Consider the following 144,179-nt stretch of genomic DNA (forward strand, 5'->3'; position numbering starts at 1 on the left):
ACAACTAAATATTAAAAGTCTTGGGTTTGAGTCTAAATCTCACCAAATGGTGGTCCGTGACTCAAATGGCGAATACATATTGGACCTTGATATGAAGAGGGTTGAAAACCACTGCTCTAATGAGTTACACATACACACCCTAAAGGGTCCACCTGACGTTGAGAAAACAGTGTCACAGCAGGAAGTGTCCTGTAACGTGACAGCAACGTGGACCTGACAGCTCCACCGTTAACAGCTGTTCTCTCTGAGGTTCTTACCCCCCAAGATGATGCTCTTCTTCTGGAAGCATTTCACATGTTTGCTACTCCCCCAATATAGCAGTAGTCTCCATTATTATGAGGTCACCATTCTTTTTTATTTCTTTGGGATGAGTTGTAGTAGTGTAGGGGGGGAGAGGTACGGAGAAACCTTCCAGGACAGCTGAGCAAAAAGGGTCCACTACTAAAATTACCGTAAGTGGATTTGTTAGAAGGAGAAAAACAGAGGTAAAACTAGTCATATACATATTGTTTATATACAATAAAGAAAGAAAGTAAAGTTACAGCAGGCGGGGGGGGAGAGTCTTTCCCCCCCGCCGATATTGAGACAGAATAGTACTTAAACTCCCGGTCCCCGGATAAGACTTGTTGTTTTAATTGGCAAACAAATGCCAAACAGAAGGATAAGTTACCTCTTTAGTGACAACTTTACAAGCTGTGGCACCGTGTAGCAACTCCCCAAATGTAATATTATTGGTTCCTTTCCGATAAAAGCCTTTGAACTTGAGCCAAACAAAGAAAAAGGCAACTTCCTAAACGCCTATTTATGTATAGTTGAGCGCCAGTGTTGCGCACCTAAAATAGACGATCTATAAGCTCGCTTGTAGATCGGCTATTTTCGGTATCATGGTCCACGTTGGAGTGGGCATGGAGGCCTGAGTAAGGCTGAGAACTTCTTGGGGCCTGCAAGGTAGAAGAACAGTTCCCAGGATGGGAGCTTGGTTCCTGGGTCTCATCTCAGAAGAACTTGACCCCCTTCCCGTCGTCCATGCTGATGATCTCCGCCTTGCCTTCCGCCTCCAGAGCCTGTAACGAACGCAGCAGCATCCACTCCTCTAGACCGTGGAACTCTGAACAGAGGACATGAATGAGCATCGTTATCATCTGTGAACCATGACGGTGGGAATAATACAAGATAAACTACTAAACAGTAACGAGGGGAAATGTCAGTTATTACAGGTAGACCATAAAGTACTATTACATCATTTATATGCCAAACATGACATTTATGCTCAATATAAAATATGTTTATCACCAGTGGTGCAAAATAACTAAGTACATTTACTCAAGTCCTGTACTTAAGTACACTTTTGAGGAATATTTACTTTACTGCAGTATTTCCCAATTTTCAATACTTTTACTCCACTACATCTCAGAGGCAAATATTGTACTTTTACTCCACTACAATTATTTGAAAACTTTAGTTACTAGTTACTTCGCAGATATACATTATTATATTATAAAACATACATTAACCACTTTAGACCTATTTTATACATAAGCTATTTGAAAATAGCCGATCTAGAAGATCACAACGCGTTGCATCTTCACTGTTTTGCACCTGTAAACATGTGATGTAACAATAAAGATGATTCGGATTCGGATTCCTATGCTGTAATATGAATAAAATAACTGTAAAAGACAGACGGCAGCATTTGTGATTAGTTTTTGTTGTAGTTTACAGTAAAAGGCACCGTACCTTCCCCTTCTGTGTCATCTCCGTTACACAGCTCATAGAGTGTGAACACTGAGTTGACCATGCCGTTTTTAGACACCTGGAACACAAAGAGAGTAAAGAACATTACATTACATACAGCATGTACTGTATACACACTAACACATTTAGCACCGCTCAGTGAGGTGAAACACCATCAGTAATACATGGAAGGTGTTGTATTCTGGTTCAAACGTTTCATTTACATGCCATGTTGTATTGTTGTTTAGAATGTGTTTTTGTCAGCTGGACAGTGAATGCCATCATCCTTAACCTCTCCTCCTCCTGCACTTACTCTCAACCAAAGATAATCCATGAGACATTTAGAATTTAGAGCATTTCAACAGTCATTCCACAGATCATAGAGTCAATAAGCAGTCCTGGGCCCCAGAGACACATAGAAAGTCACTGTCTTACTTTTGGACAATACTTAGACAGGACAGAGATGGACACTTTGGCCCCTTAAATAAAGTACAAGTTCAGTGTGTTGCTCAAGGTCACTTTGACATGAATGAAACACCAGGGATTGAACCTGTAGCCTCTCAACAGTCTCTACCCAGCCGGCTTATTATACAACCCATAAACCAAAGACATTTTGAGTGAATGGTTTTCAATCTATCAAGCTCTAGGATTTGTGTGCGTGTGGGACTTGAACCCGCACCACTTAGGGCAGCAGTGGTCCTTGGGGGGGGGGGGGTTCCAGGGGGTATGCGTTGGCTATTAAAAAATAGCAGATCTACAAGCTCACTGCGCGTCACGGCTGCGAGCTTGTAGATCTGCTATTTTTGAAAAATCTTGAAAGTGTTTGAAGAATTTTGTAGAATTTAGCATCTTTTTAACACAAATCTTCTGGGGGTCCCTGGCACAAAACATTTTCAGATGGGGGTCCGTGGCCAAATGTATGTCAACTTAGGGGTCCTTGGCATGTAAAAGGTTAAAACCCACAGGCTTAAGGTATCCACTGGGCCACTGGAGCTACTATTGATAATATTCAGTTTTATAAAAATGGAATGATGTGGATTTCAGGATCCACATGGGAACGGCGTGGCCCTAATGTGGATCTCGGGCTTCATGTGATCAGCCTTTAACATCAGTCATCTATGACTTATACGTATGGACATTTGGCCAAAGGTTTCAGCCCCATCTGAGCCCTGTTCACTTCCATGATGAAATATTTAAAAACATATTAAACACAAGTGGAGAAAAAAAAGGTTTTGCCTACTGGAAATGTGCACAAGAAATGTGGTGCCGATCGGTCCAGCGGTTTGCTTACATTAGATTCGAACACACAGACCAACAGACAGACCCTCTTATAGAGAGCTACAAATCGAGCTGACTAGTAGAGTAGAGAATGTGACGTTTCCCAGTGTGACAGATACTGTTGTAGACGGTGTTTCAGTCAGTGTAGTGTAGTAGTGGACAGAGGACTCACCCATTGGTACATCAGCTTGCCCCATTCCTCAGGTCGTCTCCACATGACTAAACAACGTGACTTGTTTTTATCCAACCACTCCAGGTTGCCTGAGAGGAGAGAACACAAGGAGGACACTGCAGTCACACACACCACACCCTATATGAGTCATTAACCCTTTCAATACGGGGACGCATCTGTGTCATTTTAGATTTGAGCTATAACCATTATTTTATACTTTGGCTATTAACCCATTTACTGCCAATCACGTAGATCTACGCGAACCGCTTTAAAGCCGCCACGTGCCAATCGCGTAGATCTACGTGAAGTGAAAACCAAAGACCAAGGAGATATGATTAGTTGAAGATCTAGACTCCTATCCACTTCCTTGTTAACTTAAAACTTAAAAATGCTGTATTTCGGGCGTACTTTATTTTTTCCAATGAAAAACTCTGGCACTGGCTAAAAAAATATGAAAATACCTCTGGCAGTTAATGGGTTAAAACATAGCAGATCTACAAGCTGCTATTTTTGAAAAATCTTGAACATTTGTGCAAATCTTTGTATACATTTATTTTTTTGAAACATTTTTTTGGCTTTTATGGCTTTATTTATAGGACAGTAGGCTGACAGGAAATTGGGAGAGAGAGATGGGGAGTGACAAACCCAGGCTGGACAAGCCCAGTCTGAAACAACATGTGTAACTCACATCTTTGCTTCTGGGAGGTCCCTGGAACAACATATTTTACAAATGTTTGCTTAAAAAAGAAGATATGCACACATTGTCACGATTTTTCAAAAATAGCAGATCTACAAGCTCATAGCGCGGCACTCGGTGCCGCGCTATGAGCTTGTAGATCAGCTATTTTTGAATAGAAAGAAATCCAAAATGACACAGATGCGTTGCCGGATTGAATGGGTGAATACAGACCCCCATAACTCTCAGAGTTACAGACCTGTAAGCGTTCATTTGGTTCCCAACTATATCAATGATTTAGCTGAGGACCCCCTGGAGCCCTCTCAAGGACCCCCAGGGGGGGTCCCCAGACCCCACTTTGAGAACCAGTTCATTAGGGCATTGGTTCTCAAAGTGGGACCCCCAGGGGTCCTGGGGGGGTGCCAGGGGGTCCCCAGCCAAATGTGTTCATACAGCATCACAATCATTTTAACCACTTTATCCATTTATAGGTTGGATATTCATAAATAAGAAATTTAAAAAGAAAAAAAAGTTTTTGAATTTTTTTTTCTTTTTTTAAAACATATCTTCTGGGGGTCCCTGGCACAAAACCCTTTCAGATGGGGGTCCGTGGCAAAATACATATCAATTTGGGGGTCCTTGCAGGGTCCCCACACATTTTTTGCAATGAATTTCCAAAACTTTTCCAAAACTTTTCCAGAATATTTAGCCCAATTTCCAGGCCTATATAACAATCATTCAGCGCAATAATGTGTCTCTTACTCCAATGTAGAATGCCCAAAGATAGGCAGTGTAGAAAAAATAAAGCATAGAATATAGAATGGTACAATTTCATTCAAAATTAGGGCATAGCTCACTGGAAGACTCATTATGGCATCCGCATGACTTATTTTATTTAAATAGTATATGCCATCACACAGCCCGTTCGGCGAAAAACTACTTATGTTACATATTTCGTGTAATGTTATACATGTTTATGAAAATGTTTTGTATTAACAAAATCAATAGCCAAAAACAATGCATAGCCAAATATTTTTCCAGGACCCTTGATAAATTCCAGGACCTTTGATCAATTCCCAAACTTTTCCAGTACTGGATTTCTTTTTTTTCAATTTCAAAATATTTCCAGGAATTTCATGACCGTGGGGACCCTGTCCTTGACATGAAAAAGTTTTAGAACTACTGCATTAAGGTATTCATCCAAACATTGACCAATCACCTAAGTGAAAAAAATTTATCTCGCTAAAAAATAAAAATAACACACAGTAACACTAAACTAATAAAAAACTATACTAATAATTAGCCTTTTCACAAACAAAAAAACTACTAACAAACCCATAAAAACTAAAAAAGCTAAAATGACATCAAAACGAAATAAAAAAACGCATTAAAACAATAATCTTGCTGGACAGAGAACACTTTACCTTTTTTCCTCAGCTCCTCAAACACAACCTGAATGGCTTCCATGGAAAGCTTTCCTGGAATTCAGTTAAGGCCAGTAACTCAGTTTAACAGTTCATTCATCTAGCATTATAGACAGCATGTCTGCAGGCAATGTGATCGAGCTTTGGTTCAGCATAAAACGAGGAAACATCGCCCCCTGCTGCTGAGTATCTTACTAACAGGTCCCATCTACAGTATCGATGTTGTTCTTTGACATTTTGTCTCGTCTAGTACATTAACATAGTATCTATGTATTTATTATTGATTTGGTTTTCTGTATGTCTCTGCTACTCCCCCCCCCCCCCCAAAAAAAAAACAGCAAACGAAACAAACAAAAACAACAAACAAACAAAAACAACAACATTTGCACTCAAAGGACGACAATGGAAATACGCTCTCAAGTTTGTTTGCGTTTTATCCTTTTGTGTTTTGTGTTCATGAATATGCATTTTTGTCAATACAAAAAAAAAATCAATCAATCAAATCAAACACTCTATTGCTAGTGCTGGTTGAAAAGCAAGATGAGCTGGTCCTCCTCATCCTCATCATCATCAGACAGGACATCACCACCACTGCTCTGTATGACTACAGGCCTGTCACCGTTTTGACAACATAATAACAGGCCTAAAATGGGGACACCAGCAGTGTTGCCAGATTCTGTGAGAGAAACAAGCAACCAGCTATTTGAAAAATAGCAGATCTACAAGCAGTAGGACAGTCGATAAGCACTAATAATAATTTGCTCCACTGAGCCCAACCTTTGAGCCCAGCTCTCAATGTGTCACAGACACATTGAGAGCTTGTAGATCGGCTATTTTCGCTGCACAACATGCTTCCATAGAAGACATGCTGACTAGGCCTGTCACAATTATTACGTAATCGTCTAATCGTAATTATTTGAGATAGTCGCAATTATTTTTGCATAATCGTTTCCATGTTGAAAAATATTCACACATTTTCAAATACATAAAAAACTAAAGACAAGCTTACAAGCTCGTTTTACATGTATAAAATGTAATTAATTATGTATTAAATATGTCAATAACTTCTGTGTATATTTAATTATTTGTCATATCTGCTCTGTGGACTTTTTGATTAGGAAGCCTAAAAGGCAAACAGAAATAAAATGTGTATTCATATGTTCCAGTGTTCAATGGCCAAACACACAATTGACACACTGACTTGTATGGAATCTAAATGAGAAATTAGATATTTTATCCATGACACAGGTGTTCTCCATTGAGCCCAACCATCCAGAACTACAGCGTTAAGCACAACAAGGATACGTTCTATCTTCTTGTTGTTGAACACAGGACTCTCCTGGGCCTCCATGACGTCCAGGGTGTAGATCTTATGGTGGCGGCAGTACGACAGAGCCAGAGAGCACCATGCCGCCAGCTGCTTCTGTCTGGTGTCAGCATTAGGCTGTAACCTGTGTACCAGACACATCACTGATGAAGCACATTTATGGATCAGAGACCAACTGATGACACATTTATGGGTCCAATGCCGATCCCGTTTTTTTTTTTTTTTTCAGAGATCACGGATTACTGATCAGCTATTTTCGGTTATTATTATTTTACGATTAGAGCAACATTTTAAGTGGTTAAACTCCCATTGTGTTCAGAAGCATTTCAGTTATTATTTTAAGATTAGAGCTAAATTCAACTCAATAATAATATTAATTTGTATGCATAAAAAATAAAGTCATGAACTAAACTTAATTTTTATTTAGCCAGTTAAGCCCTATTCAAAACATTTCCAAAATAGCAGAATACAAGATCACACGTGTCGCAGCAGCGCCACATGTTGTGAGCTTGTAGATCTGCATTATGTTTTTGAAAATGTTCGCCGATAACGACGCGCCCAACACAGGGCCATCAGTTATTAAAACCGGGACAAATGGGTTGAATAATTACATTTATAATGACATGTCAGCCATACTGATATAAGGGTCAGGCTAATGTTGATACTGTTACACTAGGACCACCTACCAGCCCAATATCAGCAGAACATGTGCAGTATAAATAATATAATAATAATATATAAATAAAGGTTTGTGACAACTTTAACCCATTTAGACCAGGAAAGAATCTGTCATTTTTAGATTTCTTTGACTATTCAAAAATAGCAGATCTACAAGCTCATAGCGCGGCACCGAGTGCCACGCTATGAGCTTGTAGATCTGCTATTTTTATCGTGAAATCTTTTGAATATATATTATAGTTTTTTAAAGCAGACATTTTTAACTCAAATCTTTGCTTCTGGTGGGATTGTCTTCTAAATCCTAACTGTTTTTTTTTTAAACGTATGTTACTATATCAGTGGTTCTCAAACCTTTTCATGTCAAGGACCCCCAAAATTATATGTATTTGGCCAGGGACCCTCATCACAAAATATGTTGTAATAGGGACCCCCAGAAGCAAAGATTTGAGTCAAAAACAAATCCTTTAAAAATATATATCCAAAATGTGCACAAATTGTCATGATTAAAAAATAATTAGCAGATCTACAAGTTCATAGTGCGGCATCGGTGCCGCACTATGAACTTGTAGATCTGCTATTTTTGAATAGCCCAAAGAAATCTTAAGATGACACACAGATGCTTAATGGATTAAAGCTGCAACTCATAACTTTTTTAAGTGAACGTTTTTTGTTAATTTCAGACATTTTCAATACTTGGTACTTGATTTGCTCCTTTTCCCTCACACACACACACACACACACATAAACCTCATTGCCGAAAATAGCCTAATGGTTAATGTTCCTCTCAGAATGGAGATGTAGGGTTCTAGTGGTTAATGTAAAATAAAATAAAATCCTATCACATAGATTTGGCGGACCCCCGCCTGGAGTAACTCTGAGTGAGGATCCCCTAGGGGTCTAGGGGTCCCTGACGCCCTGTTGAAGACCCCTGTGTAAACTATAGATCTATAAAAGCTAACTATATGTTCCATAAGGAAAACCCAAGACAACTTCCGTAGCATTTTAGCCAGTTAGCTTCCATGCTTCCAAGAGTTATAAAGTAAACATTGTGATTTAACTTGTTCTTCTAATGACGTTTCACTGACATGCAGGTCACTACAGTATGTGGTTAATATAAAGTATATAAAAGCATGTATTTACGTGAAGAAAGGAGTAAAGTTGTACTGCCAGGGCCACTCGAAACTCATTATTACTGTTTCACACTGCTAACACATACCGGAAACAGATCCAACCACGAAATCAGTCCGACTGGAAAACGGTCCCATATCCCCCCCTAACCTCCGTCACCAGACGTTCCACCAGGAGGAAATGAATGCCTGGTGTTCATTCTAAACTGAGCCGTGTGATCATGTGATCCGGTTTAGAAAAAAAAAAGGAAAAAAACGTTCATGTTCCGGTGGTGGGTTCCGGTTGGCATCGCATTGTTTTTGTTCCCCTCAACTACGAGTTAGAGAATAAAAGATGGACATAAATACCAAACCATTATTATAACATATTACTATATTTAGTTAGAATTAAAGATGGACATAAATACCAAAGCATTATTATACCATATATATTACTATATTTAGTTATGATAAAAGATCAAAACCATTATTAAAATATCAAACCATTATTAAACTAAAAGAAACAAAACGATTACCAAACTTAACACATTTTAAAACCAGCTAGCGAAATCATTTTTGGAGATGCACAGCACTTGTAAAGATTTCCATGGAGAGGAACATCTTATGAGTTAAAACTAATAATAATAATAATAATAATAATTATTATTATTATTACCCTTTTTATTATTATTATTATTATTATTATTATTACCCTTATTATTATTATTATTATTATTATTATTATTATTATTACCCTTATTATTATTATTATTATTATTATTATTATTATTATTACCCTTTTTATTATTATTATTATTATTATTATTATTACGGTGTAGGTATATGATTATTATATTTGGGATGATATATAATATAGGTAAATATTAAGGAGAGCTCTGTATGCAAATAGTAATAATAAGTGTTGTTTTTTAAGTGTATGGCTACAGCTCTCCTTTCCTACTATCTCTATGGCCCTGGTCCCCCCCCTGGGTGTCTCTTTATTGGCCATTATAGGCAAACATTTTCAAAAATGTCCATTCATTCATTCATTCATAAATTCACACCCACACGCATACATATTTTGTGATGACTACAAGTCCCACAAAGCCACAAGTTGGGTTGTAAAGCCATCCGTGCAGGAATGAATGCAGTCCACTAGGGGCACTATTTCACAGGAGAAACTCGATTACAGTCTATCTATGTAATCGCTCAAGAACAGATTCATAGTAAAAAAAACAGCAGATGGCGCTGTTTTTCCTTTTTATTTGACCATGGATTCCCAGATTGCAAAGATCTAAAGCTTGGTTCTCATACTTTTTTTCCTTTTTTTTATTCAAGGACCCCATAACTCTGAATCAAATGGTCCATTTCCTCCACCTTTGAATGTCGTATTTTTGGTTATTGTTTAAGATCTTTTAGATCAGCTATTTTTGAAGAGGTCACTTTTTTTGCCACCCTCTAGTTTTTATGAAACGATGAATCATGCCTCTGAATGTGAACGTCTATTTATTAACTGCTATGTAGTCATACCGTGCGTGGTACATGAACACTCCCGTGACAGTTATGGATGATGAACTTCAACCTGGTGTTTGCACTTTCTTCATTTACGGTCCATATATCTATATAAACCTTCAGATTTCAAATATAAAGTACTTACCCCATGACCACGGATGTTACAATAATGCACGGGTATTTCAGAAGTACCTGTATCTTCTGTATTGTTCAATAAAAAGCATTTTAATCCGATCGGTGGCCATTTTCTCATAGAGTTATAATGTATCAGAGTGCAATATACGTCCCAACCGATAGGGTCACGTAATTAGTTGAAAGAATATGGAGGAAAATACGGAGAAAATGGCCACCGATCGGATTACAATGCTTTTTATTGTACAATACGGAAGGTACGGGTACTTCCAAGGGCCCGTACATCATTTTAACATCTGTAGCCATGGGGTAAGCACTTTATATTTGAAATTTGAACGTTTATATAGATGTAAATGGATAAAGTGCAAAGTAAACACCAGGTGAAGTTCATCCATGACGTGTATCCATGGCTATTTCTCCCTCTAACATTTACCGTGTTTTTAGTTCATTGAAATAATGTCATGCACATTTTTCCAGTGCATAGCCTACTGCAGGCCTTGTTGACTAGATTTAGAAGAGATTTTGAAGCTCTTGCTCCTGAAATGATTAATTATTTATATGGGGAAAAGCCGTTATTTAACATGCAAGTCAATGGGTGAGAAGCAGAGTTTCCCAGACCTTGGTCTGACAGAGTGGAGTGGGTGGGGCTTAGCGAAGGGTCCATTACCATCCCCTTTTCCTCCGAGGTGGAAAGACTGGTGATGCGAGGTTAACCATCCCCTGAGACATTGGTTCTCAAAATGGGGTCCGGGGACCCCCATGGGTCCTTGGGGGGATACCAGGGGGTCCTCAGCAAAATTAGTTAATAAAGCGTCACAATCGGTTTAACCCCTTTATCCATATTTTATACTTTGGCTATTTAAAAAAATTGCAGATATACAAGCTGCAATTGAGCGTGTAGATGAGCTTGTAGATCTGCTATATTTGAAAAATCTTGAAAATGTGTGCAAAAAGTCTTTTTTAACACAAATCTTTGCTTCTGGGGGTCCCTGGCACAACATATTTTCCGATGGGGGTCCGCGGCCACATACATATGAATTTGGGGGTCCTTTACACAAAAAGGTTTGAGAACCACTGCCCTGAGAGTCACCTCAAATGACGCCCCTGAGTCCTGTAAGGGCTCTGGACCACAACAGAAAGCTTCTGTTGTGCTGAAAAGTTGACTCTTTCCAGCAAAACCAGTAGAAAGCACAACTCTTCTTCATATCACTGATACCATTCTTGTTGTAAACAGAGGGACAAACGTGTTATTATGTTTGTAGACAATAAAATCTTTTACAATAACTGAACAGAGCATGTGATCTACTTCAGTTGTTTTCAAAGTGGGGTCTTTGAGGTAGTTCCTGGGGGTCCCTGGAAATATGGAACAGTTTAATGTTACAAAATATCCCAACTAGATGTTATCAGCCCAATGACAGAACAGATATGTAGAGCAGTGGTTCTCAACCTTTTCAGGCTGCGACCCCCCAAAATAATCATATTTGAACTGGGGACCCCCAAAATAATCATATTTATATTATTTATATCGGCTATTTTCAAATGTTTTGCCTCTTTCTTAGGCCTATATAATTTGACCAACATTTGGCCAATGTTTGACCAGTTTTTATAGAATAGTTTACTGATTAAGTTTGAAGCAGTAATGGTCTTTCGTCTTTTCTTTCTAGGTATTAAAAGGTCAAAAGTCCTTAAATTGTCACTTCACTGTCATCTGGGGACCCCCCGACATCATATGGGGACCCGACCCACAGGTTGAGAACCACTGATGTAGACGATGACAGGTAGATAAGATGCAATTGTAACATGAAAAGGGACTATACACAATTACATTTTAGTACCCATAATAGCATTCCTGTATAGTCAAGTTATAAAAATCCCCCCAAAAGAATCATTGTGGTGATTGTCGGTTATTCAGCCTTGAGCTGCTTCCTGCTAAAAAACCACAAAGTTTGCTGCAGTGAAAGACGTGCATGTGGGCAAAGATCAATAGGACCGGATGAAGCTTGGTTTTAGGTTGTTGAAAATAGAGCTAAGGAGAGTGCAATATATTGTGTGCAGTATTTATTCTAATGGTCAATAATAATTTCTACATGGATAATCAAACACAGAGCAGTAGGCCTATATGCTGTGTGTCTTTGAGGCTACAGACCTGTCTTTTTGTCCTCACACAGCTCAGCTTCCACCAATGGAAAATAAACTGTGACCACATAGAGGTGAGAACGGAAACATTTGGGTGGGACCTGGTGTACTGTAGCTTGAAAGGTGTGAAGTCAACATGTCATCAGTGGTTAATGTATGTTTCATAATAACATAATGTATATCTGAAAAGTAACAGTGGAGTAAAAGTACTATATTTGCCTCTGAGATGTAGTGGAGTAGAAGTAAAAGTACTGAAAACTGGAAATACTCAAGTAAAAATACGTCAAGTACAGTACTTGAGTAAATATACTTAGTTACTTTACACGACTGGGCATAGGAGTGTGTTTGACATGGGTGGGGGTAAGGGGGGTTTCACATGTGCTTGCAGGGGGGATTTTATTTTCTGTGCGTGCGTGTGGTTATGGTCGGCCCCCAGTGCCGGTTCTTTAGGACGCCCACGCACCCGCCTGTACACGCTATTGTGACGCACACACAAAGATTGTGCATAAAACACACATACTGTATGTATGTATCTCTATCTATCCTGGGCACTTAGGCCCAGAAACAGGATACCAGACTACACCACCCTGGGAGTTACACCCAGAGAATACCATATGATGCACAATACACATTATATACCAGACCACAGGTTGATAATAAGAAGAGGAGCAGAGAATACCATATGATGCACCATACACATTATATATTAGACAGGTTGATAATAAGAAGAGCAGAGAATACCATATGATGCACCATACACATTATATATTAGACCACAGGTTGATAATAAGAAGAGGAGCAGAGACTGTTTCCAGTTTAAAAAGAATAATTGTTTTATTTATCATTCAAGGCAGAATAAAGTAGCTAAAAATAAGGTCCAAGGTCATGAGGTTAGAAAATATATGTATCAATTTCAAAGACTATTTAAAATGTACTACAATATATCAAAAGGGTATCAAAAAGGGTTAAAATGACAACTATACCAGTAGCCGGGGGTACCACAGGTGCCCTTGCACACAGGAGGGAGGCAGGGAGTGAGGAGAAAGAGGTTTCACCGCCACCAAGAGCACAGCAAGGCACACACACTTCACTCACTGTAAGACACAAGAAATAATGTTAAATACACAACACTGGGTTTCTTCACAATAAGAATAAGTATGCAAACAGAGTATCATGCACTAGAGCTAAAATAAACCCCAATACAGCCTACAACCCGTGACCAAACCTGTCGGGACTACAACTATGGCCACCCCTACTACTGGCACGGCCAGAGCCAAATATACCTCAGAAATACTTTCTTATTATTAAGCCTCACAGAAATAAACAGCTGGTTTGCACAGCACAAAAAAACAAAATAAACCTAAAAGGAAATAACCAAATAATAAGGACAAAAACAGCAAGGGCACAGAGCTCCTCCTAATAAGACAATATTAATAAACACTTGATCAATACAATTTAAAACAGATATAAATATAATATAGGCAGCCATTTACCTCAGATCAAGAGAGCCACACTAGGAACTGAGAGGCCATGCAGTCATCAGTGCTCCCTGGCTGGTCCATAAGCAGCACTCCACTTAACCACCATCAGGAGAGCACAGCAGCAGCTCTGCGTGCAGACTGGCATACGAGGCTGTACAACAGATGCCTGTAAGATCAAGGAACACTCAGGATTTTGTCTAGCTAAATTTACAAGAAAAGAAACAGGTAAAGTGCCTACCATCAATGACCTTCTCTCACACCTACGACCCAACACACCACCAGGCAAACACAAGCCAGCCAGCTACACTACTCATGGCCAGGTGCAGCTCCCTTCTAACAAGTAAGACGCGCGAACGCAAAAAATATAATAATAATGAAAAAAAATGAAATGAGGTAACCAAAAAATAATAAAAAAAATACAACAAAATTCTGCGTTAAAAGGAGCATCTTAGAAAAATACAAATTCACCAAAAAAATACTTTTAATGTTTTTGAACAATTCAACAAAGTGTTTGAAGTGCCTGTTTCACCCACTTCCGGGGGGCGGAGCCAAAATCCGAGGCCGAAGTATTTGTTCGTAGACCCCCACTTAGGGGGGGTAGAAAAAGTTTCGGAGCGATTTGGGCACTTTTCATTTAACATGGGGTTTCAATGGGGTGTTTTTAGGAGCCTTCTCCGGGGCGTGGCTTCCGGGGGAAGGGGCGGGCTTAAACGCAACCTTGACAGGTGTGTTCAGTTTTCAAAGACCTTTCATTTGATGTATGGTACGTCTATATTGGACATTTACTTGGCTGCAGGCAGTTTAGGCCTCTATTCATCTTCACATCTAGAGTTTAGGCCTCTGTTCATCTTCACATCTAGAGTTTAGGCCTCTGTTCATCTTCACATCTAGAGTTTAGGCCTCTAATCATCTTCACATCTAGAGTTTAGGCCTCTATTCATCTTCACATCTAGAGTTTAGGCCTCTGTTCATCTTCACATCTAGAGTTTAGGCCTCTATTCATCTTCACATCTAGAGTTTAGGCCTCTACTCATCTTCACATCTAGAGTTTAGGCCTCTATTCATCTTCACATCTAGAGTTTAGGCCTCTATTCATCTTCACATCTAGAGTTTAGGCCTCTATTCATCTTCACATCTAGAGTTTAGGCCTCTGTTCATCTTCACATCTAGAGTTTAGGCCTCTGTTCATCTTCACATCTAGAGTTTAGGCCTCTATTCATCTTCACATCTAGAGTTTAGGCCTCTATTCATCTTCACATCTAGAGTTTAGGCCTCTGTTCATCTTCACATCTAGAGTTTAGGCCTCTGTTCATCTTCACATCTAGAGTTTAGGCCTCTATTCATCTTCACATCTAGAGTTTAGGCCTCTATTCATCTTCACATCTAGAGTTTAGGCCTCTGTTCATCTTCACATCTAGAGTTTAGGCCTCTGTTCATCTTCACATCTAGAGTTTAGGCCTCTGTTCATCTTCACATCTAGAGTTTAGGCCTCTGTTCATCCCTCACATCTACGTTGCATCGCCGATCTGACCAATATTCCCATGATGTATGGAGATCTCTGTACCTGTCAGTTCTTGTCCTTTTTGTGCCCATATATGGAGCTGACTGATTTGTTTGCTGATGCCATGACAACACATTGAGGTCAGAGGTCAGACAACACACTCCATATTTGGGCGTGGCTGCATTGGGAACTCCTTATATGGTTATGGCTGAGTCATAGTGACATGAGCGCCCCAACATTGTCCGCCCGCCCGCCATGAGGAGAGACTAAAGACTGTCTTATGGAAGGCTAGCCTCCTTCCTGAAATACCACAGGATAAAGAATGATATGCGACCAACTTCAAACTCGTGTGCGGTGACCGGTGTCGAACCAGTCAAATACGTGGCTGTCCAGAATCACTGATCCAAACGAATTGCCCATATATGGGCATATATGACACTATATATGTTATATAGTTTAGGTATAAAATAGGGCTAAAGTGGTTAATGTATGTTTTATAATGTAATCATTTATATCTGCAAAGTAACTATAACTAAAGTTTTCAAATAATTGTAGTGGAGTAAAAGTGCAATATATGCCTCTGAGATGTAGTGGAGTAGAAGTAAAAGTACTGAAAACTGTAAATTCTCCAGTAAAGTAAACATTTCTCAAAAGTGTACTTAAGTATAGTACTTGAGTAAATGTACTTAGTTACTTTACACGACCACTGGCAGTGAGTCTCTTAAGTTTTGGGCTCGTTTATGTGCAAACAAAGGGGGTGTTTTAACCACATGACCTATAGCAGGATACCTATACCAGTATTTTTGGACAATCTTCTTTACCTCATTACAAATTGGGGAAAAAAGTGGTAAACAGCACAATATTAGACTCTCCTGGCTGTGGAGGTTCCTCATTGTCTGATCTGTGATCAGTTTCAAACCCAAATTGGGGCGTTGTCCTGATGTGAGCTCTACCCACTATTCCTATAACTGCATTTTTACGCGTTGTTCAGTAAACCTGAAGAAGGAGAGAGAGGACGATTTTGTTTCTTTCTACTGCACTCTTAATACATTATTTTGGGAGCATTAACCCTTTAAGACCTGGAACGGATCTGTGTCATTTTTAGATTTGAGCTAAGAAGCATTCTTTTACACTTTTGCTATTCAAAAATAGCAGATCTACAAGCTCATATGAGCTTGTAGATCTGCTATTTTTGAAAAATCAAGAAGATTTGTGCAAATCTTTGAATACATATTTTTAAAGCGAACATTTTTAACTCAAATCTTTGCTTCTGGGGGGTCCCTGGAACAACATGTTTTGAGATGGGGGTCCGCGGCTAAATATACATTTTGGGGTCCTTGACATGAGTTTGAGCACCACTGATATAGAAACATTTTTTTTTTTTTCAAAAAACTGTTGTGATTTATAAGACATTAGGTTAAGGTTAGGTTTAGGCTTAGTTTTTTTTATTTAGGTTAGATTTTAGGGTTAAAGGTAGGGTGAGTGATTTTCCTTGGTTAAAATAAGTGTTAAATAGCTCTATGTTCTGATAGTACTCATTGCTATAGAGTGTTTGTTCAGTAACATGAGTCTGCATCTCTCTCCAGTATGTATACCTGACGAAGGCCGGAGACGGAGAGGCCGAAATGGTTTTCTATTAATACATCGTACTACTTTAATTAAAATGACCAGCATACACGGACGCGTTTGAGCGATGGTACGTATGGTTGGCTCCCTCTGGCAGCCAGGTCAGTTCAACTACAGCTGAACCTGGTGCATAACATCTACACAAACAGCGCCCCTGTGTACCTATGTAAGCTCGTTCAGAGGCGTAGCGAAGCCCATTCCCACCTAACCAGAGCCAGCATAGCAGACCTGACCATGCCCCACGTTCAGTTCACCACTTAAATGGGAAAACGCTCATTTAGATTTGGAGGAGCAGTTAACTGGAACTCGCTACCCCTGACTATAAAGAGCACCAGCAGCCATCTCCTTTTTAAGACAAGGGTCAAAGCATGGCTTTTAGAAAATGTTGCAGAATAGTAGGGTCACTTATGTGTTAGCAATGTGATTATATGTATTTATGCTGTAGGTAGTGTAGCTTTTGATTGTTTTATTTATTACTGTACTGTCTAACTGTATGTATTCTGTTGCTGTGTTGTTTGTCTCAGACCAAGGACCACAATGAAAATAAGTCGCAAGACTTTTACTGTATGTGTCTGTATCCTTGACATTTCTACGATGAACATGATGTAACGTGTGTTTTTTCCTGTATAACGTCTCATAAAATCAAATCAAATCAAATCAAATCAAACTATGTAATGGTGTGTTGACTTTGAGCCACGAAAACGCCAGCCAGGTAGAAAGAGCAGAATTGGAACAATACAAGGTGGACAAGGATAAAGATTATGTTAATCTTCCAACCACACCATTGAAGGATGAGGATGGGCTTTTAATTGTATTATTTTTAAAAGTACGTCCGAAGTTGGTCAGCACACGATCGCTTCACTTGCCTCCAAACTGGCCACAGACTGTTGATCAGTGCTCTGGCTAATACTTAGGCTTCTTTCCCTGCCTTCGCAGCATCTTTTCTTTGGCCGCTAAGACCCCACCCTACTGCGTATCTCCATATATGGCCATATCAGTTGGATCATTGGTGCAACGTAGCTGTGATGTAGCTGATCAGGCCTAGATGTGAGGGCCGCGAAGCTAGCATAGCATCTAGCTATTATAATTTAGGAGCCTCCAAAGACCTATTTTTGGCCGGTGTAGCCGCCCCTATAAGTGGGGTTGGGACACCTCATTAGTACACCCTTCGCTGTACTGTGATTGGCTCATAATTAGTACACCCCTAGCATTAGTACACCCCTAGCTGTACTGTGATTGACTGACTCTATTGGCTGACTCTATTGAGCACTGTGATTGGCTAGCGAGACACATGATGAAATTAATAACCTATAAATAGGACTATGCACTTCAACAAAACCACTTTTCTTTTAAGTGAGCTTCCATCACTGTGATGACCACACCGCCCACTTCACACTGGGTGTGATTTTTTTCCTTTTTTTTTTTTAATCTTTTCATGGATATTTATCCCCACACAGACTGGGATGGCGATAATACCAGCGGCAATAGCGGGGACGGTGATGGCCATAGCGAGGACGCAGATGCCGGCAACAAGGGGGATGCCCACGGCGGCCCACACCAACGTGCTCAGAATCCGCCTCCTTTTTCTGCGGCATGTCTTCTTGCCATGGGAGGTACAGCCTGACGAAAGATTTTGGAAGTGCAGGGGGTCAGACAATAGGTCCTTCATGCACAGCCAGCAGAACTGAAAGCCGCAGATGGTGCACGTCATGCGATTGCAGCTCCCGTCGTTCTTCTTGCTGATGTGGGACGTGCAGCGAGGACACGGCCTGATGTCGTCGGCCGCGGCTTCGACCCTCTCCTCCGGCTCCCCTGCTGCTGCTGCTCAGTGGTGGAAAAAGTACTCAAATTCCATACTTAAGTAAAAGTACCAATACTGCAATATAAAAATACTCTGTTACAAGTAAAAGTCCAGAATAAAAAACTTACTCGAGTAAAAGTACAAAAGTATTGGCATCAAAATGTACTTAAAGTACCAAAAGTAAAAGTACTAAATATTTGAAAATAGCCGATCTACAAGCTCACAACACATCGCGATGCGACGCGTTGTGAGCTTGTAGATCTGCTATTTTCAAATAGCCTAGGTTTAAAATAGGTTTAAAGTAGTTAATGTGTGTTTCATAATATCATAATGTATATCTGAAAAGTAACTAGTAACTAAAGTTTTCAAGTAAATGTAGTGGAGTAAAAGTACAATATTTGCCTCTGAGATGTAGTGGAGTAGAAGTAAAAGTATTGGAAATTGGAAATACTCAAGTAAAGTACAAATACCTCAAAATTGTACTTAAGTACAGTACTTAAGTAAATGTACTTAGTTACTTTCCACCACTGCTGCTGCTGCGTCACACGTCCGGTCAGGGTGCCAGCGCCGCCTGCAGCGGGTAGCAGAACTCCGTACCGCAGCCCTCGCGCCCGCACGTGATCTTTGGACGGCGGCCGCGGCCGATGACGGCGTAGCCACAGTCGGGCGCGGGGCACCAGCGGCAGTCCGGATCGGCCGCCAGACGCCTCCTCAACGCGAACTCCTCGTACTTCTCCACGAGGGCCCGGTCGTCGGCCAGGATCTTCCGGATGTCGCGCGGGTGTAAGCGCCTCGAGCACTCGGCGCAGCTGATCTCGACCCGGGACTGGGATATCTCGGTGCGCAGGTACCAGTGGTGGAAAGTAACTAAGTACATTTACTTAAGTACTGTACTTAAGTACAATTTTGAGATATTTGTACTTTACTTGAGTATTTTCAATTTCCATTATTTTTTACTTCTACTCCACTACATCTCAGAGGCAAATATTGTACTTTTACTCCACTACAATTATTTGAAAACTTTAGTTACTAGTTACTTTTCAGATATAAACTATGATTATGAAACATACATTAACCACTTTAGCCCTATTTTATACATAGGCTATTTGAAAATAGCAGATCTACAAGCTCACAACGCGTCGCATCGCGACGCGTTGTGAGCTTGTAGGTCGGCTATTTTCAAATATTTAGTACTTTTACTTTTGGTACTTTAAGTACATTTTTATGCCAATACTTTTGTACTTTTAATCAAGTACATTTTTTTATTCTGGACTTTTACTTGTAACAGAGTATTTTTATATTGCAGTATTGGTACTTTTACTTAAGTAAAGAATTTGAGTACTTTTTCCACCACTGGCAGGTACTGACGCAGGCAGTCGGCGCACGTTCGGTGGCGGCAGGTCGCGATGTCCGGGAAACGGTCCGGCGCGTGACACAGCAGGCACACCGGGCACAGCAGCAACTCTGATGACGGGAAGGCTCCATCGGTCATACCGTTGGTGTTTAAGGTGACCTCCATGTGAGACATATTAATACAGCAACTCTGACCTCAGGAAGGCTCCGTCAGTCATTGGTCCAGATACACCCTTTGTGCCGATGTCAAGGGTCGAAGGTCAAAGGGATGTACATATAGCCATTGCTTTGACATCACAGTGACGAGGTCGATTCTGATTGGTCAATTAAGGCATTAATAATAATAATAATCCTCCTATAATTTGACAAACCTCTGTAGTGCATGGTGTCGTCGAGGTGAGGCCAACATTGTTCTGCCCGGTTCTCCTCAGTGGCTGGAGCAATTGATCTGAATTTGCACACAGCCATTGACCATCACCATGTGCACCTCACCGCGAAGCCCGATTACACAAAATCTCAGCTGTTTATTAGCGTTTTTGTGTTCGCTGGCTCCCGGGTTGCCAGATCATGTGCGCATATCCCCCCCACGGGTATGGTCTAGTTAGTAATAATAACTACAGGTTTGGGCAGCTTCTCCTCTCCTCTCCTCTCCTCTCCTCTCCTCTCCTTTCCTCTCCTCCCCTCACCCCTCCCCTCTCTCCCCCTCCTCTCCTCCCCTCCCTCTCCTCCCCCTCCTCTCCTCTCCTCACCCCCTCTCCTCCTCCCCTCACCCCTCCTCTCTCCCCCTCCTCTCCTCTCCTCCTCCCCCCACCCCCTCTCCTCTCCTCCTCCCCTCACCCCTCCCCTCTCCCCCACCCCCTCTCCTCTCCTCTCCTCACCCCTGCCCTTTTTTTTTGGTGCTGTGGCTAAAATGTAGTAAGAGATGTAAGAGATGTAAGAGATGTAAGAGATGTAGATGTCTAAGATGTCTAAGGCATAAACGTTATGCAAAGCCCTGCCCATCGATCAGTCAATTAGAGTAGTAGGATAATACAATTTATAATATAATAAAATATTAATAATTATTTATATTATTTATTATTATTAATAATTCTGAGGGTCTGATTGGCCTATCAGGGGAATCAGTCAAGCTGGGAGTCTGATCACTGATCAAGGTGGGAAATAAGCCTAGGTATTAGCCAGAGCTCTGATCAATAGTCTGTGGCAAGTTTGGAGGAAAGTGGAGTGATTGTGTGCTGACCAACCCCGGATGTACTTTGGAGGTCATTTCAAGAATAGTAGTAGGATAGGATAGGATAGGATAAACGTTTATACTGTAGCACCTTGCAAAAACAAGTGTTTTAGAAGCAGATGAAAGCAAATAAAACAAGATAAAACAAATATAAAAGTAACAACAATGCCATTAATTAAGAACAATTGTACGACAGAAGTGAGTTTTAAGAAGATATTTAAAAGATGACACTGAGTTTGACCCCGTCAGTAGATGGAGCCAGAGAGCCTGTTTTATTATTACATGCAGCTACAGTAAATACAAGTTATTCAACTACAGAACGTATGAGGATGGAACAGGCAGACAGACAGACTACAGTGCATTATATAGCACATGGACAGTCTATAATGTCACTGTTATCTCTACAGTATACATAGACAGTAAAGACACACTGGTTCTGAAAGTAGGGTCTGTGGACCCCCAGGGGTCGTTGAGGGGGTTCCTGGGCACTACAACATACATTATTATTATGATTATACCAGCTGACTGTCTGTGTCCCTTTAGTCCCCCCACATAATAATGGACATTTCTGTAGCTGTCTATCTGTGTCACTTTATGTCCATATGACTGTATGGAGTTCAGTGTCATCATTATGAGGGACTTATTGGGAAATCATTGGGAATGTAATTCACACAAAGTACCTTGATGTTTTGCATATCGTTGTATTGCAATATTATTAAGTTAAAGTTTATGGTTTCTTTCAGATTGAATGCACATGGTCTGGTTCTACTGGAGGTGTGTAGAGTTCCTCCAGGGGACCAGAAGTCGTTGTGTTCTGCAGGTCCCTGCAGGCCTAAAGGCAACACACTGTGTCACAGCTGATAGTGGAGAGGAGACCACCATTTTTTTTTTAAATAGCAGATGTACAAGCTCACAGCGCTGCACTAAGTGACGCGCTGTGAGCTTGTATATCTGCTATATTTGAGAACGACTGTTCTCTGAAAGAAGAGTTTTCTGAAAAACGTATGTTGATATATATATATATATATATATATATATAGCGCCAAAATGACAGATACTATCCCAGTTTTAATGGGTTAATTTCCTAGCACATGCAGTTACCAAGTAACCTCAAGTTACTGAGTACAAAAATGAGCAGACAAAACCACAGGGGTCCTTGGGGGATACCAGGTGGTCCCCAGCAAAATTTGTATATAGCTTCTTAATCATTTTAACCACATGTATTCAAAAATAGCAGATCTACAAGCTCATAGCATTACAAGCTTGTAGATCTGCTATTTTTGAAAAATCATGAACATGTGTGCAAATCTTTGAATATATATTTTTAAAGCGAACATTTGTAACTCAAATCTGTGCTTCTGGGGGGTCCCTGGAACAACATATTTTGAGATGGGGGTCCTCGGCCAAATACATATAATTTTGGGGGTCCTTGACATGAAAAAGTTTGAGAATCACTGGACAAAACAGTGACTATTCCCCCATCCCTCCGTATACCATGAAGGTGGAAGAGCGTGCATCACTGCATGACCCCCGCTTACATCTCACAGCGGATGTCTGAAACGCAGACAAGACTGAGCTTCTCTTCTTCCCAGGAAAGTCCTTCCAGCTGTCGGATCTTTACGCTGACATCCATGCATACATGTTTAGACAGATGCTAGGTTCAACTAATTAAAACCCAATACTTAAAGGTAGGGTAAGTGATTTTTGTTGAGGTATTTTTTAGTTTTTTGTTAAAAGGTTAAAGTACTATATTCTGATAGTAATCATTGCTGCAGAGCGTTTGTTCGGTCACAGGGGTCTCTCCAGCTCTTTAGTAAACAGAATATAAATACATTTTCAGGTAGGTGACAAAATTTAAGCCAATCAGGAGAGAGCACTGAAAATGCATTTTCTGTTTAATAAAGAGCTGGAGCGACATGGAGACTCCTTTTACTGAACAAACACACTATAGCAATGAGTACTATCACAATATAGAGCTATTTAACACTTATTTTAACCAAAGTAAATCACTTACCCAACCTTTAACTGACCGGATTCCCAAGGGCTCTCTACACTAAATATCTTTAATGAAAATAGCCGATCTACAAGCTCACAACGGAGCTTGTAGATCGGCTATTTTCAGCTACTGTAATGATTGCCCTTCCTTGAAATTGTATTCTATTTCTGATGACACTGGTGTGATTGTTGCAGCCATACATTTGGGTATCATTTATTACTCTGTAACAAAACAAATACATTATACAGGTTTCCTTTTTTCTTTTTCTTTTTACAAATTAATATTTAATATCAACATAAATAGCTCTCATGAGGATGAGATATGAGTGATTTCAGCAGTACAGTAACCTGCATTCCCAAGTGTTTACAAGGCCACGACATAAGTGTAATTGACTGTTTCACATTATTGAGCTATATGCACACATATGATCACAATGTACCGTTATGATGATGATGATGATTAATTCTACTGTGCGGCCTTTGAACTATAATGTGACAATGACAAGATGTCTTTCCAGGAGAGTAATGTTGAAAAAATAAAATCTGCAAAACAAAATATGCTGATTTATTAGTTTGGCAACACTTCGAGCCACCAGGCTCTTCCTCAGAGGAAGAGTCCAAAAGCACATCATTTTGGCGTGCAGATTTTATTATTTTTCACATGTTGAAACTTTTGATCCAGCACCCATGTATAGCATGTCTTTTTGCCTTTTACTCGTCTTAAAAACGTTGAAGGTGGCGCCATACTTTTTTAATCCACTGACAGGCATGTTTTAACCAGTTAAAACCGGGAACGCATCTGTGTAACCACTTTAACCATTATTTTATACTTTGGCTAATCAAAACAAATGGCAGATCTACAAGCTCATAGTGTGGCACTTGGTGCCGTGCTATGAGCTTGTAGATCTGCTATTAATTTTTTTAAATCTTGAATATTTGTGCAAATCTTTGAATATATTTATATTTTAAAGCGAAAATGTTTTACTAAAGTTTTTGCTTCTGGGGGTCCCTGGAACAACATATTTTAAGATGGGGGTCCACGGCCAAATACATATCATGTCGGGGGTCCTTGACATGAAAAAGTTTGAGAACCACTGATATTATAACAACGCAAGTTTTTTCAAAAACCTGTTAGGATTTAGAAGACATTTGTAGAGTCCCCAGAAGCAGATATTCAAGTAAAAAATGTTCACAAGCTCATAGCGCAGCTTGTATATCTGCTACTTTTGAATAGCCCAAAGTATAAAATGACAGATGCTTTCCCGGTCTTAATGGGTTAATAAGAACCACAAGATAGACACGTATAGTTTCAAATCAGCAAACACACAAAATCATACAAAACGCTGTACAATCCAGACCAGACGATGTCCATCAGCAACTCAATAAGTGACAGGCTTTGGACCAGGTTTGGAATAATGTCCTGATCAGTGCCTTCTCTGTTGTTAAAGTGCTGGAGATGTAACGGCACTGTTTGTTTTTACAAACCGGTCCGGGGACCACTTACTTACGGGTCCTGTAACTCCCAGAGTGTACAAACGGAACCAAATGGACCCTCAACACAGGTCCATTTGGTTCCATTTGTACACTCTCAGAGTTAAATAAAAGACTGATGATTTTAGAGTGTAAGATCCCAGAGATTTAAAAAACACTAAAGAAAAACAAAACTGGGGGTCCGTGGCTATAAGTGCATATCGGACTGAGGGGTCCTTCAAATGACTTGAGAACGTCTGACCCACAGCACACAGTCCAAGAGGAGGCGGGGGGGGGCGTCGACCTCGGTTCAGTTGGCGCCCGTCTTCGGCACGCTCGTCCTCGCCAGCTTGGCCTCCTCGTCCATCTCGTCCATGATGCGTTCCTGGGAGACGGAGTAGAAGGTGTAGCCGTCTGGGGGAGGAACACGGTTAAGGCCAATAGTGTAGGCCTGTGAAAGGCCAAGCTTGACTGACATGGGCCTTTGTTTATATTTTACCTAGTTTTATGTTGTTTATTTTTGACCCTTTAGTCTAGCCTAGTTGGGTTCCTTGTAATCGTTTGGTTGCCTCTGCTGTTTTTATGCCATGCTTTTAAACCTGTAGCACTTTGAAATTCCTAAGAATGTAACGTGCGTTATAAATAAAATGCATTATTATTATTATTACTACAGCATTGCTTCTAGCAGTGGAGGGAATAGAATTCAGATTTTAGTTTACTTGGGAGCAATGAAAAGCAAGCCTTTTGCACAACCAGTGGTGTAAAGTAACTAAGTACATTTACTCAAGTTACGTACTGTACTTAAGTACAATTTTGTATTTGTACTTATTTCCAATTTTCTATACTTTTTCTTCTACTCCACTACATCTCAGAGGCAATTATTATACTTAAACTGATTTGAAAACTAGTTACTTTGTACATTTTGATTATTATTACAAAACATTCATTAACCACTTCGGCCCTATATACATTTCGGCCATTTGAAAATAGCCGATCTACAAGCTCACAATGCGTCGTGATGCGACGCATTGTAAGCTTGTAGATCTGCTATTTTCAAAAGATTTTTATACATTTGAAAACGGGACATGCTACGTTTACCTAAGTAAAGAAATTGAGTGGAGGGAATAGAATTCAGATTTTAGTTTACTTGGGAGCAATGAAAAGCAAAGCCTTTTGCACACCTTACAGAGCAACAGGTGTAAGAGAGGATCAAACTAGGCCTGTTAAAACGCAACAAAAACTAAACCTCCTGCACTCTCTCTTCAAACGCAAGCATTTCAGGGATTCTTTATTAAGAAACAACGGTTCTTTGGAAGACAACCTGATGAGGGTCTGAGGACCAGTGGTGTAAACTAACTAACTAAGTACATTTACTCAAGTACTGTACTTAAGTACAATTTTGAGGTACTTTTACTTTACTGGAGTATTTCCAATTTTCAATACTTTTACTTCTACTCCACTACATCTCAGAGGCAAATATTGTGCTTTTACTCCACTATTGAAAACTTAGTTACTAGTTACTTTGCTCGGCTATTTAGATCGGCTATTTGAAAATAGCCGATCTACAAGCTCTCGTTGTGAGCTTGTGAGTGCCATTTAACGTTATGGCGCTGTGTGTGTACTCAGGCAATAATTAATTGCTGCGAATTGGAGTCAGATATTGTCCTTAGTTTCATAATACCATTTGAAAGTTCTGGCAGAAAATGCTATATTCAAGAAATTAAAAATAGAATTTAGAGGTGCTTGCAGCTAACACAGGACCACAATGGAAACAAATCAAGCAATTAAGCCCCTCTGGCTTTTTGTGTTATCCTTTTAGCATCATTGTATAGTCGTACTACAAACTGTTAATTAATAAAGTATTCAATCAATCTACCAGGCCTGCCACAATTATTATTTGAGATAATCACAATTAATTTTGCATAATCGTCATAATCGTTTCCAGGTTGAAAGATTTTCACACATTTTCAACATTAAAAATCTGAAATTTTTACAAAAAATATTAAATATGTCAATCATTTCTTTGTACATTTCAGTTATTTGTGTAATCGTGACAGCCCTATCTACCACTCAAATAATTAGCGGAGTCAGAAAAGTACAATATTTGCCTGAGATGTGGTTAAAGAGAGAGGAGTTTTAAGTACAATAAAGGTTCCTCCAAATGATACTTAAGTAAATGTACTTTACAGTTACAGTTACTTCACACGACGTCACCTTACACAACCGTTCAAAGGTGTTAAAAACATGAGTAAAACTCCTTTATATCAAACTGTCAGAAAGCCTCTAACAAAACTAACTTATCACTAAGGTCTAACCTCCAGCTGTTAATGTTTAAAACACACCAGAACGCAGAAGTAACGCGTCTGTAACGTTTACTATGTTTTTACGCAACAACCACCACAGACAACACACTGGTATGTAATTCAAACAGTTCACCTTGCGTGTCTTTGCGACGACGCCTGCCGTAAACCGCAAAGAGCAGATCTACAAGCTGACAACCATAGACAACGCGTCGGCTCGCGACGCGTTGTCAGCCTGTGAGATCTGCTCTTTACGGCACGCGCTACAGGTCGTAAAACGTAGGCGGTGTAGTTTTGTAGTTCTCTTTCCCCTCAAGGATACATATGCCCATGACTATGGCTCCTATGGCCAGGCCGGTCAGGACGTTCCTCCCCCGCAGAGCCTGGCTCTTCTTCTTCCACTGAGCCAGCTCTATCTGGCGGATGAAGCGGACCTGCTCCAGGGTCAGGCCGTCCTGGTTGTCGGTCGACGTGTCCACGATCCTCCTGGCGAAGGGAGCTTCTGGAGCTTCTACTGCAGGAGCAGGAGCAGGAGCAGGAGGAGGAGGAGGCTGCTGCCTGTTGTCGGCCATTGCTGCTGCTGTCAGTGTGGGGATAGTGGTGCGTAGGGTACTGATTTTTGCCTTGTGCTGTGTTTAGTGTAGGCAGTCTATAGGCACGCTTTAAGGCACAGGGTACTCTTTTTTCCTTATGCTGTAGCCTGTAGACACACTTTAAGGCACAGCCAGGGTAGTCCTTTTGCCTTATGCTGTGTTGAGTGTGGACAGCTTTAAGCCATAGGGTACATGGAGACTTGAATTCATGGATATCTTTTTAGTTTTTGTAGCATTTCATTTAATGTATGTTTATTATTTTTTGCATTATTTATTTGCACATTAAAAAAACAAAAACAAATTTGTAACAACAACATAATATTGGGTTGGGATGTGCAGGTGAGGTGAGATTTAGAAAACCCTGCAGGGTTTATAAAGTTAATCTCACCTCACTTAACAAGAAATACAAAGTAATAAAAACCAAACATAAATTATTTGGCAACATAAATACAAATATACAAAAATACAAATACAGCAATAGATACACAGTATGAATAATAGAGAAGAAGAAATATTAGTTGAAAAGAGTGTAGGTGCAAGTGTGTGTGTGTGGGTGTAAGGGCAGGTACACACTGCAGGACCTTAAAGTGGTCGGCGAGCTCCAAAAAAGGTCGGCGACAGCAATATCGTACCAAATATCCTGCAGTGTGTACCTGCCTTAAGAGTGGATGTCTCTGTGAATTGTTAACTTTGATTCATCAAAAGGTCCTAAGCTTATATTTAAAATTATTTAGTGAAGCAGCCTTGGATGAGATCTCAATATAGCTGTTCCCCCCTGATGGAACATTGATTTGACACAGACCAGTACGGAACTTTGGGAGATGCAAATGATTTGCCTGTCTTGTATTAAAATGGTGCACATCACTGTTGAACTGGAAGAAGGCTTTACAGATTAAAGAACATTAAACTGAATGAAGCAACACTTTGAAAATAAAGATGCAGGTTTGGTATTTATGTAAATAAAAATGTGTTAAAATATTAAGTTGTTTGAAAAGTGGGGCAGAATGAGCAGACCAATCACTAAACAGCAATCCTGTCCTGCAGAATCTTTTTTTTTGCAACATATGAAGTTTGTTTAGATGTGAAGGATAAGTAGCTCCCCAAACTCTTTCGGGAAAAAAATAGATAGGCAAGTACGAAAGAGATAAAAGCAATAAAACACTAAAAATCACACCCTGTGTGAAGTGGGCGGTGTCTTGCTAGCTAATCACAATACTGAATGGAGTCAACCAATCATGTACAAAAAATAAATACATTTATTGAAACACTCTTTATGATGGACGAAACCATAACTTGAAAAAAACCAATTAATGTTTTTTTTTTTCAAGTTATGGTTTCTTATATAGGGCTATGCACATGTGTCATGTGACACTGGCCAATCACAGTCCTGAATAGATTGTGATTGGCCAATCACAGCGCAGGATAATTGTACACATTTCCAAACCTCACTTATAGGGCCGGTTTCACTGCCCAAGATGTACAAATTTCCAAATCTCACTTATAGGGGCGGTTTCACCGCCCAAAAACAAGAGTTGATACAAAGTCTCTGATGTGTTTGGGGAGTGCATTCCAGAGGGAGGGGGCAGCCCTGTCGCCCCACGTTCGACGCCTGGTCTTGGGGACCTCCAGGAGGCTGGTCTTGGGGACCTCCAGGAGGCTGGCATCACTGGACCTGAGGGAACGGGACGGGACATGTGGCTCGAGGAGGTCAGAGAGGTAGGGGGAGCCAGTATAGGGCCTTATATGTGGTGAGCATTTTGAAGTAAATTCTTTGTTTGGCAGGAGGTCATGGAGGACTGGTGTGATGTGGTCTCAACTGCTCGTTGCAGGATTTTAGAGAGGAAGGGGAGATTGGAGATGGGCCGGTAGTTATTGGGGGTGCTTTTTTTTTTTACATAATTATAATTATGTTATGTATCCCCCATTCCAAAACTGGTGTTATTATTTATGGAATAAGACGAAAATATTTCTAACTGATTTTATAAGAAGCCACAAGCAGTTGAATGCAGTCCACCTGTGGCCCTTCCCCCTCCCTCCTTCAGCAACTTCCCTCCATCCCAATCTCCTGTTTATTAGGCCTGTAGTTATAATTGCTTGTTAGCTAACCTGAGTAGGATTATGAGCATAATGTTTACCTTCTTAAAACTAGCTTTGCGTGTTAACATACATACCAATGTTTTCTGCCAACATTAAAGTCATGTTTTCATTTGATCACAAAGTGAATCTCTGAACCACAATAGTCTTTTTAACTGACAAGCTGGTTATAAAGTAATGCATGTAATATTGATTGATTTATTTGTCCAAATTGTCCAAATACATTTAGGCTAACCCTTTGCTTTCTAGCTATGATAAATTGTATTTTTGTAGATTCTAATATAATATTATTTTTGAAATATTTGTATACAATGGCATCTATTGTGTGGTTAATAATTAGGCCTGTAAGATACATTTGACCTTTAATCTTTTCAGGGTTATTACTGAAATATTTTGGAGCAACCTCTGCACCTGGATCATCCATGTTTGGTGGTGGTCTGATGACTGCTATTACAGTATCCTATAGCTTGAGTTTGCTGTTAGTTTTTTTTTTGTTAATTCACTTGTCCATCGATGTGAGTGTGTGTGTGTTCAATTTAGTGGTTGTGCCGGGATTGTTTTGTGGGGGGGGGGCACACTTTCTTTGTGCTTAGGGCCACCAGAATCCTAGGGCCGGCCCTGGGGGGAAGCAGGCTATGACTAGGGTGGATGTGATTGGATGGAGGATGCAGGTGGAGACTTTTCATGCCTGAAGTTATGGAGGATAGGTCAGATGTGGTGATTTCAGTGAAGACGGTGAGTGGGAGGTTGGAGAGTAGAGGGGGGGGGGGGCATGTTCGGGGGCAGGGGTGGGGTGGTAGGAGAGGAGGTGGCCAGTTCAGAGTGGATGGTGTAAATTTTTTATTGATAAAATGATAAAAAAGTGATTCACATTTGCTGGTGGTGAATGAGGTGGTGGTGGTGTCCATCGGTTTGAGAAGTTTGCTTATTATATGGTGAATCAGAGTGTCTTGGGATTGTTGCTGCCGGGTTGTATGACAGAGGAGTAGTGGGAGGAGTGTGCGTTGTCGAGGTCATCTCTGTGTTGCTGTTGGTGTGTTTTTGTAGATATCTGAGTGAATAGTGAGACCGGTTTTCTTTGCAAGCCGTTCAAGCTGCCGGCCCTTGGCTTTGAGGTGACGGAGGTGTTCAGTGTACCACCAGGGGGTGGAGTGGGTGTAGGAGACAGATTTAGTTTTTATGGGGGCGAGCTGATTGAGACAGGAGGAGAGTTACTGCAAGCCCCGTTCGCGCGCACGCACGCACGCACACACACACACACACACACACACACACACACACACACACACACACACACACACACACACACACACACACACACACACACACACACACACACACACACACACACACACACACACACACACACACACACACACACACACACGAAAACAGGAAGTAGCTACTGTTGTGTACTTTTGTACTTTCTGTCTCACTTCCTTATTCCTTCATTTCAGTTCCTTCTAGTTGTTGCTTAGCAACGCCCTGGGTTCTCAGGGTGTAGGGGTTGAGGTAGGACGAAAGAATATTATTGTTTTAAAATCATCTGAAGAACCTAACAGAACCCTCGTCATCTGACATCATAGGATCACTCACCCATAACCTTCTAGTCAAAATAACAGATCAATAAAACACCTTAATAAACCAACAGACCACACTGGAACATGTAAATGATGTTCAGTTCAGTTCAGTTCAGTTCAGTTCGGTTTTATTTTCAGATCCTTTGGCCATGTATACAAATACAAAAATACATTGTACAGTATGATACTGTAGACCTACCACGTGTCTGACTCTGTTTACATGTGTAGGATATATATATATATATACATACATATATATATACATACATATATATATATATATATATATATATATATATATCCCCATATGGCCCTATCCCTGGTAATATTTCAACAACGAAAATAAATAAATAACAATAACACAAATAAATAACAATGAATGTTATTCTTCTACTTTTTTTCATTGATCATTGATGTATGATTGTGGCTGGAATGGGATCTTTAACACCCTTGAGTCGTAACTCTGCTTCACTTGCTTTGTTCTTGAACCCTTTATGGCAATAGATCATTTCACTACATTTCCCAGAATGCATGACAATAAAACTGAACTCTAATGACATCATTGAAATGGGAGTCATTCAGCTATCCAATCATGTATGTTGTCAAGCCAAGGTCACGTGACCTTTTTTTACTGTCAGTTCTTTCCCCCGATGCACACCAGCAGAGAGGGAGTCACAAAGTGCTGCTCAACTTCTGCTCAACTTCTTTAAATTAAAGTCTATTTGAATCAACATTTATCCATCAAGAATCAGTTTGATCTCAATCCTAGGTAAGTTAAGAATGAGATTTTTTAAATAATATAAAAAAAACAGCAAAATAGCAGATCTAAAATCTGCTGCAAAATTTGCTGCAACATTAGTTAATTTTTTTCTGTTTGTCATACAAGGAATTATATAGGCCGTATACGTGGTTAAACATGTATATTTACTGACTGGTGGAAAGCTGTATGTAAACGGTATACTTTTCAGGAAGTTACAACATTGTGTTTGTAAGATAATAACACTGCACAGCATCACCAATATTTTACCTAAATGAAGCGCAAGTAGAGTTACAAGGTTTCTGACCAGAGAATGTCGATAGGCCTATACTTGGTTCTTCCAGTGAGGATGAGGTTGTATCCATGAGGATGAGGTTGTATGCATGAGGATGAGGTTGTATCCAGGGGACGTGCTGGGATCCTAATTCAGCCTGGGAATCTCAGATCGAGAGGCCCGCAAGGTGCGCGGATAAGGGCCGCACACCGATGTCCCAAATACTAACCGATGAGCGGTATATTTTATCTATAATAATTATAGCTATGTAATGTAATATTTTTATTTATAATAAAAACATAAAATGTTATTATTTATAATAAAAATATACAATGAAAAAATTACAATAATGATAAAATCCTGGAGGTAATGTGCACCGGTGATTGGTCATTTCAGATGAGAGACAAGCCAGTGGGTCAATTACATGCGTTATATTTATTTTATGGGCCGCCCAGACCCAAAAAGTGGAGGAAAAAGAAAAGTTTTTTTTTTTACGGCCGGCCTGGTTCGGCCTGGAATGGAGCGGCCGTTCGGGAATTGTCCCAAATTTCCCAGTTGCAACCACGTCCCAGTCGTCCCTGGTTTTATCCATGAGGATGAGATTGTATCCATGAGGATGAGTTTATATCCATGAGTTTGTATTGAGTTTGTATCCAGAAGGATGAGGTTGTATCCATGAGGATGAGGTTGTATCCATGAGGATGAGGTTGTATCCATGAGTTTGTATCCACAAGGACGAGGTTGTATCCAGTAAGGATGAGTTGTATCCAGTAAGGATGAGTTGTATCCAGTAAGGATGAGTTGTATCCAGTAAGGATGAGTTGTATCCAGTAAGGATGAGTTGTATACAGTAAGGATGAGTTGTATACAGTAAGGATGAGTTGTATACAGTGAGGATGAGAGCGTGCCGAAAAACGAGTGCTCCTTTTTAAATCCGACTGGTTTTCCAATCGTACTGTAACATATTCTGGACAACATTTTAACAAGTGTTGTTAAAGTTGAAACATTACCTATTTTTTCCCTGATACTTATTTTCTTTTTTTGAAAATAGCAGATCTACAAGCTCACAATGCGACGTGAGCTTGTAGATTGGCTATTAATAACCTTAGCCTTTTGGGCTTGTTTTCATAGACCTAGTTGCTTATTTCTCTCGCAGAATCTGGCAACACTGCTGAGCTGCTGCTGCTCTGTTCACAATCGTGGCAAATTCAAAAATTCAATTGTAATAACAGAAAGGATATAACTTTAGGAAATTAACAATTTTTTTTAGACAAAAATAAATGTAAAATGCAATAACATTTATCTTCAGGTGTGCTCATTCTATGACAGAATTAAATGAATACATAAAAGGTCATTTGATTTAACATTTTACAAAAATGGCTGCTAAATTATGTACAATATTAAAATGAAAAGGCTATTTGGAAAATGTAAATTAAATAAGGCTAATACTTTTCAATCTTAAATGCATTTTTTTAAAAGACACATCTGAATGAATAATGCAATAGCATTTGCATTTCATCTCCAGGTGTGCTCATTCTATGACCGAATGAAAAGGCTAAAGAAAATGACATTGCTTTATCATTTTCGGATTCGAAAATGATAAAATGTAAATGCCATTGAATTATTCATTCATTTGTGTCTCAAAAAATGCATTTATTAACTGAAGATTAAAAAGCATTAGCCTTATTTAATTTACATTTTCAAAATAGCCTTTTCATTTGAGAATTGTCCATTATTTAGCAGGGCATTTTTTGATCAAATGACCTTTTATGTATTAATTTAATTCTGTCATAGAATGAGTACGCCTGTAATGTAAATGCTATTGCATTATATATTAATTTTTGTCTCAAAAAATTAATTAATATTGACCACTATTTAGCAGGGAATTTTTTGAAAATTGAAAATCAAATGATCTTATATTTATCGTTTTAATTCCGTCATAGAATGAGCACGCCTGTAGATTAAATGTAAACGTTATTGCATTTTCCATTTATTTTTGTCTCAAAAAATTTGTTAATATCCTGAAGATTAAAATGCATTTCTCTTATTTCAATAGAATTTTCGAATTTGTCATTTCATTTGAATTATGGCATCAATGTGTTCTGTTCTGTCTCAAATACTCTTTCCTTTCTTTTCTAAAATTAAGGACAATTCTGTCTTTAAAAGGCCAAATCTCCCTAAACGTACAGTAGGCTAATGTTCCAATAACTACTTTATTTTTTACCATGGGTTATGCAAGCACAATGAATAGGCCTAGCTATCTGCATTTAATGATTATCTTAAGTGTTTCTTATGGATAGGTTTTGTCTGTGGCATTTCCATAATTGTTGATAGTCTGATCTTTGGAATTAATTAGTCACCATCAGCGGCGGCTGTGCACGTCCGGGCCTGTTGGCTCGTTACGCCACTGTGTCTGACACCACAATAATAATTGCGCAGCTACAGGGCAGCGCTGTGTGTGTGTGTGTGTGTGTGTGTGTGTGTGTGTGTGTGTGTGTGTGTGTGTGTGTGTGTGTGTGTGTGTGTGTGTGTGTGTGTGTGTGTGTGTGTGTGTAGAGCAGGAATGGATATACAGTACATAAAGAGATTAAGCACTATGTAGTTTGTTTACATTGAGCTTTTTCAAAACAAAACAACATGTCATATTTCATTAGGTCGGGAGAGACAGAGGCAATCCCAGCAATATGGATGATTCTCACTATAAAATAAATAACATCTATGTAGACCAGCTTACTGTTCATCATCACTTACATAAACCTTCTCTACAGTTGAACCAACATGAGCAGAACATGACCTTATTCACTCATGCACCCAGTGGTGGAAAAAGTACTCACATGTTTTACTTAAGTAAAAGTATCATTACTGCAATGTGTAAATACTGTGTTACAAGTAAAAGTCTGGAATTAAAAATGTACTTGAGTAAAAGTACAAAAGTATTGTTATCAAAATGTTCTTGCATGCATGCACCCTCTTTAAGTCAAACAGGAAGTCATGAGTGGTTGTGGTGTAGAATAGCGCGTCCGGTTTGTCTCGGTTGTGTTTCTCAACAAACCTGCAGCTCTTTTGCTCAACTGACACTTTTTATAGGAAACCATGTTGAGAAAATGACACCAAAACAATTTCCTCATTCTTTCAACACATGTCCATTTTAATTTGACATCTTTCTTATCTGCAGTGGTGTAAAGTAACTATGTATATTTACTAAAGTATTGCAGACCTACTTAAGTACAATTTTGAGGTATCTTTACTTTACTGGGGTATTTCCAATATTCAGTACTTTTACTCCACTACATCTCAGAGGTAAATATTGTACTTTTACTCCACTACAATTATTTGCAAACTTTAGTTACTGGAATATTATTGTGGCACAGCTAAAAACACCCAGATACTTAAATAATGTACTTATCAATTAAACAATAAAATACAAGTGAAAAGTTTGTAAAAGTGCAGGGTGCTTAAAGCTAAAATTAACGACTACGCCACCTTTTGAGAGGTCTGGTCCTCAGTTAAAACTTTAAAAAGGCAACACAGGTTCGTCTGACAACTTTTAGATTTAAAAGGCAAAAACTTAAAACTGAGGCAAAATTGCAAATGTGAACAATCGACTTTTATTGAAATGACCCTAATTACAGTGGCATCTAAAACAGCCAATACAACAATAAAATGCCTATCTAAAAAAAACTAAAAAAGGGCCCACTAACTAAAATAGAATAAAACAAAAACAAGCAGTGAAGAATAAAATGATGGGTAGAGCACGGCAGGTAGGAGCCTTCACACAACTCCAGGGCCCCTGTGGAGGATAGAAAGACTGGGGCAGATCACTGGTATAATGGCTATTTAAGCTTGTTGTAGTGGCATAGCCACACTACGTTGGCCAGGTGCTGTGTAGTCAGAGACTTACCGACAAGGCAGAGTCATAGACCCTGCCGCTGCGGTTGTTGCGTGTACAGCACTGACCAGTGGCGGAACAACTGAAAGCCGGGCCAGGAGGCACAGCACAGTGATCAGGCCCCCCCTGCGCATGCACGCACGCGCGCGCAACGCGCACTCCCCGCGCACCCCCCGCGCACGCCGGATTCGGTCACGTTTTGGGGGGCTTTTTGTCACTTTATTTCGGTTTTAAGGTTAGGTTAGGGTTATGTTGTTTAATTCTTATTTTTGCCTGATTTTACCGATTTATTATCTGACGGCCCGGGCCCTCCTGGGTCGCGGCCGCCTCCCTGGCCTCCCCGGACGCTCCGCCACTGGCACTGACGTCTCCCCGCGGCACGGTGTCTGTCTGTCTGTCTGTCTGCTTCCCACTCCGCTGTAGTCTGTCTCCTCTGCGTTCACTCCCTCTGCTTCTCTTCGCGGTCACACCTGCGACCTGGCCATCCTCGGGCAGCCTCCCACGGACGAGGTCCTCCCGCAGGCAGGCAGGGCACACCCCGCCGGCCGCATAGCAGTTTAGGGGGTCGTGGCTCCCACTGGCCCCCCACCGACTGGGGTGTCCCTGCCCACCTTAACCCCAGTCCGTGGTAGCCGCCCTTGCTCAGGCCAGGCCGCAGCGCTTGGCCTCCTTCATATCTCACAGCAACCTCTCCCTCTCTCAGGTGCTCACTTCTGTCCCAAACATTTCCTCTGTCTCTTATTCACCTGTTTCCTAGGCTGTGTGTTTTCCACTTCCTGTCGGATATCATTAGTCATCTGACCAGTTTCATTGGATTTCATTGGATCAAATCGACAGGAAGTGGAACACACACAGGAAGTGAAAAGCCTAGGAAACAGGTGAATATAGGGCTCTTAATCAGGCTGCCACACCCAGACACAGGTGCAGGTCATCACTCAGCCTAGGGTTGTGTAGGTCAGTGGAAAGAAATATAAAAACATGCAACTCAACACACTCAGAAATAAATCACAGCAAAAGTAAATATAACACAACTCACTTCAAAACATGCAAAATATTAACCATAAAAAATATCATAACCAAAAACACAAAAGCATAATCACATTTTCCACCGGCTCACATCATCACAAAACATAGGTTAACCACTTGAACCCTGTATACATTTCGGCCATTTGAAAATGATCCGATTTACAAGATACAGCTTGTAGATCTGCTATTTTCAAAATATTTTTTATACATTTTATACATTTGAAAACTTGTGAAATGGGACATTTTGCATAATTTGTACTTTCTACTTTTGGTAGCCTACTTTAAGTACATTTTGATACCAATACTTTTGTACTTTTACTCAAGTACATTTTTAATTCCGGACTTTTTACTTGTAACAGAGTAACAGAGCCTTCCCTCCGAGTGGTTCCTCCAGCTCTACCTCCCCTCCAGCTGGTGCCACCACCCGGGCCTCCCCTCCAGCTGGTATGTATATACCTTTTATACATTTGAAAACTTGTGAAATGGGACATTTTGCATAATTCAATTTCAATTAAATGTTATTAAAGTGTCAAATCACAACCAGTTGTCTCAAGACCAAGGTTATAATAGTTTTGGATTTTTCATTATAGTTTAGTTTTAGTTAGTTTTGAATTATTTTTTTCTAATTCAGTTAGTTTTAGTTAGTTTTGACCGAAAAAAATCTAATTCAGTTAGTTTTAGTTAGTTTTCAGAGCGGGTTTGCTAGTTTTTATTTAGTTTCTATTTGTGTGAGAAAGCTTAGTTTTAGTTTAGTTTTTATTAGTTTTAGTGTTAGTTTTAGTTTTTTTTCATACTTTGGGTTTTTTGTCAGGTGCAGGATTCAACAGGTCAAAGTAAGTATTGTGTGATAAAAACTAAAACAAAAGATACCATTTAAAAATATATATTATTCAGTTACTGTTTGACAATCAACCATCCACACAACAGTCCACAAGATAGCAGCCTTAAGTGCAAAATGTACTGTGCCTGGTATAAATCAAAATAGCCATAGGCCTACAATATATGAACATAAACCCTTTCATGAGACACACAGGGTCCAGGGGTCTCAGGTTTCTGAGGTGCTCAGAGAGGCTGCCTTGTCAAGGTACTCGCTATCAGTGGTGGAAAAAGTACTCACATTTGTTACTTAAGTAAAAGTATCAATACTGCAATGTAGAAATACTCTGTTACAAGTAAAAGTCTGGAATTCAAAATGTACTTGAGTAAAAGCACAAAAGTATTGGTATCAAAATTACAAACAAAGGTAAAAGTACTCATTATGCAGAATGTCCCATTTCACAAGTTTTCAAAATGTAGGCTATAAAAGGTAAACAAATCTTTTGAAAAAAGCAGATCTACAAGCTCACCAAAGCATTGTGAGCTTGTAGATCGGCTATTTTCAAATGGCCGAAATGAAGTGGGTATAATGTATGTTTTGTAATAATAATCAAAATACCTACAAAGTAACTAATAACTAAAGTTTTCAAATAATTGTAGTGGAGTAAAAGTACCATTATTACCTCTGAGAGATGTAGTGGAGTAGAAGTAAAAATACAGACAATTGGAAATACTCCAGTAAAGCAAAAGTACCTCAACTTTTTACTTAAGTGGGCTACAGTAGGCTACTTGAGTAAATGTACTTAGTTACTTTACACTGTGGACCGTGGGGTTTTTCCCCTTGATAATTGCTCCACATCGTATCACCCGTTTGCACTACAAGGCAATTGTTATTGTCTTTCTTGCTGTTGTATTCAAATAAATCCCATATAGGACCATATTTCTCCCAACTTGTTTCTCCGTCGCCATTATAAAGTAACGTGCAGTGCCGTGCAGTCAGTCAGTCAGTCAGTCAGTGCTGCTCACGTGCTACGATGCACATTGAAAACAACCGGAGTAACTCGCCCCAAAACACGCTCACCCCCAATTCTTTCGCGTACCAGTGATTCTAATACCGCCGGATTTGCCCTAGGGCGACGGTGTTTTGGGGCGACTACGTCAGCGGACCAACGGTGACTGCAACTGACGTAGAACTGCGCAGGGGAAATGAATCAAATTAATTTAAATCTAAAAGGCTTATAGATATTGACAAAAACTAAAACGAAGGGCATTTTGACTATAATTTCAGTTAGTTTTAGTTAGTTTTGTAAACACACAATATAGTTTCAGTTAGTTATCGTTTTTCTTTTTTCTTCACAATATAGTTTCAGTTAGTTATCGTTTTTCTTTTTTCTTTTAGTTTTTATTTAGTTTAGTTAACTGAAATGTTTTTTCACCTTTAGTTTTCGTTATTTCGTTAGTTTTAGTTAACTATAATAACCTTGCTCAAGACACGTAGAGCAGAGACCCTTCATAATGAGTACATGTACTTTCTACTTTTGGTACATTAAGTACATTTTGATATCAATACTTCTGAGCTTTTACTCAAGTACATTTTTAATTCCTGACTTTTTACTTGTAACAGAGTACTGTAACAGAGTATAACTGATACTGACTCACAGCAAGAATGACAGAGCGGCCTCCTCTCCTCTCCTCTCCTCTCCTCTCCTCTCCTCTCCTCTCCTCTCCTCTCCTCTCCTCTCCTCTCCTCTCCTCTCCTCTCCTCTCCTCTCCTCTCCTCTCCTCTCCTCTCCTCTCCTCTCCTCTCCTCTCCTCTCCTCTCCTCTCCTTTCCTCTCCTCTCCTCTCCTCCTTGGGCTTGTCTTCATAGACCTGGTTGCTCATTTCTCTCGCAGAATCTGGCAACACTGCTGAGCTGCTGCTGCTCTGTTCGTTCATCTCGACCTCACAACTACTGTACACTACGCCGCTGTTTATTGACAGAAATACGCAGTTTGGGCTGTTTTCTATGTGTTCTCTGTGTTTCCTTTCTTTTCTAAAATTAAGGAAACACAGAGAACCGACAATTCTGTCTTTAAAAGGCCAAATCTCCCTAAATGTAGGCTAATGTTCCAATAGCTGTTTTATTTGTGACCATGTGTTATGCTACAGGTGTAAATGATCTAGCATGAGGTATGTGGACAAACGCCAGGCTTCTGTGTTAATAAGGTAACAGTAGCACTGCTAAACCTTCCTCATTTAACTTAAGACAACTGATTCTCCTCTTGGACATAAATAAAGTTTAATTTCTGTAGGTGTTATGCTATACTGTATAGGTTTTGTCTATGGCGTTTCCATAATTGTTGATGGTCTGATCTTTGGAATTAATTAGTCACCATCAGTGGCGGCTGCGTGCATCGGGGCCTGTTGGCTGTTACGCCATCGTGTCTGACAGCGCTCTGTGAATTTGTCCTTACATGTGCACATCCTGTGTGTGTGTGTGTGTGTGTGCGTGTGTGTGTGTGTGTGTGTGTGTGTGTGTGTGTGTGTGTGTGTGTGTGTGTGTGTGTGTGTGTGTGTGTGTGTGTGTGTGTGTGTGTGTGTGTGTGTGTGTGTGTGTGTGTGTGTGTGTGTGTGTGTGTGTGTGTGTGTGTGGAGAGCAGGAATGGATATACAGTACATAAAGAGATTAAGCACTATGTAGTTTGTTTACATTGATCTTTTTCAAACAAAACAACATGTCATATTTCATTAGGTCGGGAGAGACAGAGGCAATCCCAGCAATATGGATGATTCTCACTATAAAATAAATAACATCTATGTAGACCAGTTTACTGTTCATTATCACTTACATAAACCTTCTCTACAGTTGAACCAACATGAGCAGAACATGACCTTATTCACTCATGCACCCAGTGGTGGAAAAATACTCACATGTTTTACTTAAGTAAAAGTATCAATACTGCAATGTAGAAATACTCTGTTACAAGTAAAAGTCCGGAATTAAAAATGTACTTGAGTAAAAGTACAAAAGTATTGTTATCAAAATGTTCTTGCATGCATGCACACTCTTTAAGTCAAACAGGAAGTCATGAGTGGTTGTGATGTAGACTAGCGCGTCCGGTTCGTCTCGGTTGTGTTTCTCAACAACCTGCAGCTCTTTTGCTCAACTGACACTTTTTATAGGAAACCATGTTGACAAAATGACACCAAAACAATTTCCTTCTCATTCTTTCAACACATGTCCATTTTAATTTGACATCTTTCTTATCTGCAGTGGTGTAAAGTAACTAGGACATATACTAAAGTACTGCAGGCCTACTTAAGTACAATTTTGAGGTATCTTTACTTACTGGGGTATTTCCAATATTCAGTACTTGTACTTTTACTCCACTACAATTATTTGAAAACTTAAGTTACTAGTTACTTAGTAGATTTGGAATATTGTCACAAAACATAAATTAACCACTTCAACCCTGTATACATTTCGGCCATTTGAAAATGATCCGATCTACAAGATACAGCTTGTAGATCTGCTATTTTCAAAATATTTTTTATACATTTTATACATTTGAAAACTTGTGAAATGGGACATTTTGCATAATTTGTACTTTCTACTTTTGGTAGCCTACTTTAAGTACATTTTGATACCAATACTTTTGTACTTTTACTCAAGTACATTTTTAATTCCGGACTTTTTACTTGTAACAGAGTAACAGAGCCTTCCCTCCGAGTGGTTCCTCCAGCTCTACCTCCCCTCCAGCTGGTGCCACCACCCGGGCCTCCCCTCCAGCTGGTATGTATATACCTTTTATACATTTGAAAACTTGTGAAATGGGACATTTTGCATAATTCAATTTCAATTAAATGTTATTAAAGTGTCAAATCACAACCAGTTGTCTCAAGACCAAGGTTATAATAGTTTTGGATTTTTCATTATAGTTTAGTTTTAGTTAGTTTTGAATTATTTTTTTCTAATTCAGTTAGTTTTAGTTAGTTTTGACCGAAAAAAATCTAATTCAGTTAGTTTTAGTTAGTTTTCAGAGCGGGTTTGCTAGTTTTTATTTAGTTTCTATTTGTGTGAGAAAGCTTAGTTTTAGTTTAGTTTTTATTAGTTTTAGTGTTAGTTTTAGTTTTTTTTCATACTTTGGGGTTTTTGTCAGGTGCAGGATTCAACAGGTCAAAGTAAGTATTGTGTGATAAAAACTAAAACAAAAGATACCATTTAAAAATATATATTATTCAGTTACTGTTTGACAATCAACCATCCACACAACAGTCCACAAGATAGCAGCCTTAAGTGCAAAATGTACTGTGCCTGGTATAAATCAAAATAGCCATAGGCCTACAATATATGAACATAAACCCTTTCATGAGACACACAGGGTCCAGGGGTCTCAGGTTTCTGAGGTGCTCAGAGAGGCTGCCTTGTCAAGGTACTCGCTATCAGTGGTGGAAAAAGTACTCACATTTGTTACTTAAGTAAAAGTATCAATACTGCAATGTAGAAATACTCTGTTACAAGTAAAAGTCTGGAATTCAAAATGTACTTGAGTAAAAGCACAAAAGTATTGGTATCAAAATTACAAACAAAGGTAAAAGTACTCATTATGCAGAATGTCCCATTTCACAAGTTTTCAAAATGTAGGCTATAAAAGGTAAACAAATCTTTTGAAAAAAGCAGATCTACAAGCTCACCAAAGCATTGTGAGCTTGTAGATCGGCTATTTTCAAATGGCCGAAATGAAGTGGGTATAATGTATGTTTTGTAATAATAATCAAAATACCTACAAAGTAACTAATAACTAAAGTTTTCAAATAATTGTAGTGGAGTAAAAGTACCATTATTACCTCTGAGAGATGTAGTGGAGTAGAAGTAAAAATACAGACAATTGGAAATACTCCAGTAAAGCAAAAGTACCTCAACTTTTTACTTAAGTGGGCTACAGTAGGCTACTTGAGTAAATGTACTTAGTTACTTTACACTGTGGACCGTGGGGTTTTTCCCCTTGATAATTGCTCCACATTGTATCACCCGTTTGCACTACAAGGCAATTGTTATTGTCTTTCTTGCTGTTGTATTCAAATAAATCCCATATAGGACCATATTTCTCCCAACTTGTTTCTCCGTCGCCATTATAAAGTAACGTGCAGTGCCGTGCAGTCAGTCAGTCAGTCAGTCAGTGCTGCTCACGTGCTACGATGCACATTGAAAACAACCGGAGTAACTCGCCCCAAAACACGCTCACCCCCAATTCTTTCGCGTACCAGTGATTCTAATACCGCCGGATTTGCCCTAGGGCGACGGTGTTTTGGGGCGACTACGTCAGCGGACCAACGGTGACTGCAACTGACGTAGAACTGCGCAGGGGAAATGAATCAAATTAATTTAAATCTAAAAGGCTTATAGATATTGACAAAAACTAAAACGAAGGGCATTTTGACTATAATTTCAGTTAGTTTTAGTTAGTTTTGTAAACACACAATATAGTTTCAGTTAGTTATCGTTTTTCTTTTTTCTTTTAGTTTTTATTTAGTTTAGTTAACTGAAATGTTTTTTCACCTTTAGTTTTCGTTATTTCGTTAGTTTTAGTTAACTATAATAACCTTGCTCAAGACACGTAGAGCAGAGACCCTTCATAATGAGTACATGTACTTTCTACTTTTGGTACATTAAGTACATTTTGATATCAATACTTCTGAGCTTTTACTCAAGTACATTTTTAATTCCTGACTTTTTACTTGTAACAGAGTACTGTAACAGAGTATAACTGATACTGACTCACAGCAAGAATGACAGAGCGGCCTCCTCTCCTCTCCTCTCCTCTCCTCTCCTCTCCTCTCCTCTCCTCTCCTCTCCTCTCCTCTCCTCTCCTCCTTGGGCTTGTCTTCATAGACCTGGTTGCTCATTTCTCTCGCAGAATCTGGCAACACTGCTGAGCTGCTGCTGCTCTGTTCGTTCATCTCGACCTCACAACTACTGTACACTACGCCGCTGTTTATTGACAGAAATACGCAGTTTGGGCTGTTTTCTATGTGTTCTCTGTGTTTCCTTTCTTTTCTAAAATTAAGGAAACACAGAGAACCGACAATTCTGTCTTTAAAAGGCCAAATCTCCCTAAATGTAGGCTAATGTTCCAATAGCTGTTTTATTTGTGACCATGTGTTATGCTACAGGTGTAAATGATCTAGCATGAGGTATGTAGACAAACGCCAGGCTTCTGTGTTAATAAGGTAACAGTAGCACTGCTAAACCTTCCTCATTTAACTTAAGACAACTGATTCTCCTCTTGGACATAAATAAAGTTTAATTTCTGTAGGTGTTATGCTATACTGTATAGGTTTTGTCTATGGCGTTTCCATAATTGTTGATGGTCTGATCTTTGGAATTAATTAGTCACCATCAGCGGCGGCTGCGTGCATCGGGGCCTGTTGGCTGTTACGCCATCGTGTCTGACAGCGCTCTGTGAATTTGTCCTTACATGTGCACATCCTGTGTGTGTGTGTGTGTGTGTGCGTGTGTGTGTGTGTGTGTGTGTGTGTGTGTGTGTGTGTGTGTGTGTGTGTGTGTGTGTGTGTGTGTGTGTGTGTGTGTGTGTGTGTGTGTGTGTGTGTGTGTGTGTGTGTGTGTGGAGAGCAGGAATGGATATACAGTACATAAAGAGATTAAGCACTATGTAGTTTGTTTACATTGATCTTTTTCAAACAAAACAACATGTCATATTTCATTAGGTCGGGAGAGACAGAGGCAATCCCAGCAATATGGATGATTCTCACTATAAAATAAATAACATCTATGTAGACCAGTTTACTGTTCATTATCACTTACATAAACCTTCTCTACAGTTGAACCAACATGAGCAGAACATGACCTTATTCACTCATGCACCCAGTGGTGGAAAAATACTCACATGTTTTACTTAAGTAAAAGTATCAATACTGCAATGTAGAAATACTCTGTTACAAGTAAAAGTCCGGAATTAAAAATGTACTTGAGTAAAAGTACAAAAGTATTGTTATCAAAATGTTCTTGCATGCATGCACACTCTTTAAGTCAAACAGGAAGTCATGAGTGGTTGTGATGTAGACTAGCGCGTCCGGTTCGTCTCGGTTGTGTTTCTCAACAACCTGCAGCTCTTTTGCTCAACTGATTGATTGATTGAATATTTTATTAGGCAAAAAATGTAAAACAGCACAGTTACATTTAAAATACTTTGTCTAACAGGTCCGTTCATAAAAGTCCTTGCGGACTTGTTTCCAATGAGGGCCTTGGTATTTAATTCATAGGCATATATAGTGGCACCACAGTTCAAATATCATTACAAAATAAACAGCCAAAAACAATATATATAACACTATGTACAACAAAAAAAATAAAAAAGAGGGGAAAAAAATATGTACAAGAACAGGGGGGGGGGGGTCTGCTGTCTAACGGGAAAATGGTACTACCTCCACCTTTGGCCTCCTGAAAGGTGATTTTTTAAGGCTCTTTTAAATGAGCCCAGCGAACTGCATTTTTTGAGGGATGGAGTTAGACTATTCCAATCCTGGGTGGCAGTGCTGTAGAAGGAGAATTTGCCCATGTTTGATTTATGGGTGGGTGGTACCAAATTGTTGTTAACGCTCCCTCTGGTATTGTGACTGTGGGTGTCGCTAACCTTTTGGAGGTATTTACTCAGATATGCGGGAATTGGGGGCATATCGGGCAAATTTGCATTTACAATTTTGAAGGCCAGTCCCATTTTTAGTTGTTTAACCCTGTCTTCCACCCTGAGCCAGCCTAGGCTGGCAAAATGGGTGGGAGAAAGGTGGGTCATGGGCCCCAATCCGAGGAGTAGCCGAATCAGTTTGTTTTGGGAGGTTTGAAGCTTAGTCTTCAGTGACACTGAGGTGTTGGAGTACCAGGAGGTGCAAGCATAGTCAAAAAGTGGTTGAATCAGGGCCCCAGAGAGGGTCCTGAGGGCCTGAGGGTTGACAAAAGAGGAAACTCTGCCCATAAATTTGGTTCTCTGGTTTACTCTTTTGACCACCTTTGTAGCCATGCTATCACCTGTCAGGTATTTGTCAAGTACACAACCCAAATAGAAAACTGACACTTTTTATAGGAAACCATGTTGACAAAATGACACCAAAACAATTTCCTTCTCATTCTTTCAACACATGTCCATTTTAATTTGACATCTTTCTTATCTGCAGTGGTGTAAAGTAACTAGGACATATACTAAAGTACTGCAGGCCTACTTAAGTACAATTTTGAGGTATCTTTACTTACTGGGGTATTTCCAATATTCAGTACTTGTACTTTTACTCCACTACAATTATTTGAAAACTTAAGTTACTAGTTACTTAGTAGATTTGGAATATTGTCACAAAACATAAATTAACCACTTCAACCCTGTATACATTTCGGCCATTTGAAAATGATCCGATCTACAAGATACAGCTTGTAGATCTGCTATTTTCAAAATATTTTTTATACATTTGAAAACTTGTGAAATGGGACATTTTGCATAATGAGTACTTTCTACTTTTGGTAGCCTACTTTAAGTACATTTTGATACCAATACTTTTGTACTTTTACTCAAGTACATTTTTTATTCCGGACTTTTTACTTGTAACAGAGCCTTCCCCCGCGCCTCCCCTCCAGCTGGTGCCACCACCCGGGCCTCCCCTCCAGCTGGTATGTATATACATTTTATACATTTGAAAACTTGTGAAATGGGACATTTTGCATAATTCAATTCAATTAAATTGTATTAAAGTGTCAAATCACAACAAGTTGTCTCAAGACACGTAGAGCAGAGACCCCACATAATGAGTACTTTCTACTTTTGGTACTTTAAATACATTTTGATATCAATACTTCTGAGCTTTTACTCAAGTACATTTTTAATTCCTGACTTTTTACTTGTAACAGAGTAACAGAGTATAACTGATACTGACTCACAGCAGAATGACAGAGCGGCCTCCTCTCCTCTCCTCTCCTCTCCTCTCCTCTCCTCTCCTCTCCTCTCCTCTCCTCTCCTCTCCTCTCCTCTCCTCTCCTCTCCTCTCCTCTCCTCTCCTCTCCTCTCCTCTCCTCTCCTCTCCTCTCCTCTCCTCTCCTCTCCTCCCTGGGGTGCATTCCAAATGTGTGTTTTTAATATAGCAGATCTACAAGCTCACAACGCGTTGTAGATTTTTGTAGATTGGCTATTATCAAATAGCCGTAGCCTAGTTGATTCTTTTGGGCTTGTCTTCATAGACCTGGTTGCTCATTTCTCTCGCAGAATCTGGCAACACTGCTGCGCTGCTGCTGCTCTGTTCGTTCATCTCGACCTCACAACTACTGTACACTACGCCGCTGTTTATTGACAGAAATACGCAGTTTGGGCTGTTTTCTATGTGTTCTCTGTGTTTCCTTTCTTTTCTAAAATTAAGGAAACACAGAGAACCGACAATTCTGTCTTTAAAAGGCCAAATCTCCCTAAATGTAGGCTAATGTTCCAATAGCTGTTTTATTTGTGACCATGTGTTATGCTACAGGTGTAAACCATCTAGCATGAGGTATGTGGACAAACGCCAGGCTTCTGTGTTAATAAGGTAACAGTAGCACTGCTAAACCTTCCTCATTTAACTTAAGACAACTGATTCTCCTCTTGGACATAAATAAAGTTTAATTTCTGTAGGTGTTATGCTATACTGTAGGTTTTGTCTATGGCGTTTCCATAATTGTTGATAGTCTGATCTTTGGAATTAATTAGTCACCATCAGCGGCGGCTGCGTGCATCGGGGCCCACTGTTGTCTGGTTACGCCATCGTGTCTGACAGCGCTCTGTGAATTTGTCCTTACATATGCACATCCTGTGTGTGTGTGTGTGTGTGTGTGTGTGTGTGTGTGTGTGTGTGTGTGTGTGTGTGTGTGTGTGTGTGTGTGTGTGTGTGTGTGGAGAGCAGGAATGGATATACAGTACATAAAGAGATTAAGTACAATGTAGTTTTTTTTCCCAAAACAACATGTTTGTCATATTTCATTAGGTCAGGGAGAGACAGAGGCAATCCCAGCAATATGGATGATTCTCACTATAAAATAAATAACATTTATGTAGACCAGCTTACTGTTCATTATCACTTACATAAACCTTCTCTACAGTTGAATCAACATGAGCAGATTGTCACCTTATTAACTCATGCACCCAGTCACAAAAGAGAAGGAAAAAAAAGGCATATCATTTATATGTACCTGTCATTGTGTCATCTCTCTATATAAACAGCATTCATATGGGGAGAGATTTGTCTCAACATTATTTATGAAACCAATACCATGATGCAAAAATATTCCATGATTTACAAATGTATTTCCATGATCTACAAACACAAATTATTTTTTTGTGACTTTTGCAAATGTGAATTTGTAATTTTTACAAAAAATAATTAAACTAATTATATAATTTGTAAATAATCAATTCTGTGTGTGAATTGTTGAGTCTGCATTTGTGAGTAGACGAACAGACGCATGCATTCTTTTTTCCTGTTACATTATTTTGAGACAAACGTCACGCTTTTTTTAAGAACATTTTTACAAACGTATTTTCCTATCTGCAAACTTACTCGTAACTTGTAATTTGGCATTTAAATACATGTGCTATGATTTGTACACATATATGACTATTTGTAAATAGATCATTTGCAATTTGTAAAAAAATAATTTATACTTGCAGGCGCATTTATCATAAAATATCATTTGTAAATCATTAATTTTGTGTGTGAATTGTTGAATCTGCATTTGTGAGTACACCAACACACGCATTCAGTTTTGAGACAAGCTTCACACTCTTTTGGTGAGATTCACTCACAAATATCTGCAGATCCACACCTGAGCTTGGACTGCCCCACCCACACCCATACGCCCTTTGGAGCGCAAAGGGCGTATGTGACACTTTGGGCATTTTTTATATCATTTTAAGGTCTCCATGAGCTCTATCAGATGGTAAATGAATATATTTATTATAATTTTTACTTTTTAAAGAAATAAAGCCTGAAAACGTAAAGGTGTGAGAGAAAACCTGCAATTGAGCTTGAAGCGCAAAAGGCGTAAGGGCAAGTGCATTATGCCCCCCCTGGGTGACACAGGCACACTGTAGCCCCAGAACAGACCACATTTGGCACAAACACTGGTCAGGGATCTGTCATGACAATAGTCACACGAAAAAATGTAATCATATGCACACATTATGTGGCACTACAGCAGTGTTACAGCAGTGTCTAACATTTCAAATGGCCTCAGTGACCATTGCTCTGATCAGCGCAATATAGGACTGGATTTGAAAGCCACATAGCAGGCTGAAAATCTATTCATATATTTATATATTTTCCAATGCTGAATGGTTTGGTTATATTATTATATTCAGTGGTGGAAAGTAACGGAGTAAATGTACTTGAGTACTGTACTCAAGTACAGATTCTGAGGATCTGTACTTTACTTGAGTATTAGATTTTTTGTTACTTATTACTCTTACTTGAGTACATTTCCAAGACAAATATTTTACTTTTACTCGAGTGCAGTAAGGCTGTAAAGTACTGAGTACTTTTAGGCTGGATATTTCTTTTTTCATTTTAGGGAAGGCCACACTTCTGCTCTCACACTAGCCGTGTTTCTGGCTTCCCCCTCCGCTCCCCTCTTTGTTACATCTTTTATTTAGTTCTGGTTCCTCAGTCATTTCTATGTTTGTATAGGTGTTTCTGCAGGCTTTGCATAACGTAGTGGTTCTACAAGCACATCAGTGCATGCAGGTGGTTTAAGGTCCTATAAATTCATTGTGAAAATATTACAGCAATTTATGGATATAAAAAATAAGAAATGTACTCCTACTTTTACTTGTACTTTAAGTATTTAAAAAAGCATTTACTGTAAAAAAAAAAAAAAGAAGAGATAATGACATGAGATCTAAAGAGGCACTATGTAACTTTTTTTTTTATTAATAAAATGTAATTTAGGCCAATCTGTATGGTAGAGTATGTTATTGCAATATAACTTTGGTTTAATTTAGTCTCCCTGCTCTTCAATTGAGACATTTAGATCGTGTCAAAGGTCATGTCTCACCTAGACACAGGATCTGACATGAATTTTGACCAGATGTGTTAGTATAGGAAATCAAAGGTTGTTTGTGTGGAGACAAAGCTAATCGACTTGTCTCTGTGCCATCTTGTTTTGACAGGGTGAAGTTTGCCACTATGTGCATGTCGGCGCCATCTTGTTTTGACAGGGTGAAGTAAACGTTGTGCGTGTGGGTACATATGAAACTTCAGATACCAGCTTCTTCTTTGTGACCACATCCTCTGCTCTCATGAGAGCAGCTGCCTCTCTGCAACCACTGTATTGTACATGTTGGCTATTAAAAAATAGCAGATATACAATAAATACAAATAAAAGATTAATGTTAGTGGTGTAAAATGGCACCAAAAAGATTCTGAGGTTAACACAAAACCCCCCGTTGACAAAACCGTCCCAGGGGGCACCGAACGGGTCCGCGCTGACCCCCCGGCACCGAACCGGGTCCAAGCACCGTGCACCACGTAGGGTGTGAATTTTTGTGGGACTCATAAAATGTCCCTGGGACCCATCTAAAAGACCACCCTTGGGTCCCAGGACCCATGTACATTGAAAACCTAGCAACATCACTGCTCCAATGTTTTCTTAGCTGTGATCTGTTCTTAGGTAAGAATATAATCTACGCACACTGAAGAGCACTCTTAGGGTGGCCTTTGAGTTCTTAAGTGTGACAAGTTTGTCCAAAAATAATTTATTCTCGTAGTTTCTTCAATTCTACAGTTGTATAATGTAGGATTTAAATTACAATAATATTTTTATCATATCTTGAGCAGTGGTTCTCAAAGTGTGGTCTGGGGACCCCCAGGGGTCCTTGAGGGAGTTCCAGGGGGTCCACAGCAAACGAGGAACAGTTTAACCACTTTAACCCTATTTTATACTTTTTTGAAAATAGCCTATCTACAAGCTCACAACGCATCCCATTACTGCCTATTTTGAGCTTGTAGATCGTCTATTTTCGAAACATTTTGATAATACTTGAAAATGTTTCCCTGGCAGAAAATATTTTAATAATAATAATTTAATAATAATCTTTTGAGGCACTGGGGTTCACGCTGGTCCCGAGGAAGACTAAGCTAGTAACTCCTATCATGATTACTGACATGGACTATGCAGATGACATTACCCGAGTCTCAGACACAGCAGAGTATGTAAGGGAACTACTACTGGCAGTAGAAATGGAGTGCAGGAAGATCTACCTCGAGCTTTATGCCAAGAAAACTAAAGTATCTGTATTTAACACAGAGGACATCATTGCCACTGCCGACGGGACAGTGCTCGAGGTAGTCGAGGACTTCAAAGGACTTTTGCTTTTACGTGTACATCAAGTATTTTTAAAAGCATATACTTTTGAATACTTAAGTATATGTAAAAGCAATTACTTTTTTACTCTTACTCGAGTAACATTTTGACTGAGCTACTTTTACTTGTAGTGGAGTAAATTTGACCAGGAGTATCTGTACTCTTACTCAAGTACTGGGGTTGAGTACTTGTCCACCTCTGGTTCTATTGTAAAGCATATGCCAGCTTATGTTAGCTTGTGCTGGCAATGCATGCTAGACTGCATTAGCTAGCAAGCTCCCACTTAACTTGTACTGATGATTTGGTCAATATCTGTGTTTATAGTGTCGGCTTGATGTAACTTTCCTCTTCTACCCCGGATTTGAACCCGGTTTCCAGCGCAAGTGCTGTTATTTTTTTTGCCATTGATCTAATAGAGCCTGCCTGTTTGCTCAGGGAATACATTGAATCTTGACCATCACAGGTCAAAATCTGTGTCAGATCCTATGTCTATAGGTGACTGAATAGAAGAGCAGGGAGACAAAATATAACCACCCCAATTGTATAAACTAGAAGTTCGGGCCGCTGTGCGGCCCTCACATCTAGCGTGACGTGTCGTACACTTCGCATCGCAGATCCACCTTACAGCCACCTCACAGTGTGAGCGAGAGTATTGCGTGAAAGTAGGGCGAAGTCGCTTATAATTGTCGGACATGGCAACACCGTGGTGAAAAGTAAGGCAAATTCGCTAATAATCAGAGGACATGGCAACGCTGAGTGTCCTGTGCTCCCCTCTTTCTCTGTCCCTGTGTGTCTGTCCCCCTGTCTGTCCAATAAGGTTCGGTCCCACATAAAATTGCCTAGTTGGATTCCACCTAGGGCCCAGGTAGAACCCACCTAAAGCCCACATGGGCAACCCAGTTGGGACCCACCTCGGTCCCACATATAATTGCCTAGGTGGGGCCCACCTAGGGCCCAAGTAGAACCCACGTATAGCCCACACGGGAAAGCCCAAGTGGGCCCATATAGTTCAGCCCACCTTGAAACCATATGGGTCCCATGTCAGCCCCACATAAATTGCCAAATTGGGGCCCACCTAGGGCCCAGGTAGAACCCACTTAAAGCCCGGGCAAACCCAGTTAGGACCCACCTCAGTCCCACATAGACTTGCCTAGTTGGGGCCCACCTAGTGCCCAGGTAGGACCCACCTATAGCCCACATGGGCAACCCAGTTAGGACCCACCTTGGTCCCACATAGAATTGCCTAGGTGGGACCCACCTAAGGCCCAGATAGAACCCACTTATATCCCACATGGGCATCCCAGTTGGGACCCAAGTGGATCCCGCTGACATTGCCGACATGGGGCCCATATGGTTTAGCCCACCTTGAAACCATATGGGACGCAATGGGCGTGCTGGCTGGGTAGGCTGGCGTGAAAGTGTATAATATTTAGAGAAATTGAAAGTTTCAAATAGAGAAGTAGTAGTAGTAGTTGTGAATTAGCAAACTGGAGATTTAGTGATTTAGACTAAATGTTTCCTTTAGCCTCATTGTGTGCTAATGCACGCAACTGTTAAGGCAGGCTTTATTTTTGTTGTGTCTCATAACATCCTTTGTCCGTAAACAACATAGGCGACCCGTCTGTGCCTTGACTTCACCCGGCCCCCCGCCCCTTTGCCTGCAGTGTGTCTGTCTCTCTCTCTCTCACACACACACACACACACACACACACACACACACACACACACACACACACACACACACACACACACACACACACACACACACACACACACAGCACGGAGAGGTTCTACAGAGTTCTAATGAATTAATAAGATAATATAACAGCGTATCCGCGCGCCTGGTGTAGCCGGTATCATTGATAATCACTTGGATCTAAACAAACGCGCTGTACGCACCACGCATACGCTCGCTTTGAAAAGTCTGGTGTAGATCGATCGGCCGAGTATTTTTTTCTCTCCATGTCTGTGTCTCTCTCTTTTTTAAATCGAATGCTAAAATTGCCATTTGAATGTAGTTTAAAAAAATATTTTTTAATGCAATTTTAATTTTATTATAGTATTATACATTTTTTCCTGACCTACCAATGCGAAAACAAATGCTTTCATCATGTTTCCCCCTATAAACTAGAAACTAATATAGTTGGTTTCACAATTTTGTTTAGCCTGTTATTAGAGCATTTGTATGTGTAAACGTATGTGTTTATTATTGTACTACCATACATAATTTTATATAATTATACATTATGTAAAATGTTCGAAAATATTCGAATATTAAAAATAATAAAGCATTGAAATTCGAATGGGATTATAGAGGAGAACTGACAGCCCTACTGTGTGTCCGTGTGTCTCCCCCCCCCCCCCACACACACACACACACACACACACACACACACACACACACACACACATGCTCTCCTTGTCTCTCTCTCTCTCCCCCTCCCTCCCTCCCTCTTTCCCTCTTTCTCTCGCGCTCTCTCTCACCCCTCTCTCTCTCTCTCTCTCTCTCTCTCTCTCTCCCTCTCTGTCTGTTAGAGCCATATGAATTTTTTTTTTTTTTCAATTCCGTTTTTTTTCTCTCCAAAATTCCGTTTTTTTCCATTTTAACATTTCTGAATTCTGTGTTTTGCTTTTTATGCTCATTTTTACCATAAAAAAAGTGTCTGGTAAGTGGAAATGAATAAATGTCCACAATTTAATAAGATATATAGTCCATTTAATGTTTAAAGTGCTGCAACACAGAAATACTGTTCAATTCAATTTTAAAGAGAAATAATAAATAATAATATAATTAATAAACACTCCACCTCAGAGTTTTTCTGTTACCAGTACTTGACTTGGGTTTAGAAAATAGGCTTGCTATTTTCTGTTGAACTGCAGCAGGCTTCAGAATCTTTTTTGGTGGCATTTTACACCACTAACATTAATCTTTTATTTTTAATTGACGTTTGTTTAGTTTTTTTTTTCAAATGTGTTTACCCATAGAATCAGGTCTGCTGTCAGGGCACAGAGAAGTCACGTTTCATCTCCGCAGACGGCACTTGTTGTGTGTCACACGCAAAAGCGTTACCCAAAGAATTCGGTCTGAGCAGTGAGCATGCGCAAGATGGCGGCTCCGGTGTATTAGTATTTTTATTTGGGTGCGTTCGAAAATACAGCACTGAGCGCACTGGCCAATACAAACTAATAGGCGAGTGTGCTCCGGTGCGTAATTTTCGAACGCGCCCAATGTATCGTCTTTCTAAGACGATTTCTACGTGGATTTTATTGTTTATAAAGTAGGATAAAGTAGGATGTGGCCATGCAAAATGGTGGTGTTCCGTGGATTTGTAAAATATTCGCGGTAAAAAAATATATTTTACCGCGAATTATTTTGATTAATTCCCAGATTAGGGCCAATTCTGCAATATTCCGTGTTTTATTCCAATTCCATTTTTATTGGTCATTTCCGTGATTCCGTCCACATGGATTTCATATGGCTCTACACTGTCTGTGTCGCTGTCTTGCACGTCCCTCTTTCTCTCGCGCTCTCTCTCACCCCTCTCTCTCTCTCCCTCTCTGTCTGTGTCGCTGTCTTGCACGTCAAAGGGTGCTCACTGTGTTTAAAACAGACCAGGCGGAAGTAAATTGCGAGCTGAAATATAGAGCACTTTATGATTATTATAAAAGGAGACACATGTTGTTCTTAAGAGGTTGAGGTTCCAAAAGGGACGGCTCTCTGATTGAGTAGTAGAATATTATATTGTATTAACATACTCTAGCATACAGATTGTATAAATTATAATGTATTAACATACTCTACCATACAGATTGTATAAGTTATATTGTATTAACATACTCTAGCATACAGATTGTATAAGTTATATTGTATTAACATACTCTACCATACATATTGTATAAGTTATATTATTAACATACTCTAGCATACAGATTGGACAAACTTACATTCTATTCATTAAAAAAAATTACATAGTGCCTCTGTAACATACAAACTGCTAGCCAGCTACCTATTGTAATATAATCTGGCCATAGGAGAGCTGTGTAAATAGACATCACAACCTTACTAACATGTATGAAATCCACACATTTAGTGTTACATTATAAAACGTGGAACATCATTTTTGTTCATGCAAGAGACTATAATATCACCCCTCCAACCCCCCAAAATAAATCCGTAATCCAATTATGTCCTCTCCTGATGGAGATAGTATAGTTGTCCCTCACACAGGCACACGCACACACACAGATTGGGTGTGAGGCACGAATGCTGTGATACAGACACGCATAGGAAAAGTACAGGGGGGTCAAGAAAGAGGATCTTGTAATGAAACAGATGTAATGCTGGACATGATGAAAATGATTATTTGAGTAATGTAATTTAACCAACAATATCGATCATGCTGAAGTATGAAACTAACTAAAAGCTATGTGTACAACATCTGATAATTCACCGCCAAAGGGGAGAATTCTCCCCTTTTAAAAAAATTTTTATTCTGTTTTTGAATTCCTAAAAAGTTTCTCTAATTTTTGAGTATACATTTATAACCCTAACCCTAATGAATTAATTGAAAAAAAAAAAATCCATTCACTTCAATGTTAAAAAATAAACAGACAAATAATTCACATTGTTTCTATAAAAAAATGATTAAAACCCTGGCAGTGGGTGATTTTATTATGAAAAAACTTTGGCGGTGAATGTGTTAAAAGGAGGAGAAATGATCTGTGATCTGATGCTTGTATGAGTGATGGAATTAATTGTTTATTATAATAGAAATGTGTAATTCATTATGACTGCTTGTTTTATGTTAACAAAGGATCTGCATTTCAGTTTGGTTGAAACATTACCCTTTAGAGTGATGATGAGAGATAACTAGACTAAAGGTCAGCTGGTCCAAAAGGTTTGACATACAACAATTGAGGAACCAAATTGGGGAATACCAAAAACGCAATTTGGAAGTATGTAAAAATGAAGACATGTAAAAATGAAGACATGTAAACAATGATAAGTAGAAAAGAAAATAAGGAAAATATTTGTTTTTACAAATTGCAAATGATATATTTACAATAGTCATATATTTGTACAAATCATAGCACAGTGTATTTAAATGCCAACTTACAAGTTACAAGTACATTTGCAGATAGGAAGTTACCCCAATGTCCCCCCCCTGTATGAATGAATGAACCATTGTAAAGCGCTTTGAGCACTTGGAAAAGCGCTATAAAAATGCAATTCATTATTATTATTATTATTATTACATTTGTAAAATGTTCTTAAAAAAGCGTAACGTTTGTCTCAAAATTATGTAACAGGAAAAAGGAATGTATGTGTGTGTTGGTCTACACAAATGCAAATTCAACATTTCACATGCAGAATTGATGATTTACAAATTATATTTTTTGATAGATGCACACACAAGTATAATTGTTTTTTGTAAAAAAAATCATATTTACAAAAGTCACAGAATAAAACAATTGTTTTTGTAGATTGAAAAACACATTTTTAAATCATTGAAACACATGTGTAAGTCATGGAATATTTGTGCATCATGGTACTGGATTCCCAAATAATTGCATTATTGACAAATCTCTCCCCATACATTCACAGTCACACACGCACGCACACGCACACACTCACACACACACACACACACACACACACACACACACACACACACACACACACACACACACACACACACACACACACACACACACACACACACACACACACACACACACACACACACACACACACACGCATGCATGCCTGTACTCTTTAAGTCAAACAGGAAGTCATGAGTGGTTGTGGTGTAGACTAGCGCTTACGGTTCGTCTCGGTTGTTGTTCTCAACAACCTGCAGCTCTTCTGCTGAACTAACACTTTTTATAAGAAACTATCTTGACAAAATGATAAGACACCAAAACGTCCTCCTCATTCCTTCAACACTTAATTTGACATCTTTCTTGTCTGTTAAATAATTAAAATGTTCACTGTATAAATAATCTCACAAACTGAGATATGTCACATTTAATTTAATTTCAAATTCCACACTTGATTCCACGCTTGCTCAAGCTAAAAACAAAGGGCACTCACCCCACTTACATGACATGCATTCACACCTTTAACTTAAAGGTGAGAATCATGGATGGCAACAATGTGGCAAAACTTAAAGGCTTTAAGTTGCCACATTGTCTCCATCCATAATGATACAGGACCTGTTCTACAGTTTGATTTGACTAACACCTCACTGAGAGGAGAACAAACCACACAGTGTTATACTGTATTCATGCACATGTGTGTGTGCACGCATGCATGCACGCTCTCTCTCTCTTTGTCTTTCTTTCTTTCTCTCACAATGCAGACAACAAAGAGAGACAGAGACAGTTGCAGTTTATTAGAGCATATAAACTCTAAGTGTGAATATTTAGCTAAAGATAGACCTACAGTAGCTTAGTAAGACACAGTAAGACACACAAGTAAACAGTTATAAATGTATAAAAGGCTCATGTGGGGGGCTCACATTTGCCGTGTTTTCATGTCCATTCTTTTCCCTTTGACATATCATGTGTAGACATGATAGGTTGTTGATTATGTGTGTAGCCTACTGTATAGGAAACCAGTTTTACAACTGTTTAACTTTATTTATACACAATTTGTTAAGACTTCATATTAAGGTAGACATATTCACAATGTTCTGGTTCAAGGGTTGGCAACCTTTTTGACATGAAATGCCATGTTTTTATTTTCTTGATAGTCAGTGTGCCATAGCAACATTAAGTTTACGTATGACACATACAAAGTAAAAGTTGTTTGTCCGTATACTTATATACAGTAATACAATGTTTAACTAATCATCATTACACTCAGAGAGTATTCATCTCCCAGTCAGAGTTCAAAGGTTGCATACCTGGACACATCATGTTTGATTGACTTGTCTTGTCTGTTTGATCTTGTAAAAACCTCTCATGTTTAGTCTCAGAGTGGATGTTCAGTAAACAACATGTCTGTCCATGAGGGCTGAAATTCCCAAACATCTATTTTAGCTACATGTCTTTTACCATTGTTGCCATTGTTCTCTGAGCCAGAACAGCAGCAGTGTGATTGCACAATCATGGTGAGCTGGTGTGTGACGTAAGCTACAGGCTCCTATAGTGTATAGATCTACATACTGTACATAGGCTGCATGGATATGAGGAAGGATTACCATGCAGGATGAAATTAACTTGCATGTGGGGACTTAAAATGAATTTAATAAAAAAATGTAAGATACAAAAATATATAAAAATGGCTCACATTTATGTGCCAGTGATTACACACCCCCGTGCAAAGTGCCATAAGTAGGCATATAGGCTCTTTAATAATAATTATTATTGTTCTGCATGACCTTAATGTACAACTACTAGGCCTGTCCCCGACTAAGGATTTCTATAGTCGAATCTGATTGGCGACTAATTGACAATAGTCGACTGGCAGTCGACTAATGCAACACCCCAAAAAAATAAAAATAAAATAAAATATATATATTTTTCTGATTTTAGATTTTTCTTTTGCATGATTTGACTGAGATTGTCCACTGCCAATCTCTCAGTCAAATCATGCAAAATGTGTTATGCAATAGAGGAACATTCCATTTGGGCTGTAGGGGTGCTTAGTGTCTCATTTAACATATACTTGCTTGGTTTCTCCCAATAAATCATGATGTATATCCTATTTTTGGCAAACTATTAGTTAATTAATATAACAAACTAGACCATCTCTAAGTCGAATAAAAAAATAATTTAAAAAAATCATAATTCGACTAAGAGATTGGCAGTCCACTCAGACACCCCTCGACTGATTAGTCGACTATTTGAATAATCAAGGTCAGGCCTAACAACTACTAGGTCTATAAGTGTTTTCCGTTAATAACCTAATTCATTAGCGTATGGTGGGTTCTAACGTGGACCGGGCCAGATTCTTAACCCCCCCCCCCCGGGGGCGGGTGGGGACTCGCGCAACGATGGCTGATAAGTGACAGTCTATTGAGAATTACCGTCGCAAATTTGCATGTGAATAAACGTGAATAAAACACAATGTGCAAGTATAATCAATGTATGTTTTTTTATTCTCAAAAGTGTATTTACAACAGCAAAGTTAACAAATCAAATACAGTGCACTGCAGTGCAAACATATAGCAGCCTAGTCTGTTACAACTTAATACGACGGGGCTTGCACTTGAACATGTCAATAACCTCATCCGGGTCCAAACGGTTAGTTAAATCTCTCTCAAACGACAGGAGACATAGACTGTTTAGGCTGCTTACACTGGAAAATAGGCGTTCAACGGTGCATATGGTCATTGGCAGTGTTATCAATGCGTTTAAGAAACAGTGGACACTGGAGAAGGTGCTAGCTGGGCACGCATCCAAAACCTTAATTAGTTTGTCAAATTTTTCACCCCTGCTTTCTTTGGTTGCAAGGTGGGTCCAAAATGAATGAAGCTGCTGTTCTTTAACTGTTACATCAAAAACACTGCCAGAGACATTAAGAGTTTTTACCATTTCAGTTGCATCAGCACGGGGAGTTGTTAGGAACACACTAGCAGATGTCATGAAACCATAAGAGTATTTTTGGAACCTGGCATTCAACTCACCAAGTTGACAGTCTACAATCTGGTTTAAAAAGATGCGTAAATCATTGTCACACCTGACTCTTGTTCGCTTTCCCAGCGAAGTAGTAATAGCACTGTGCTCAAATCGAGTGGGAACAAAACGTTTTCGGGCTGACACAATTTGATTTACATCCCACTTATCAAGAGCATTATCCGTCATTATAGCTGGTGGGGCAGTCGTCACCGCTGGCACGGTGATGAGCGCTGGTGTCCTGGCACTGCTGCTGTCCTCCTTTGCTGGCGTCTTGCTGGAGCTGGCGGCGAAGTGTAGTAGCATGCTGCTCTGGACGAATCGTTTTTTGGTTGTTGGCTTCTTCATGTTGTAGAGTAGTAGACTAGTCACAAGTCACAACAATAATGAAACGTGGAGCTATTTCTGGCCCCTCTTTATACTGTTTACCTGGCAAGAGAACCTGTTTGACGTGGAAACCGTTTTTTAATGGCCACCCATTAACAATTCGGCCGAATGCAAATAAGCCCGATTTGAAAACAAAGGCGACTTTCTGTGGTTGGCTACAACAGAACAGGGTGAGGGGATGCTAATGTTGTTATGTTGATTTTTTGTTTTTTTCCCCGGGGGGAGTAGGGTTTTACAGACCGGGCCATGGCCTCGTTGGCCCCAATGACGATACGCCCTTGACCTAATTACTGCTTACTCGTAATAAGTGGTACATGAATTATGATCATAATATGCTTTGCTCAGTATGGGTCAATGGGTAGTACCACAAGAATAGTCATTCCCCCTTCATAACAATTAATAAGTCAATAACAAGTATTTTCTTCTACTACTGTTGTTAATAGTGTCCAAATAAGTCTAAATTAAATCTTTCTAACTCAGAATGTTCCCCATTCTAAAGTGAGGCCTTCCTCACAACTAATTCCCTAGTAGTTGAACATGTATTAACCCACACAGATTCTCTATTCTAAAGTTGTCTCCTCTTCACTCTTATTAAATCATTATAATACACTGTAACTACTACAGTTAACGGAGCCTGTTCATAAGAGATGGTTACACCGTGAAAACAATGGAGGTTTATGAGGTTTTAGTCCCAGAACAGACGCCATGAGACAAAAGACATACAATGAGTTGTTTTTTAGCCATGTGGAACGGGGAAATGTATTTGTCTCATCAGCAACTATGAATTATAATGGTGAAGAAAAAATAATAATCTTTATAACCTACAATACAAGACGAGAATGTGAGAAATCATTATTTTATTTGATAGCTCCTTCACAGCCACCCTGAACATCATGCAGGGTGGAGGTATGGAGGTATAAGTCTACCAAACAACATATTTATTCAGTTCTTGGAGGAGCATGAAAGGAGAAAGGTCTGGTTGGAGGAAAGACCCTTGTTATTCTACTACTGTTCAGTATGGGCCATATTGGACACATAGTTGCTGTAAGAAAGCCTGTCAGTGACGCCTAGTGGCCTGACATGGTATTTGCCTACAAACTATTTAGTCAGTAGAGTGTTTGACAAAAGCTCTGTGTGTTTCTTTTTCCATGTTATTGATTCCCCTATTCTTTGTGCGTTCATGAAACAACGTGAGGAAATTATTTTGGGTCCTAAGTATTAAGTTAGTAGTTCAGTTATCTGTAATTCTGTATCTTACTGTTATGTTACTTTGTAAACTTAATTGGCAACACCTGTTAGTTTGGCTAGTGCTGGTTTAGCTCCCAACTGACTGTAGTTCGTTTGTAATCCTCTCATGATGTATTTGTGTTACTTCTGTAATATAAGGTATTTTATTTACTTATGTATTTTACAATGTTTGGACAGTTTTGGGGTTATGCTTTGCTACACTGGGTGGTTATTGTTTGCCCTGTGATATTGTGCAGTAGCGTTGATTTTGTTGACTAAAACTATGACGAAAAATTTTCGTCGACTACCTTTTTTCACTGACGAAAACTAAATAAAAACGAAATAAAAACGATGACTATGACTAAATATATTGACAATTTCGTCAACAAATAAAAACTAGACTAAAATGTTAGCGAGGGACTAGTGGAGAAGAGATCCAGTAGATCAGGGGTATTCAACGTTTTCAGGCCAGGGACCCCCAAACTGATGGGGAGATGGAGCAGGGACCCCCTACCTCAGGGATATTCAACTAGATTAGGCAGGGGGCCACAATTGTAAAATGACTTGAAGTCAGGGGCCACAAGACTGTGATAACAAAACCGTTTGTTGTGCGCTATAGGTCCGATAGGACACAATAATGGACACCTTATGTCCATTATGGTAACTTATTAGGGCCTGCTTCATACTGCATTCATGCATTTTGATGTTTGATAGGAACATTTCTGTGCCAGTTCTTAGTGCACAGGCTAAGACAGGCTTTTGATATTAAGAAAATAAGAAGTAGATATTTCAGTGTGCCTGGTGCCACAGGTCCCGGGCATAGAAGCATCTTGTATTAATGAAAGTTTTTTTCATTAGTTTTGAGCACCCAGGTGATAAGAGCACAAGCTCTTATGATGTGTTTGAAGTGGATGAAGATGAAGAAGATGGAAGCTGGACAAAATCCACAAAACTAATCAACATAAAGGAGCACAACAGGGGTTTTGAGTGCAGTTCATCCATCACGGACCATTCACTATTTCTGAGTTTAGAGTGGATGTTGTTAATAACACCAAAGAAATGATTCTCCTTATGCATCCATTAGCGTGTATGCGTTAGTTTTGTGTGGACTTTGTCCAGCTTCCATCTTCTCCATCTTCATCCACTTCAAACACATCATATGAGCTTGTGCTCTTATTACCCAGGTGCTCAAAACTAATGAAAAAAACTTTCATTCATACGAGACGCTTCCATGACAACTAAAATTCAAAATGTTCATCCTGTACAACCAACCATCTACTAAAAATGTGTTGCATTTCAGTTGAATAACACTGCCCTACCTCGTAGGGTGGGGGGGCTACAACTTATATTGTATAATTATGTATAAAATTGTGTTTCATATGTATAAACAGACCATGTTATTGTGCATTCAATACTAAGCTATTAAAATATACAGATTAATATATTCATGCTTTAAAAAAAAACATGTACAAGGTACAGTGAGTAGGGTGTCCGTACCAATACCATTTATAAACATACCTTATTAACTGAGAACCAAAGTCAACACTATCAACAATCTGTCAATTGCACAATAATCATGTATAGAAGCTATTCAAAATGGACAGAATCGTGATTTATTTTAAACATAAATATTTAAAGACAAATGGACATTTTTGGAGAAAAAAAAAATATATTAAAAATGTTTTATAATTATTATTTTTTAATCTAATCTAACAACAATTTTGCGGACCCCCTGCAGTACCTCCACGGACCCCCTAGGGGTCGCGGACCCCCTGTTGAAGTCCTCTGCAGTAGATAATGCCCGCTTAAATGGGGCATGGAGCAATGCAAATGATTCTCCACATGAACACGCCTCTGACTGTCAGACAAAAATGAGTCCGGCTTGTCGAAAATACGCAGCCCTTTAGTCACTTTATTTAGGCACTATTTACGAACAGCTTAGTTAATTAGGCCCAATGTATTCTGTCTATTGTCCATCTCCAGTGGTTTCTCAGTGGACAGCAGCAAGGACTCTGCCTTCTCCAGGCATACGTTTATAACATAACATGTTGGACAATGTAAACTGTTAAAATGTTATTGACATAGTGATGTTTACATTCATACAGTTTATAGTTTGTATTGTTAACAGTATTTATTTTGTTTTGTCATCAAAAGCCAGGAGAGTTGTAACTCTGCTGAGGACATGGCTGATAGTGATCGGTCCAAGGATGATCCTCTGCCTTTTAAAGAAAACCCTCCAATGTAAGACATTCATTTGGGTGATTTTGTTGAACATATCATTATTCATAACACACGGCACTGTACATTTCACCATGTAACTGTATGTATCAACAAGGTCAGTTTATCCTCTGGCGTCTGGCATTTTGTTTTATAATGCAATTTTGGGTCATGGGTGGGACTTGGAAGTATTCCACATGGGTACTCATTGAAGCGGGTTTGGGAGGAAGACGTCGGGGTGAGATTTGATGCAGAGGAGTGGATCTCCATTTGTATCAAATATATCCTAAATGTACGTCCATAAATATTCAGGAGCTCAATTTCAAATTATTCTATAGAACATACTACATACTTTTTTTCTGTCAATGTTCTTACTGTAGGCCTAGTTGCTGTTTTAGTTGCTCTTTCTCTTTTTTTAATTAACTTCTTATTCAAATCTGATATTATTCTTTCTTGCCGTATTGCTACTGGGTTTGTAATATGGAGGCATACGTTTATAACATACAATGGCAGACAATGTCATCTGTTAAAATGTTATTGACAAAGTGTGGTACACTTGGATTGTGAATCAAAAGTTAGGGTTAGCTAAAGGGTATCATCCTTTTACATTGTACATTTATATAATCAGGACATCATGGAATCATTTCAACAACTAAAAATGTCTTCAAGGATCTCCAAATTCAACATTTCTTAGAGAGTCAGAGAACAGATGGAAAGCTGTTTATTATTACTCATGATGCTAGGAGGGGTCTTATTTCAGATAATATATGGTATGCTGGTCAACCTGGCTACTGACTCACTGAAGCGGGTTTGAAGACCTCTGTGTGGGATTTGTTACGGAGGAGTGGATCTCCATTTTTAATAAAATGCATCCTAAATAAATATTCCGGAACTCAATTTCCTATTATTCCATAACATACACCCAGCTTATCTACTATGATAGCCGTTTTGTTCTGGACTCTGACTCTAATTGCTTACTGGAATTGTTGATATACCTTGCTAAAAAGTGCATTTATTATCATGGTCCACCCCTCAAATACCCTCTGTGAGGATACAGCTGACTCTAGCCCCAGTATTTTTGCCCTTGAGAAGCTTACTTTGATCTTCATCAAAAGAGTGAGACATTCTGGAGCATGTGGTCCTCTACATGGAACTATGATGAACACCTGGTTCAGTTGAATGATCATCCAGGAGGAAATGATTGAACATTTGTTACTGTCCCTTTACTTAACTTAATGCACATCTGTTTTATGAGGTATGGAAAGTGCATACTGGGATGCTATATGTGGCCCACGATCCCTGTTTTGTTTGTGTGTTTGTTATTTTTGCATTATTGATGTATATATGATGATGATAATTTGTAATATTATTATTATTACTTTTTTTCTGTCAATGTTCTTACTGTAGTTTCTCTTTTTTTTTTTTTTATCTACTTTTAATTTTTTCTTGCCTATCCTTTTGTCCAACTAGACAGTTGATGTTCAAGATGTCTTGTACTAATTCAAATCAAAAGAATAACAAGTAAACATATAATAAACCTCTCCTCCTTCCCCTCTCAATGTATTCTGTCTATTGTCCATCTCCAGTGGTTTCTCAGCGGACAGCAACAAGGACTCTGCCTTCTCCAGCCACCAGTCAAGTCAGAGGTCTGTTCTTCTAACACATAACGTCAGAATAGTATAAAATCATTGTTCAAAAATAATAACGTTACTGCTGAATATCCATGTTATGGCAAACATGCTGGGGAATAAAACTAAATTTGAAAACCTCACAGAGGTGCTAAGGTGCAGTATTGCTACTGAGTTTGTAATATGGAGGCATACGTTTATAACATAAAATGTCTGACAATGTCATCTGTTAAAATGTTATTGACAAAGTGATGTTTACATTCATACAGTTTATAGTTTGTATTGTTAAAAGTATTGATTTTGATTTGTCATCAAAAGCCAGGAGAGTTGTAACTCTGCTGAGGACATGGCTGATAGTGATCGGTCCAGGGGTAAACTTCTGACTTTTAAAGAAGACCCTCTAATGTAAGACATACATTTGGGTGATTTTGTTGAACATTATCATTATTCATAACACACAGCACTGTACATTTCACCATTTAACTGTATGCACTCCAAGATGTACAAAATGCTATTTCAACATATTTTGTTTTATTATGCATTTTTGGGTCATGGCCGACTTGGAAGTATTCTGAAGCAATACAATTTAAATGTATTATGTTCAAAGATTACTACGGTATGTAAGTGATGTAAAAATCTGTGTTTTTATGCTGGTAATGTGGTACACTTGGATTGTGAATCAAAAGTTAGGGTTGGTTAAAGGGTATCATCCTTTACATTGTACATCTATATAATCAGGACATCATGGAATCATTTCAACAACTAAAAGATTAATTTAACATTTCAAATAAGGATTTCTTCAAGGATCTCCAAATTCAACATTTCTTAGAGAGTCAGAGAACAGATGGAAAGCTGTTTATTATTACTCATGATGCTAGGAGGGGTCTTATTTCAGATAATATATGGTATGCTGGTCAACCTGGCTACTGACTCACTGAAGCGGGTTTGAAGACCTCTGTGTGAGATTTGTTACGGAGGAGTGGATCTCCATTTGTAATAAAATGCATCCTAAATAAATATTCAGGAGCTCAATTTCCTATTATTCCAAAATTCCATAACATACACCCAGCTTATCTACTATGACAGCCATTTTGTTCTGGACTCTGACTCTAATTGCTTACTGGAATTGTTGATATACCTTGCTAAAAAGTGCATTTATTATCATGGTCCACCCCTCAAATACCCTCTGTGAGGATACAGCTGATTCTAGCCCCAGTATTTTTGCCCTTGAGAAGCTTACTTTGATCTTCATCAAAAGAGTGAGACTATAAGGTGTGGAAAGTGCATACTGGGATGCTATATGTGGCCCACTATCCTGTTTTGTTTGTGTGTTTGTTATTTTTGCATTATTGATGTATATATGATGATGATAATTTGTATTATTATTATTATTATTACTTTTTTTCTGTCAATGTTCTTACTGTAGTTTCTCTTTTTTTATTTTTTTTATCTACTTTTAATTTTTTCTTGCCCATCCTTTTGTCCAACTTGACAGTTGATGTTCAAGATGTCTTGTACTAATTCAAATCAAAAGAATAACAAGTAAACATATAATAAACCTCTCCTCCTTCCCCTCTCAATGTATTCTGTCTATTGTCCATCTCCAGTGGTTTCTCAGTGGACAGCAACAAGGACTCTGCCTTCTCCAGCCACCAGTCAAGTCAGAGGTCTGTTCTTCTAACACATAACCTCAGAATAATAATTGTTCAAAATAATAACATTATTGATGAATATCCATGTTATGGCAAACATGGTGGGGAATAAAACTACATTTGAAAACCTCACAGAGGTTTATAACTGTCTGACAATGTCATCTGTTAAAATGTTATTGACAAAGTGATGTTTACATTCATACAGTTTATAGTTTGTATCGTTAAAAGTATTGATTTTGATTTGTCATCAAAAGCCAGGAGAGTTGTAACTCTGCTGAGGACATGGCTGATAGTGATCGGTCCAGGGGTAAACTTCTGTCTTTTAAAGAAGACCCTCTAATGTAAGACATACATTTGGGTGATTTTGTTGAACATTATCATTATTCATAACACACAGCACTGTACATTTCACCATTTAACTGTATGCACTCCAAGATGTACAAAATGCTATTTCAACATATTTTCCAACTTAAAACTTACAACTGACAGTGATATAGCGGTCTGGAGACGGGGTTGTATAGAGAGTTGCCAGTCCAGCACGACCAGCAGTGATTTTTATCAAAGGTGCAGTATGTTCTCATTACATTGAATAACTATGTTATAATAACTATGTTCCTTCAGCCCTAGTTCTCTTAGGCCGATTCATAATTTTTCGCTTCAGGTTGGGGCTGGGATTGGATAGGGATTGGGGTACGGGACAGGGTTGGGGATGGGGTTGGGGTTAGGGAAAAGGTTGGTTAAGGTTAGGGTCACTGTTAGGATTATATTACGTTTAGAGGTAGTGATGCACAGGACTGGACCGGGCATTTTGAGGAGAAAGAATAAGAGGCAGTATCAGCAGAACTGAAAGTTAATTAAACCTTGAAATGTTTGAGAGAGTTGGGACACTCCCATAGACTTCAGTTGTAGTCGTAGTTGTAAATGTATTGCCAAAACCAACTTATGTGTGCTCAGAGATAACAACTAGAACAAGAAGAATGCTAAAGTAATGTGACCGGGGCGTGGGCGAGATCAGAGGATGTCGTAACTCTCTCTTAATGGGTCTAGAGATGGAGCCGCCTCCTCTCCTCTCTTTAAAATGTTTATTGCCTACGTTTTGACTATATCCCTTTGCTGGCGCTGTAAATCTTTGATTTCCCCCTCATTTTGATATAAGAAAATATGTTCTGGAGGTATTTCTACCAAGCAAAATAACATTAGGTTCCAATATGGCGGCATATTTTCCAATATGGCTGCTGATAAATTGCAGAAATGTACATCTGCTTATGTTTAATCCACATGAGCTTGTAGCACATATATTTGTATTAATTTGCATACACATAATCCATTTATGGCACATTTTAAAGTGATTTGGTAGCTTTTTAATGACCTAGGTTCCAGTAGGGTAACAGACTTTTCAATATGGCCACCAATAAATACAGAAACCTAGATCCTACAAAGCCTAGTGCTTCTTTATTGTCTCCGCCAGGCCGAAGGCATGGCGAGAGAGTATGTTTTACCCCCTGTCCGTCCGTCCGTGTGTCCGTCCGTCCGTCCTGTCCTGTCCGTGTGTTAGCAGCTAATCTCAGGCACCGTTGGCCTGGTCGCTGCGAAACTGTGCACACACACTCCCTGGATGCCAATTCAGAACCTCTGCCCCAAATTTTTCACATGGGCCTGTTATAGCGCCACCAGGAGGCCGATTTGTGCAATACCCATTTACTCCTACAGATTTTATCACGCAAATCAGTACACAGTATCTATATAGTCATGTTATCAAGACGGATCTGTCCGATATTTCATATTCCATCCAGATTGGCTAAGGTTGGCTTCCAAAGTTTGCAGGATTGGTCCGTTTTGAACAAAATGTCTCAAATCATGAACACAGCGTGCGATTTCCGTGAAAACTTGCACGCACATTCCCACTAGCCCGAGGAAGAAATGGCACCTTTTTCACATTGGCCTATTATAGCGCCACCAGGTGGCCACAATAACCTACCTGACCTGGCGGAGACCTGTGCTCCGAGGAGCACTTTTTCTAGTTTTGTATTATTATTATTTTCCATTTTTTTAACCAGGCAAGTCATTAAGAACACATTCTTATATACAGGTCAGCATGGCAGACATGGAACATGTTTGAGAAAATATTCCCTGTCTTCTCCAAATTAGGTTCAACACCTGTTGCAGTAAATGATAAACATTATGCAAGTCATTGAGGAGTTCATATTCATGTATGAAATGAAGCATAGCGTTAGTTCATGCAGGACACGGAAGTCTTGCATGCCTCAGCTGTAATCGGCTGTCAGTCAGAGTCAGCTGATGTGAACATCAGCCTAGCCTCCTATTCCCCATTGACAACTCTGCTGGTCACACTCATTACTCATTATGTCACACATTCATTCTCCAATCACAGCTCATGCTCACGCTTCACTGCTGCTTAGCTGCCTCCTCCACCCCACCCTCCACCTTTTTGATTAGAATCTGGCATAGGCTCAAATACTTGTGATTTATATCTGCTAATTCAAACTAATATGTCAATGTATTGCTTATTGTTTGATATTGTATCCCTATAAGTTATGCTTAACATAACCTGATTTTGCTTAGCATGCTGCTTGGACAAAATTCAGGGAATATCTCTCGGAGCGGAGCCTTTAACGCCAAGCTTAACTGTATTCCATTTGTTGCAATAAATGGTTAAATCTAATTTGATGTGAGTGTTCCTGACTGAAAGGAATATTCTGGCCACTGCAAATGCTATAGCTGCACACCCCTCTGTGGTTGTAGTTGCTAGCACACTGTAGTAACTCAGCATAAAGTTGCCAGTCTCTAAGCAATAAGTCATTTTAGTAAGATATTGGAACCTAGGTCATTAAAATGCTACCAAATCACTTTAAAATGTGCCACAAATGGATTATGTGTATGGTAATTAATACAAATAAATATGCTACAAGCTCATGTGGATTAACCATAAGCAGATGTACATTTCTGCAATGTATCAGCAGCCATATTGGAAAATATGCCGCCATATTGGAACCTAATGTTATTTTACTTGGTAGAAATACCTCCAGAACATATTTTCTTATATCAAAATGAGGGGGAAATCAAAGATTTACAGCGCCAGCAAAGGGATATAGTCCAAAACGTAGGCCCAATTACAGCCATTTTGAAAACTGGTGGCCATCTTGAAAAATGGAGGAATTCTGCGTGGCCCGAGGTTGATTATTAATTAGGGTGGTATACAAGTATTGACAGGATACTGTACATTGACGTCATGAATTAAAATAATTTGAGAAATCATACAGCAAAACATACAGATGCACATCAGACAGTCAAAGCTTTACGATACGATAATACGATAATACTTTATTGTCAGTTCACACTGAAATGTGTCTTGCGACCCAGCAGCCATGTATGCAACAATAAACAGTACACACATTTGACATGACACAAGAAAACAAAACAAAATACATACATAAAAACATACAAAGACAAGAGCAATGTCCACCACTCAAGCCTACCCCTGGCCTAAACTCCTGATTAAGCCTCAATGTCGTCTGATGGACAAAGGACCTCTTCAGTTTGACCTTATTGTAGGAACACTGTATCTCCTTCCTGAATAAGAATGAATACTTACTTGAATACTTCCTGTATACATTTACTAATCACTAAAGCCATTTTGGCTTGCATATTTATTAGATCTTTAATGTTAATGATTAGTTAAAATGTTAACAGTGCATGCTTCAGCCTGCCTGCTGCTGCTGCTAGCTGCCTGCAGTACAGGCACATGTCATGCAATCACAACACCACCGCAGTGTGCTTCTGCACGCACATAACAGCAACAATGACAGCCATGACCAATATCTTTCTTTATCAATATCTAATAGGGGTGTAACGATACGTTTTAACAACGATTCGATACTTGGTTGTCTATATGATACATGAACGATACAGGACAGGTTAATTTAGAACGATACGATTCAATGATTTAAAATCGATAAATAAAATACCTGTGAAAAATAAATACCTGGATACTGGATATAAACCCCTCTTTCTCTTTTTTTTAGACGGGTGACGAAGTCTCCCAGTCTCTATAAACACTTTTAAAATAATTCAAAGAATGCAAAGTTATCCCCGCCCCCTATTTATATGGATTGGAGTGAACGCCCACAATTCAACGTCACAGGCCCATTTCTTCCAAGGCAGGGAGGCAGGCGGTCGCATGTTTCTAGCAGAGAGGCGAACAGCCCTTTCTTAAGGAGTTTTTGCCAAGGGGGCGGGGGGGTGTTCTTTCATAACAGACTCTATACTCTTTAACCTTCGGTTTTAAAGTGAGACCAATGCGTTGTAATTACGCTCCCAAATCCATATCGCCTGTTCTCTCATAGTTTAATGTTAACAGCCGATTGATACGTAACCAATCTCATGCGCAGCACCGCTGTTAAATACCAAAACACTCGCCCCAAAACACAGTCGCCCCGGGCAAATCCGGCGGTAGGCTATTCACCTGGCATTCAACGTAACCTCAGTAAACTAGCCTACTATGCCTAAACCTAACCTTATTTCTAAACGTAACCTCAGTAAAACGGTGCCAAAACCTAACCTTATTCCTAAACTTAACCTCAGTAAAACTATGCCTAACCCTAAACTTATTTCTAACCTTATCCTCAAGTAAAACGAATACAAGAAAATGGGGGCGAGTGTGTTTTGGAGCGAGTCTTCTGGAGGTTTTTTAGCAGGCGAAAAAAATAAAAGCCACCGGGAAGATTGGAAATTGGAACGTCGTCTGTGTGACTGTGGAGCATGTTTATGGATATAATCTGCGGGGACAGACGATATTAAGTCGGCGAAATGTTCTCTGACTGTCTGCAACACAGCAGAATGCACACGACGCAGTCTGTGATTACTCTGATGCGGCGGGGGGAGCAGTGTGCTGACTGACACACATGGCTAATATGAATACCATGGTGATTTTAGCCATAAATGAGCTCCGGGTCCAGTATGGGTCTGAGACCCGGTCAGACCGGGTGTTGTACATTTGGATTATCCTCGGTTCGTTTCGGAACGGGTCCAGTTTGTTTTCCTCGGTCCCGTTTCGGGCCGGGTCCAGTAATTTAGAATGTTTTCTCGGTTCCGTTCGGACCGCTCCAATTATCCACGGGTCCGTTTCGGTTCGGATCCCATTTTTTGTATCCGTGCTACTTGCATCGTCTCCCTCGCGATTGAGATCATTTTGTTATTAAAGAAAGCCTCTGCGCTTTATTAGCCCCCCCCACACACACACATGCACGCACACGCACACGCACACACACACACACACACACACACACACACACACAATAACGTTTCTGCGTGTACTGCTTGCGTTTAAAACAAAGTCTGATTCACAACGCTTCACTGTTGATGCAGCTATTTGTCTGCTGCCCACAGAAGAGGGGCTATAGAGCTTACTTTATTCCTAAAATAGCAGACCTACAAGCTGACAACGCGTCGTGGATGCGACGCATTGTATGAGCTTGTAGGTCTGCTATGTTTTTAAAACATAATAAATTAAAAAATAGCATGCTGAATTAAATGTATATATATAATACAGTCCAGGTCCAGGGTCTTCAACGTTTTTCAGGTCAAGGACCCCTTAGCTGAGAGAGAGATCAAGCAGGGACAGAAAAGTATTTGGAGGTCGGGGGGGGGGGGGGGGGGGGGGCAAAGGAAATAAAAATAAATACATTACATCTGGACCACCCCCCCCCCCCCCCCCCCTGGTAACTAAATAACGAACAGTCCCTAACAGCATACATTTCCATTACAAATGAGGGGATAAATACATATAAGACTCCCCCCCCCTCAATTACAGTACATTTAGGGCCCAATACAGCATATTTGAATACATTTAGGAGTAAATGACAGATTTCTTTGACATAGAACTCTCCCACGCTCAGCGTTGCCATGTCCTCTAATTATAAGCGACATTGCCCTTGTTTTTCTGTGAAGGTACTTGTAAAGACTGGTGGTTGGGCTTTGCCCCTGTTTCTAAAACGTTGTTGATATTTGGCATGAGTTATTTGTTGATAGCTTGTAGATCTGCTATTTTCTACTACCACCACCACCACTAGTAATAATATTAATAACTAGAAAAAGTGCAGGTCTCCACCAGGTCAGGTAGGTTATTGTGGCCTCCTGGTGGCGCTATAATAGGCCAATGTGAAAAGGGTGGCATTTCTTCTTAGGCCTTTTACAGCAAACGGACACTTCATTCATGATTTGAGGCATTTTGTTCCAAAAATGTGTATTGCTAAGTTGTATGGATTTAAACTTGTAACAGAGTATTTCTATATTGCAATATTGGTACTTAACATAAGTAACCACTTTGAGTATTTTTTCCACCACTGCCAAAATATATCGCCTATACATAGTAAACTATAATAGCTGTTCAAACGGCTTTTCAGGTAATAATGGTGTTTCAGGGGCACGGTGGCACAGTCGGTAGTGCTGTCGCCTCACAGCTAGAAGGTCCTGGGTGTGTTCTCTCCTCCGCGTCATCAGTGCCCATACCCTAGGTGGGGTTGGCGAAAGGGCCTTTCTGTGTGGAGTTTGCATGTTCTCCCCGTGTGTCATAGGGTAGGTACCCTCACAAAAACATGCAGTAATCCTGGTCACTATACTGCCTCCCCCTGGCCAGCCGGGGCGCCTGATGGAGGGGAAGGGAACTGGTTGGAATAACGTGTTCCTTCCACGCGCTACGTCCAACCAGGGAAACTCCCCCCTGTCAGGTGACAAGAAGGTCAGTTGGCTCTCATGCATTGAAGGAGGCATGAGCTCGGCCCTGGCCTCCCTAGGTTGGCAGAGGGAAGGTAGTGCCCAGGATTACATAGACAATTGGCACTGGGTGTAAAAAAATAGGGTTACAAAATCGTGGGATAAAAATTAAAAAAATAATAATAATAATGGTGTTTCAAGGTGATGCCTTCCTGTGCTATTGAAGTGGTGCTAATGCTAGTGCACAGCATATGGAAGTTTCGAAGTAGTTCACACGTCTATTTACCAATAGATATGTCACACTTAATCAGTATTCACTTTCCACGTACATCACCAGCGCAATAGAGATGAAGGGAGCCGGATCTTGGCGATCCGTTCCTTTCACAGAGCCGTTCAAAAGACTGGCTCATTTGTATATTTATATATTTAAAAAACATTTATAAATGTATATAAATAAATATTTTTATATTTATATCTCATAACATTATTTATATTTATATTCTATAAATATGATCAGGGCCGCATTAAGGCCCCTCAGGGCCGTGGAACTACACCAAATCAAAGGCCCCCCCTCAACATTAATCGGACAATATTGGGTGCGTTCACGCGCACGTGCGTTTGGTGCACGTGCCACCGCCAGCAGGATCGGTGCTGACACAGGCACTGGGCACAGGCACTGGGCAGAGCCTTTCCAACTTCAGTCTATGCTATAACTACAGTGTCTATCATTACAAATTACATTTATTATTAAGGAGGTTACTTTATGGTCATTACATTCGTAGGCTACTAGACATATGGTGATGAGATGGGTAACAAATGTTTCATATTTATTTTCTTATTCTTCATAAGAAATGCAACAATTCAAGTTTAGAATTGAGAAAACAATACTCAGCAGAGATGGGAAAAGTACTACTCACTTTCATTACTTAAAGTAGAAGTAGCCTCAGATACATTACTTATGTAAAAAGCGACTTTAGTAAAAGTACTCATTCAACTAATTACTCAAGTAAAAGTACAAAAGTACAGGCTCTGAAATGTACTTGAAAAGTTAAAGTAAAAAGACCTATTGAAGTCTACTGCGGTGGTTCTCAACCTTTTTACCACCTCAGAAAATAATATTATGGCTCACCATTATGACTGACTGATGTTAAAATACAATAGCGTAGACCTACTACCCCATCCTATTCAGCTATTTGCACAGTACAAATGTATTTAGAATATGTCATTTAGATTTTCACAGTGTACATTATGGTAGCACTAAGACAGACAGACAGACAGACAGACAGACAGACAGACAGAGATGACATTAACAACCGTGAGCTACATTATTCAAACACAGCACGTGAGATACAGTCTAAGCTAAGCCTACTTCAAACAAACACACACACGCACACATCTTCATTGTAAGATTAACTCACCATGCTGTGGAGGTTCAAAGAGTTTAACACACGGCACTTCCAAAGTTTGTACAATGTTTAAGTCACAGGAGCTGGTTTTCATATCGTAAATATGAACGTTGGCCCAAATCTTGCGTTTAATCCACATGGTTCTTGTTTATTTGTGTTGCTGTCACAGACCATGATAGCAGAGCCATACTGGTTAACAGAAACAAACTTACCCTAAAAGCGGAGGATTTCAAAATAAGAGCCACTTGTAAAGATTATTCGACAGTAGTTTTATTTTTTTGTCTACTTACAGGAAGTAGAAGTGACACATCAGTACCAGCGACGGTATGCAAGAGGTTTGCATCTGTTCTGCCGCGCAACATTAAAACTAAAGCAACATTTGTTTCTAAATATATATAATTCACACAGCAGGGCCCGAATGTATACATTTTTATAAATAATAAGAAGAAGAATATATATAATATTATAATAAAATAATATAGATTAAAAAAAAAATTACAACAATATATATATTTTTTAAATACATAATTCACACAGGGCCCCTGCAGGCTGCAGGCCGTGGAACACAAGTTCCACTAAGTTCTGCGGTTAATGCGGCCCTGAATATGATATAATTGATGTTATATCATATATACAATAATACAACATATAATATATTATATTTAAAAATATTTAATAATAATAGATTACATCATTAATACAATATTTATTATATTATAATATATCATATACATTATAATACATATTATTATAATATATGCAATTATAATATAACATTTTATTACAATAATTAATTTAATATATCTCTGCTGTCCAGCAGCAACCAGCTACCTCCAAAACGCTCATTTTTTAGGAGTTGTTTTTCAGGAACAAAATATATATATATATATATTTCTTTTTCAGGAAATGAAGAAAACCTTATATTTTTAAACTCCCACAGACGTACAGGGACTGACCTGCTTCACACTGTCACCCGTCTACACATGACATCTTATGTCATACGTCCTTTTTTCCTTAAAAGTACGTAGTATTGCATAATTTTTTTTATTTGCATTGCAAAAACGATTCGATACGATTATTTGCATTGCAAAACGATTCGATACGTTTCAAAGTCAAACGATACGATATTTTGCTGTTTGCATATCGATATAGTAGATCGTTGAAAATTCAAAACGATTTTTCGATGTAGTTACTATATCGTTACACCTCTAATATCTAAGCTATAATGATTATAACATTGGCACAGCAGCCTGTTAATTCTGTGCATGAAGATTAGGCTACTAACCATGTCAGTCGATGTTCCTCCAAACAACTCCATTATTATCACCATTTCTAGTAGATAACATGGTCAATCGACAGTATCCTGTTTATCCATAGTCCAGAGTTTTTAATTACTTGCGTTGGTGATGGGAACTCATAGCCTAGTGTACTGCAAGCCTAACGGCAGATCTACACCAGAGAATTTTCACACACACGCACACACGTGCATATGCGCACACACACTTTTCGATCCAGTCCCAGTGTGTGTATGGGGACTTGCGTACCCGTGCGCCTGGTGTAGCCGGTATCATTGATAATCAATTGGATCTAAACAAACGTGCTGTACGTGCCACGCATATGCTTGCTTTGAAAAGTCTGGTGTAGATCGGCCGTAAAGCCAGACTTTACTAAATGACAAAATGTTTATTGGACAGTCCGTTTAAATATTCCCAATTCAACATGCTTTTTGTCTTTCCGTGTTTGAACTCCACTGTTGTGTTTATTATATCCCGTTCATGTTCGCTGAATTTAAACTGATGCAACAGCAGCAACACTGCCAACAAGTTGCTGATGATAAGCCATTCATTATGGCAGTTGTTTTCCAACTAAGATTTAAATATGAATCAGTCAGGGGAACAAATAAAAGCATTGTGTTTATGTGTGAATGATTTCAAATACATTTCAAGAAATGTATGTTGGAATGTGCTCTCAACTTCTATGTGTTATTTTTCTTCTTCAGAAAAAAGAAAGAAAATAAGAAAAAATATGAGAAAACAACAGAGGTATGGTTCCATAACTCTGCTTCCATTTGTGGCTTCTGATTAATCAGACTTGCAACGTCATCAAGTTGATTTTTAGGAATGGAGATTTTTCCTCTTGGAAAAGTAAAAAGTGTTTGACTCAAGTGTCTTAATAAAGAAAGTAAATAAAATGTCTCACCGAGGTGGGGTTGATGAAAGGGCCTCTCTGTGTGGAGTTTGCATGTTCTCCCCGTGTCCCATAGGGTAGGTACCCTCACAAAAACATGCAGTAATCCTGGTCTCTATACTGCCTCCCCCTGGTCAGCCTGATGGAGGGGAAAGGAAGTGGTTGGAATAACGCGTTCCTTCCATGTGCTACGTCTTACCGGGGAAACTCCCCTCTGTCATGTGATAAGAAGCGGCCTGCTCACTCCTCATGCATTGAAGGAGGCATGAGCTCAGTCTGGGCTCTCCCTAGGCTGGCAGAGGGAGAGTAGCTCCCAGGATTACATAGGCAATTGGCACTGGGTGAAGAAATGGGTTACAAAATCATGGGTTAAAAATGTCAATGTCCCACTGATACAGTACCTTGCAAAAATATTCAGATTCCTTGAAAGTCTCATGGATGTTGGTCGGTCTGTCCAACACTTTGGTCCCAAACATTATCTTGAAAACGGCTGACTGAATTTTGATTTATAAAATATGCGTGAAAATGTTTGCCTAATGGTGGCACTACATGAAAGGCCACCTCTGAGATTCATGAAGGGGCACAGACATTTTATGGATATCCAGCCAGTAGTTTCTGGGATATTTTGTTTGGGTTCATTATAGTGAACAGATAATACAATAATTATGAATGCAGATTACAGGGGATCAAAGGTTATACATATATGTCCTAATTCCAAATAATTACAATTCCCTACAGTTAGGTGATGATAATTACTGATGTTTTGGTTGGGAAGATGCATTTCATTAGCAGAGTATACACGTTTAAGTTGTTTGGATCAATGTTCACTTTAACAGGTTTGGCCTGCTAATTACAGTATTTTGAAATTATGTTTGCTCCTCGTTATTAACAAGACTTCATCTACAGCTAATGGAAAAGGGGTGACTGATGTACTGATTGATTGGTTGAACATTTTATTAAACAAAATAAACAGAAATCCAAACAGCACGAGTACAGTCATACACTTAGGGCGGCTTCACACTATGGTCTCGGGTGCGCACTCCAGACCGCTTGGCAGGTGTCGCGCTAGTGTGAATGTTGCGTATCGTTCCCCGAAACGGATCACCGTTCCGTTCCCGAAACCACCTCCGGAGACAGTCTCGGATCCGGATCATGCGTATTTGGGTACGGTACGCTGCAATGTGAAAGCAAGTGTACCGTTAGACGGAAGTGGCCCGCTATTTGTAATAGGTGACGGTATATAAACTCGACAAAAACAGTCAACAAAAACACGTCGCAGATCAATCCACAGGGGTTCAACCATGGCCGGATCCCGCAGTTAATTACTGACCGCCGCTCCCTCCCGCAAGAAAAAATGTAATCCCATTCTGTCCCGCGTCATCCCACGGGTTCATTTAACATTTACTCCCGCCGCATCCCGCGGGTTAATTTCATCATTAAATTATAAAATGAACCCGCGGGATGATGAAAGATTTAGTACCGCATCATCCCGCGGGTTAATTTTATCATTAAATTACCAAATGAACCCGCGGGATGATGCGCTAAAACCCGCAATATTTATATATAAAACTTTTTTTTTTATTATATAAAACATTACATACAGAAAAAGAATGAGAGCGCGAGAGATAGAAAGAGAGGCCGTGTCACGGCCATATAAGGACAGCAACAATATATATATATATATATATATATATATATATATATATATATATATATATAGTATATCTTGTGGATATCTTGTGGAGTTTCAGCTACTATGCATCCCAGAAATATATAGCTTAGGCTTTGTCATTTGAAATTTGTAAGTAAATATGGTAACTCATTTAGATGTAGGCCTACGTAGGTTTATGGTTTTCCAAGGACTATAGCCGTTTCACTCATGATGCAATTTCTCTTTCATAACAGATACATACATGTGCCAGATAATCCCCACACCAAGAGAGTAAAAAAAGAAAAGACGTTGGATTGATGTACTTTATTTAGACTTGAGACATGAGAAACAGTACATGGAAGTACAATTCACAATACAAGGTTTCAGTCATTCAGTCCGACTTCACTGTATAGGCTACTATAGTTGCCTTTTCATAAATGATATATTTTTGTACTTAAGCTGTCGTGAAAGTTTATAATATTTAGAGAAATGTAAAGTTTCAAATACAAAAGTAGTAGTATAGCTAGGCGGAAAATTGATACCATAGTGCACTTGGTGATACAAGCGCGAAATTTGGCACAGATGACCTTCATATGACCCTAATTGATAATCAACCTCTGGCCACGCGGAATTCCTAAGATTTCAAGATGGCCACCACCAGTTTTCAAAATGGCTGCAACTGGGCCAATGTGTTGGACTATATCGCTTTGCTGGGGCTTATTTTAATATAAGAGAATATGTTCTGGAGGTATTCCTACCAAGTAAGATAAAAAATAACATTAGGTTCCAATATGGCGGCATATTTTCCGATAAATTGCAGAAATGTGCATTTGCTTATGGTTTATCCACATGAGCTTGTAGTACATGTATTTGTATTAATTACCATACACAGAATCCATTTATGGAACATTTGAAAGTGATTTATTAGCTTGGTAAAGCTTAGTGCTTACTTTTTGTTTTGTTATTAAGTCATTATAAACACATTCTCATTTACAATGGTGGCTGGGCAAGTGACAGGCCAGTGTACTAGCAACTGCAACCACAGAGGGGTGTGCAGATAAGTCCAAACTTAAAGCATTTGCAGTGGCCAGAACATGCTTTTTTACATCCACATCGTGTCAGCTCCTGGCATGATTTGGCCACTGCTGGAAGATCCGTCCAGTGTGGAAGCCAGGTTCTGTCCTTCTGGTGCCATCCCCAGTGGATTGGACTTGGCAAAACAGGACTGCACAAGAGTGACTGGCCCCATACATGTCCTGCTTGGAATGCAGCTCTCTTGCAGTGTTCCTTCAGAGCAGCTCTTGTTGGTGGAATGCAGTCATATGATCGCTGCTTTCTGGCAAACAAATCTAGTCGTGCCTCATTCACTTCCTTGTAGGAACTACTCCTATCGTACATGAGTACTACGAACTCCTCAATGACTTGTATGTCTTCATCAGTTACTGCAACAGGTGTTGAACCTAATTTGGTGAAGACAGGGGATATTTTCTCAAACACGTTCCATGTCTGCCATGCTGACCTTTTCCCCTTTCCATGGAAGGACGAAACTGTATCGCATCCGCTGAATGCATGAAAGAAGGAAAGACCTGATGACTTTGATCCAATAGCTGATGCAATTTCATGGATTGGGATCCATCTGTGGTCCTTCCCGCTTCCAAAGGCAATCCACAGCTTTTTCAAGCCAAGTCTTTGAACTATCGAAACTGCTATGACAACAACGTCAGTATCTGAGCTGCGGATGATGGCATCTGACGCACCATGATTTGCAGCATGGGCTGCATGAAGGAACATCCTTGTGTCAGCTTCCCCGTGTGTGCAGCCCTGTAAGTCAGACACATCATGGTCATCTAAGTTGCAAAGTAATGCATTTCCCATTGTGACAATAGTGCAAGTTTCATTCTGTGTGTCCCTGGAAGCAATGTTATGTGCCAGAAACTCAAAGAGTTCTGTTTTATTGAGATAATTCCTGAGGAAACTGGCCCAGTTAGTAGGTGTCTTGGTTCCATCACCTACTCTGCGCCGCACTCCAGTGCCTCGTTTCTGCCTCGTTTGGGATTTCAAGCTGTCTTCCCTGTAGACATCAAACACTATGTGAAGTTGTTTGTGACCTTGTGCATATTTGTGCAATTTTGGCAAGACTTCATTCATTGCATAGGACTCAAATGTTGAACCAAGAACACAGAGCAAACACAGGGCTTAAATAGACAGGGATTAACAGGATACAGGTGAACTCGACAGACAATCAACACTGGGATAGGCTGGGGGACTAAGAGGACACAGGTGGAAACACTGACAATATCACAGGACTGGTAAGACAAGGCAGGTAACAGTAACTAGGCTTCAAAACAGAGGCACTAATGACCAGAAAACATTACATTTCTGCAATTTATCGGCAGCCATATTGGAAAATATGCCGCCATTTTGGAACCTAATGTTATTTTTTATCTTACTTGGTAGGAATACCTCCAGAACACATTCTCTTATATAAAAATAAGCCCCAGCAAAGCGATATAGTCCAACACATTGGCCCAGTTGCAGCCATTTTGAAAACTGGTGGTGGCCATCTTGAAATCTTAGGAATTCTGTGTGGCCAGAGGTTGATTATCAATTAGGGTCATATAAAGGTCATCTGTGCCAAATTTCGCGCTTGTATCACCAAGTGCACTATCGTGTATTGAAAACAGCATAATTCCGCCTAGCTACACATTCCTGTTCTCTGGATGATGAATACTAACCATCACCTTGTCTCTGGTGCCACCTTCAGGCCAAAGTGTCAACTTCATACACAATATATCTAATAATCTAATCTGCCTGGAATGAGTGTTTAAAGTATTTTCTTGTCATTACTGATTCATGCTTTCTTTATAATTATTGTGATTTCTTGGTGACTCTATTAATGTAGAGTGTTGTGTTACTATATTGTTACCTCAGCTGCCCATCATTGTTTAAATAAAGGTTGATGATACAGTAGGTGGTTTACATTAATGTCGTATTAATTTAGGGTGTTTCCAGTTGGCTACAATGTTTTCCAAATGGTGGAACCCACAGCAGAGTGGGATTCAGACCAGCAGCTCATCAGCAGGTAAAACATTATGGACTATTTTCATAGAAGCATTCAATCATGGAGATCTGTGTGTGTGTGTGTGTGTGTGTGTGTGTGTGTGTGTGTGTGTGTGTGTGTGTGTGTGTGTGTGTGTGTGTGTGTGTGTGTGTGTGTGTGTGTGTGTGTGTGTGTGTGTGTGTGTGTGTGTGTGTGTGTGTGTGTGTGTGTGTGTGTGTGTGCGTGCGTGCGTGCGTGCGTGCGTGCGTGCGTGCGTGCGTGCGGCAATAATAATAGTATTATTTGACTCTTTCCATCCAGGGAAGAACGGTGACCCCTCAGACCTGAGAATAGTTCTGATCGGGGGAAGACATGGAGAAGGACCCAGTGGAAAGAGTTCAGTAGGAAACATGATCCTGGGCAGAGATGTTTTTAAAGCAAACAGAAGAACATCTCAGAGTGTCATGAGACAAGAGGAAGTGTCAGGCAGACAGGTCACTGTGGTAGACACTCCAGGATGGTGGTCTACTCATCCCTTAGATCTGACCCCTAAACTGACTCAGTTAGAAATCCAACAGAGTGTGAATCTGTGTCCTCTAGGACCCCATGCCTTTGTCCTAGTGATCAGATTGGACGTCCCATATATAGGAACAGGGATGTCAGCAGAGGAGCATGTGAGATTTCTCCTCAGTGACAGAGTGTGGAAACACACTATTATAGTGTTCACTGTAACTGATAGAAACAACATGAACACTGATCTCACTGATCTGACTAGATCTGAGATAAGACCTCTTATTGAGAAATGTGAAGGTCGCTTCCATGTTCTTAACATTAGTGACAGAGGAGATAGAAGTCAGGTCAGAAAGCTGTTGGAGAAGATAGATCAGATGGTGACTAGTAATGGTTGTCACTATGAGACAGAAGAACACGTCTCAGAGGAACTGAAGGAGAAGAAGAGAACCATCAGAAGAAGAGCAGAACAAAGGAGGACAGACGCTCAGAAACAAACAACTGGACTTCCAAAACACATTGGTATGTTTTGTTTACTTTGTTTAAGTGACAATTAGCACATTTTGTAACCTATATTGCATCTGATGTGAGGAGATTATATTGACAAAGAAACAAAATGTGTTCTGTTTTAATTTTATTTGCTGGTGAAATTTTATTGTTTAAGCCAGTGGTTCTCAACCAGTGGTCCGGGGACCACCAGTGGTCCAGTCGGGGGGTTACCAGGGGGGTCCTCAGCAAAATTAGTTAACATAGCGTCACAATCATTTTAACCACTTAGCTTTGGCTATTCAAAAATAGCAGATCTACAAGCTCATAGCGCGGCACCGAGTGCCGCGCTATGAGCTTGTAGATCTGCTATTTTTAAAAAATCTTGAAAATGTGTGCATGTCATTGAATATGCATTTTTTAAAGCGAAACATTTTAACTCAAATCTTTGCCTCTGGGGGTCCTTGGCACAAAACATTTTAAGATGGGGGTCCGCGGCCAAGTGTATATCAAAGGGTTTGTGCCGCGCTGCGAGCTTTTACATCTGCTATTTTTCAACATTTTTGAAAAATCTTGAACGTGTTTGACACATTCTTTAACACTAATCTTCTCTCCTGGGGGTCCCTGGAACAAAACAAAATCAGATGGGGGTCCGCAGCCAAATACATATCATTAGGGGTCCTTGACATGAAAAAGTTTGAGAACTGCTGGTTTAGAAGGCATTTGTAGAATCGGCCTCAGGTCTTAATGAGTTAAACATGCTAACCCGGGTGTCCCTATAAAAAAAAGGATTATAATCCCCAAAATAGTGAAAATAGCTGATCTATAAGCTATTTGTCTTATGATGATGAAGTATATAGGGCTTAACCACATGAAGCCTAGCATCCCTATTCTGGGGAAATAGCTGATCTACAAGCTCACAACGTGTCGCTTTGCACCGTGTTGTGAGGTTGTAGATCTGCTATTTTGTGCTATTATATTTAGTATAGAGTGAAAACAGGTGGAGGCCTAGGACAGTCCCCTGGGGGACTCCACTCAACTAAGTATAGGGTTGAAGTGGTTTAGTGGTTGAGGAACAAAGATACAATGTTTCAAACATAATAGTTGCTGTATGTCCAAAAGCCTTAATTAATATTTTTAAAACATTTAAATAGAGTGAAAATAGCAGATCTACAACCTCACAACACGGTGCAACGCGACACGTTGCGAGCTTGTAGATCAGCTATTTCCACAGGATAGGGATGCTAGGTTTCATGTGATTAAGCCCTATGCTTCATCTTATGCCAAATAGTGAAGATAGCAGATCTACAAGCTGACAACGCGTTGTGTTAAGACGCGTTGTGAGCTTGTAGATCTGCTATTTTCACTATAATGGGGAACTTTTTTTTAACTCATTGCCTGCCATGGACGAATTAATTTGTCAAATTCTGCTATGGCCCAGCCTGCCATGGACGAGTTTGGACGAGTTTTGAGAAAGAAAAAAAAAATCACACAGAACCAGAGATAACGCCATCCAAAGATGTGCTGCTCCATTCACTCCCTGGTTAACTTATTGCTTAAAAATGCTCTATCTCGGCTCCTGTGTACTTTTTTTTTTACACTATATATTTTTTGCAAAACATGCTACTTTCAACTTGCCACAACTATGGAACGGATTACCGCTATCGGATAACTCCCCCCCCCCCCCCCCCCGCCCCATTCTACGAGACCCCTGTGTGTGTAATGAGGGGATCACCATGCGGATAGCATTCACAGAAAATATTCCATGATTTTACACTATTACTCTGGCAGTTAAAGAGTAGGGACACTCGGGTTAGCATGTTTAAACAATAACATTTCACCTGCAAATAAAATTGTAGATCTGCTATTTTCACTGTTGTGTGACAGGACTTGTTTTCTCTGACAGGACTGACTGACCTCAGGATTGTGTTGTTGGGAGAGGAGTGCTCTGGGAAGAGTTCAGCAGGAAACACCATTCTGACAGGAAGTGGTTTTAAAGTTAGTCAGGGAGGTCAGAGGTCAGTGCAGTGTTTGGTGGGACAGGGTAAAGTAGCAGGGAGACAGGTGACAGTGGTGGACTCACCAGGCTGGCTCTACAACAGTCCACTACAGGACACCTCAGAGATGGACAAACTGGAGATCCAGAACAGTGTGTGTCTCTGTCGTCCTGGACCACATGCTGCTCTTCTGACAGTTCCTCTTCGTAGAGCATTCTCCAAAGCACAGAGAGTAGCAGTAGAGGAACACATGACACTTCTGTCACAGAGTCTCTGGAGTCACTCTATGGTACTGTTCACCCATGGAGACAGTCTGGCAGTGGGAGACAGAAGCATTGAGCAGCACATTGAGGCTGAAGGAGAAGACCTCCGCTGGCTTCTTGACAAATGTGGGAACAGATATCATGTCTTCAACAATATGGAGACAGATGACACTCAGGTCACACAGCTGCTGCAGAAGATAGATGAGATGGTGTCAGGAAACAGAGGTGGACACTGTGAAGCTGATGGAGATGTTTGTGAGAAGATGTCAGAGAGGAAGAGGAACATAGAGGAACATGTCCAGACACTGACCATGAAACTGACCACTCTGAAAGCTAGCTCTAAAGGTGATCTGTCTGTCTGTCTCTCTGTCTGTCTGTCTGTCTGTCTGTCTCCAATCTGTCTGGTAAATTATTATTAACAATAATATGAATAATACATCACTTGTGGTGGTTGTGATGATGATGATGATGAAGGACATGATTTCTATAGCCCTGTAATATTGTTGTTGTCGGGTAGAAACCTTGTATCTCCATGTTTCACATTTTTATGTTTTCTTTGTAAATTAATGCCCTATACTTCATCATACATCAGGTTTTGCACAAAAGTAGTGCAAATATCAGATCTACAAGCTCAACGCGTCACGATGCAACGCATTGTGAGCTTGTAGATCGGCTACTTTCACTATTATATTTAAAAATATTTTTTTAAAGTTAATTTAAAAAGTACATTAGTTATTTTAGTTATTTTAAAAAGTACAGTAAAGTGCAAAAAGGGGCAATAAATATAAAAATAAAATTCTAACTTAATGTAGATTAGAGGAACTGAGAGAAGAAGCATCATAACTGAACACCAGTAAAGCAGCTGCTCATTATTATTTATGTAAACGTTTGGTCAATTATATAGATTTTCAATGTTAATTAATTAATGTTATTAATAGTTCATATAACTCAATCTATGAATCCAATCCTAAATATTTACATCAGTGTTAAGCAGCACAACGTGTCGCAACACAACGCATTGTGAGCTTGTAGATCAGCTATTTTATTAAAACTAGTTAAACTAGTAACTAAAGCTGTAAAATAATTGTAGTGGAATATATTAGCCTCTGAGATGTAGTGGAGTAGAAGTATGAAGTATCAAAAATGGAAATACTCAGGTAAAGTAAAAGTAATTCAAAATTGTACTTACTGTAAGTACAGCACTTGAGTAAATGTACTTAGTTGTTTTACACCAGTGGTTCTCAAAGAGGGGTCCAGGTACCCCCAGGGGTCCTTGAGGGTTTCCAGGGGGTCCCATTGCGAAATGTTCCAGATTTTATACGTTGGTTATTCAAAGATAGCAGATATACAAGCTCACAGCGCGCCACTTCCTGCTGCGAGCTTGTACATCTGCTATTTTTGAACATTTTAGAAAAGATTTTAATAATTTAGCATTTTTTAACACAACTTTTCTCTTCTGGGGGTCCCTGGGGGTCCCTGGCACAAAACATTCTCAGATGGGGGTCTGTGGCCAAATATATACATGTGGGGATCCTTGGAACCAAAACGTTTGAGAACCACTGCTTTACACCTGTGTGTGTGTGTGTGTGTGTGTGTGTGTGTGTGTGTGTGTGTGTGTGTGTGTGTGTGTGTGTGTGTGTGTGTGTGTGTGTGTGTGTGTGTGTGTGTGTGTGTGTGTGTGTGTGTGTGTGTCAGGAGAACATCAGAGTCTATCAGATGTTAGATTGATGGTGGTTGGTGGAGAGCAGGAGGACAGGAACAGAGCTGGAAATGTCATTCTGCAGGACGATGTGTTTACATTAACTCCATTCAAGGTGAGTAATATGATATGAATGTTATAATGAAAGAAGTAAACAGTGAAGAGATCAAATATAAATGTTTTCTGATGTTAATGTGAAAGTATCTGCTGTCATGAATGTTTAACCACTTCCACCCTGGTGTCTTAACCCTTTAAGACCGGGAAAGCATCATCTATGTTACTTTAGATTTCTTTGGCCATTAAAAAATAGCAGATCTACAAGCTCGTAGCGCTACGAGCTTGTAGATTGGCATTTTTTTCTTAATCGCGGAAATTTAGGAAATCTTTAAATATATATTTTTTTTTAAAGCGAACATTCGTAACTCAAATCTTTGCTTCTGGGGGGTCCCTGGAACAACATATTTTGAGATATACGCGGCCAAATACATACAATTTTGGGGGTCCTTGACATGAAAAGGTTTGAACACACTGATTATAACAACATACGTTTTTTCAAAAAACTGTTAGGATTTAGAAGATATTTGTAGAATCCCCCAGAAACAAAGATTTGAGTTACAAATGTTCGCTTTAAAAATATATAGTCAAAGATTTGCACAAATCTTCACGTTTAAAAAAAACTAAAGCAGATCTACAAGCTCATAGCGCGGCACAGAGCTTGTATATAAAAATGACACAGGTGCGTTCCCGGTCTTAATGGGTTAATAATTTTTCATAGCCCACCCCCCATTTATTCTTGCATTGTTTGAAAATAGCAGATCTACAAGCTCACAACCTGTCTCATAGCAACATGTTTTGAGCTTGTAGATCTGCTAAAGCTATAGCCAAAGTATAAAATAGGGCTTAAAGGGATAGTTCACCCCCAAAATGAGTTTTTTTCTATGGATTAGTCACCTCATGGAGACTTGAATTTATGGATATTGTGTTGTTTGTGTCTCATTCCTAAGACAATAATTTAATGACCGGCAGCGGTTCTGGTAGGAAACACAAAGAGTCTCCTTTGTGTCTCCTACCGGAACCGCTGCCTACCGGTCCGCTGGTCATCAAATTATTGTCTTAGGAATGAGACACAAACAACACAATATCCATAAATTCAAGTCTCCATGAGGTGACTAATCTACAGAAAGAAAGTACTTTTTTGGGGTGAACTATCCCTTTAAGACCAAGAACAGTATTGTCATAATAATATAGTCACTGTACCAAACTAAAATAAAAGTACTCATTATGCAGAATGGTCCATTTACAATCATATTATTGGATTGTAATTAGTAATATATTAATGTATTCATCACTTTAATGTTATAATTAATAATATGTTAATGTATTCATCACTTTAATGTTATAATTAATAATATATTAATGTATTCATCACTTTAATGTTATAATTAGTCATATATTCATGTATTCATCACTTTAATGTTATAATTAGTATATATTCATGTATTCATCACTTTAATGTAATAATTATTAATATATTAATGTATTCATCACTTTAATGTTATAATTAGTAATATATTAATGTATTCATCACTTTAATGTTATAATTAGTAATATATTAATGTATTCATCACTTTAATGTTATAATTAGTAATATATTAATGTATTCATCACTTTGTTGTTATAATTGGTAATAATATATTAATATATTCATCACTTTAATGTTATAATTAATAATGTATTCATCATTTTAAGGTTACAGCTGGTAGGTGGGGCTGATTTTAATTTCTTGTGCTGCTGGATAGATTAACCTATAAAATGATATCATAATTGATCAGTTAATGTATGTTTGTTATTAATCACCTAAACTTACAAAGTAACTAGTGATTAATACAGTCAAATAATTGTAGTGGAGTAAGAAGTGTAATATTTGCCCTGAGATGTCATGGAGTAGAAATAAAAAAGTATTGAAAAACTACTACATTTCATAGAGTGAAGGAGAATAATACATTCAGTGAATTATTCTCTGACAAAGATGAGAGGGAAGTCTTCATTGAGGACAGAATAGAATGAAGGTTTTGCAATTCATGACTAACATACAGTAAACTTCATATTCCAGGAGTTTAAAACCCAGACTAAACTGACACAATGTGTCAGACAACAGAGTCTAGTTGCTGACAGAAATGTGAGTGTGGTGATCTGTCCAGACTGGTCGACTACACCTCCATCACAGAAGACCAAAGACGTGCTTCTACACGGTGTGACTCTGTGTTCTCCTGGACCCCACGCTGTCCTGGTGACTGTTGATGTCAGGTCCACTTTCTCTGAAGCTGACAGGAGATCAGTGGAGGAACACATGGAGCTGCTGGGGGACAGAGTCTGGAGAAACACTCTGGTTCTGTTCATGTGGGGATGGTGGCTGGGAGGGAGCCGTGTTGAGGAGTACATAGAGTCTGAAGGAGAACCTCTGAGGTGGATCCTAGAGAAATGTGCCAACAGGTACCATGTTCTAGATGGTTGGCAGAGGGTCATTTCAGAAGTAAAAAAGCTGATGGAGAAAACAGAAGACATGGTGACGAGGAGCAGAGGACACTTTGAACCTGTAAGTGCAAAACACAAGATCTATGGATTTCAAACAGAAGTTTACCACAGTTTGGTGTTACTACGTAACTTCAGTGGTCAGGTTCTGGTAATAACTAGAGAGGAGTCAAGAATCATTCTAAGCTTGGTTTATTAGGACAGGCCTGTCAGGGTTAGTAAAATGTGAAATCTGTCTCTCAAGTGAGACATGCTTTAGATATACAAGTCACTCCCACAAGCTCCTCCTTCCTACACATCTGTTATCCATTAAACAGAACAAACACTCATTAAGAACAAAACACAGAGCATTTCATTGTGGTCACTCTTGACCCTTTAAATTGACCTTTACCAGGGCCTAAGTCAAATTAACATTCCATGGAATTAGCTGGACACTGATCCACTTCACCTAGACAACTAGACATTGTCTCAGGCACATCTTCATTATACTTCACAGAGAAGGAATAAAGCTTTAAACTATATAATTGCAATCAAATATACTATCAGTTAATAATACATACTAACAGTTTGGCCAACAGCCGTTGCTATTCTTACATATAGCAGCACTGTTTTCACATTATATAACAGTGCTTTTATATCACTCTCTCATAGGTTAATTATTGTAGTTTTTTCTAGACTACTGTATATACTATATGGCTGTGTGTGTGTGTGTGTGTGTGTGTGTGTGTGTGTGTGTGTGGTCCTGCAGAATGAATTCTACACACTGACTCATAAACCACGTGGGACGTGTTTGATCATTAACAACGAGATATTCGGGAACCAAACTCGTAGAGGAACTCTGAAAGATGAGGGTATGTATCCCTGCTTTAGTGATCAGATCCAATTTGTTACTGATAGTCAATCAATGAAGGCCTTTGATCAAACACTTGTCATCTACAGTATATTTGTGCTTTGATGATATATAAAAACATTATCTCTCTCTCTCTCTCTCTCCGGCACTCTTTCTTTCCTTATCGTGTCACACAGAGGCTCTGAACAGGGTGTTCTCCATGCTGGGCTTTAAGGTGAAGATACACACCAACCAGACAGCAGATGACATCCGTCGTGTGCTGAAAGAACTGGGAGGACGAGATTTCACGAAGGCAGATGCTTTGGTAGGTGGTGTTCAACATCTATAAAGAGGTGTCAGTCTTTCACTGTTCATTCCTGTTTTCACACATTCTGCCTCTGACATTAGGTGGTGTGTGTGCTGTCTCACGGGGACACGGGATGCGTGTTGGGTACGGATGGTGAGGAGGTGTTGCTCAAAGACTTGACTCAGCCCTTCAGAAGCAGCGATGCCTCCACCTTGGCAGGGAAGCCCAAGCTGTTCTTCATCCAGGCGTGCCAGGGGAGCGGCTACCAGGGGGGAGTGAAGCGGCCATCCTCGACACAGAGCGAGGAAGAAGGGATGTCAACAGAGGAAGACTCTATCTCGATTTCCCCGGACGAAAGGGTTCCAGACGATGCAGACTTCCTGATGGGCATATCATCCGTGGTGGAATGCAGATCATTCCGGAAACCCGGTGAAGGTTCCTACTATATCCAGGAGCTGTGCGAACAGCTTGAAAGAAGAGCAGACGGGTAAGATGGAGGTTTCAACATGTGTCAGCACAAGATACAAGGCTTGACTTTACAAGCCTTTATGTTGGCCAAAACAATAAATGTTTATCTGTTCTAGTAGAATGTTTCATTCTTTTGTTTCTCTTTTGTTTACATAATAAGCCATTGGGAGGAGAGTACCAATAGATTATCTTATCAATCCAGTGATGTTAATTCAAGGTTCTCACAGAGTTTTAAAAATGCAATACCACAACATGTCAAAGAGGACAGAATATAGTTGATTTATTCACTAATACAAACCAAATTGTCTTAAATGTAATGTAAATCATTCTGCTGTGAGGGGGATATGGAAATCAGACAGGATGCTTCCCCATGTGTTCTGAGCAGTGGTGTAAAGTAACTAAGTAAATGTACAATTTTTAGGTATTTTTTACTTTCTTCAGTACTTTTACTTCTACCCCACTACATCTCAGAGGAAAGTATTGTACTTTTACTCCACTACAATTATACAAAAACTGTAGTTACTACAGTAGTTACTTTGTAGATTTTTGAAAATAGCCGATCTACAAGCATCGCGATGCGACATATTGTGAGCTTGTAGATCGGCTATTGTTGGTACTTTAAATATATTTTGATGCCAATACTTTTGTACTTTTACTCAAGTGAATTTTGAATTCTGGACTTTTACTTGTACTTTACATGTTTACTTGAGTATTTCTACATTGCAGTATTGATACTTGTATTTAAGTAATAAATGTGAGTACTTTTAACACCACTGGTTCTGAGCTCTCACACAGAATGCACTGAGAAGTGATTTTCACATCCTCCTCACAATAGAATAAACATCAGTGAAATGTCCAGAGCTTAATTTCAGTGCTAATGTAACGTTCTATTCTCCACTGTTTCCTGAATCCTGACAGAGGAGAAGACATTCTTAGCGTCCTGACGGCCGTGAACCGGAAGGTCAGCAGAGGACAGTATACGTTTGCGGGGCACAAACAGATGCCAGAATACCGGAGCACCCTCACCAAGACACTCATCCTCAAATCAATCTTAGGCAACAAGACAGCTGCACGTAAATAAAAGCTGTTTATGATCATACTTTAACCATTTTTGTCTCCGCCAGGCATGGCGAGAGAGTATGTTTTACCCCCTATCCATCCGTCCGTCCGTCCGTCCGTCCGTCCGTCCGTCCGTCTGTCCGTCCGTGTGTCCGTCCGTTAGCAGCTAATCTCTGGCACTGTTGGCCCGGTCACTGTGAAACTGTGCACGCACACTCCCTGGATTCCAATTCAGAACCTCTGGCCCAAATGTTTCAGATTGGCCTGTTATAGCGCCACCAGGAGGCCGATATGTGCAAAACACATTTATTGATACTACTCCTACAGATTTTGTCCAAACATCACACAAATCGGTACACAGTATCTCTATAGTCATGTGATCAACACGGATTTATCCGATTTCCCATATTCCATCCTGATTGCCTAAGATTGGCTTCCAAAGTTTACAGGATTGGTCCGTTTTGAACAAAATGCCTCAAATCATGAACGCAGCTTGCGATTTCCGTGAAATTTCACACACACATTTCTATTAGGCCGAGGAAGAAATGCCACCCTTTACACATTGGCCTGTTATAGTGGAAGAAATGCCACCCTTTACACATTGGCCTGTTATAGTGCCACCAGCAGGTCTAATTTTGCAAAACACATTTTTGGAACAAAATGCCTCAAATCATGAATGCAGTGTCCGATTGCAGTGAAAAGCCCTTGAACAAATGGCACCCTTTTCACATTGGCTTATTATAGCGCCACCAATAACGTACCTGACCTGGCGGAGACCTGTGCCTTTTCTATTTCTATTAATTTTGTTTGTGAAGTGGGTTGTGAGATCTCTCTCTCTCTCTCTCTCTCTCTCTCTCTCTCTCTCTCTCTCTCTCTCTCTCTCTCTCTCTCTCTCTCGTGCTATAAATAATTAAAATAAAGATGACTTTCACAAAGAGGTTTGGTGTAGAGGGGGAAAAAACAGCAGACCAAGTACAGAGCCAAAGGTCAAGTTTACCAAGTATTGATGATGATAGTGCTGTCAAACAAGTGTAATACTATGTCATATGAAGCTGTCTGAAATCTATGAAAAAGTTCTGCAACACAATTTCATACAATATGTAGTCGGGGGTCCCTGCTTCATCTCTCTCTCAGGTAAGGGGTCCTTGGTCTGAAAAACGTTGAAGACCCCTGGGCTATGTTATGTATATCTCAACAAATAAACCTTCTTGATTCTATGACCATATTACCATATGGAAATGTACCTGGAGTTTGTAGTTTGGGGGGAAAAGTCTCAAGTTGAATCATCTGGTAGAGATGGGTAGGCTCAATCTCTTGTGAGAGACCATTTTAGTCATTAGTATTCTTCACTTCATTTTGTATTTTCTTCTCAAAACATGCACCTGTGATTGATATAAACTGATCTAAGGAATTGATTATAGTCTGTTTTATCACGTCTACTAAACTGAAACCAGCCAATCAGAATCAAGGAATGAGACTAGCCATTTTAGAAATCCTTGTAAGCCATACAGGGGCTAAAAATACCCTAAACCACCAGCTAGAACTAAAGAGTGTCTCCTTCGGGAATAGCTGGGTCCTTTTTGTTGTTTTGAAATCTTCTGTCTGGGTCATGGTCGATCCTACATTGTTAAAATGTACACTTTTAAGAAATGTTATCTGTATGATCTTTTACTTATTTTTTCTGTTATTCTTATTTGATTGTGCTGTTTTTATTGTGATATGGATCTCAGGTCTGAAATAAAGGATTAAATTAAATTGAATTGAATTATTGGTGCAATTAGACTATGATGTATGAAATGTATTCTGTAAGGTTGTACTGGTGGAGCCAGAGTGGACAGGCTTGTAAATCATTGGACCACCAGTCTACACAGTTAGGGTGAATAGATACTACACTATAAAAACATGAGGAAATACAGGAGTACAGGTATCGTTTGTCTGGATGAACTTAGACCAACATCCCTCCAAAACATTGGCTATGATCCCCACAGCTCTACTTACCGTCTCTTTATTGTTATTTTGTTCCCCTTTACCTTTAAAAAAAGGAAACTGTCTCAGAACTGCTATTTGTATCATTTCTACAGAGACAGGGTCAGCTAGGTCAGCTGATGGGGAGCAGTGTTCATGTCGTCGACTAAAACTATGACGAAAGATGTCCGTCGACTTCCTTTTTTCACTGACGAAAACGAAATAAAAACGAAATAATAACTAAGACCGGTGCAGCAGAAATAGCCGATCTACAAGCTCACAACGTGTTGCACTGCGACGCGTTGTGAGCTTGCAGATCGGCTATTTTCAGCATGCAGCTAAGTGTTGATCGGCCCTTTGGACGTCATCAAGGTCCGCTTTTCTGAGTACAATAAAAACATATTGTATCTAAAATTGTAATTATTGACTTCTTCACATCAAGGTATTTCATATCTGGTTGAGGAATGCTACACGGTGAACAGTATAACATTAGATTTGTCAGGCTTGAGATCCTGAAAGTTTGGCTCTAGCCATCATTTCCTTGTAGTAAACATACTTACTGCTGAATATATTTCCTGATAAACACAACTGATATTGTTGTTAATTGATGTGATCCTAAATTGTATCTCCTCTAAAGGTCACTGGAAGATGTATTTAGGGAGTAAACAGGGAAGGCATCAGGACGTTCATACTGTAGTTAGAAGTCAGTTGAGTTCACTCACAACAGCTTTAAGAACAACCTTAAGCTTTAGTACTGATACTGTAAGCCTGAGGCCTGACCCCAGCTTGGAGGAGAGGCTGGTCCATAACCTTGTACATGAGATTAAGAGTGGTCTGAACACCTTCACAGAGAAGTGCCTATAAAATAGGAAACAAGGCAGCAAGGCAGCAAAGCATACAACTCAGTAGTCCTAAAATATAAAAGTGTGACAGAAGATCACAAAAAGTCACACAGGCTGATGGGTGCTGATGAATATCCTTGTAAGCCATAGAGGGGCTAAAATACCCTGAACTACCAGCTAGAAATAAAGAGTCCCCAGAGGCTGATGCAGGGACGGATTAATACTCGCGGGGGCCCCTGGGCCAGTTATCTTTGAGGGCCCCCCCACCATCACTTCAGGTGGGCACGCAAACACAGTACTTGTGTTGTGAGGCATGTGTGGGTCTAGAAAGCAACTGTAGACACCTGTTTACAGGATTTACAGTCTAAAAGGGCACTATTGGAGGGCAGGGGGCCCTGGCTGTTATAGCCATAGGAAGGGCCTTGTTGTACTGTACAGGCTGAGGGTCCTACGTATTTGAGTATTAACCTATATACATTTTAGTCAATCGTCTTTGAGCCTCGTGGCCCCTGGGCTATAATCCCTCTATGGGCTGATGAATATGTGAGGATGCTTTAGAATAGGTTGTAAAGTGTTTGCTGACACAGGAGAGGTTCAAACCTGAGCCACGAAAACATGGCCTGACTGCCCCACCTCACTGTATTAATGTGAAGCACATTATAATAAAACATTGGCGGAGTCCACTATTACAGGGGTTCTCAAAGTGGGGTCCGGGGACCCCCAGGTGTCCTTGGTGGGTTTCCAGGAGGTCCCCAGCAAAAGAAAATATAATATTGCACCAAAATAATTTAAACGGTGATGACCCCTGTGTTAGATCAATCCAGGATGGGAACAGAACAGACACATGACGATACTTAAACTTTAAGCAGGACAATGTGTGAATGAATGACTCTTCACTGCCTATGCTGGCAATTTATTTTAAAGGTAGGGTAAGGGATTTTCTTTGGATAAAATAAGTGTTCAATAGCTCTATATTGTGATAGTACTCATTATTATAGAGTGTTTGTTCAGTAACAGGAGTCTCCATGTCTCTCCAGCTCTTTAATAAACAGAAAATGCATTTTCAGGTCAGGAGATTTTATCCAATCAGGATAGAGAACTCAGTCAGGGTAGAGATTAAAGAGGTGAAATTGGAAGTGATGACACAAAGAAATGAGCAGACACACAATTGGAACTGGAACTCTATAAAAAATTAAGCTGATAAATGGGTTCTCTCTCCTGATTGGCTGAAAATGTATTTTCTGTTTATTGAAGAGATGGGGAGACCCCTGTGACTGTTACTGAACAAACACTCTATAGCAGTGATTACTATCAAAACATAGAGCTTTAAGCTTTTAACAAACACTTACCCTACCTTTTAAAGGAGCACTTCACAATTTACAATGTAGGCGTTTAGCAGGCGCTCTTAATCCAGAGCGATTTACAGTAAACAAGGTAAACACGAGGTCATAGGCTGCATCAAATGCATAGAGATAGTGCAGTGCCTCCCATTTTAAACCTTATCTTCATATAACTGGTCACTAGAGCTCACTATAAGATGGCACAATGTCCGTCTAATCATTCTGTCTCATTGGTGGGCTGTGGACAGTTTCAGAAACATGCCTACCAGTGACATCATCAGTGGGGATTCCTCCTGGAAATAGAAGCCATTGTTCTGGATTCATTATGAGATTCTAAGTAATAATACATTGATATGTATTTGTCCACGGACTGACGGACCCCCACCTGAAAATATGGTGTGTCAGGGACCCCTGTACCGGACTTGTGTCATCTCAAAGATATTTCAAATTTGTCAAATTTTTCTCAAGATTTGTTTTGAAAATAGCAGATCTACAAGCTCACAACGCGTAGCATTGCACTGTGAGTAGGGCTGTGAATCGTCTGCTATCTCACGATTCGATTCGATTCCGATTCTTGGGGTGACGATTCCGATTTTTATCGATTTTTTCAAAACAAACGATTCTCGATTCAAAACGATTCTCGATTCAAAACGATTATTTATTAATTTATGTATGTATGTATGTAATTTTTTTTATTACGAAGCCTAAAAGGCAAACATAAATATTTGTATGTTCTAATGTTCAACAATGGCCATGAGAACACACAAATAAAACATTCATCGCAATTATTTGAGTGACAATTAATCGTCAACTTAAATCTGTAATGGTGACAGCCCTACGGATTTGCCCCGGGGCCACTGTGTTTTGCCCCGGGGCCACTGTGTTTTGGGGCGAGCGTTCTTGTATTCTATAATAATAGTCGCTTATTTTGGGCTTTGTAAGTACAATTTTGAGGTATTTGTACTTTACTTAAGTACTTCCAATTTCCAATACTTTTACTTCTACTCCACTACAATTATTTGACAACTTTAGTTACTAGTTACTTTTCAGATATAAATTATGATATTATGAAACATACATGAACCACTTTAGCACTATGTTATACCTAGGCTATTTGAAAATAGCCGATCTACAAGCTCACAATGATGCGACGCGTTGTGAGCTTGTAGATCTGCTATTTTCAAATATCTTTGTACTTTTGGTACTTTAAGTACATTTTGATACCAATACTTTTGTCCTTTAACTCAAGTCAATTTTTAATTCAGGACTTTCACTTGTAACAGAGTACTTCAAACATTGCAGTATTGATACTTTTACTCAAGTAAAACATTTGAGTACTTTTTTTTCCACCACTGCAGACCTGCATGGTTGCTTATTTCTCTCGCAAAGTCTGGCAACACGGTTCGGTGGACCAGCAGACAGACAGACAGACAGACAGGCAGACAGACAGACAGACAGACAGACAGGCAGCAGTAATGGCGGCTCCCAGCAGGAAGGAGGTGCTTCGGTTCCTCTGTCAGTTCGGAGGATTCATTCTGACCCGCTTCGGCTTCTGGAACTGTTTCAGCATGCTCATGCTGTTCGCCGAGCGGGCCGACGCTAAGAGGTACCGTGTGTGTGTGTCTCTGTGTGTCTGTGTGTGTGTGTGTGTGTGTGTGTCACAACAACTCTGTTAGACTGAGACAACATGATGATGATGCAGGAACAGGGTGTTACACCGACATCGGTGACCTGTGGAAGAGGGTGACTCCAGGCGTCGCTGTGTTCAGGGGCTGCAACTACAACTACAACTATTAAATATGATATTATTATATACAGTTATTCTATCTTTTAATATATCGATTAATAAAATAATCGAGGAGAATGTGTTGATCATTTATTTTTCATGTATCAATGACAATTGTTTTTTTAAACATTACAACATATTATTAAACGCATGTAGAGTTTACATTGTAAACTTCCTTCAATGAACAGAACGCTCATACAGTATGACGTCTGGAGTCGCGGGATTCTATAGGTCACCAATGTGGTTGTAACCGCTTAGTGGCTCTGTATTACAGTATGTTACACTGACTGTTATAAAGTCATTCAAGACTTTAATTATTCCTCAGTGTGGAAAGACAGTTCATGGAAGTCTTGACTAGTGTTCAGCCTGTATGTGATGCATGTTAGTGTCATCTATGGGTCTTTATTTCATGATTTAATGTAGTCCTACATGCCAGCAGTTTTTATTTAATGTAGTCCAACATGCCAGCAGTTTTTATTTAATGTAGTCCTACATGTCAGCAGTTTTTATTTAATGTAGTCCTACATGCCAGCAGTTTTTATTTAATGTAGTCCAACATGCCAGCAGTTTTTATTTAATGTAGTCCTACATGTCAGCAGTTTTTATTTAATGTAGTCCAACATGCCAGCAGTTTTTATTTAATGTAGTCCTACATGTCAGCAGTTTTTATTTAATGTAGTCCTACATGTCAGCAGTTTTTATTTAATGTAGTCCTACATGTCAGCAGTTTTTATTTAATGTAGTCCTACATGTCAGCAGTTTTTATTTAATGTAGTCCAACATGCCAGCAGTTTTTATTTAATGTAGTCCTACATGTCAGCAGTTTTTATTTAATGTAGTCCTACATGCCAGCAGTATGTTTATATAATATTGAATGTAGTCTAACATGCCATCATGAACGTTGAGTGTCCTGTTTCAACCGTTGTAGAGCTGCTGACCAGGCTGGCTGGCTGGCTCTATGCAGACATATGGAATTGTTTTAGTCTCAGGCTGTAATTATGAGTCAGAGAATCACTCTGTCATTAATCTGGAGGAGTCAGTACTTTCAAACCACACTGGGTGGAACCATGGACCCCTTCAGCTCAGCTGAGAGAGAGAGATGAATCAGAGAGGGACCCCCACTACAGTACATATTGTGTTGTGCAGATTACATTTATTCCTGGATTTCATAGATAGACTTGTTTGACAGCACTATCATCAGTGTTGTGTAAATTCATGTTTTTTGTTTGTTTGTTTGTTTGTTTACACATTTACACAATTCTATGAATGTTGTATTCATGTTAATGTTTTCATACATTTAACCACTTAACCCATTAAGACCTGAAGCCGATTCTAAAAATGTCTTCTAAATCCCAACAGTTTTCTGAAAAAATGTTTCTATATCAGTGGTGCTCAAACTTTTTCATGTCAAGGACCCCCAAAATTATATTTATTTCAATGGGTTAAAGGCTCAAATACATGGTAAACTTGACCTTTTGGCTCTGTACTTGGTCTGCCCTTTTCCCCCTCTTTGCCGAAAATAGACAATCTGCAAGCTCACAACACAACGTGGTGTGTTGTGAGCTTGTACATCCGCAATTCTCTCCCCAGAATGGAGACGCTAGAGTTCAAGTGGTTCATGTACAAGTTCATATCACACAAAGATGATTTGGTGGTCCTCCCTGTAGTAACTCAGAGGATCCTCTAGGGATCCCGGACCCCCTGTTGAAGACCCTTGAAGTCCTTTGTACTCAATTTCGATGAATTGAGTACTAAGGACCCCAATGGAAACAAGCCATAGTGCTTTCTTGGGTTTAAAATGCTCTTAGCAGACCTTGTATTGAACTGTACTTTCCTGTGCTTTTTTGTTGCTGCAAACTGCTAATAAAGTATTCAATCAATCAATCAAACCCATGTAGACTGGAGTGTAAGTTTGAGGTGATGGTCTGTCTGTTTCATCCTGTAATGTTCTAATGCAGGGGTTTTGATTGATTGATTGATGTAGTTTATTTAGAAAGACATGAGAATAGTACATGACAGTACATAACAGTACATGGAAGTACAAATTCACAATACAAGGTCTACTAAACTGGAAACCCTCATTAAGCATTACGCTTGTTTAAGATGAGAACCCCATGCACACAAATCATGATGAAATATAAGAGGCAGGCAGATATACACACTACTATACATATAAGAGACAGACAGATATACACACTACTATACAGAATGTCATACAATCAGCTTTCAGGTTACTGGTATGACGAGAAAGAAAAAAAAAATATATATATATATATATACAAAAGAGGAAAATGAAGGAGGGGGGGGTGGGGTAGGTTAAGACTTAGACAGGGGCCATTTTCGAATTGCAGCCTCCTGAAGGTGTATCTTTAGGGCAGTTTTGAAAGTGAGTAGGGTTTTACACTCCTTTACTCCTTTTGGTAGGGCATTCCACATTTTTGTTGAATAGCATGAGAACGAGTTCATACCCTTAGTTGAGCCAAATCTGGGTTGAACATGATCCGTGGAGCTGCCTCTGGTGTTATGATCATGGACTGCATTAACATTTTGGAAGTATTTTGACAAATACAGGGGGATCCCAATGTTGTGGTGTATCTTGAAGACCAGGCCCATAGCAAGTTATCAAGCTTTTCAGGCCAAGGACCCCCTAACTGAGAGAGAGATGAAGCAGGGGTCCCTGCTTCATCTCTCTCTGTTATATATTACATAAAATTGTGTTGCAGATTAAAGCTTTTCCTAGATGTTGGATTCATGTTAAGTTGACTGCCAGAGTTTTTTCAGAACAGTCTGTAGCCTCTGCCAGGGTTTTGAACGATTTTGGTACCTTTTCGCATAGCCACAGAATATTTTTCTCCAGTATGATTGATCCCCAGAAAATTTCTAATCACAGATGAGATTCAGGTGTGGTTTCACAAATGTCAACGAGGTCAATTTGACCTTGTTGTCATGTGTTGTTTGATGTTTGAAAATAGCTCAAAACCAGTAGTTTCAAACCAAAAAACATTGTGAATTGTTTGTCCGTTTCAATTTTAACATTGAAGTGGATGGAGCAGCAAATCTTTGGAAATTGTTATCTCCTTATTCGTTTGGAATATCGAAAGGGTGTCAATACTAAATAATTAGAGAATCTTTTTAGATTTTTTATTTTTTTTTTTAAGTTTTTTTTTCTTCTTTTTTTCATGACGTTTTTAAACGTCTTTGGCAGGCAATAGCTGAATCCCCAAAGACGTTTATAAACGTCTTTGGCAGTTAATGTGTTAATGTGTATTTTCAGACATTTAACCACTTAAACCGTCAATACTTAGTAAACCTTCACTCTGTACTTGGTCTGCTCTTTTTTCCCCTCTTTGCCGAAAATAGCCGATCTACAAGCTCGAAACGCCTCGCAGCTTGTAGATCGGCTATTTTCAGCTAAAGTTGTCCTTAGAATAGGGATGCTAGGGTTCAAGTGGTTAATGTAAAAAACAATGATGCTATCGCACAGAGATTTGGCGGAACCCCTGTAGCAACTCTGAGGACCCCCTAGGGGTCCCGGACCCCCTGTTGAAGACCCCTGTTCTAATGTAATATATTTGAGTCAATCCTCACTGGCAGGTGAGTCGGTAAGATACGACAGCAGTGACACAGACACAGACATGTGCGTGGGGAGGAATTAAAGGGGAATTTTGGACTATGGTTTTCTTACCTTTTCTATGACGTTATGATATCTTAGGATGAATGGTACAGTAGAAAAATGTCATAACTCCATCCCGGATCCGCCACTAGGCCTTGCGCTAGATCGCGTATTTTAATAGCTTTTTTTTTGTTTTTTTGGGGGGAGATCTGACGTTCATAGTGACAGAACACTGTAAAAAATAAAAAACAGAAGTCTCGCTAGACGAGATCAAAATGTCGAGATTTCAATCTCGTCTAGCGAGACTTATGTTTTTTTTTTTTTTTTTTTTTTTCTGTCACTATGAACGTCAGAAAAAAAAAAAAAAGTAAAAAATACGCGATCTAACGCAAGGCCTATCCGCGCACGTTTTAAGCTGTGGCGGATCCGGGATGGAGTTATGACATTTTTCTACTGTACCATTCATCCTAAGATATCATAACGTTATAGAAAAGGTAAGAAAACTACTAAATTGGGGAGGAAAAGGGGTAAAAAATAAAATAAATGATACTTTATTTGTGAGGTTTTCACACAGAACAAAAACCACGTTGCATTTATTTTATCGGTTCTCTTCCACCTCTGTGCAGGAAGCCAGACATCCAGGTGCCCTACCTGTACGTGGACATGGGCGTGGCCGTGCTGTGTGCCAGCTTCATGTCGTTCGGGGTGAAGAGGAGGTGGTTCGCTCTGGCCTCTGCCGTCCAGCTGACCGTCAGCACCTACGCCTCTTACATGGGGGAACAGGTGCACTATGGGGACTGGCTTAAGGTGAGCAGTAAAGGGACGTAGCCTCTTACATGGGGGAACAGGTGCACTATGGGGACTGGCTTAAGGTGAGCAGTAAAGGGACGTAGCCTCTTACATGGGGGAACAGGTGCACTATGGGGACTGGCTTAAGGTGAGCAATAAAGGGACGTAGCGATGGCAAAAAGAAACCATTAACCCATTAAGACCGGGAACGCATCTGTTGTGTCATCTTAAGATTTCTTTGGCCATTCAAAAATAGCAGATCTATGAGCTTGTAGATCTGCTATTTTTGAAAAAATCGTGAACATTTGTGCATATCTTTGAATATTTCTTCTACAAACAGTTTTTTTGAAAAAAACGTTTTATGTTGCTATAATATCAGTGGTGCTTCAACCTTTCCATGTCAAGGACCCCCCAAAATGGGGTGTTTGGCCGCGGACCCCCATCTCAAAATATGTTGTTCCAGGGACCCCCCAGAAGCACAGATCGGAGTTAATGTTTGCTTTAAGACATATATATATATATATATATATTCAAAGATTTGCACACATTTTCAAGATTTTTCAAAAAAATTGCAGATCTACAAGCTCATAGCTCGGCACTCTATGAGCTTGTATATCTGCTATAAAATGCACTGTGCTTGTTTGAGGCTTTGTGCCACTTCAGATTGTGCAATTTTTAGGCGTTGTGAGCATGTAGAAAGTCGCGTGTTTTGCCACTTGTCAATTTGACTAATGCATTTTTTTATAGTGTAGTAGTTGGTTGATTACTTATGTTGACGCAGTTATGGTCTCTTATGTATTTATTTATTTTCATTTTAGAGAAAGTCCTTAAATTATCACTTTAGAAGGTCCTGTCTACACTTACACTGTATGTTGGTTTGTTAACCGTTGAGTGAGAAAACAATGTTGCACATTAAGCTGATCATTGTTACACATTAACCCATCTGTGTCACTTTTTCATTTGAGCTAAAAAAAGCATTATTTTACACTTTGGCTATTCAAAAATAGCAGATCTACAAGCTCTTAGCGCGGCACCGAGTGCCGCGCTAAGAGCTTGTAGATCTGCTATTTTTGAAAAATCATGAAAATGTGTGCAAATCTTTGAATATATATATATATTTTTAAAGCAAACATTTTTAACTGAAATCTTTGCTTCTGGGGGGTCCCTGGAACAACATATTTTGAGATGGGGGTCGGCGGCCAAATACATATCATTTTGGGGGTCCTTGACATGAAAAGGTTTTGAGAGCCACTGATATAGAAACATACGTCTTTCAGAAATCTGTCGGGATTTAGAAGATTATTTGTTAGAATCGGCTTCAGGTCTTAATGGGTTAATGGACGGTGTCAGGACATTCCACATGTTGGAGGCACAGCAGTGGAATGAGAACTTTCAAACAAAATCTTGTTCTTTGATTGACTTTCTTGATCGCTTTTTGATGCAATTCTTTCACCCATCGAGAATTCAGACCAAATAGGTCATCTCTTCTTCGCTTGAGAATACTATATTGTCAGCTCTGACCTTGAAACAACTTGCATTGCTAAGGGTATGTTTGGACCCAAAAAGAATGGATTCTGTTTTACCAAGGTGTAATGCAGGGGTCTTCAACGTTTTCGCCAAGGACCCCCTAGCGGAGAGAGAGATGAAGCAGGGGACCCCCTACTCTATATTGTATAAAATTGTGTTTCAGATTCAACTTTTTTTTCAACTTGGTCTGCTCTTGTTTCCCTCTACACCTAATACCTCTTTGCCAAAAATAGCAGATCTACAAGCTCACAACGCCTCGCAGCGCGAGGCGTTGTGAGCTTGTAGATCTGCTATTTTTGGCTAAAGTTCTCCTCAGAAAAGGGATGTTAGGGTTGAAGTGGTTAATGTAAAAAAAAAAAAAGAATCCCATCACACAAAGATTTCGCGGACCCCCTATAGTAGCTCTGAGGACCCCCTATGGGTCCCGGACCCCCTGTTGAAGACCCCTCCCAGTGAGCCATAGTCGTCTATTAGACCTCCGTCTAAAACTAGGTTATAATTGGTCTAAAAGTTTTTTCAACGTCTATTCTTAGCCTAGACGTTGATTAGGTGTTTTTTAAGCGTCTATATTTAGACCGTCTATATTATAGACGTCATTTCAACGGCTATGATATAGACGGTCTATATATAGACGCTTAAAAAACAGCTAATCAACGTCTAGGCTAAGAATAGACGTTGAAAAAACTTTCACTTTTAGACCAATTATAACCCGGTTTTAGCCTAGACCTTAGACGTTTTTTAAACGTCTAATAGCCCGAAAAATGCTCAGTGGGCTGGTTTAATGGAAAGCCAAGTGCAGATTTTGCTGAGTTCAGAACTGAGGGCTTCCTTGACTTGCATTTTGTCCTCACCCGACCCCGAGACCAGGAGTGCTGAGTGGTCAGCGAACATGAACAAGAACATGTCATTATCATTTCAGGCACAAAATTGTCAAAATTGTGATAAAGTGTAAAATAGGGCTCTAGTGGTTAAAAGTGCTAACCTGAGCTATGTGATACATCCTCTGTCCAATCCATTACACAAACCTTTTTTATTTATGAACAATGTTATGCTTGCATATCATCTGGTGATGTCATCGTGCTGATATTGTGGTTGGATAATATTTGCATGTGTCCAAGACAAGTGTCACCTGTCACTTTATGACTGGTCACTGTTTGTCCCCCGTCACTGTATGACTGGTCATTCCTCTCCTGTCTCTTTATAACTGGTCATTCCTCTCCTGTCTCTTTATAACTGGTCATTCCTCTCCTGTCTCTTTATAACTGGTCATTGACTCATTCCTCTCCTGTCTCTTTATAACTGGTCATTCCTCTCCTGTCTCTTTATAACTGGTCATTCCTCTCCTGTCTCTTTATAACTGGTCATTCCTCTCCTGTCTCTATATAACTGGTCATTCCTCTCCTGTCTCTTTATAACTGGTCATTCCTCTCCTGTCTCTTTATGACTGGTCATTCCTCTCCTGTCTCTTTATAACTGGTCATTCCTCTCCTGTCTCTTTATAACTGGTCATTCCTCTCCTGTCTCTTTATAACTGGTCATTCCTCTCCTGTCTCTATATAACTGGTCATTCCTCTCCTGTCTCTTTATAACTGGTCATTCCTCCCCTGTCTCTTTATAACTGGTCATTCCTCTCCTGTCTCTTTATAACTGGTCATTCCTCTCCTGTCTCTTTATAACTGGTCATTGACTCATTCCTCTCCTGTCTCTTTATAACTGGTCATTCCTCTCCTGTCTCTTTATAACTGGTCATTCCTCTCCTGTCTCTTTATAACTGGTCATTCCTCTCCTGTCTCTATATAACTGGTCATTCCTCTCCTGTCTCTTTATAACTGGTCATTCCTCCCCTGTCTCTTTATAACTGGTCATTCCTCTCCTGTCTCTTTATAACTGGTCATTCCTCTCCTGTCTCTTTATAACTGGTCATTGACTCATTCCTCTCCTGTCTCTTTATAACTGGTCATTCCTCTCCTGTCTCTTTATAACTGGTCATTCCTCTCCTGTCTCTTTATAACTGGTCATTCCTCTCCTGTCTCTTTATAACTGGTCATTCCTCTCCTGTCTCTTTATAACTGGTCATTCCTCTCCTGTCTCTATATAACTGGTCATTCCTCTCCTGTCTCTTTATAACTGGTCATTCCTCTCCTGTCTCTTTATAACTGGTCATTCCTCCCCTGTCTCTTTATAACTGGTCATTCCTCTCCTGTCTCTTTATAACTGGTCATTCCTCTCCTGTCTCTATATAACTGGTCATTCCTCTCCTGTCTCTATAACTGGTCATTCCTCTCCTGTCTCTTTATAACTGGTCATTCCTCTCCTGTCTCTATAACTGGTCATTCCTCTCCTGTCTCTATATAACTGGTCATTCCTCTCCTGTCTCTATAACTGGTCATTCCTCTCCTGTCTCTATAACTGGTCATTCCTCTCCTGTCTCTATAACTGGTCATTCCTCTCCTGTCTCTTTATGACTGGTCATTCCTCTCCTGTCTCTGTATAACTGGTCATTGACTCATTCCTCTCCTGTCTCTTTATAACTGGTCATTCCTCTCCTGTCTGTGGCATCAGGTGCGCATGTACTCCAGAGCTCTGGCCATCATCGGAGGCTTTCTGATCCTGGCCAGTGGAGCAGGAGAGGTTTACAGACAGAAACCCAGAACCAGGTCACTGCAGTCCACTGGACAGGTGTTCCTGGGGGTCTACCTCATCTGCATGGTAAGGTGTGTGTGTGTGTGTGTGTGTGTGTGTGTGTGTGTGTGTGTGTGTGTGTGTGTGTGTGTGTGTGTGTGTGTGTGTGTGTGTGTGTGTGTGTGTGTGTGTGTGTGTGTGTGTGTGTGAAATGTCTCTTTTGGGTCTCCAGCTAAACCCCCTGCAATGATATAGCCTGGTAACCCCCCCCAATGAGTCCTTGGTCCCACAGCCTCCAGACAGGGTCATTGTCACTCCTATTTCAAGGGACACATTCTATGACCTTGTTAACCCATTAAGAGCTGCCTGATGCCCATTCTACAACATGTCTTCTGAATCTTTTTTTTTTCTCTGAAAATCTCATGTTGCTGCATCTGTGTCATTTTTAGATTTCTTTGGCTATTCAAAAATAGCAGATCTACAAGCTCATAGCAGTGCAGCGCTATGAGCTTGTATATCTGCTATCTTTGAAAAACATTTGTGCAAATCTTTGAATATATATTATAAAGCGAACATTTTGAACTCAAACTTAACTTTAACTTTCCTTCTGGGGATTCTACAAATGTCTTCTAAATCCTAAATGATATGTATGTGGCCGCAGACCCCCATCTCAAAATATTTTGTTCCAGGGACCCCAGAATAAAAGATTTGAGTTAAAAATGCTTTAAAACATATATATATTCAAAGATTTGCACACATTTTCAAAAATCTTCTAAAATAGCAGATCTACAAGCTCGTTTTAATGGTGTGAAAAGAGTTCTGTGAGGAGTGGGAACTCCTTTTTCTCTCCATATTTGCTGGGGGGTAAAAAAGAGCTACTTGTAATCCATGAATAGAAAGCTCCAGGACAATGACAGCTCTCACTCATACAGAGACCAACAAAGGTCTGTTGTGCTTTAAATGGAATGATCTCTGTGTGGAACCTTTCACATTATAATCATTGAATTATAATCTATTATTACTCCTTTTTCTGCTTTTCTACCACTTATTCTGACTAGTGTTGGAATGCTTTTAATTTAATAATTTTAAACCATTTCCTCTTTAACGGTCCCATTCCTTAACGCTTTATTAAGACATGAAGACCGGGAAAGTATCTGTGTCATTTTTACATTTCTTTGGCTATTCAAAAATAGCAGATCTACATGCTCATAGCACGGCACTCGCTATGAGCATGTAGATCTGATTTCTTTTTTAAATTGTGAACATTTTTGCAAATCTTTGAATATTTTTTATTATTTTTTAAAGCGAACATTTGTAACTCAAATCTTTGTCAAATATGTAGTTCCAGGGTCCCTGGAACTACATATTTTGAGATTGGGGGGGGGGGTCATCGCAAGGTCTCCCAAAATTATGTTTTTGGCCGCCGACCCCCATCAAAATACGTTGTACCAGGGAAAAAGATTTGAGTTAAAAATTTAGTTTAAAAAAATATAGATCATAGCGTGGCACGAGTGCCGCGCTATGAGCTTGTAGATCTGCAATCTTTGAATAGCCAAAGTATAAGATTATGGTTAAAGTGGTTAAAATGTAAAATGACAGATGCTTTCCTGGTCTTAATGGGTTAATGGGTCTTAACACAAATTCAATCATACTGTACATACCGCACTGCATTCATGTTATTGTAGAGGTTCTCAAAGTGGGGTCTGGGGACCCCCTGGGTTACTTGAGGGGTTTCCAAACGGACCCTTACAGGTCTGTAACTCTGAGAGTGTACAAATGGAACCAAATGGACCCTTACAGGTCTGTAACTCTGAGAGTGTACACATGGAACCAAATGGACCCTTACAGGTCTGTAACTCTAAGAGTGTACAAATAGAACCAAATGGACCCTTACAGGCCTGTCCATTTGGTTCGGTTTGTATACTGTCAGTCATGGTGGTCCTTGAAATAAAAACGTTCCAAGAACCACTGGTATTATTATTGTATAGCAGAGTGAAGTCCACATAGCAGCTTCTGACGGTGTGATATAGAAACATTTGTACAGTCTCAGAGGTCAGAGGTCACAGCAGTTTGTCCACATTTCAATGGTTTTAGAACCACTGATCTAAGACGTAGTACCTGTTCTCTCCACCAGGTGTACTCGTTGCAGCACAGTAAGGAGGACAGGCTGGCCTACCTGAACCACATCCCTGGAGGGGAGCTGAGCCTCATGCTGCTGGTGGTTCTGTTTGGTGTGCTGGCTCTGGCCTTCCTGTCTGGATGCTACATCCGCCTGGCCGCACAGGTCAGTAAAGTACCATTTACAATGTAGGCATTTAGCCAGTAAAGTACATTTACTCAAGTACTGTACTCAACTCGTTGGGTGCCAAAACCGGAGATTCACGGTTTTTGCAAAGACACCTGTCGAGTGACATAACCGGGAATCTCGACACAAAGGGCCGGGCTAGCGCAACTTTGGAATCACCCACAGTGCCTCTTAACACATTGACTGCCAGAATTATTTCAGATTTTTAGCTGTAGCCTGCCAGAGATTTTTCATTGAAAAAAAAAAGGACTCAGGAGCCGAGATACAGAATTTTTAAGTTTTAAGTTAACAAGGAAGTGAATAGGAGTCTAAATCTTCGAACAATCATATCTCCTTGGTCTTTGGGTCAAATTAAAAAAGAAAAAAAGATCTGCGTTCTTGGCAGCCCACTTATTTATTAAAAATAGAACGCAGATCTGCGTTTTTGGCAGCCAATGTGTTAAGTGGAGGGCACAGTGATCACTGTGCCAAAAAATCTCCCTTCCGTCCGCTCCCATTCTATCTCCTTGATAAAACCCTCTAGATCTCCTTAACTTTTTACAGTGGAGAAAAAGGAGCCATTTTCGAAGCGCGATCGCTCCGCAATGGCGACTCGTGTGAGAGATGTTATTGTTCCAGGCGTGAGCCTGGCCCATCCCCCGTCGTACACGCATCCATTGTTTACATCCGGGTGCTCGTCGTCTCTTCTACAGCTCTAAACAGCGCAGCGTAGACGCTAGGAATGCCAGCACTAGATGTACCCTGTTTTAATAGACCTCTGGCACCGAATGAGTTAATGGATCTACACCATGAATTAAAAAAATATATTTGATATTTAATATCATATGGTGTATGTCCCTCAAACCTTTTTCAAAAGGTTTGAGCCTAAATCATCACTCAGATATACTCATCCCAAGTCAATTGTCTCTGGCTTATACAGCACTTTCAGCTGCAATACCAAAACGTCCTCTTGGGCAGGGGGGGGCTACTGAGCAATTCTGTCTGTTAATAAAAAAAAATATTAAAAGAAATTATTAAAAAAAAAAAAAAAAAAAGGAAAAATTCTGCATAAAAAGAAGCATCTAAGAAAAATACAAAATCGAAAAAAAAACACTTTGAACATTTTTGAACAATTCCACCAAGTGTTTGAGGTGCCTGTTTCACCCACTTCCGGGGGGCGGAGCCAAAATCCGAGCCCGAAGTATTTGTTCGTAGACCCCCACTTAGGGGGGGTAGAAAAAGTTTCGGAGCGATTCGGGCACTTTTCATTTAACATTGGGTTTGCCATCATTAATGTTTGTGACATCAGAAACATTTCCATTCTGAGATCGCCTGTTCAGACACGCCCATTCTGGAAATCCATGAAATGAGAAGGAATGACTGAATTTAAAAAAAATCATTTTTTTGGGTACAAGAGACACTGGGGACCCCAAAAAATACAAAAAACCAAGAAAAAAGTGATTTTCATGGTGTAGACCCTTTAAGTAGACTTTTGAGGATTCTTTTACCTTACTGGAGTGTTTTCGATTTTCTAGACTTTTACTTCTACTTCTCCACTACATCTCAGAGACAAATATTGTACTTTTACTTTCACTACAATTATTTGAAAACTTTAGTTACTTTGTAGACAAAACAAAACGTACATTAGCCACTTCAGCCCTATTTAGACTTTGTCTATTTGACGATCTACAAGCTCACGCGACGCGTTGTGAGCTTGTAGATTGCCTATTTTCTTCATTTCAAATTCACCTGTGACCAACACTACATTTCTAGGAAGGGGAAAAGTACATTATGAATGAACCACTAAAAGCCCTGTTTCAAATATAGTGACAATATTATTGACATATTTTTTAAAGGTTGTGGAAAATCTTTATTATTATTATGTTTTAACTCATTCACTGCCAGAACTTTTTTTTTTTTGCGTTTGACAAACTGCCAGAGATTTTTCATTGAAAAAAAAAAGTACTCAGGAGCCGAGATACAAAATGTTTAAGTTTTAAGTTAACAAGGAAGTGGATGGTAGTCTAGATCTTCAAAAAATCATATCTCCTTGGTCTTTGGGTTAAAAAATAAATAAATAAATAAGAAAAAAAAAATTGTTGAAAAAATTAAAAGTCGTTTTAGTCGTTCTTGGCAGACGGGGCTTAAAGGACAAAAGTCGTTTTAGTCGTTCTAGGCAGGGAATGAGTTAATTGGGGGGGGGGGGGTCTAAATCTCAAAACGGCTATGCATTGATATGAAAAATAATTTTGTACATTTACCCCCATCCCCCCTCCCCCCAACACAGGTCCTGGCCACCACCCTGCCCCTAGTGGTGCTGCTCATCGACGGGAACCTGGGCTACTGGCACGGTACCCGGCGGGTGGAGTTCTGGAACCAGATGAAGCTGATGGGGCACAACGTGGGCGTGTTCGGGGCCGTGCTCATCCTGGCCACGGACGGTTGACATGTGGGAGGAGTCACAGGTCACGGGGGTATCCAGAGGAGTGGGCTACCTGGGAGCTCTGGGCTCCTCGGTGTTAAACTGGCTATTATTATTTACAAAATGTCAAAGAAATTATACATGTATGTTTTGGAAAGTGTGTCTGAACTGAGGTTAAGTATTGATTGATTTGAACATGCTTGGAACATTTGACATTTAACACATTTACCGCCGGGCCCGTAGTTCTACGGGCCGTTAAATCCAACGGTTAAGCGCCAATCCCGTAGCCTACGGGCTGTGGTGCTTTTTCCTTTTTTTCGATTTTTTTTTTTTTTTTAATTTTCTAGGGGGACCATTTTCAGTGTAACACCACCCGATCTCGACCGGAAGTGCGATCACGTTTTTTGTTTCCCGTCTGTCTCCATTCTAAGTCGTACCCAAAAACCCCTGTAAAAGCCCCTGTAAACATGTAGTTTTTCATCCTCGCATTTCCCATGTTAACTTAAACGGTCAGAACTCAAACATGGCGGCTCCGTTTGACACGTGGTCTTCACTGGTAGAAGCAGTGAGATCTCCGCGATGTTTACAAACAGTGCACAGCTCAATCTTAAGGATTTTAACAAGATCTGTGGCGACGTGAAAAAAACAAAAAACAACAATAAAACGTTGGCACTGGTGAGTACATTATGAGATTAACCTCTGGCGGTCAATGTGTTAAGGCCTAATGCAGGGTTCCCCAATGACCTTTCCCCAAGGGCCAAATTATGTCTCGGGTACCAAGCCGAGGGCCAGGGGCATTGTGCCCGCGCGTGGGCGCCGAAATCGTGCACGCGCGCAAAGCGAGCATGCGCAATTTTTTTGTTTTTTCATTCGTTTTTTTTTCTCTATTCGAGCTAATTTGACACTGTGTTATTTTAGGCCTGGGATTCTTAAATCCTGTGTTGAGGGTCACACAAGGAAAAAAATGCACTCTGGTAACAATAAGTCTGCTTGGAAAGCATTAGCAGCAGCCAGTTGTACATACTGAAAATCTAAATAAGTCCAGAATCAACAATTTACTTACAGATGTGTTTGTTACAGTCTGCTTGAACAGTAATACAGATTATTATTATTTTTTCCAATTTTTTTTTTATGACAGTAGTCGTCGCGGGCCGGACAGTTGCGGGCCGGCTATTGGGGAACCCTGGCCTAATGTATCAACAAATGCTACAAATTGCTACAAAACCTGGCTTTTTAGCCTTTGTATTAAAAAATTCCACAGGGCAGATGACAAATAACTTAAATATACAAATAAATTATTGACATATTTAATAATCTTATACATGTAAAAAAGCTAAATGTAATCTACGAGTTGTAAGCTTGTAGATCTTTTTCAACATGAAAACAATTATGACGATTATGCAAAATGATAGCAGATATAATGATAGCAGATCTACAAGCTCATAGCGCGGCACCGAGTGCCGCGCTATGAGCTTGTAGATCTGCTATTTTTGAAAAATCGTGAAAATGATTGATGATTCTTTCCGAAAAACTGTTAGGATTTAGAAAATGTTTAGAAGCGGCCTCAGGTCTTAATGGGTTAAAACATTTCAGACCATTTTCCAAAGCATGCTTTTATTCTTGACCTTTTCACATAAAGAAAATAGCCAATTTCACATGGAGGTGCCCAGACTTCTCAGGTGCCCACTTCTCCTGTTTCCGGGTCACTGCGTAGTATGTCCTCCACAAGACAGACAGGCCGAGGAGAGACGCCTGCGTTGAAATAAAGACACGCGGTTCTGACTTGTACCAAAGGAAGTCCTTCATCTGTCCATGTTGTCTCAGGACTGCCGCTTACACTCCCCGACCCGACCCGGGCGGGGCAGTCAGACATTCAACAGTGTAACTCTTAATTTATGCTCAAGTCGGATGACGGTTATTTTTGGCACGCAACGCCAATAAACGGGGATGTAACTTTAGGTTGGTTTTGTAGTTTTTTTTACCAGTTCAGGTTAACTCATTCGGTGCCAAGTAAATGAATGAATAATTGCCAATAGTGCCAGCGACTCTTAGTTTTTCTTACCTTTTCAAGTAGTCACAGTATATATTTATCTCCAGTATGATCAATCCCCCGATCGTTGCTAAACACAGAGGTTTTCTCTGTGCTCCCACGGGAAAAAAATGTACACGTCATTGGCACTGAATGAGTTAAAACTACACTGGGCAGCACTCGGGGCTTTGGAAAAAATGTATTGTTAACATTATTTTTTTAATTGTCAAACTTGGTCCATTATTTATTTTTAATAGCAGATCTACAAGCTCACAATGCATCACAACGCTATTTTCAAATAGCCGATGTATGTCAGGTTCAATTTGGTTAAACTGATTTTGATGCTATATTATCCTCGGACCCCACTTTGACAGCCACCGACGTATTTTACGTTTTTTCAAAAACACTGTTAGGATTTGTAGAATCTACAAGGCGTATGAGCTTGTATATCTGCTATTTTCGAATAGCCAAAGAAATGTAAACATGACACAGATTGAATGGGTTAATGGTATTAGCTGTAGTTGCTTTGTTTACCAGCCTGCCATGTTTTCAACCTGAACCAGAAAACAAACAAACAAACAAAATCAGCCCCCGGTTTAAACGTTGATTGTCGTTGCCAGCGGTGCTTTTGCAAGGGGAATATAAGTACATGCTTCCATTTGTTCAGTTTGTTTTTATATATATCTAATTTATTTAGGTTCATGTTTACATTTATTTCTTGTTATGTAATGTTACGCCTGACACTGGGCGTGGGTATTAAAGGAGCATTTCACTTTAAAACACGCCCCCCTTCCTATATAGAGCACTGAAGTCTGATGTCACTGCCACTAGAGGGCGCTGTTTCGCGGGTTCGTGGCTTTATTTTTTGTGTTGAAATCCCCATTTGGGAATCTTAGATCACGTCATATAAGAACTGTGTTCCAAACATGAGGATATCAATACAAAAAGTAAAGCCACAAACCTGCGAAAAGCACCCTCTACTGGTAGTGACGCCAGGACTTCGGTGCTCTATACATAAACCCATTGTAGTATTAGAAGGACAATATCAGTCACCAGAAGCAGGGACGAGTGTTTTCAATGAGTCTTTACATGGTCAAAATGGAGGTTGAAGTTGCAATGGTTTTGCATTTGGGGGACGAAGGCCCGGACCCCAGCCTCGGAGACGCAGGGTCTGATAAAAAAATAAATATTAAATATTTAAATATCGAATAAAGCAACTTAAAAACTGTGTGGGGTGTTCACAAAAGCCAGAATAGACGTTAAAATGACCCCCGGGTAATAAGTGTTTTAAAGTGAAACATACTTTTAAGTGTAAAATGAGCGGGGAATGGGTTTTAAGTATTTTACATTATATGGTGGGAGGAAATAAAGGGATATTTGTAATGTATCTGTAGTATTGTTTTTGTAATATCGCTGCAGCTCCAGTCGTTTTGTACGGACCACTTTTTGTATGAAATTGTACATTGCATTGCTTATGGCGTTGTCGCACCATGTCACTCTGTGAACGAGAGGGTTTTCTGCTGTTCGTTGCTGTCGGGCTGAAACTTTTTATCTACATATTATATGAACGTCCTACTCACACACAACACAGTGTCATACAACAGTAGTGAAAATAGCCGATCTACAAGCTCACAACTCGTCGCGATGAGACATGTACAGTAAGCTTGTAGATCGGCTGTTTTCGCTGTTTTTAGAAACATTGTGAAATTTTGTCACAATGGTTAAGTGTTATAATTATTAAACCAATGGAAAGTATTAACAAGATCTTGTGCCCAAATCAGTGGTTCTCAAACTTGTCAAGGACCCCCAAAATGATATGTATTTGGCCGCGGACCCCCATGTCAAAATATTTAGTTCCAGGGACCCCCAGACGCAAAGATTTGAGTTAGAAATGTTCGCTTTAAGAAATATTATATTCAAAGGTTTTTCACGATTTAAAAAAAATAGCAGATCTACAAGCTCATAGCGCGGCACCGAGTGCCGCGCTATGAGCTTGTAGATCTGCCATTTTTGAATAGCCAAAGTATAACAGGTTACAGTGGTTACAATTGTTGTGATGCTATGTTAACATTGCATTTTGCTGGGGACCCCCTGGAACCCCCCCAAGGACCCCTGGGGGTCCCCGGACCCCACTTTGAGACGGCCTAAACAACTACATTGGAACACAGATTATTTAGTAAAAGTTTTGGACATACAAGGTTTACACCCGACAGACACAGTGAGTTTTGTACGCCCTCTATACAATCCTTTTCTTCTGTTCTGTTCAGCTCACAGGATGGGCTGCTAAATTCTACAAAGGTTAAATAATCATTTTGTAACAGATTTAAATGAATGGTGTACGAAAAGTTGAAATAAATTTGATATTTGGTAACGTGTTTCCAAGGAAAGGTAGCGCTGTGTGTTCTGCCGTTGTCTGTGTGGTGTTGGCGTTGTCTGTGTGGCGTTGAAATATTGTTAGTGGAAATGAAAACATAGTCGCACCACCGGAAGTGAAAGGCTGAAGGCAGACCAAAACCCCGGTTTCCTTCATAATTTTAACCTTTTTTAACCTTTAACCTTGTGACAATGTGTGCAAACCTTTGAATATATATATGTTCTTAAGCGAACATTTGTAACTCAAATCTTTGCTTCTGGGGGTCCCTGGAACAACAGATTTGTCCACGGCCAAATACATTTCATTTTGGGGGTCCTTGACATGAAAAGGTTTGAGAACCACTGCTGTAAGTATACAGCAGTGGATTTATATATATTTTTGTCCAATTGATTAAATCATTTAGATTAACCCCCAGCCCTATTTTATACTTTGCCGTACAATGGTAAAACGCAAAAATTTAGAAAGTAGCTGATCTACAATCTCACAATGAGTCACAAACTAATCTACAAGCTCACAATGAGTCACAAACTTGCACATCGGCTATTTTATCAATCCAACTGATCGCAATCCAAATCATCCATTCAATCGCCGTTGTGAGCTTGTATTTCCACTAATGTCAGAATAGGGATGCTAGGGTTGAAGTGGCTAGTGTTAAAAAAAAAATGCATGTTGCTGACCATGACCATGTTGCTGTGGATAACATGTTGTTTGTATTTTTTTTAGGGGTTTGTTTTGTATCTGTGTGGCACATTTTTGCCAGACCCAAGGGGTCGTCCTACAGGAGGCTAGGTCTGTCGGTCTGTCCCTCTTTTCCTTCCACGCTTCAGATTTCAACCACCAGGGGCAACAGAGCAGGTCTGGACTTGCTACCATTTGAAACAGCAGTGAATGGGGACACTTACAAACATTGAATTACCTTTAATTCAACTGGTTTAAACATGTGCCGTGTAACTGTAATTGTGGTGCATAGTTTGGTTCATTATTGGCCATTAGATCATATTTATGGAATAGTTAAATATCTAAATGTGGTCATTAACTACAGTACATTAGAACTGAATATGTGATACAGTTTATCCCCTCCCTCTATAACCCCCACCTCTTTTTCTTTCTAGCCACAAACTAGCCCCTTCCCTCTCTCAATTTTTCTGTAAAATTCTACCTGCCCGTTTATATTTTTTCTATAACCCCTCCACTTTATTGTCTGGAAACCCCGGGGAATAACCCCCCGAGCCCATCCCGCTCACGCATGGATGAGACGAACTTCAGTACCCTGGCTTCAGTGGGACTTGAACCCGCGGCCCTTAGTGCGACGAGCCCTAGCGAGCTCTGCTTGGTGGAACTGCTAGGCCTTGTGCTGTGACTTAGTCCGCCACGCTATTAGTACCGGCTAATCCTGCTGCTGTCTGCGTTGCCTTTGACTAGTGCTTCTGTAGCCCCTAGAGGGCAGTAGAGGGTAAAGAGTTTAGATCAGATCATGAAGGCAGCGTCTTATGGAATAGTTAAAAGAAAGACATGTTGTGGTCATTAACTACAGTGACGTAATGTTCAAAAAACTAAATATGTGATGCAGTTTATTCCCTCCCTCCTCTTTTTCGATCCCTCTGCTCTACGTTTTTCTGTAAAATGTCAGCTGCCCGTTTATGTTTTTTCTATAACCCCTCCGCTTTATCGTCTGGAAACCCCGGGGAATAACCCCCCGAGCCCATCCCGCTCACGCATGGATGAGAGATCTTCAGTACTATGCTTCAGCTGGGATTTGAACCCGCGGCCCTTAGTACGGCAAGCGGTAGCAATCTCGGGTGTGCCAGGCTTGGTGACTCAGACTTAGTCCGCCTCGCTATAGTACCGGCTGGTTGTCACTGCTTTCTGTAGCGAGTGAGTGGAGTTTGGATCATGAGAAGGCAGCGTCGAATGTGACGAACTCCTGTTCCCTATTAATAAAATAGCCTATATTTATCAGTCATGTCATTGTTATCCAAGTACCAAAAGTACTCATTATGCAGAACGTCCCACTTCAAGTTTTCAGATTGTAGTGGGTTGAGCTTTTGCTGGTTGCCCCTAGCAACGCCACGCCCCCCGTGATCAACAGGCCGCTAGTTAGTTTGACGTTTGTCTGCCTGGTCGTGGGGAGCGTTCCGTTTCAGCGTCGTTCTTAAGGTACCATAACTATGTGTGTATGTATTGATGTGAAACCTAATGTTGTCCTAACTGCTCCCCCGACCACCTCGTAAACGGAGGTGCTCTCCCGGTGTGCGTCCAGTCTGTGCCACTTTATGGAGGTCGCTGCGCACATTGTAGTTTTTGTTTTAAGTCCGTTTGCCTCTGCTGTTTATTTCATTTAGGTTTTGATTTATTGTTTGTGCAAACCAGCTGTTCTCACTGATGATAAGAAGGGTATATTGGCTCCGTCCCGATAGGTGGGTGGTCACAGGTGTAGTATTGGGGTTAGGTGGGTGGTCACAGGTAGTATTGGGGTTTTGTATTTAGCTTTAGTGCATGATCAAGAATCCAGTGTTGTGTGTATTTTAATATATTTCTCTCTTGTCTTACAGTGAGTGAAGTGCTTGTGTGCGCTTTTGAAGGCAGTGAAACCCCTCTCTCCCACGGCTACTGGTATCTTAGATATGTACTATGTTTTAATTAGTTGTGCAATTGCTGCTAAATAAATATATTCCTAAACTTCATGAACTTGACCTTTCCATTTTTAGATGCTTATTCTGCCTTGAATTATAAATAAAAACAAACGTCATTTTTAAACTGGAAACCCACGTCTCTGCCTCTTATTAATAACCTGTGGTCGGTATTCAATGTGTATTGTGCATCATATGGTATTCTCTGGGTGGCGTAAGTGCCCTGGTCACAAATAATGCCAGTCCATCAACATCATTAAAGGTATTGGCTGTAACGTTATGATCAGATCAGTCAAATTGGATATTAAAGAATGGAGGCCCACAGTCCATGTATTTTGGCAGATCCAGTACAGGAGCTGGACAATAAACAAAAAAGGCAGTAAAGATTGTCTCTTGCCATTTGAACAGCCAATTCATGTAAAAAAAAAAACTTTACTAGATCATGACAAAAGAACAAGTTGACAAAGTGTAAAAATCAAACTTTAATCCTTGCTGTTCCTGCTTATCCTTGGTCTGGGGTAAATATTTAACTGGTCAGTGAAACAGTAAATCCAGGACCAGTCGCCCAAGCAGAGAATGCAGGACCGGCCCAACCTCGATTACTGCTGAGCAGGAGCTCGGCGGCCTTGCTGTGACATAGTCTTCATTCCTCTTTGACGAACAACACAAAAAAACTGACTAAACTATTAACATGATACTGACTAAACTATGCAGGTAAATACTGTCCCTAAACATAGTTTAGTCAGAATCATGTTTTGTCAGTACCAGGCTCTCTCGTCATGATACAGACTAAACTATGCAGGTAAATACTGTCCATAAACATAGTTTAGTCAGTACCAGAGTATTAGTGTTTTGTCAGTTCCAAGTCGTAGTCAGTACCAGAGTATTAATGTTTCGGTTCCAGGCTTTAGTCAGTACCAGAGTATTAATGTTTCGGTTCCAGGCTTTAGTCAGTACCAGAGTATTAATGTTGCAGTTCCAAGTCGTAGTCAGTACCAGAGTATTAGTGTTCCAGGCTTTAGTCAGTACCAGAGTATTAATGTTTCAGTTCCAAGTCGTAGTCAGTACCAGAGTATTAATGTTTTGTCAGTTCCAGGCTAAACTAAACAAACACTACTATGATACTGACTATGACAATCATAGTAGCACTATATGATTCTCCTAAACCAAACACTACGATCCACTATGATTCTCCTAAACTAAACAAACACTACTATGATACTGACTATGATTGAACTAAACACTACTATGACACTGATGATGATTGAACTAAACACTGACTATGATTCTCACACTACTATGATACTAAACTAAATAAACACTACTATGATACTGACTATGATTGAACTAAACACTACTATGACACTGATGATGATTGAACTAAACACTGACTATGATTCTCCTAAACTAAATAAACACTACTATGATTCTCCTAAACTAAACAAACACTACTATGATTCTCCTAAACTAAACACTACTATGACACTGACTATCATAGTAGCACTATATGATTCTCCTAAACCAAACACTACTATGATAGAACTAAACACTGACTATGATTCTCCTAAACTAAACACTATGACACTGACCATGATTCTCCTAAACTAAATAAACACTACTATGATACTGACTATGATTCTCCTAAACTAAACACTACTATGACCTTGACTATGATTCTCCTAAACTAACACTACTATGACACTGACTATCATAGTAGCACTATATGATTACTCCTAAACCAAACACTACGACACTAACTATGATTCTCCTAAACTAAACAAACACTACTATGATTGAACTAAACACTACGACACTAACTATGATTCTCCTAAACTAAACAAACACTACTATGATACTGACTATGATTGAACTAAACACTGACTATGATTCTCCTAAACTAAACACTATGACACTGACCATGATTCTCCTAAACTAAATAAACACTACTATGATATGACTATGATTCTCCTAAACTAAACAAACACTACTATGATTCTCCTAAACTAAACAAACACTACTATGATTCTCCTAAACTAAACACTACTATGATTCTCCTAAACTAAACACTACTATGACACTGACGATCATAGTAGCACTATATGATTACTCCTAAACCAAACACTACGACACTAACTATGATTCTCCTAAACTAAACAAACACTACTATGATAGAACTAAACACTGACTATGATTCTCCTAAACTATGATACTGACTATGATTCTCCTAAACTAAACACTACTATGACACTGACGATCATAGTAGCACTATATGATTCTCCTAAACCAAACACTACTATGATTCTCCTAAACTAAAACACTACTATGATAGAACTAAACACTGACTATGATTCTCCTAAACTAAACACTATGACACTGACCATGATTCTCCTAAACTAAATAAACACTACTATGATACTGACTATGATTCTCCTAAACTAAACACTACTATGACATTGACTATGATTCTCCTAAACTATGACACTGACTATGATTCTCCTAAACTAAACACTACTATGACACTGACTATGATTCTCCTAAACTAAATAAACACTACTATGATACTGACTATGATTCTCCTAAACTAAACACTATGACACTGACCATGATTCTCCTAAACTAAATAAACACTACTATGATACTGACTATGATTCTCCTAAACTAAATAAACACTACTATGATACTGACTATGATGATTCTCCTAAACTAAAATGACACTGACCATGATTCTCCTAAACTAAATAAACACTACTATGATACTGACTATGATTCTCCTAAACTAAACACTACTATGACATTGACTATGATTCTCCTAAACTATGACACTGACTATGATTCTCCTAAACTAACACTACTATGACACTGACTATCATAGTAGCACTATATGATTACTCCTAAACCAAACACTACGACACTAACTATGATTCTCCTAAACTAAACAAACACTACTATGATACTGACTATGATTGAACTAAACACTGACTATGATTCTCCTAAACTATGATACTGACTATGATTCTCCTAAACTAAACACTATGACACTGACCATGATTCTCCTAAACTAAATAAACACTACTATGATACTGACTATGATTCTCCTAAACTATGATTCTCCTAAACTAAACACTACTATGACATTGACTATGATTCTCCTAAACTATGACACTGACTATGATTCTCCTAAACTTTCACTTTACTGTCATTTGGGCTATAGCCTGTCCGAAATGGGCTTACTCAAGTAAAAGTATGAGAAACAGTGTAAGGATGTTATGGTTTCTGTGGAGCTCCATGTCTTTGGGCCTCCTCTACTGTCCTGTGGCGACTGGAGCAGCTTGTTCTGGAGGCCATCAGTCTGGAATCACACACACCTCATAATTACCTGGAGAGAGTATTGAAGTATCAGGTCACCATCAACTGCTGAAGTTGCACACACACAGAGAGGGTTCTACCCAACATTTCAGGTAAACATACAACAGGACAAAGGTGAAAAATGTCAGCAGGGCACCGCAGGGAGTTGAACCCCGTCCCGTCCCGGTAGAGCAGGAGTACCATACTACCAGCGCCTTTTGCTTTTTGACACCATGTCCTTACCTGCATGTGAATCAGTGTTGAGTTCGTCAACAAATAAAAACTAGAGACTCAAATGTAAGGGTGGAGAAGAGATCCAGTAAAAGACAAGTCATTTTATGTTTAGTTGCGCTCGGGTGTTGCCTCTGAAAATAGACGATCAGCTTGTAGATCGACTATTTTCAGCATGCAACCGGGTGTAAAATCAGCCATTACGACACATTTTAGTCGACTAAATCAACTGTAGATTTATTCGACTATAATCTTATATTTAGTCGACTAAAACTCAAATATGAAATTGTATTCAAAAGACTAAAACTGTCAAAATCAACACTGATGTGAATAAAGTTTGTACATCACAGATCATGAAGAAAAGAAGAGAAAAGGATGAATAACCTGTGTTGCAGCGGCTTGATAAAGAACCATCACAGCTCTCCTTCAGTGTTTACTGATTGACCTGTAATCAAAGTTTACAATAACACTGTGATTCTCAAAGTGTGGTCCTTGAGGGGGTTCCACAGGGTCCCCAAAAAAGTGTTGATATAGCATCAAAATCAGTTTAGCCACTTCAAACCATACATCAACTATTTGAAAATAGCTTTTCATTTGACATGAAAATTCACAAACAATGATCAAACTAAAACACTCGCTTCATACAGTAGGGTCCTTGACTTGAAAACGTTTTACAACCACTGCTGTACGTAGCACACATGAACATGTATTTACATCAACAGATCTCTGTCTGTCTCTATCAGTCCTGTCTGTATATCTATATATTACAGTAGTTGGCAGCATAATATGAACACATTATGCCCAATCATCAAGAATACACCCTGAAGAAGGCCATAAAGGCCCAAACATGTTGGCTTTTATTGCTCAAAGATGAACTAAACTTTGAAGGCTCTCCGCTCTTCTAACCAAAGAGCACCTTCCTACCATCTATCTTACACAGACTTTAAGAACACTGCAGCCCTCCTCTTTTGCTTTTTTTATTAGATGTATGTCCTTCTCTATTGGTCCAAAGCCTAAACTCTGTCTGTAGATATCAGTTGCCCAATCACGTACGCTAGACAAGATAGATAAATACCTCAAATAAACTAATGTGGTTAGAATCAACATATCTGCTATATTGTCTATTGTATAAAATGGCCAATTATTTCCCTGAACGTATCTGTCAAGTCGCCAACAACTCAAATAATGCAATAACATTAAACTTACCATAAGGAAGCAAACTATTAGACTAGTGACAAATTAATGGAACAATGCTGACATAAATACATGAAGCCAAACTCATGTAGATTCACTATGGAAGCTCAGAGGTTTAAAAAGATTATCATCCCTCTCTATGTTACAAAAAAACAGAAAGTATTAAATGAGTCATTTTCACACAGGGGTGATGCAACTTTGTTGATGTAGAGGGCCACTATATTTCCACACTCACTCCAGAGGGCCACATTGCATATACTGTCGGGCAGACAACTTTTATCTCCGTATTTTAACTTTTTTTATAAATGAATGCCGTACTTCGCCATTCTATGTCACACAAAAGTACCAAAAATAGCTGATCTACAAGCTCAAAACCCGTCGACACGTTTTGAGCTTGTAGATCTGCAATTTTTGCTATTGCTATTCTTTTTATTGGAATCTTGACATTTTTTTATTTAATTTCAAATGCATTTAGTTTTACTTATGTTAACTTTATGAACTACATTGGTATACATAGTATATCACACCCATTATTAGCATTATGGTCAGCTGTGGAAAAATATTCACTTGAGTAGAACTCCCTAAAATGTATGAAATGTCCCAAAGAAAATGAAAGATGTATAAATATAATAAAGTATAATGTTGAGGTATTTTTACTTTACTGGAGTATTTCCAATAATTTTACTTCTTCTCCACTACAATTATTTGAAAACTTTAGTTACTAGTTACTTTGCAGATATAAATTATTATATTTCAAAATATACATCAACCACTTTATCCCTGTTTTATACCTAGGCTGTTTGAAAATAGCCGATCTACAAGCTCACAACGTGTCGCGTTGAGAGCTTGTAGATCGGCTATTTTCAAACATTTTACTATTTTTACTTTTGGTACTTAAAGTATATTTTGATGCCAATACTTTGAACTCAAGTTCTTTTACTTGTAACAGAGTATTTTTTTATATTGTGGTATTGCTACTTTATTTCTGTTGCATTAGCATTAGTTTAGGGGTTTATAATAACAATACATCCATTTAAACACTTTTGCAGTAAAATATTTCTGCATTTGATCCATGGAAGACCTTAAAGATGTTGTGTGGTTGTAGCTCCTCTCCAGTAGGGGGAGCTGTTTGTCACTGCTGGGGAAAAAACCTAACCCTGAAACATGACAGTCATACCATGACAGTCATGGAACCACTTGTTCCTGGTTTGCGAATGTTTTACATTTACAACTGCCACATCTGCATTAACGTTCAAATTTCAAATATAAAGTTCTTACCCCCAAGAAACGGATGTTACAAGTTAAAGCGCACCGGTCTAAGTACCCGTATCTTCCGTATTGTTCAATAAAAAGCATTTTAATCTGATCGGCGGCCATTTTCTATTTTATTTTTTAGTATGTATCAGAGTGCAATACACCTTCCAACCGATAGGGCCACGTCGTTGCAAGCATCGGATAACAATGGTCGCCGATCGGATGAAAAAGCTTATTATTTAACAATACGGAAGATACGGGTACTTAGACCGGTGCGTTTTAACTTGTAACATCCGTGGCCGTGGGTTCAAGACTTTATATTTGAAATCTGAACGTTTATGTAGATGTACTGGTTGTAAATGTCGCAAACCAGGAAAAAAACATGTTAACATTGGCATTGTGATGCTAACGATGCTAGCGGCGCTAACGGCAGCGACAGAAGATCCATTTTTAACCATTTTTACCACAAAAGCTGTGCCAATAAAGCAGGTTAACTGTGACTCACCGCTCAGTGTGTTTATAGATCTGATATTTCTCTGGCAGCAAAATACACTGTTCCATTGACTTGGATGTGACGTCATACACAAGACAGACCTGGATGTGACGTCATACACAAGACACTGAACCCACAAACCCAAAAGACAGCGCGCGAGCGCCATCTAGTGGACTGGCTGTATTACAATATTGAACAGTGGTTTATATATCACAAGTGTGAATAAACACGTTTAGTTTGACACAAAAAACCAACACAACACCAAACAGTGATAGGATTGAGGAGTGCAGTTCAGGAAGTGACTTCTCCTAGTTGACATTGTTACCTTGGTTACGTAAAAGGTCAGGTGGGTGTTATTTGTGTTGCCATAACCCCTCGTTGTTACTGTGTGGAAACACCGGGGAGCTAAACACTCCCCAGCCCCACTGTACTGAGGTACATGGATGAGTATTGGCTTCGGTGTCTGCCATGGCTGGACAACCCTGTGCACCTTACTTGCCGAGACGGGAGTAGAACCTGTGGCCCGGCAAGCCGTGTGGCTTTCGATGCCAAAGACCACAGAGGTGTCCACGATCTATCCGCTGCCCTACGGCACCTCCACACATTAATACACTTTTCTTCAGTGCGTTTAACTGTGGTTTCTGGACGTTAGTCTTTAAAACATGCTTCAGAGTAAAGATGCAGGGGGATTTGAACCCACCACCTACGGATCGTGTAGACGCTGTCCTAACACGATGAGCTACCATGCTGCCTGCTCCACTGCAGTTTTTCTCATTTAAGTAACAAACGACGATACAAACAAAATACATTTCAAAATATGCAGTTAAAATGTTAGCTTTTGTATCATTGTTGTGCTGTTGCTAGTTTGGCTTGTTTAGATGTTTAGATTGAATGTTTATGGAAACGAGCCTCCGGCTTTTTTTGTGATAAATCCATTTGGCCTTTATTAACCAACAAGTACAATAGCTCACTGTGAAAACATGGGCTCTACATGTCCTAAGGACCGGGGTTCAAATCCTACAAGTAGCAGACACCCACTTTGAAGAATCTTGAAAAAATAAACAATGGACACATTGTAAATTCTTCAGAATCAGTTTTATTGTCACATCACAGGTTTACAAGGTAAAAAAGTGGGTGAAATTTGTTTTTGTACATCATTCCCATCGCAACGTTAGTTCCATAGAAAGAAGAGGGGGGGGGGGGGAGAAGAAGAGGGGTGGGGGGCAAGTGGGAAGGAGATCAAAAACAAGAGAACAACAGAAGGCCAGACAAGTTATCTACATATTTACAAAGTACCTGAGATAATAAAAACTAAGGTGCCTGAGCATAGCACTTTAATGTTTTAAGCTTTTCAGATGGCCAAATATCCATTTGGGGGTGTCTCAGTGTCTGTCAAATATTTGAGAACCACTGTGTTGTTTAAAGCAGCTGTCATAGCTGAATGGATAGAGAGCTTATCTGCAATGCAGAAGGTCCAGGGTTCGACTCCCATCCCCCGCCAACGTGTCATGTCCATGAATTAGACACTGACATTCTAACTGTGATCAGCAATCAGCTGGGTGAAGCTGAATTTCTCCCCAGGATCTATTAGGTCTAATTATTATTAAAGAAAGGTGGGATGTCTACATTTTGAATACTTAAAGTTTTAAACACAAATTCTTATACAGACTAGACTGAAGATCTGAATTAAACACTAGACCAGGGGTCTTCAACAGGGGGTCTGGGACCCCTAGGGGGTCCTCAGAGCTACTACAGGGGGTCCGCCAAATCTGAACGATGAACCCTGAACCCTAGCACCCCTTTTCTGGGGAAAACTTTGCCAAAAATAGCAGATCTACAAGATCACAGCGCCTCGAGCTTGTAGATCTGCTATTTTTGGCAAAGAGGTATGGGTGTAGAGGGAAAAAAGAGCAGACCAAGTTAAAAAAAAACTAAAAGTTAAATCTGAAACACAATTTTATACAATAGAGGAAACGTAAATGCAACACAAACAATGAGCAGGGCACCGCAGGGATTTGAACCCCGTCCTAGTAAAACCAGGAGAACCAGACCAGTGCCTGTGTTTTGTGTTTGTTTGTTTGTTGTTGTTTTTACGATGCGAATGATGGCCGTGGCCCGCAAATGACCTCCCTAACCCTAACCAGCAGCCGCAAAGAATAAAAAAAAAAAAGACGCATACAACAAGCAAAGAAATAAAAAGGTTCCTACCTTCCAGCATCATCTTCACTGCATACACGCTGCAGCAACAGCATTGAGTTCCTACCTTCCAGCATCATCTTCACTGCATACGCTGCAGCAACAGCATTGAGTTCCTACCTTCCAGCATCATCTTCACTGCACACACGCTGCAGCAACAGCATAGAGAACCCTACCTTAACAGGTCTTCTTCCGGCTCGGGGGTCATCACAGTCCATCTGCTTCTGTTCTCTGAGTCTTCCTTTGCTCACTCCAGCCACCTGCATGTCCTCAAGATGTCTTCAGGTCAACTTCAGATTCTGAACAGAAAAACAGTTCAGTCGTGTAGGCCTACAGGCGGAAGGTGGCGGAAGTAGTAATTTGTTTTACTAAAAGTAAAAGTACCAATACTGAAATGTAGAAATACTCTGTTACAAGTAAAAGTCCAGAATTCAAAGTTTACTTGAGTAAAAGTATCAAAATGTACTTAAAAGTACCAAAAGTAGAAAGTACTCATTATGCAGAAATGGCCCAAGTTTCCAAATGCATCTATAAAGAATCTTTTGAAAATAGCAGATCTACAAGCTTGTAGATCGGCTATTTTCAAATGGCCGAAATGTATATAGGGCTGAAGTGGTAATAATAATAATAATAATCAACATCTACAATAGTTTTCAAATAATAGTGGATTAAAGTAGAATATTTGCCTCTGAGATGTAATGGAGTAAAAGTAAAAGTACGGTACTGAAAATATTCCAATAAAGTAGAAGTACCACAAAAACATACTTAAGTACAGTACTTGAGTAAATGTACTTAGTTACTTTACACCAACATCAAGTGCTTAGTCTTTCATACAGTTTCAGAAATACAAAATTATAAGACAGTGGTTCCCAAACGTTTTCATGTCAAGGACCCCCAAATTCATTTGGCCACATCCCCCCCATCTGAAAATAATTTGTGCCAGGGAGCCCCATAAAAGATTGTTAGTGTTTAAAAACACAAGTTTTGTAAATAGCAGATGTACAAGCTCACAGACATTTCTGGAATTTGGAATGTTAACCGTTAATTTTAACAAATCTTGTATCTTGTATCCAAAGATTTACACCTGCAGAGTCCAAAACGTGTATGTGTGTGTGTGTGTGTGTGTGTGTGTGTGTGTGTGTGTGTGTGTGTGTGTGTGTGTGTGTGTGTGTGTGTGTGTGTGTGTGTGTGTGTGTGTTACGTAAAAAACAAGTGTGAATAAACAAGCTTAGTTTGTTAACAGACAGACAGACAGACAGACAGACACACACAGGGCATCAGCACCAACATTAAACAGTTCAGGAAGTGACCTCTCGTATACATAGAAGTTCAAGTGGGTGTTTTTTTTTATTTGTTGCCATAACCCCCAAACAACAGGGAGCAACTTGGCTTCAGCACCAAAGCTGGGCTTGAACCTGTGGCCTTGTTTACAAGGTCGCCTAGGTATCCACGTCCGACCCGCATTTACACACATTTCTTTAGTGCTTTTACGTGTAGTTTCTGGATGTTAGTCTTCAAAACATGATTGTATAGGATGGCTTTATTTATGTTTTAATTTGACAACATAGTATAGTATGACTATTATTTATTTTTAATTTGACAACATAGTATGACACCATAGGCTAGATGGCTTCCCTGTCTTCTATGGAAGTGGTTTTCAACCAGTGGTCCGGGGACCACCAGTGGTCCTTGAGGGAATACCAGGGGGTCCCCAGCGAAATTAGTTAACATAGCGTCACAATCATTTTAACCACTTAGGGCTTAGGCTATTCAACAATAGCAGATCTACAAGCTCATAGCGTGGCGCTATGAGCGTGAAGATCTGCTATTTTTGAAAAACCTTGAAAAAATGTGCATATCTTTGAATATTTATATTTTTTAAAGCGAAAATTAACTGATATCTTTGCTTCTGGGGGTCCCTGGCACAAAACATTTTCAGATGGGGGTCCGCGGCCAAATGTATATCAATTTAGGGGTCCTTGGCATGAAAAAGGTTGAAAACCACTGTTCTATGGTGCTTTCTATGGTGCTTACCCGTTTTCTATGGTGCTTGGAATGGACCTTTTGGAGCCCTACACTCCACACAGAGCACTGAGGTCAGCCAACCAGTTGCTCTTAGAGGTTCACTTAACCGGGCCGAGGAGTAGGGGCGACCGCGCCTTTGCTGCTGCTGCTCCTAGGCTTTGGAACGGCCTACCCTTCTATATTAGAAGTGCTAATTCTATCGGGCCTTTTAACAAGACCTGAGGCCGATTCTACTTATGTCTTCTGAAACAGTTTTCTGAAAAACGTATGTTTCTATATCAGTGGTGCTCAAACTTTTTCATGTCAAGGACCCCCAATATGATATGTATTTGGCCGCGGACCCCCATCTCAAAATATGTTGTTCCAGGGACCCACAGAAGCAAAGACTTGAGTTAAAAATGTTCGCTTTAAAAGATAAATATATTAATTTGGACACATTTTCTCGATTTAAAAAAAATAGCAGATATACAAGCTCATAGCTCATGAGCTCATGAGCTTGTATATCTGCAATTTTTTGAATAGCCAAAGTGTAAAACAATGCTTTTTAGCTCAAATCAAAAAGTGACACAGATGCGTTCCAGGTCTTATCCCTTCTTAAAACACACTTTTATTCTTTAGACTTTAATCACATTTAAGTTCATGTCTTGATCTGCTTGTTGTGTGTGACGTGTGACTTTGTTGTTGTCGCACTTACATACTTTCCTCTTTGATGTTTTTAGTCTTACCTGTTTTCTAAGGTGCTTACTATGGCACACACTTGAATATATTAAACTGCCCCAAGTTTGATGCAGATCGAAGCAACCGCGCGCCTCACAAGTCCAGATGTTACGATTGTGACGTCCGCCGTCTGGTCCACCCACCGTCCAGTCCACCCACCCTCAAATGTATACTCCTTTATTTTTATTACACAAAACCCTGGTTCTGACCATTTTGAATCTCACCCCTAACATAAATAACATGTACAATATATAAACTAAAAAAAATTACTGAAATTGTAAAACAAAAGGTTTAAAATAAATACATAAATAATGAAACTTAACTGTAAGGAGCCGTATAAACAACGTAATAATGTGTGTTGGTGATACATTCCAGATAGAAGAAGCTTTGTGTCAAAGGACATTTTAATTGATTATTTTCGGGAGCACACAAGTGTTAAGATAGAATAGACAAAATAACAGCTGTAATTAGTAGTCAAATCATATGCCATGTTCAAGTTTACACTCAACACAAAACATTGTGCGCACAAAACGGGTCACAGTGGGTGAATACAACCAAAGCCTCCACAGAGGGTAAGTAAAGCTGCAGTCCACAGTCTATGTTGCAACCAGCAGTGCCAAGGGGCGGGCTGGAAGCGTTGCCAAGTCCACTTATTATAAGCAACTTTGGGCTTGTTTTTCCTGTGAAGTCCCTTGTAAATATTGGTAGTTGCGGGATGTGTGTGTGTGTGTGTGTGTGTGTGTGTGTGTGTGTGTGTGTGTGTGTGTGTGTGTGTGTGTGTGTGTGTGTGTGTGTGTGTGAGTGTGAGTGTGTGTGTGTGTGTGAGTGTGAGTGTGAGTGTGTGTGTGTGTGTGTGTTCTCTTGCAATACCTGGCAACACTGCAGGCTTAAGGTAAGGTTCATTACACACACAGAAAAATAATGGCGCCAACTGGAACCAAAACTGCGTGATGCCACAGGAGAACCATTTATGTTTCTTCTTCTTCCCTTTCAGACACAGAGGTTCTTTTACGATCCCTTAACCACTTAAAACTCCACACTGTATATACCGGTCACCGGTGTTCCCCAGGTATCTAAACATGGTCCGCTCCTTCCCCCCCCCCCCCCCCGTCTACGCTGAATCTCTTCATCAAAAATATCAGAGCTGCAAAAGTACATAAACAGTAAGTAAAGTGTCATCAAGTAACATAGTTATATAGTACATAATCTATTACATATTCACACAATTTAGGCCTCTGGGCCGCAGCTGCGTGGCGGTCCAGGAACCCTATAGGCTGCAATGCCAGCCTGACAGCGCGTCGCGGGTTCGACTCCCGATCCCGACGACCTTTGCTGCGTGTCACCCCCCCCCCCCCCCCATCTCTCTCTCCATTTTCTGTCAGCCTACTGTAATATATCAATAAAGGCAAAAAGCCCCCAAAAACATCTTAAAAACACAATTTAAATCACAAAAATGTTCTCATTTGCCATTCATTTTATAACTCAACTCAACAACTGTAGCCTATGCTTGCTTTTGGATTTTTAGATAAAAAAAAAAAAAAAAAAAAAACAAGGATATTATCTCTTAAATTAAATATTAGGTTGTAGTTATAAAATGAATAACGGATGAGAACATTTTGTGATTCACATTGATATGTATTATATCGTCCATGTTTCAACTTTATATATTGTCTCTGTCTTGGTGGGAACCTCATACTGTAATCCCCAAAAATGATACTTTTCAAGATAAAAATTCTACAAGCTCAAAATGCGAGCTTGTAGATCTACTACTTTTGATACATTTATGTGACACGCTGTAGTATGATCACGTATAGGCCGTTAATTTATGAGGAAAAACAAAAAGTTCGAATATAGGAGGTTTCTGCCCGACAACAACAATATACAATTTAAATGTAGTCATTTAGAACAGGGGTTCCCAAAGTTGGGGTCGTAGGACACTGACGGTGGGGTCGCGAAATTATTTTGGGTCATTAAAATATCTTCCCCCCAAAAAAAAAAAGATTTCAACAGAATGAATGAAATACAATCTAAAAATTAGTACATTTGACCCATCTCATTAGGTACTGTAAATGTGATTGAATGAATTCTATATGAACACGATTATTAACAGTACAAGTAGCAGTCCTACAGTCAAAAGTCATACTAAAAGTATAACTTTTACACGTAAAAATGTAGATTTTTAACCCAGGGTTAGGTGGGGTCGCGAGTCAATGGCCGCATTATTTTGGGGTCGCGGGCTGAAAAGTCGCTCTTTATTTAAAAAGAAGACGCTCTTTATCCAGAATGACAATAAACAAGGTAAACATACATAGAACACAGAGAGACAGTGTAGTGTCTCAGTAAACTATAGGATCATAGAATACAGAGAGACAGTGTAGTGTCTCAGTAAACTATAGGATCATAGAATACAGAGAGACAGTGTAGTGTCTCAGTAAACTATAGGATCATAGAATACAGAGACAGTGTAGTGTCTCAGTAAACTATAGACCAAGAACCTAGCATCAGTCTAAACAATAGACTATCAAAAGATTATAATCTGTACATTGAAACTATTGAAACTATAGGATGCCAGGTCAGCAAATGAACCTGGCATTTGTCTACATAACATGATATCTAAATTACATTTTAACCTTTGCATAAGACTACATGGCCGTCAAACGACCATGTATATATTCTTTACGTGAAAGTCAAATTTGACATAATAAAGAGGTAAACATTGTGAAAATAGTAGTAGATGTAGTTTGGCTATTTTCACAATGTTTACCTGTGGAATCGAGTCAAACTAAATGCAATGCCTACAACTCCAAGTACTTGTCAGGGTGGGGGGTCCCCAGTTAAAATATAGTTATTTTAGGGGGTCCCCAGTTCAAATATAGTTATTTTAGGGGGTCCCCAGTTCAAATATAGTTATTTTAAGGGGGTCCCCAGTTAAAATATGATTATTTTAGGGGGTCCCCAGTTCAAATATAGTTATTTTAAGGGGGTCCCCAGTTAAAATATGGTTATTTGTGGGGGGGGTCTCCAGTTCAAATATGATAATTTTCTCACAGGGTTAAAACGTGGGGTTCACAGGCCCAGCGAGAACCGCCGTAGCTTCATGTCAGGACCCGGCGAGTCTCCTCCTCCCCCGTCGCCGCTCGCCGCCTCCTTCTTGCTCTTGCGGTTGCGCTCGGCCTTGAACAGGGCTCCCACCACGGCCAGCATGACGGTGCCGGTGATGCCCAGCACCGTCAGCGTCTCCACCATGCACAGCTCGGCGTCCATGGTGGCCAGCGATTGGCCGGCGGAGGGCGGCGGGGCGTGGCACTGGATGCTGTGGTAGTCCTCGACGTGCAGGTGGCGGACGTGCTGGATCTTGCTGAAGACGCGGTGCAGGTCGCAGTCGCAGAACCACGGGTTCAGAGACAGCTGCACGTGAGTGCTGACCGTGTGCAGGCTGACCAAGGTCTGGGGAAGACGCGCGCGCGCGCACACACACACACACACACACACACACACACACACACACACACACACACACACACACACACACACACACACACACACACACACACACACACACACACACACACACACACACACACACACACGTTTAAAACATTGGTTCTCAAAGTGGGGTCCGGGGACCACCAAGGGTCCTTGGAAAACTGTTATGATTTAGAAGACATTTTGTAGACATTCAGGAGGTGTAGTTCTAGACTCTATATAACATTCAGGAGGTGTAGTTCTAGACTCTATATAACATTCAGGAGGTGTAGTTCTAGACTCTATATAACATTCAGGAGGTGTAGTTCTAGACTCTATATAACATTCAGGAGGTGTAGTTCCAGACTCTATATAACATTCAGGAGGTGTAGTTCCAGACTCTATATAACATTCAGGAGGTGTAGTTCCAGACTCTATATAACATTCAGGAGGTGTAGTTCTAGACTCTATATAGCATTCAGGAGGTGTAGTTCCAGACTCTATATAGCATTCAGGAGGTGTAGTTCCAGACTCTATATAGCATTCAGGAGGTGTAGTTCCAGACTCTATATAACATTCAGGAGGTGTAGTTCCTGACTATATATAACATTCAGGAGGTGTAGTTCCTGACTATATATAACATTCAGGAGGTGTAGTTCTAGACTCTATATAACATTCAGGAGGTGTAGTTCTAGACTCTATATAACATTCAGGAGGTGTAGTTCCAGACTCTATATAACGTTCAGGAGGTGTAGTTTCAGACTCTATATAACATTCAGGAGGTGTAGTTCCAGACTCTATATAACATTCAGGAGGTGTAGTTCCAGACTCTATATAACATTCAGGAGGTGTAGTTTCAGACTCTATATAACATTCAGGAGGTGTAGTTCCAGACTCTATATAACATTCAGGAGGTGTAGTTCCAGACTCTATATAACATTCAGGAGGTGTATTTCCTGACTATATATAACATTCAGGAGGTGTAGTTCTAGACTCTATATAACATTCAGGAGGTGTAGTTCCAGACTCTATATAACATTCAGGAGGTGTAGTTTCAGACTCTATATAACATTCAGGAGGTGTAGTTCTAGACTCTATATAACATTCAGGAGGTGTAGTTCCAGACTCTATATAACATTCAGGAGGTGTAGTTCCAGACTCTATATAACATTCAGGAGGTGTAGTTCTAGACTCTATATAACATTCAGGAGGTGTAGTTCTAGACTCTATATAACATTCAGGAGGTGTAGTTCTAGACTCTATATAACATTCAGGAGGTGTAGTTCTAGACTCTATATAACATTCAGGAGGTGTAGTTCCAGACTCTATATAACATTCAGGAGGTGTAGTTCTAGACTCTATATAACATTCAGGAGGTGTAGTTCCAGACTATATATAACATTCAGGAGGTGTAGTTCCAGACTCTATATAACATTCAGGAGGTGTAGTTCCAGACTCTATATAACATTCAGGAGGTGTAGTTCCAGACTCTATATAACATTCAGGAGGTGTAGTTCCAGACTCTATATAACATTCAGGAGGTGTAGTTCTAGACTCTATATAACATTCAGGAGGTGTAGTTCCAGACTCTATATAGCATTCAGGAGGTGTAGTTCCAGACTCTATATAGCATTCAGGAGGTGTAGTTCCAGACTCTATATAACATTCAGGAGGTGTAGTTCCTGACTATATATAACATTCAGGAGGTGTAGTTCTAGACTCTATATAACATTCAGGAGGTGTAGTTCCAGACTCTATATAACATTCAGGAGGTGTAGTTCCAGACTCTATATAACATTCAGGAGGTGTAGTTCCAGACTCTATATAACATTCAGGAGGTGTAGTTCCAGACTCTATATAACATTCAGGAGGTGTAGTTTCAGACTCTATATAACATTCAGGAGGTGTAGTTCCAGACTCTATATAACATTCAGGAGGTGTAGTTCCAGACTCTATATAACATTCAGGAGGTGTAGTTCCTGACTATATATAACATTCAGGAGGTGTAGTTCTAGACTCTATATAACATTCAGGAGGTGTAGTTCCAGACTCTATATAACATTCAGGAGGTGTAGTTTCAGACTCTATATAACATTCAGGAGGTGTAGTTCCAGACTCTATATAACATTCAGGAGGTGTAGTTCCAGACTCTATATAACATTCAGGAGGTGTAGTTTCAGACTCTATATAACATTCAGGAGGTGTAGTTCCAGACTATATATAACATTCAGGAGGTGTAGTTCCAGACTCTATATAACATTCAGGAGGTGTAGTTCCTGACTATATATAACATTCAGGAGGTGTAGTTCTAGACTCTATATAACATTCAGGAGGTGTAGTTCCAGACTCTATATAACATTCAGGAGGTGTAGTTTCAGACTCTATATAACATTCAGGAGGTGTAGTTCCAGACTCTATATAACATTCAGGAGGTGTAGTTCCAGACTCTATATAACATTCAGGAGGTGTAGTTTCAGACTCTATATAACATTCAGGAGGTGTAGTTCCAGACTCTATATAACATTCAGGAGGTGTAGTTCCAGACTATATATAACATTCAGGAGGTGTAGTTCTAGACTCTATATAACATTCAGGAGGTGTAGTTCTAGACTCTATATAACATTCAGGAGGTGTAGTTCCAGACTCTATATAACATTCAGGAGGTGTAGTTTCAGACTCTATATAACATTCAGGAGGTGTAGTTCCAGACTCTATATAACATTCAGGAAGTGTAGTTCCAGACTCTATATAACATTCAGGAGGTGTAGTTCCAGACTCTATATAACATTCAGGAGGTGTAGTTCCAGACTATATATAACATTCAGGAGGTGTAGTTCCAGACTCTATATAACATTCAGGAAGTGTAGTTCCAGACTCTATATAACATTCAGGAGGTGTAGTTCCAGACTCTATATAACATTCAGGAAGTGTAGTTCCAGACTCTATATAACATTCAGGAGGTGTAGTTCCAGACTCTATATAACATTCAGGAGGTGTAGTTCCAGACTCTATATAACATTCAGGAGGTGTAGTTCCAGACTATATATTGAAAAGGAAGGAAGCAAGCACTCAAGACGAGTTTTCGAAGTATCAAAGTACAGGGTGCACGGCTCAGGCAGATACAGTTCATAGAAAGGAATGCCAGCACTCACTTAAGTCCATTTAGGCTCTTTATTTATTAGCTCATAGCTCCCCAGCACACAGCGTCAAAACCGGACGTTTCGGCCCAGAGGCCTTCTTCAGCGTATATGACAACACATTGTTTTTGTGTCACTTATAAAGGGACCTTGGTGCAACGCACAGAGCGGTCCGGGTAACAACAAAATAAGACAGTCATTTTTTAACAGTCATTTTTTAACACAAAGGGTCACCATAAAACAGAAAAGTATATAGAAAAAAGAGAAAGAAAGAAAAATAATTATTACCTAGAACACGATTTTTTAGCAGTAAAGCGGCAGTTTTACAACCTTAGTCTGTGCGAGTCCCTCAGTACTCCTTCATAAAGACAAACTCAGATTTCATTCAAGACTTGCACATTTATAAAAAATGTAAAACACATTTTTTAAATACCGAAGTATACACAATGTCACTTGAAAAGGAGGCATTAATCATTCATTGTCACATCATCAATTCATTGCTCTACAAAATAAACTCATTTCACTCTCAAGTGGTATGCTCTGTCTGTTTTACACACAATAAACACTATAAGAAACAACCTAATAAGAGTTCTTCATTTAGACCTTTAGGGTGTTCTGTTTGGAGATAGTGTATCCACCATGCCTCTCGTTGCAATAGAAGTTTTTCACGATCCCCACCTCTTTTTAAGGGCAATATTGCCTCAATACCCTGAAACCTTAAAGCACAGACTTCATGTCCCACCGCATTAAAATGTCTAGCAACAGGTGATTTTTCATCCTTGTTTCTATTACTTTTATGTTCTGAAATTCTAACTTTAAGTTCTCTTTTGGTTTTACCCACATAACAAAGGCCACAAGGGCATTTTAGCAGATAGACCACACACTTAGTTTTACAGGTGATAATGCTTTTAACATCAATCTTTTTTCCTGAATGTGGATGTAATACATGATTCCCTCTGATCATTGCATTGCAATGAACACAGTTGTAACACGGAAAGTTGCCCGTAGGCAAATCTGACATAAAATGCTGTGGTGGAACATAACAGTCTGCCCTCACTAAAGAGTCCCTCACATTTTTGGCACGTTTGTGTGCAAAGATGGGGGGCTCCTTGAAAACATGACCCACATTAGGATCACTCGATAACACATACCAGTATTTTTTCACAGAATTCTTAATATCAATGCACAAAGGGGAATAGGTAGTGGACAAAACTATCTTTGACTCCCCTGCACGAGCAGGTTTTGGAGTTAACAAGCTAGACCTCTCTTTCTCTCGAGCTCTCTGTACATTAACACTTAGCACTTTATCACAATAACCTTTAGTTTTGAAACGATCGCACAAGTCCTTAGCTTGTCTTTCGAAAGCACTGTCAGTACTACAGATTCTTTTCGTCCTCAAGCTAAAGAATTTATGAAGGAGTACTGAGGGACTCGCACAGACTAAGGTTGTAAAACTGCCGCTTTACTGCTAAAAAATCGTGTTCTAGGTAATAATTATTTTTCTTTCTTTCTCTTTTTTCTATATACTTTTCTGTTTTATGGTGACCCTTTGTGTTAAAAAATGACTGTTAAAAAATGACTGTCTTATTTTGTTGTTACCCGGACCGCTCTGTGCGTTGCACCAAGGTCCCTTTATAAGTGACACAAAAACAATGTGTTGTCATATACGCTGAAGAAGGCCTCTGGGCCGAAACGTCCGGTTTTGACGCTGTGTGCTGGGGAGCTATGAGTTAATAAATAAAGAGCCTAAATGGACTTAAGTGAGTCCAGACTATATATAACATTCAGGAGGTGTAGTTCCAGACTCTATATAACATTCAGGAGGTGTAGTTCCAGACTCTATATAACATTCAGGAGGTGTAGTTCCAGACTCTATATAACATTCAGGAGGTGTAGTTCCAGACTCTATATAACAGGGGTCCTCAACAGGCGGACCGCGGTCCATGACCGGACGACACCTCTCTGCGGACCCTGGGAAAATTATAATAAAAATAAATAAAAAAAAGAAAAAATCCCAATAAATTATTTCTAGGCTATTAATCTGCGAGTTACCGCGATCGCGAGTCACAATTGACCCTAAACCGAAATGAAGTAACAAAAAACGGGGGGAAAAGTACCCGAATCCGCCGAAATCCGCGGGAAAAAACGCTGCGCGCGCGTGCATGTGCGGACCCTAGCCTTATTCAAAAACGTATTTGTGGACCTTCAAGATTTGTTGTTGAGTACCCCTGCTATATAACATTCAGGAGGTGTAGTTCCAGACTCTATATAATCTCTCAAGACAGATTCAGAGCTCCACAGCTGAATCTGTTAGCTCCTGTTACAAGATGTATAGTTAGGAATGTAAACAAAGACACGTGGTTTGGAAGTGGGGGGCTGAGGGCGGAGCTAACGGCCAACATCCGGTTATCCACATTCTATTGGGAGGTCCCCCCAGAGTCAAAATCAAAGGGCGCTGTTTTTTTTTACCAGGTTGCAGACCTGGTCTATAGATAGACTTCAGCTAGTCATGACTTGTTCCTCATTGGCTGTTTTTTTAGACAATGAGGGCTCAATGTACTCTCAGAATATGGGATCTAAAGACGAGACGACCCACAATACTGTGTTCGGCCACTGTATGTAACTCTATGGTAAGTGGCGCTGTTGCTCAATGTCCTCTCAGAATATGGGATGTAAAAATGTTGCCATGTTTAGTGAGAGAAATAAGCAACCTGGTATAATATGACTGTGTCATATCTTGTTTCAGTTTTTTTGACTATGGGTCCCCAGATTGGACTCTATGTAACATTCAGAGATTGTGTAATAGTGGTCTGGCTACGCGAGACCAGGGTTTAAGTGGTTAACGTGTGTTATATCCTACCTTGAAGTTAAGATGCACCATCTGGTTGCCCTGCAGCCCCAGCAGGCTCAGGCTCCTCAGTGGGGCCAGGGCCTCCTGGTCCAGGTCCGTCAGGTTGTTGTGTCCCAGGAGCAGAACCTCCAGCCTCTGCTGCCTGGTCAAAAGGCCCTCCGGCACGGCGTCCAGCCGGTTCCCCTCCAGGTTGAGGAAGTTCAGCCGCGAGAGGCTGTTGAAAACCCCAACCTTCAGAGGGTCGGAAAGGAACTACGTTCATTTATTCAGCATTGAGGTACTTTAAAGAGGTGGTGCCATGGTTTTTCATGTGTCTATGAGGTTGATAGAACTTCATTAAGCCCCCTGATGGTGTTTTTATGGTGTTTTTATGTCTTCTATGACTATTTTGAGTTTCTACCTGGAGGCTGAAACCTTGAGGGTCAAACGTGCCAATAGAGAAACAGCGCTTTAGTGACATAGTAAAAATATACCCTCCCCCTCATTATCATAACACAACAGGTGTGGGCATGAGGAGGAGGAGGGACTAGGACAGGTGGGTGGTGCTAAGGTGGTGGAGGAGGTGCTAAGGTGAGAACCAGGTATACTTAATGAACTGGAGGCGTGTCCACATAAAAACATAATTTTAACAATTTCTGTACACTTTTTTGAAAAAAATCTTCCTCCTAGTATAACCATAATACCTGATGATTATGTTTTAGGGGGGGGGGGATCACAGAAAATCACGACACCCCGTCTTTAACGTTTCCTGAGTATGTCGATTTTTCAATAGATTTAATAATAATAATACATACATTTATACAGCACTTTTCAAGGTACTCAAAGTCGCTTTACAGAAGACAGAAACAAGATAAGAACAACTTTATCAGGAAAAGGACTAGTTTAAAAGGTTCAGATTTCTACTACACATTTTGAAAACTTTTGGGGGGAAAAAAACATGTGAAATGTCACATTCTGCATAATGAGTTGTTTGGCTTTTTAAGTATATTTTGATGCCAGTACTTCTGCACTTTTACTCAAGTAAAATGTAGAATACAGGACTTTTACTATTTCTATACTGTGTTATCCTCAGCTCTGAAGTAATAACAGTACAATACTGTTAACCCATTAAGACCGGGAACGCATCTGTGTCATTTTTAGATTTCGTTGGGCTATTCAAAATAGCAGATCTACAAGCTCATATATATATATATATATATATATATATATATATATATATATATATATATATATATATATATATATGTTACAGGGTGTTTGGAGAACCAGGGTGATTGAAGAAAGCGCGCTCGTTTTTACCACCCACCCAGCAATTCTGTAGAAGCAACACTAGACGGAGCGAGGGCGCGCCTCCTCGGCCTCAAGCTCTGCTGAGTCGGCGCGCCTCCGTCATGGACAAGCTTGTGCGTGTGAACGTGTGTTCAGCGTTCCCCTAGCGTAGCTTCCTGGTTGCTATGTGGGGGGGAACAACAAAAGACAGGTCCGCGTCGGCGCATCAAAGCCCCGCCTCTCCGCCTTCTCCTCCTCCGGTTTATTACGCGAGGCTCGCGAGGAGGAGGCTCCTCCTCCTCCTCCTCCTCGCGAGCCTCGCTAATAAACCCTGTCTCGAAAAGCCCCGCCTCGCCCCGAAGCCCCGTGCCTAAAAACGAGCGCTCTGTCTTCAATCACCCTGGATCTCCATTCACCCTGTGACATATATATATATATATATATATATATATATATATATATATATATATATATATATATATATATATATGCACACATTTTCACGATTTTCAGCAGATCCACAAGCTCATAGCACGTTGTTGTCGATCTGCTATTTTTGAATAGCCAAAGAAATCTAAAAATAACACAGAAGCGTTCCCGCACTGAACGGGTTAAGGACACTGTCTGACACGCATGGCTACTGGGTGTGGTCCTTGCCCACCTCCAGAGCAGTGATCTGGTTGTAGCTCAGGTCCAGCTTCCTCAGGCTGTCGAAGTGGGCCAGCGACGGGGCCGTCAGGCCCTGCAGGAGGTTGTGGTCCAGACGCAGCTCCTGCAGCGAGTACAGGCTCTGGGAGAAGTCCCGGGGGAGCCACACCAGCTGGTTGAAGCTCAGGTCCAGACGCTCCAGGAATTGCAGGGACGACAGCGACTGGAAACGAGAGCAAACGACATCGATATGTAAATCATAGAAAAAAGCTGCCCACACACACAGGTATAAATGACAGTGAAAGTTGTAAGGGATGTTTTAAGGTCAAACCGGCAGCGGTTCCGGTAGGAGACACAAAGAGTCTCCCCTTTGTGTCTCCTTCCGGAACCGCTGCCTACCGGTCCGCTGGTCATCAAATCATTGTCTCCATGGAGTGAGAAATACATAGAAAAAAAATCATTTTGGGGGTGAACTATCCCTTTAACACTGGCACTTGGTGTAGTGGTGGGAAAAAAAGTTCATTTCAGTGAACGAACGATTTCGTTCACGTTCACGGCAATGATTCGTTCAAATGATTCGTTCACGTTCTCGTTCAGTAGCGCTATTTTCTAGAGTTCAAAATGTACTTGAGTAAAAGTACAAAAGTATTGGCATCAAAATATAAAGTACCAAAAGTAAAAGTACTAACACATTTGAAAATAGCCGATCTAACGCGTCGCCATGCGACGCGTTGTGAGCTTGTAGATCGGCTATTTTCAAATAGCCTAGTTATATAATAGGGCTAAAGTGGTTAATGTGTGTTTTATAATGTGTGTAAAACACCATCGCGGGAGCGGGGTTTTTTTAACGTCGCGCGTGAACGTAACGGTTTCAGTAAGTGAACGAGCTCGTTCACGTTCACGGCAAATGAACTAGTTCTTTTGAACGAATCGATCATGAACGACACATCACTAACTTGGTGGTGGTATTGGTGTCTAACAGTGTTGGAAAAGTTACTAAAACATAGTAATACATTACTTATTACATATTACTTGTTTAAAAAATAATATAGTTACTTTACTTATTACTCCCTGCCAAAAGTAATTAGTTACTTTACTAGTTACTGGAACAAATAATAATATTACTTTATAAGTTACATATTACTTTAGTTACTTTCCAACACTGTGTTGGAAAAGTTACTAAAACATCGTAATATAGTTACTTTACTTATTACTCCCTGCCAAAAGTAATTAGTTACTTTACTAGTTACTGGAAAAAAAAATTATATTACTTTAAGTTACATATTACTTTAGTTACTTTCCAACACTAGTGTCTAACCTGTGGCTGCAGAGCCTGGATGCTGTTGTTGGACATGAGGAGGATCCTCAGGGACCACAGGCCGCTGAAGGTGCTGCTGCGGACCTCGCTCAGCTGGTTGCGGGTCAGGTCCAGCAGCCAGGTGCCGTGGGGCACGTGGTGCGGGATGTGGGTCAGGCCGCGGGACGCGCAGTCCACCAGGCTGGACGCCTCGTAGCACACGCACTCCCCCGGACACAGGAGCTTCTTCCTCTCTGAGGAGGAGGAGGAGGAGGAGGAGGAGGAGGCCTCCGACGAGAGAGGCAGGAGGAGGAGGAGGAGGAGGAGGATGGAGGAGGCCATCATGCTGATGGAGATGCTGGAGGACACCATGCTGGGAACGGAGTGAGGCATTCCTGCCTGTAGAGGGCAGTGTTTTTTTTAACGAAATAAATAATTAACCAGGTCTATAAAAACCCAAGCCCAAAAGCAGTGGTGGAAAAAGTACTCAATTTTTTTACTTGAGTAAAAGTATCAAAACTGCAATGTAGAAATACTCTCTTACAAGTAAGAGTACCGAATAAAAAATGCACTTGAGTAAAAGCACAAAAGTATTGGTATGAAAATGTTCTTAAAGTACCAAAAAGTATAAAGTAGGCCTACTCATTATGCAGAATGTCCCACAAGTTTTCATATATATGAAATGTATAGAAATCATTAGCAGATCTACAAGCTCACAATGTGTCACAATGCGACGCATTGTGAGCTTGTAGATCGTCTGTTTTCAAATGGCCGAAATGTATTCACCTGTTTCCTAGGCTGTGTGTTTTCCACTTCCTGTCGGATTTCACTGGATATCATTAGTCATCTGACCAGTTTCATTGGATTTCATTGGATCAAATCGACAGGAAGTGGAACACACACAGGAAGTGAAAAGCCTAGGAAACAGGTGAATATAGGGCTGAAGTGGGTAATGTATGTTTTGTGATAATAATCAATCCTTCTTGACATGAAAATGTTTGAGAACCACTGGTTTAAACAACTTTATGAAGCATTAAAGCCCAAATAAGCAACAACTACACTGTAGAAACAAGCCCAAAAGAAACGCAACCCGCTACTAACAATATTTACAAGTGACTTTACAGAAAAACAAGCCCAATGTCGCTTATAATAAGCAGACATGGAAACACTGGCAGAGGGTGAGACGGTTATTCCAACTAATCAAACATCTCAACAAACAATTATAATAAAAATGATAGATTTTCAGATTTTTTTTTCAAAAATAGCAGATCTACAAGCTCATAGCGCGGCACCCGGTGCCACGCTATGAGCTTGTAGATCTGCTATTTTTGAATAGCCAAAGTGTAAAATAAAGCTTTTTAGCTCAAGGGTCCAAGGGTTAAGGGTTAAGGGTCCAGTATTTCTCCTATAAATAAAACGTACAACAAGCTTTATCTGCTACGGCTTTCCATTGTGTTGTCATGGACTAAACGTATGGAGAGGTTACTATTCATTACATGTATTAATGTTGACAATGATTGATTAGTTTTCAGGGACAATTGTGTTTGGTTATTTTAAACACCAGAATAATCAGGACGAAAGGTTTTCAGCGTTGGTTCTATAGAT

At 39.8% G+C, this 144,179-nt stretch overlaps 6 protein-coding genes across 7 annotated transcripts; 3 read left to right on the forward strand and 3 right to left on the reverse strand.

Annotated features, from left to right (window-relative positions):
* Positions 1 to 495: 495 nt before the first annotated feature.
* On the reverse strand, positions 496 to 8,537 carry vps25 (vacuolar protein sorting 25 homolog). Its single transcript, XM_080454832.1, has 6 exons — positions 8,430 to 8,537; positions 6,590 to 6,735; positions 5,285 to 5,338; positions 3,185 to 3,273; positions 1,738 to 1,813; positions 496 to 1,108 (listed from the first exon to the last, which is right to left on the reverse strand). Exons 1-6 carry the CDS (start codon positions 8,474 to 8,476, stop codon positions 996 to 998), a joined length of 525 nt encoding a protein of 174 aa, XP_080310958.1. The 5' UTR covers positions 8,477 to 8,537; the 3' UTR covers positions 496 to 995.
* A 14,824-nt stretch (positions 8,538 to 23,361) lies between these two features.
* On the reverse strand, positions 23,362 to 27,515 carry coa3a (cytochrome C oxidase assembly factor 3a). Its single transcript, XM_080454996.1, has 2 exons — positions 27,256 to 27,515; positions 23,362 to 25,047 (listed from the first exon to the last, which is right to left on the reverse strand). Exons 1-2 carry the CDS (start codon positions 27,503 to 27,505, stop codon positions 24,944 to 24,946), a joined length of 354 nt encoding a protein of 117 aa, XP_080311122.1. The 5' UTR covers positions 27,506 to 27,515; the 3' UTR covers positions 23,362 to 24,943.
* A 4,332-nt stretch (positions 27,516 to 31,847) lies between these two features.
* Positions 31,848 to 67,652, forward strand: LOC308105214 (uncharacterized protein; the record flags this gene model as incomplete). Its single annotated transcript, XM_080455849.1, has 10 exons — positions 31,848 to 31,969; positions 37,506 to 37,590; positions 41,652 to 41,736; positions 46,562 to 46,620; positions 63,721 to 63,807; positions 65,370 to 65,429; positions 65,730 to 65,816; positions 67,019 to 67,078; positions 67,318 to 67,404; positions 67,553 to 67,652. The coding sequence occupies exons 5-10, from the start codon at positions 63,749 to 63,751 to the stop codon at positions 67,650 to 67,652; spliced, it is 453 nt and encodes a 150-aa protein (XP_080311975.1). The 5' UTR covers positions 31,848 to 31,969; positions 37,506 to 37,590; positions 41,652 to 41,736; positions 46,562 to 46,620; positions 63,721 to 63,748.
* On the forward strand, positions 67,555 to 93,984 carry LOC308104854 (GTPase IMAP family member 8-like). Of its 2 annotated transcripts, XM_080455427.1 has the most exons (11): positions 67,601 to 67,627; positions 77,201 to 77,243; positions 82,041 to 82,121; positions 82,401 to 83,111; positions 84,982 to 85,680; positions 87,031 to 87,149; positions 89,148 to 89,630; positions 90,315 to 90,417; positions 90,593 to 90,720; positions 90,804 to 91,189; positions 92,089 to 93,984. In XM_080455427.1, exons 3-11 carry the CDS (start codon positions 82,061 to 82,063, stop codon positions 92,249 to 92,251), a joined length of 2,853 nt encoding a protein of 950 aa, XP_080311553.1. In that variant the 5' UTR covers positions 67,601 to 67,627; positions 77,201 to 77,243; positions 82,041 to 82,060; the 3' UTR covers positions 92,252 to 93,984. The 2 variants fall into 2 exon arrangements, with proteins under 2 accessions (XP_080311552.1, XP_080311553.1); XM_080455426.1 differs by lacking the exon at positions 77,201 to 77,243 and having other exon boundaries at positions 67,555 to 67,627.
* Positions 93,985 to 97,838: 3,854 nt separating this feature from the next.
* On the forward strand, positions 97,839 to 112,828 carry tmem101 (transmembrane protein 101). Its single transcript, XM_080454935.1, has 5 exons — positions 97,839 to 97,982; positions 102,402 to 102,582; positions 106,654 to 106,800; positions 108,848 to 108,997; positions 111,285 to 112,828. Exons 1-5 carry the CDS (start codon positions 97,852 to 97,854, stop codon positions 111,441 to 111,443), a joined length of 768 nt encoding a protein of 255 aa, XP_080311061.1. The 5' UTR covers positions 97,839 to 97,851; the 3' UTR covers positions 111,444 to 112,828.
* A 20,145-nt stretch (positions 112,829 to 132,973) lies between these two features.
* On the reverse strand, positions 132,974 to 142,967 carry LOC308105216 (uncharacterized protein; the record flags this gene model as incomplete). Its single annotated transcript, XM_080455851.1, has 4 exons — positions 132,974 to 133,354; positions 139,370 to 139,591; positions 141,291 to 141,500; positions 142,596 to 142,967. The coding sequence occupies 4 exons, from the start codon at positions 142,965 to 142,967 to the stop codon at positions 132,974 to 132,976; spliced, it is 1,185 nt and encodes a 394-aa protein (XP_080311977.1).
* Between the last annotated feature and the right edge of the window lie 1,212 nt (positions 142,968 to 144,179).

This window comes from Gymnoscopelus braueri (assembly GCF_963280865.1).
Source record: "Gymnoscopelus braueri genome assembly, chromosome: 17".
In the NCBI taxonomy this organism is placed as follows: Eukaryota; Metazoa; Chordata; class Actinopteri; order Myctophiformes; family Myctophidae; genus Gymnoscopelus; species Gymnoscopelus braueri.

Coding starts and splice junctions, on each gene's coding strand:
- vps25 (XM_080454832.1), bottom strand. CDS start 8,476: ATGAGTTTCGAGTGGCCCTGGCAGTACAACTTTACTCCTTTCTTCAC. Junction 6,736..8,429: donor AACTTTACTCCTTTCTTCAC/GTAAATACATGC, acceptor TCTGGTACACAG/GTTACAGCCTAATGCTGACA. Junction 5,339..6,589: donor CAACAACAAGAAGATAGAAC/GTATCCTTGTTG, acceptor ACTGAATTCCAG/GAAAGCTTTCCATGGAAGCC.
- coa3a (XM_080454996.1), bottom strand. CDS start 27,505: ATGGCCGACAACAGGCAGCAGCCTCCTCCTCCTCCTGCTCCTGCTCCT. Junction 25,048..27,255: donor AGCCATAGTCATGGGCATAT/GTATCCTTGAGG, acceptor TTCCTCCCCCAG/ACGGCTACACCTTCTACTCC.
- LOC308104854 (XM_080455426.1), top strand. CDS start 82,061: ATGTTTTCCAAATGGTGGAACCCACAGCAGAGTGGGATTCAGACCAGC. Junction 85,681..87,030: donor TCTGAAAGCTAGCTCTAAAG/GTGATCTGTCTG, acceptor TGTGTGTGTCAG/GAGAACATCAGAGTCTATCA. Junction 91,190..92,088: donor CTTGAAAGAAGAGCAGACGG/GTAAGATGGAGG, acceptor GAATCCTGACAG/AGGAGAAGACATTCTTAGCG.
- tmem101 (XM_080454935.1), top strand. CDS start 97,852: ATGGCGGCTCCCAGCAGGAAGGAGGTGCTTCGGTTCCTCTGTCAGTTC. Junction 102,583..106,653: donor ACTATGGGGACTGGCTTAAG/GTGAGCAGTAAA, acceptor CTGTGGCATCAG/GTGCGCATGTACTCCAGAGC. Junction 108,998..111,284: donor ACATCCGCCTGGCCGCACAG/GTCAGTAAAGTA, acceptor CCCCCAACACAG/GTCCTGGCCACCACCCTGCC.